This window comes from Leguminivora glycinivorella, chromosome 18 (assembly GCF_023078275.1).
Source record: "Leguminivora glycinivorella isolate SPB_JAAS2020 chromosome 18, LegGlyc_1.1, whole genome shotgun sequence".
Lineage (NCBI taxonomy): Eukaryota > Metazoa > Arthropoda > Insecta > Lepidoptera > Tortricidae > Leguminivora > Leguminivora glycinivorella.
Genome location: NC_062988.1, coordinates 4752206 through 4896384, shown reverse-complemented (window position 1 = coordinate 4896384; position 144179 = coordinate 4752206). Strand labels below are relative to the sequence as shown.

The following is a 144179-nucleotide window of genomic DNA, read 5'->3' as shown; positions in this document are numbered from 1 at the left end:
AAAACAAATAACATTAGGAATTGGTAAAGGACGCGCGTGTTCAGTAATTATCTTTGTTTTTTTAATAACTCGATAACCGTAAGAGTTAATACGCTAGTTTCTTAGAGAAATTAATTGTATTTGATCTGAAGAACCATCCCTTAAAGTTAACGGAATTCAATAAAAACAGGGTGTATATTAAACCTTAAAGCATAATGGATTTACCCAGTTTTGAAGTTAAGCGACACAAATATGGTAATTACTCGAAATCATGGACACCGTTATAAGCCCGTACAGACTGTTTTAAAGGGATTGCAACTTGTATGAGAACTGTTCGGGGAGTCCGTTTCTACACAGTAAAACAGTGACTTGAGAGAAGAGCTGTGCTAAATCTATCTCACTTGGAGAAGCGGTATACGGACTAACGGAATACGTCCCTACTGTGGATCACATACAGGCTGAAACAATGCCACATACGGAGCCTACGCTCACACGCATGACGGTATAGCTTACAGGGCTGATCCCTAAGCTACATACGAATCAATTCACGGAGCATCCCGACTCAATGGGACTCTGAACGCAGCAAGCAAACAGTGTTATACTGATACTATGCTGTACGTAGCAGTAGCAGTTGTGGGTGTATTAGTGGATTCCTTCCCACATTATTGTTTATACTCGAGAAGTAGTGTCTATGTTGCTGAAACTTAGGTAAATATTTAAGAACGTCGTGCAAATTCAGACAATAATTGTTTAAATAAATTTTTCTACTTGTCGACTGTAATCTATCAATTAGGCCACCACAGACTAAACTATAAGTGCTAACTTTTCAGTGTTGGATACTCTATGGCAGTTCCGACTCAATTATAATAAGCTCATTATAGTTGACTTTAGTTAACTGTAATAATTTCAAAAATAGAACTTCATACAATTTCTATACTAATTTGCGATACCTGGAAAATGTTCCTGCATCTGAAACACATTTTTTTTATCTGTCGCGTTATCGGCCAATCAGAGACGGTTAAGTATTACAAACAATTGGTTGCTAGGTAATTCGATGTTGATACAACGGTGAACGACGCTATTAACATTAATTTTAACTTGCATGAATGATGATATTTCCGTCCATTGATGATGAAGATGATGACTCGTAGAAAAAGTATTGTATACAATAGTGATATAATTAAGCTTTTCACTCTCGTACCGTACTATTAGACCACTCAGCAAAGCTTCGTGGCCTAAACATGGTACTCGACTGAAAAGCTTTGTATTATATCACGATTGTATAAAATACTATTATTATTCACGATGAATTGTAACTATATTTTAAACGAAACTCTATATTAAATTAAAAGGAAGCACGTATCTTGACCTCATTCAGCTAATGGCAAGCGATGATGGCGTTTACGTAATGTTTTGTCCGCTGGCATTGGCTTCCAAGGAAGTTATTATACTTATTATGCTTTGGGTAGATGAATTATTTAAGGGATTATTCGTTCGCAAATATTGTTGTAGTGTTCATGTCAATAAAAACGGCCCTAGTTGGAAAAATATTTGGCGCCCCTTTGATCTCAACAAACTAGAGATCCTGAATGAAGAAGCGTATCAGTTATGGTCTTTAGTGCCGAGAAGTAGTTATTGTGATTTTTTTACATAATAACTTCTTACCGCCCAATTTACATGAGATATACGTATTTTGTATTGTTTCAATGAAGTTTCAAGTAACATATAAACAAACATAGAAGCATTTCTTTCGCCTCTTAAATTCATCGAACGAATGAAAGCTTGCATTATTATCTATCGAGGATCAAAATTTCGTTAAAAAAAATATTACACGGTAGACAGCAAAAGGATCGCTAAGTATTTATCGCTCTTGCGTATTGGCACAGTATAGTACTATTATTGTTTAATACTCATTATCACCCATTCAGTAGTTAGAACATAGCTGTGCAAAATAGACATTAACATGGAATTGGAAAAATTCAACGGAACAACGGACGTTGAAGATTTCATCATCCAGTACAAAATTGTTTCTCAAGTAAAAAAATATAAGGAGGAACAAAATAAGTATGCAATTGCGGCATATTTAAGCGGACCAGCTTTGCAATTTTACAAAGCAAATTTCAACAACTTTGCATCCCTTGATGACATATATGACAAGCTCAAAAAGGAATTTCCATCACGCGTCAATTATGCACAGGCATTTTATTATAGAACACAAGCACCTCATGAGTCGCCGTTAGACTATTACTATGCTCTGGATGCTTTAGCCACCAAAGCGACGGGCATAAACAATGAGACATTTATAAAACACTTCCAGAGAAATACCAGTGAGAAATACAAAATGTATTTTGCGACAATACAGGCACAAACAAAAGAGGATTTGCGGAAAGCAGTTTGGCAATACGTAGACATTTTTGAAGCCGACAAATCCCCTCAGTTAAATATACCACTCACTGAAAGTGTTTCAATTTCATTGCCAACCACAATACCTGATAAGGAAACACTATGTAGCTCCTATACAATAACAGGGGCGTCAACGCCAATTGCGTCAACGTCAGCTCCATCATATCATACACCAATACCATCGCCAATTCCACCAACAACAACGTCAGCAAGCAACGCAAATGAAAGTCAGATTCCCGACCCACACATAACGCCAATGCGTGGTACCCAAACTCGTTATAATTTCAGAGACTCAACCTTACGTCAACCACAATATCGCAGCCAATACTACGGCGGCAGGGGCCGATACCAGCCACAGGGGCAATCTCCGAGAGGTGGATTCACACCGCGGCAGTCAAGAAACGAAAACCCAAACGACGACCAGCGACGTGGCAACGGAGCACCGCGCCGTTGAATGCCCTACGCTCCGACATACATACAGGCAAATCCAGACTAACTGGTTATACGTTAATATCATTTTATAGTAGGAATTATTTAGCGCTAATGGATACCGGAGCCGAGGCTTCATGCATAAGTTTATCAATAATTAATAAATTAAACTTAAAATATAATCACGAAAGTAATACGTTATTAACATTAGTAAATAACGCGCTCCTTCAACCATTAGGAACTATAAGGCTAAATATCGTTTTTGGAAGCGCAGTTTTTACATATACATTTCAGGTATTGAACTTACCACGTGACCAGTTCATTTTGGGTACTGACTTCGCAGAAGATTACAAGGCAGATATTAATTACGAAACGGGACAAGCAATATTACTAAATAAGTTTGCTTCACCACTATTACGCCGTCAAGAAATCGAAATATGGCTTTCTCAAACAAATAACGAATCGCCAACAAAGGATACTTCAGTAAACGCTGTCATCATCCAGAAATCAGGGGACATACCCATAATCAAGGATGGCGATCTTCAATTAAACCAACACAGAGAATTATTTAGTATTACGGAAGACATCAACTCCATAAAGGTAAATGAAAATTTAACACATACCCAAATCCAACAACTCAAGAGCTTGCTACACAATTATGAAGATAGATTTGCTTACTGTGCATCAAATCTAGGAGCCTACAATGGTTATTTAATCGACATTGAGACTACAGATGAAATCCCGGTCCACAGACCACCTTACAGGACTTCAGCGAAACAAAGAGAATTAATTGAAGAACAAGTGCAAGAAATGTTAAAAAATGACATTATTGAACGATCACAAAGTCCGTATTCTTCACCAGTCGTGATTGTAGAAAAATCGGATGGAAAACCACGTTTTTGCATCGATTTCAGGGCGTTAAATAAGAAAATAAAAGCCGATGCTTACCCAATACCAAAGATCGAGGAACTACTTGCATGCCTAGAAGGAGCAAGATATTTCGCAGAATTAGACCTCAATTCTGGTTATTGGCAATTAAGACTTGGAAAAGGAAAAGAAAAAACAAGTTTTATTACTCAGTCAGGGTTATATTCCTTCAAAACTCTTCCTTTCGGCCTGAAGACGTCGCAGGCGGTATTTCAGCGAGCTATGGATACAGTACTAGCAGAGCTAAAATACAAATCAGTACTGGTTTATGTAGACAACATAATAGTGTATGCAAAAACCTTCAAAGAATTCCTATTGGCCTTAGAACAAGTGCTAAGGAAGTTTCAAAAGGCAAATCTTACACTGAAGCCAACAAAATGCAAGATCGGCTATACGAAATTAACAATCCTCGGACATACTGTATCTGCACAAGGAATTGAACCGGTAGAGGAAAGGGTCAAAGCAATGCGAGAAGCAAAACCACCAAGAAACTTGAAAGAACTGAGATCGACATTGGGACTGTTTTCATACTATAGGAAATTTATATCAGGATTTGCCCAAGTGACGTTACCACTTACGGAACTAACAAAGAAAAACAAAAAGTTTGTATGGACAGCCGAGGCACAAACTGCGTTCGAAGAAATGAAGAAAAGAATATGTCAAGCTCCTATATTAAGTTATTTTTCATCAGACGACGACATAATTACCAGACTATATGTTGATGCATCAGATCAAGCATTAGGATGCTGCCTCATGCAAGGAACATCTCAACTAAGACCAGTAGCATTTGCATCAAGAAAGCTTAGTGAAGCAGAGAAACGATATGCCATTACTGAAAAAGAATGCCTCGGCTTAATATGGGCAATAACATACTTTAAACAATATTTATGGGGCTTAGAGTTTGAAGTGGTAACAGACCACAAAGCATTGGTATGGCTTCGCACCCGCAGAGACATGAATGGACGTTTAGCAAGATGGGCATTAGCTATACAACCATGGAACTTCAAAATTGTATATTGCAAGGGCAAAGATAATATTCATGCAGATTTCCTTAGTCGGAATCCACTTTATGATGACACGCAGGAAAAGCCCACAGAGCAACCAGACGGCTTGTGCCTATATAGTTTTCGAAAAAGCGACATAGAACAAAAACAACAAGAAGATATGTTTTGTAAAAATATTTTAAAGAAAATGAACGGTGAAAGACATTACAAGACCTATCATGTAAAAAATGAATTATTATGTAAGAAAACATGGGTCGACAACACTCTACGTGATGTTGTAGTACTACCTGAGAATTTATTTTCAGATTGTATGCAGGAGTTGCATGACAACGCATGGGGCGGTGCACATTTTGGCTTATTCAAAACACTGAAGAAATTCAAACTACGCTACTACATTGAAAACGCGGAGAAGAAAATAGACAACTATATTAAATCATGCATAAAATGCCAAGAGAAAAATATGAAACATACAAAAGCTCCACTCGTGAATGTGAAGGTGAATAATTTTGGCCAACAGGTGGCATTAGATATATTAGGCCCATTCTGCAAATCCAATGAAGGCCATCGTTATGTAATTGGAGCAATAGAATACCTCAGTAAATATGCAATATGCAAAGCCGTTCCTAGAGTAACAGCTGATGTTATATCCCAGTTCCTTATTGAATACATTTTCTGCAATCTAGGCGGAGTTAAATCTATTCTTACAGATCAAGGCTCGGTGTTTACATCAAAGGTAGTGCAAAGAACAGTAGAAGATTATGGTGCTAAGCTTCGCCATACGACTGCATTTAATCCAAAAGCGAATGGGTTAATTGAGAGGCTTTTTAAGACTCTGAATATATCTTTGTCAAAATATGTCCAAGACAATCAAAAGGATTGGTCAGTGTATCTGCCAAAAATCATATTTTCTTACAATGCTTCGGTACAATCATCGACAGGACTGTCACCGTATAACATAGTTTATGGCAGAGAACCATGCTTAAGCATGGATATGGAGCTCAATATTAAGGAGGGAGAAACTCCTACCTTAGAAGACAAAGCGAACCATATAAAAGACTTACAGAAGTTGGCAGCGGCAAGAATCGCTAAAGTTCAAGCGAAGCAAAAGATATACTACGATAAAAAAACTAAATTTACGCAATTTGCCCAAAATGACCTGGTTATGGTATTAAAACCTAGACGTATAACAGGACGAAGTCTTAAACTTTGTAGACTGTACAAAGGCCCTTATAGAATAATCCAAAAGCTAACTGAAGTTAACTATATCATTCAGCGTCTATCGTCAAAAGGAAAGGCTAGAAAAGAAATTGTACATATAGATAAACTTAAGAAATTCTATCCTAGGTCCATAGGTTAGGTTTAGGTTATAGGTCATTAGTAATCCATCGTAAGTTAATTTTAGTCTTTTCAACCGCATACATTGAATTAGAAATAAAAAAATAATAAGCTAAAATAATAAAGTAAAATAACAATTGACAGAAAATTTGCAATTGCATATGGTGTTGAAAAGGTTAATTTTGTACATAGTAGCCAATGCTCAGAGTGCATTTTGAATAGTGGAGTGCAGTACATGGTTTGGGAAATTTATTTATTAATTTATTATACAATTATTGATAACTGATTGCTCAAATTTATTCCATAATGTTTTCCTATAGCTACCAATAAGGTTAAGTTATATAAAAACATGTAAACTGTGGAATAAAACACACCCCAAACTGTAAATATTTAATAAATAGATATAATTGTTTAAAGTTATAGAGTAATGGGTGAATTGCAGAAAATATGTACCTTTTGGATTTAGTAACTAAACTGAGAAAAAACGAAACTGATAATTGCTGTAACGAAACTGATAACATAAGGCGTGGAACACATGGGAATAAAAATGTTGCCCGGTTCTATATAAAACAGAATTATCAATGAAACATTATAATTCTAATCAACAATATTTATTATAAATTTTTGACATACATAATCGCAGTGAAAATAGTTTCGTTACGTAACGAAAAATAACGAAACTGAGAAAGATATATGAGAAATCATAACCTCAAAAAATATTTATCGTCAAACATGTCACATATTGCTTTAAAATCTTGTAAATTTGTAGAAAACATTGTAAAAACAATCATTTATGAATAAAACTGTGTACGATAATCAAACTATTTACCTTGGAAACTCACCGTTAATCACCCTGAGATTTTATAGCAATAAACACCACGCGTCCATCCATGAGCCACTACGTTGAAAAACAAAATGGATGCCGCTGTGTTCAACAATTTGACAGTTGTTCCCTCTGTGTAATAATAATAATGAGAAGTAATTCTACTAATATTTTTAAACTAATCTTTGGGATATTCCTCCGTAACTAACCCTGAGTAACGAAAGTTCTATAAGTTGGGACAATATGTAATATTACCAAAATAATATATTATTCCTAATTTAAGTAAATATTTTCGTGCTGAACATAAAGAAGAACATGTAAAGACTGAATAATTTACAATTAAACTTTTAAGAAACTAATATGAGTCGTAACAACCTTCCTCGATAGAAGTACGGTCAACATTGGGACATGATTATACTGCTGTGAAGTTACTGCATGCATCACCGAAAAAAAAAATAAAAAAAAGAAAAGCTACAATTGTCTTAAGATTAATTTTTAAATGAATCAAAAGATTCGCTTTTATTAAATTAACGTAACTCCGGTGTGCCTTATTTCTCAAAATATATTTTTAAACCCTCCTTGTTTTCACGGGACACTAAATTAGCTAAAAGGTACACATTTTCTGCAATTCACCCTAATACGTCACAACACCCTTATAATTTCCTGACTACAAAGAACAATGTTCATACACATTTCTTTTACATGTATCAAGACAAGGCCGACTAGATGACCAGTTGATCCAGCTGTTCACGGTGTGGCGAGATGGCTGGCGGTCATATGCAACCCCCACTTCGTCGTCATCACCAACGTGCAGCGCACTGCTGCTGCAGCAATCTTCATGAGCCGTTCGGGCTCCACTTCACTTCGCAACCGGCGCGGCGGGAAGATTGGCGGCCATGAGAAGCCCCCACTTCAACGCCACCGCCAACAAGAATCGGCATCTTCAAAATTTATTATGTTTTTTTCATGTGAAATAAACGTGCCTTGTTTTTTTACTTGAAGTTAGGTGAATTTGCTAACAGCTGTCATGTCAATGTCATCTAGTCATGGCCACAGACAATTAGCTGTCAGAAAGTTCAAAATAAAAGGGTTTAGTCGATGGGCAGGGGTTAGGTTTTTGCCATTGGTTTTCCTAACCATAGTCCATATCTGACTAATTTGCGAGGACCTTGGCTATAGTCCAACTATCCAAATTATGGCGGTCTCAACCGTGGACTAGGCAACCACGCAAAGAGCGTTAGATGTTGGCTACCTTGAATGAGGCTGTCACTATTGGGTGTTAGGAGATTTTTTTTTGTGTGTAGGGGGGCCTGGCTTAGGTAGGGCCAACCGGTAGTTAGGGTAGAATAGGATAGGATAGGGTGTAGTATTGTGAACAATGGCTGCTTCTAACATAAGGGGGAGGGATATGTAAGAGGTTTCGCATTCAGAATGAAACCTTTTACAGCAGTCATGGTCGCTGACTGGCAGTCCCTGATTTAAAATTGGAACAGTATAAGAACGTCAAGGAAAACAGACACTTCAATGGGGCATTCATATAGAAGCAGCGATTGAGAGTGAAGTACTAGCTCTAAAATATAAAAAAATATTGATTCAAACGTTGTTTAAATGTTTGGATGCTCTCCACTTATAGGCCGACTCTCTTACAGTACTATCGTACAGTATGGCCACTCCCGCTCCCCGCTGAAAGTGCCGCCCACCCCCTCTCGGTTACCTCACGGTTACTGCCTGTCAAAATCGCGAAACAGTCGACCTGTCATATCTCACTCATACAAGCATGGTACGCGTTCACCTACACAAGCTTAGAATGTGTGCTAGGAACGCGCCTCTTTCATACATCTGATCGCCTGTGTCCGAGGTGTGGTATTGGCGCAACAGAGCTAGAGACTACATTTCTGCGGTGTTTCGGTGGCGTTTCTCATCGCAGATATGCCATTCGGCTACGGGGCCAATTTTTTTTCGTCAAAATGTGTCTCTTTACATACCAAACTTTAATATGAATTTCTAGTTGCAATATTATACGCTAAATTTGAAGAATGGATATCCCTTTGAAAATTATCTAATTTTAATGAGCCCCGCAGCCATTTCAACTGCAAATGTTGCCGAAGTGTTTCATATCCAATTATGTCTGCCACAGTTTCTTCTTTGATTACCAGTTTGTAGCCAAATGCACACGATAATATCTGTTTCGTAGCTACCTATCTCTATTACTCTTGTGTATTGGCGGGACAGAGTCAGACTGCATTTTTGTTGGCGTCAGTCGGCGATTGCCATTCGGCTACGCTGGCTTATGCAGTAATAGAAGTTGAGCCACCAAAGTTAGTTCAGTTTAATTAATTGCTACTTCCTGGCTGTTTGGAAGTTGACTGTTCCGAAACAGAGCCTGTACTAAGGGTTTAAGTCGCTTTAGAAATACGTTTCTTCTATTCCCGAACTGTTATTCGTCATTTACAGGGTCGTGCATAGATCTTTAAAACCCTACATAAAAGTCTATTCCCCAAAGCCAGCGTCCGCCGGCTTTCCACGCATGCGCGCAGTATCGAAAAAACTGAAAACGCATTGTTTGGCTCTAACCATATAATGGAAACGCATTGTTATAACGATACTGCGCGCGTGCGCTGAAGACTTTGGGCAGCTGAGCTGACAGTGCAAACCTTTGCGTCAAAATACAGGAAACAGTGTGAGTTTCACGAAAGCTATTCAAGAAAACTGTGAAAAACTAAGTGCATGGTCGTAGAAAAAGTATTGTATGCAACGGTGTTTAACTGACTCAAAAAATCTCGTGGTGTCTTAATAACAATTTTCGGCTTCGCCTCAAATTGATACCCACGCCACTCGTCTTTTTTGACCTCCTTCAAACGCCTGTTGCATAAAATACTATTTTAATTGCGTAATCATCAAAGAAAATTACGTTTTATAGAGAAAGTTAACAGCGCCTCCAAACAGTTACTGACTACAATTAAAAGCGATCACGACGCATAAAGAACTAGCTTTTGCCCGCGGCTTCGCTCGCGAAAGAGACAAAATGTAGCCTATGTCACTTTCCATCCCTTCGATTATCTCTACTTATTAAATCCCGTCAATTCGTCGCTCCGTTTTGCCGTGAAAGACAGACAAACAACCAGACACACACACTTTCCCATTTATAATATTAGTATGGATTACTGTCAAAGTAAGATCTGCCGTCACAGCGCCTAGATTGCCATTTCTCGACACAGGATTATAATTTTTAAACGTCAGTTTTGACAATTTGAAACATAAATACAACTTGATTTGTCAAATATTAATATTAGCGATAATATTCGTATATGTACGACCGTACATTTTTCTTGATGGTTCAGAGATACGTTTTTTCTTAGTCTTTATTTGTCTATACGGAGTTATATGACATTAGAACCAAAAATTTCCTTTTCCGTGAATGGCGTTTACGCAAATCGAGTAACGAATCATAAAATGGCAACATTCGTGGTAGGGGCTTGGGTTCATTGTGTGAGCGTTGGTAATAAACAATAGGCTAGTTGGATTTGGGTAAATTGTTTTGCAGAAATCATGAAACCCGAACCTATGTCGCGAAAAACAATCATATTTTTTGCGCTGGCAAACAAAAGTCATTTAAAAACTTGAGTCATTAATGTACCAGATGACAAAAAGAAAAAGACAAATTACTAAGTCATCCGGTGATCGAGTCCGGAGTCAAACCATTCTAGGCGTAGTTTAGAAGAACAATAAATATGATTTGTTCCCCGCTGCTTTAATAAACCTAACCAGAAAATTAAATTTTTGAAAATAAAAGCCCGACCGCGACATAGTGGACCGATTTTCATGAAACATGGCTAAGAACACTCCCGACAGACACACACACACACACACACACACACACGCACGCACGCACGCACGCACGCACGCACGCACGCACGCACGCACGCACGCACGCACGCACGCACGCACGCACGCACGCACGCACACACACACACACACACACACACTTGCAAATTTGTTAGAGCACATTTTTGGTGTAATACTCGCATGTGAGCATGAAATACATCCTGTTTTTATTGGATACGAAGCATGTGTGTTGTGCAGCACACACATGCTCCGTAACATCAGTTTAAAATCTGTATAAAATGGCGAAGACTGCTGATGTGACGACGGAAAGGTTCCAAAATTCTGAAATTTTCACATAGGAAAACTTCGGAAACTTTCCACACTTTGTGTGGACAATTGTATGGGTGGAAACTTTTCATTTCATAAATTTAAATTCCCTTTATTTTTCTTGAAAATTTCGTGAATTTTCATGAAATTTAAGATTTTTTTGGAAAGTTTCCGCAACTTGCACATTACTCTAGACCACTCATTAGCACGAAATCAAGAGCCTGAAGTTCAATCGGCCTTTAGTCAGTTAAGCGGTGGTTACTTAGTCTTAGTTTTTATAGTTAAAAAAAAAACTAAAAACATAAATACACGGCGTGCGTTCAACGCGTAGGCGGGGTGGTTACTCTTGAAAAAGATCCTCGAAAATGAATCGAAACTTGTCGAGAGTTTGCTCCCTGTTTCAAATATATCTCTTTTTGTCTCAAGCGAGTTCTATAATTAAATAAATGTTATAAAAACTTACCGTTTTACGTAGAATCACAGAGACTGCACATAATTTCAACCGGCACCGTTTAGCGGACTCGCTAGTCCAGCGGGACACTGGACAATATTGTAAGTGTGTCCACGTTAATCGAATTTTATCGATGGGCTGGCCGCGGTTTGCATAGCGGATATCGATGACGCCATTCTGTGGGGGTGGAACCATTGAGTTTTTTTACAAGTAGTCTACGGAACAAACGAATGATTTTTTTTTTACAAATAGGGAGACTAGGGAGTCTACGGATCAAACGAATAATTTTTTGAGTATTGCATGGGTCGTACAAAGCATTATATTTCGTGTCTTTAAATTATTTTTCGGCGTTTATATAAGCATCATTGATCATTTTTGTGTGGCTAATTCTGCACAATGCTGTAGATAAAGATCCTCACACACGAGCCAATTTTCAGAAAATCCGAGTATGTACGGGACAACGGAAGACTATTTCATAGATTGCTCCTTTTATGAATTACTTTCGCCCGCGGCTTCGCTCGAATTAGAAAGAGACAAAAAGTAGCCTATGTCTTCATTCCTTCAACTATCTCTACTTAAAAAATCACATCAATTCGTCGCTCCGTTTTGCCGTGAAAGACGGACAAATAGACACACACACTTTCCCATTTATAATATTAGTATGGATTATTTTATGAATCCGTAATGTGGTGGTTAAGAATGTTACCGCTCCTTTTCTTCCCGTGGGTGTCGTAGAAGTCTACTGTGGGATATGATTGCGTGATGGGCTAGCATTTTGTTGCAGTAATATCACATTTTCGTTTAAGTATTTCCAACCACTTATTTGCTAGCAGTGGCACTGGAAATTGAGCAGCTTCATGCGGTCTGTACTATTTATATATATCTATCTCTCATTGCACTCATCTTATCCATTTTCGAAGTAAAGGCTGTGTGCGTAGTCGATTGCACAAACGCTCACGAAACGCTCACGATAACATCTCTTTCGTAGCTATCTATCTCTATCGCTCCTGCGTATTGGCGCGACAGAACCAGACTACATTTCTGCGGCGTTTTGCATCGCAGAAATGCCATTCGGCTACGGTGCCAGGCCCCGTAGCCGAATGGCATTTCTCCGACGCCAAACGAAAGCGATACGCCGCTGGCTCTGTCGCGCCAATACGCAAGCGCGATAGAGATAGATATCTACTAGCGCTTCGTTTCGTGAGCGTTTCGTGAGCGATTGTGCCATTCGGCTAGCCACCCTGACCAGAAGTATATGACTATTGTCAAGAGGGCGCTGTTATTCTGATATATGCGGTGACAGTTCAGTACTGTATGAAAAAAAGTTCCATTAAAATTCCACAACATGGCGCGTAGTCAAGTGATATATTTCTGGTAAGGTTCCGTAGCCGAATGGCATTTATGCGACGCCAAACAAAACGCCGCGAAAGGTAGTCTGGCTCTGTCGCGCCAATACGCAAGAGCGATAGAGATAGATATCTACGAGCGTTTCGTTTCGTGAGCGTTTCGTGAGCGTACGTACCCAGTTTATCAAAAAAAAAACTTTCGCAGTTGGTGTGAATAAATCCGTTTTAACTAATCTATCGACAACTTTCCCCACCCTACGGCCAAAGCCACGCTAATGTCATTAAAGTAAGTCCGTCCGCTGCCCGCCAATACGTCTAATTTGTGAACGTACATCCATCCCCACGCATAAAGAAATTAATACATTAGCGAATGAATACCCTTGATTATGAGAAAAGCGTTGTGGCGAAACAACAATGGGTTATGTCGCTAATATGTAAATTTTGTTGTCCGTCTTCGTGGGAAATACAAAAAAAAATCCTTTTTTCAGCAGCACATGATTGACGCGACATCGACAGTAACATTCGTTATTTTCTGATTCTATTAATGACATAAGAACGGGTAGTCTATCTCACGGGGACATGATCTCGCGCGAATCATGTGGTAGCCCTGCTGATTGCTTATTTAGCTGCAACTTTAATCCCTGGAACACCGTTGTCAAGAATTTGCTACTGAATTAATGACCTTCAATCTGTTAATTACAGTTTAAATTGTCTGGGACAGATCTGGAACAAGGCAGTTGAGGGGTTAATGTCTAAACCTTGCAACCTACCTCCCGCGGACGCTCCGTCTGTAAAATGAGCTCCCTGCCGAGGCATTCCCAATGAACTAAGTATGGGGTTCTTTAAGAAAGGAGTGTACAATTTTCTAATGGGTCGGCAACGCGCATGTGACACCGCTTGAGTTGCAGGCGTATACGTTACGGTGACCGCTTTCCATCAGGCGGACCGTATACCTGTTTGCCACCGAGGTTCGACCTTCCATTTTTCGTTCCGATTATCATTTTCCTTATATACCTATGTTGTGTCGTGTGATCCTGTTAATTTGTTGGTAATTAGTAAAGTTTAACCATACATTTTGAATTATAACTTGTAAATTGTAACACGGAATTTAATAGCGTAAAATTATGTTTTGAAACTAATCTCCGACTTTTCGAGATCGTTGTACCCGTTCAAAACTAAATTTTCCGCCATTAGTTCTTCTTCAGGTGCCATATCCTCTTCGGATGTCGGCTGTCACAGTCCGGAACTCCTCTCTATTTGCAGTTTTTGTGCCTAGCGCGGCAGCGTCTATTCCCGTCCAGCTCTTAAGGTTATCCATCCGTGTTATTTTTCTGCACCAAAGTGCGGGACGTGGGTGACGTCATTTCCAAACTCAAATGGAATTTGGCGGGGCATGTAAGGCATGTTGCCAGGCAGAGTGATGGCAGGTGGACCAAAATGTTGACCGAATGGTGGCCGCTATCGGATGTAAGAAGCGCCTGGCATCCGTTGGCTCGTTGGGTGGACGACATTAGAAAAACTGCGGGGCACTTCTGGATGAGATTAGCCCAGGACCGGGATAAGTGGCGTACACGAAGGGAGGCCTATGCTCAGCAGTGGGCGATTAATGGCTGAAATGATGATGATGATGTTATTTTTCTATTTCCTCTGCCCCTTTTGCCTTCGATTTTTCCCTCTATTATGCCTTTAACAATTTTGTATTTGTCATGTCGCGATTAGTTAGGCATGCTGTAAAAACTGTGAAAGTTTAAACTAGCTTTATCAAACGTGAATCATTTTACCGCCTCCTTTCTTCCCGTAGATTTTGTAGAAGTCGACTGCACAATATGGGAATCGTAGCAGTGTTTTTGTCATTTGTCATGTCATTTGGCTCTTTCGTAGGTACTTGTTAAAACGTTACAGACATTGTGACAATAAAATTGATGGACAACCGTCCATCTTAGTGATAGGGGTGAGTTTACGCTCATATTGGGCTTGCAACAGAGTGGGCCGTGCCGCCTGCATGTCAAACAATTGAAGCTCACACAAGTGTTCTGAGTCGACGCTGCATAGGGTGAACGCATCGCAACGCGCGGATCCAGGGGGGGGGGTCATGGGGGGCATGACTCCCCCCTGGAGCCTGAGTTGGCCATACAAATAGACCACGTTATCCTCCCCTACCTGGGCACGAAGCTGAATCCGCGCTTGTGAACGCACGCTGGCCGGCCCTGCCGTATGCTGCGCTCCAAGCGTCCCCCAAGCATTTCTCGAACGATATTTTGACTATTATTAGTCCACGCGCTGGTGGCCTAGCGGTAAGAGCGTGCGACTTTCAATCCGGAGGTCGCGGGTTCGAACCCCGGCTCGCACCAGTGAGTTTTTCTGAACTTATGTGCGAAATGTCATTTGATATTTGCCAGTCGCTTTTTGGAGAAGGAAAACATCGCGAGGAAACCGGACTAATTCCAATAAGGCCTAGTTCAGCCATACTCAAATTGTGTTCCGCGGATCCCTAGGGCTCCGCAAAGCCTCTCTGGGGGCTCCGTGTAAACTTTGGTTACCTGACATGCAACTTCAACACTCTTCCATAAAACCAAATATTCACCAATTGATAAAAAATGTCTCATGTTATTACATTAGAATATAATTATTAGAGTTTACTATTATGATTACCTACTTATTAAAATAGAGACTGCAATAAACTATTCTTTTTGTTTATTTAATATAGGGGTTCCATCAGATATTTTGCTTTCTAAAAGGATTCCATGGGAAAATAAGTTTGAGAACCGCTGGCCTAGTTACTCTTTGGGTTGGAAGGGCAGATGGCAGTCACTTTCGTAAAACTAGTGCCTATGCCAAATCTTGGGATTAGTTGTGACAGCGGACCCCAGGCTCCCATGAGCCGCGGCAAATGCCGGGATAACGCAAGGAGGATGACGAGTCCACGAACTGTCAAATCATACGTATTGCCATGGCAAGACGCTAATTAATGTTTCGAGAAATGGACCCCTGACCTTTAAACACAACTTGCCTTGCGCGCGTCCATACATCAAGCACGACTTCAAGTGTGGACTCGCGTGCGACAAGGCAAGTTGAGCTAGGGGGACAAAAGGGGTTGCAGACTACAATTGTAAGTTGACAATGAACAGTAGGTAATCTACGTGGCATTGTTACCTACATCAGCAGCCGGCTGCAGCCGGTAATGCAATATGACGGTCGGGGCCTTAACCGTGCCTGTTTCCTACAACATTGACATTCCTGCTGCATTTACAAGTGCTTCTCAAAGTTTGGACTATAACTTTTTTTTTATAAACTGGCCAGTGATTGATCTTAGTCGCACCTGATGGAAAGTTACGACAAGGCTGAGGTTGTAGCTCACTGGTTCAGTAACAGCCTATTCACTCTTGACTTGAATTGCGAGTAACAAAGCTGTAATAGCTGCCACCAGACATTGACTTGTTCGGGAGCGTTTGCGTAACTTACTGTGTATGGCCCGAATTCCCAGTGTCCCAGAAAAATATGTATGTCTTCAAGTGAAATTTGGCAGTGTTGTAGTAAAGTTTTCTTACATACTTACTAAAAGTACCCAGGGATAGAGGAGGCGCTAACTTGAGTTTGAAGAACCCGTTTTTCGATATCTGGCTGAATATCTATATTCTAAATATACCTTTTACTAACCTAAGAATATTAAAAATATTTAGGTGTGGGTAACTAGTTTTGTAAACTGGCACATAGGTATATTATTTATCCAGATGAATATACTAAAAGCCCTTGGGGTTAGGTATTACGCTAGGGGTGTACAGATGTAGTACGAAAAGGGTTTCCTTCGGAAACGTTTGTATTTGTCATGCTAGTTCAGTCAATGTCAGTACATCTTGTATTGACACTGACTGAAATAGCATGACACGTTCGTTCGTTTCCGTAACAATTCGAAGGCAAATCTTTTCGCACTACACTACATCTGTAGATAGGGAACAATGTTAACTTTGTATTTTAGATTTATAATTTTCTTCAAGATTGGCCATATTCAAATTTGACAATATTACATGTCATCGTAGTGTGTTCCCGTGTGTGTGTGTATGTGTTCCCGTGTGGTGACGGGTTAAGAATTTCACCACCCCCTTTCTTCCCGTGGGTGTCGTAGAAGTTGACTGTGGGATATGGGTTAAATTGTGGCGTAGGCGAGAGGCTGGCAACCTGTCACTGCAATGTCACAATTTGGGTTTCTTTCAACCCCTTTTTGCCAAGAGTGGCACTGAAACTTAGTAGTTCATGTGCTCTGCCTACTCCTTTATGGGATACAGGCGTGATTATATGTATGTATGTATGTAGTTTAACAATACTACGATAACTCCTTTAAACACGTATATGATGTGCATCGAGCACAGTTTGAGCACCGCAGTTGGTTAATAAGATTAACCGCGGCCGGATATGAAGCTCCTGCACGCATGTACACATAATGTACAATCCATTTACACGGTTACTCAATCTCTACTTTATTGTAGATTACTTCAGATAGAGTCTCCATTCTGCGAATAAAAAAATCTACACGCGTGTGGTAAGGCTCGGTAGCTCAGTTGTTACTTACCAACACATACTACAATACAAGGTGTTCCAAAATTTTGGGAGATTTTTTTTCCGAAAGCAGTTTAAGTATTTTATTTTTTTAACTATGTAAATACTAGTTTTTGCCCGCGGCTTCGCTGGCGTTGAAATTCGAAAATTCCGGAATGCTCCATACAAATTTCAATCCCCCCTTTTAGGGAAATGGGGGCTACAAAGAGACAAAATGTAGCCTATGTCACTCTCCAACTCCTTCCATTCAACTATCTATACTAAAAAAATCACGTCAATTCGTCGCTCCGTTTTGCCGTGAAAGACGGACAAATAAACAGACACACACACTTTTCCATTTGGACGTATTTATGCAGAAGGGGACCAACCCACACATCTGTCAAAATTGAGTTATGTATGCAGAAGATGTTAAAAATGCATCTTACACCCCCTACACAAAGATCAAAGCCATAGAATCATTTTTACGTATAAAATCATTTCGTTAACAAAGTTACCAACCCACATTTTCACTGTTACATTATATTTAAAAAGATCCAAGCTGTTTAGTACCTTACTCAATATTCTTTGTATTTATTTCAAAAAGATCCAAAGCACATGGTTCATCTATATAATATTGTTTTATTTATTTCATAAGAGACCAAGCGGGTTGGTTCCTTTTTAAAAAATAAAATCTGCACCGTCGAAAAGATCCAAGTCGCATGGTTCCTTATTAATTTTTATTTTTTAATATTAAGTAATTAACTAAGTTCATTGGTTCTTGTTTGCATAATTAAAATTAGCTCAGTTTATGTGTTCATAAAGATCCACATTACATGGTTCTTTATTAAATGAATTATATTTTGATAGTTAAGGGAACTATGTGCCTTGAATCTTTTTTGTTTATAAACTTTGTATACTTATTATTTATCACACTCGTATAATATATATTTTTTTATTATGATTTGTTATGAATAGAGTATGAAATGATAAAAAAAACATAAGTGTCTGAACAAATCGGCGTAAAGCGTAAAGAACTGTTGCAAATATTTACAACTAGCATCACTGTGCTTCATGTCAAAAATAAATGGACGTATTTATTTGGAAGGGAACCAACCTACACAACTATAGTTTTGAGATAAAGCACTTTTTGTTCATAAGTTGTATACAAAAAATATTAACGGCTTATTTTTTAAGTTAGATTGTCAAGTGCTGCAGTATGGCATTGTTTATATTGTTTTACTTAAACAAGCCTTGTAAATGGAGTTTTAAGTATAGTTTTCTCTTAAAAAGGCAATGGTTCCTTTTAGCAAAATTGGTTAAGTGAAGGTTGGTCCCTTATTGATTTATAGGTAATCTAAAAGGGTATACAAAAATAATGCACAATAATGGCAAATTTACTTTATTCGTAAACATAAACAATCTCTAAACTTATATTATATCGCTTTCGTTAACTATTTTCTTAGAATTATTTGGAGCCGGAGTCATTATAAATTTTATAATATTAGCATGGATGTATTTGTAGGTTGTATTGTCACTCGAGTGATTGATAAAAAAAAAGCCTTTGTAGCAGAACAGCAAGGATCACACGGATCGTCATTCCTCGGCTCTTCGCTCCTTTCGTGTGTGAGCGTACTAAATTGTACTAGAGAGCAGAATCATTTCGTCACTACTTTTAAAAAATCTCGTATCTCACGCTACTCCTCAAAGTTAAAACGCAGTAAGTCTATATGCATTCCATACATACTTACTACAATTTTCTTTTCATTGACAGACGAAGATAAGTTTTTTTTAAAGTAGTGACGATTTGGGAGTAGTTCGGTCTAGTACAGTGCAGGGAATCGTATCTCTTCTAGGTACATGTACTACACAAGCCTAGTGTGAAGTGGCTACCGCTGGCGTTATGTACTGTCTAGTTGTGTCAAGAGATCCGTTACTTCGTGCCCAACTGCTTATGTCATCCTTGTAACCTTTATCCGTGCTTAAGTTGTATCTTCATACCCTACTGACATATATAACGCGAAATTGTGCATATTACATAATACATACAGATGTAGTGCGGAAAGGGTTTCCTTCGTATTTTTCCGGAAACGTTCGTATTTTGTCATGCTAGTTCAGTCAATGTCAGTACATCTTGTACTGAGACTGACTGAAATAGCATGACATGTTACTTTTGTACATTTCCGTAACAATACGAAGGTAAATCCTTTCGCACTACTTCTGTACATTCATAACATACATTTCACTATTGAATTACGGATGAGGAACGCTTGAACGATGCAGGGTAGCTAGCCAACACTCATATCAGTATCGCAGCTCGTTGGCTAGGTATTTTGAGTCTGTAGCCAAGAGAAACTTCAGAAACTTCCTGCCTCGCACAGTTACTGTGGAATAAGCTGTCACCTCCGATATTTCCGGACCTACACCATCATCAAGAAAAGAGCGTATACCCATCTTAAAGGCCGGCAATGCACCCCCAACCCTTCAGTTGTTTCGGATAGGCGGCAGTGATCGGAGCATCGGGTGACCTGTCTGCTCGTTTGCCTCCTATCGCAAAAAAATCGGGAAAGTGTGTGTTTGTCCGTCTTTCAAAGCAGAACGGAGCGACAATTGGACGTGTTTTTTAAAGAGGAATAAGTAAAGGATGAGTTGTAACTCTATACATCAGTAAATGATGGTAAATGCGAGTTATTTGTATAGGCATAGTTATAGTGACACCTAGCGACAATCACGCGTCAAATAGCTGAATTATCAGTTCCACTACTCGATACTAGGTGTCAATAGTGTCTCGTCTGCCAAAAATTTAATATTAGAACAGTTTACAACTTATATTACAAGCAGAAGGAATTGAAAATTGAATACTGATTAATACTATCGACACCGGCGCCGGCTTTTACGGATTCCATGGACGGCAATGCGTACTAACCAGTCCATTCTTGAGGAGCTACGCATAAAGCGCCGACTGTCGACAATATGCCAGGACCATACTCTTAGTTATTTCGGTCACATTTCACGTCGCCCGCCAGATAGCCTGGAGAGAATAATTATGACGGGCAAAGTTGAAGGCACGAGACCTCAGGCACCTCCCCCTACTAGATGGTGTGCTCAAATTACTGCACCCATGCGATTAAAACTGCACGAGGCCATGCGCTTGGCGAGGAATAGACGCCTATGGAGGGACCTAGTCTTCAATAGAATGACATGATGTCACGATCCTCAGCATTGAGGGAACGACTAAAGAAGAAGAAGAATATTAGCTAAAAATTGGTGAGCATTAGACTCTTCCTTCGTCACGACATCTATTGACAAGTAGCAGTACTGATAATTTACGCTAGTTGACGCGTGATTGACGCATGATTGTCGCTAATAGATGTCACTATAACTATGCCTATAGAAATAACTCGCATTTACTGATGTATGGAGTTACAACACTTACAACTCTTCCCTTGTTACTTATTCCTCTATGGTTGAAGGAATGGAGATTGACATAGGCTACTTTTTTTCTCTTTCTGGGGGTTATAATTTCCCTAAAATGAGAAGTAAAAAAAGGTTTGTATAGAGCATTCCGCAATTTTCGAATTTAACACGAGCGAAGCCGCGGGCAAAACCTAGTATATCGTATATTTCTCACTTAAAGTAAAATGTACCTATTTCAAAATGTTATGTTAATCATTTACATCCAAACCATTTTCCCAAGTGAATAAAAATCAAAAGTTTTCCTCTCGGAGAATGCCCAGCGTTAAAAATTGCGCAGAAAAATGGCTACTTTAGTCACTGTTGGTGGGGTAAGGGAAAAAGCCATATTTTATTCAAATTGACGTTATTGTAATTTATAGCGGTGGTTTCGAGACTAGTTTGCAATGATTATATATTGTGGGAAAGGTTTAAAGGTTAGCAAAAAGCTTTTATTGCCTTGTAATACTCCGGATGAAGAAAATATTTATTTTTATTTTTAAATATGATTTGACATTAAAATCTCTGAATAAAACATTGAGTGAGTCGTTACTGACTTATTTAGCTGTCGGAATCAGACTTGTAATTTAAATAATAACGGACCATTAGAGCATTTTCACATTATCCGATCCGATATCGGATGTAGGAAAGATGGCAAAGACAAAAATCGAAAATGGCGCCTTTGATGTATAGGATATCGGTCCTATATCCGATATCGGTTCTAATAATGTCAACGCGTACTTATTTAGAGCGGCTACGAGTTCGGATTTTTTTAAATGAATAAAAACCAGTAGTAGTAGTAGTTTTTTGGACCTTAGGCCGTTTTCACATTATCCGATCTAATATCGGGTGTCGGACCGACATCCTACATCCGATAAACGCTTCCGATAGTGTCGGATGTCGGTCCGATAAAACGCATTGTTCCAAATCAACGAAGTATGATTTTGTATCAAAAAATATTTTTAAAAAGTTTTATATTTAATAATTATAAGCACTATATTTCAATTACCGTAAACACTAGCGTAAATTATCAGTACTGCTACTTGTCAATAGATGTCGCGACGAAGGAAGAGCCTAATGCTCACCAATTTTTAACTAATATTACAATAGTATTAATCAGTATTCTGTTTTCAATTCCTTCTGCTTATAAGTTGTAAACTGTTCTAATATTAAATTTTTGGCAGACGAGACACTATTGACACCCAGTATCGAGTAGTGGTACTGATAATTCAGCTATATGACGCGTGATTGTCGCTAGATGTCACTATAACTATGCCTATACAAATAACTCGCATTTACCATCATTTTCTGAGTTACAACTCTCCCCTTACTTATTCCTCTGTGATCTTTACATACACAACATGATTTAGCAGACGCCACGGAAAAGGTCCATTAATCTCCGATAGTATAAATCATTACTGAGTGATTGTCATTTACGCCTCACTTGGTAAAACTGGATTGATGGGACCATTAGAAACTATACTTCAAGACCTTGTAATATATTTTTATGACGTCGGTAGCAAACAAGCTTATAGACTGCCTGGGGCCCGTTTCTCGAAAGGTACAAACCCAAACCTTGTATTACAAGTGCTCGAACTGTCAAATCGTATGGGTTGTCATGGAAACACACTTGTAATACAAGGCTTGTACCTTTCGAGAAACGGAACACGGTCGTATCTTACAAGTACACCAGAACATTTTTAAGGCTGGTTTTAATGTCACGTGGACCGACCGCGCGGAGCGATCCGCACCGGGCTGCGACGCGAAACGCCACCGAAACACCGCAGCAATGTAGTCTGGATCTGTCGCACCAATGCGCAAGAGCGATAGAGATAGATAGCTACGAAAGAGATATTATCGTGAGCGTTTGTGCACCCAGCACCCAGAGCACTAACACCTCTAACTAATGTTTAATAAATCAAGAACTCGTGGAACTAGTGCTTTTAAGTCATTTCCCACTTCCAATTTAAGCTACATTGTTTTAAAAGCTAAGTGGTGAGCTGGCTACTCAGGCAGAAAGTTGGAACATAACGCTTTTACCAAACAACGGTGCCAAAATCTTATCGGAACCTTAAGAGCGTATGATACAAAGTTTTCATAAATACATAAACTTTTGTCACTGTTGTTGGAGATGGCAAAAATATTGTTGTGTATTTTTCCTCTTACTGCTAAATATCAGGGTGGAAAAAACTGTGTTAAAGATCAACTTTTTGGCGATTGTCGTTACCTAACTGAATTTAACGTTCGCTTTTTTTGTATGGAAATTTCCATTAGGATTTTGCGTAACGTTGATGTCTGTTAAGTGTGATTGATGCAACTGCCCTTATTATGTATTAACCAATAACGAGTTAATACGGGACAGGCAAAGCCAATACAAAAATGCGTACCGTAAAAATGTATGGGTCTTTTAGGCTTAAAACTAGATGGCGCTGTTTCGCAGCCTGAAAGTGGCCATAATAATATTTTACCTAAACATTTTGGCGTGTTTTTATTTTAGAATAGAATAGAATAGAAAAAACTTTATTCAGGACGCTTAAAAGAATATAAATTACAAAAAGATGTCACAAAAATTGAAATAAAACGTCACTGAAAAGGTTTCCACTCAGCTTGGTGTCAAGGTACCTTTTGGATACTTTGACGCTGGTCTTCCGTGGCAACCCTTCCATTACATACAAACGGAACAAATATGTATAATTTACAGGATATAATAACATAAAATAATAACCATAATATAACGACAAGTTATACTGTACTAAGTAAACTAAACATTATAATGAGCCACGACACTTAATCAAGAGAAACAGGTTTTTATTTTTACTTATTACTATTATTTTATACTTTGACACAAAAACAGAGATGTTATATATAATCGGCACTTAATTTAGACACAATTTTTGAGAATTCAGAATGTGCTTTTTATACTTAATTTTAAAGGATTGAACAGACAAAGACATAGACATAGACATTTTCTAACAAATGACATATTTCTTTATTTTAAAATCATGAAAACACGTCAATACAAATTAAAAAAAAATTGTACGTGTCATCAGTGTAGTTATGATAGTGTTTAATAGATGGCGCTTAAAAATCGAAGTACGATTCTTAGTATGAATGAAGATTGTAAATCCTATATCCCACTACTGTGCTACACCCGTAGCGCAGGGGCCCGTTTCTCGAAAGGCACAAGCCTTGTTACAAGTGTGTTTCCATGACAACACATACGATTTGACAGTTCGTGCACTTGTAATACAAGGCTACCTTTGTAAGGGTACCTTTCGAGAAACGGGCCCCAGGGCATGAATACAAGTAACCTACTCGTTATCAAGTTTTGGGATTTGCCGAGGTAATTCCAGGCTATTGAAGTGAACCGGGTGAAGCGCTGGTGGCCTAGCGGTAAGAGCGTGCGACTTTGGATCCGGAGGTCGCGTCGCGGGTTCGAACCCCGGCTCGTACCAATGGGTTTTTCGGAACTTATGTGCGAAATGTCATTTGATATTTGTCAGTCGCTTTTTTAATTCGGTGAAGGAAAACATCGTGAGGAAACCGGGCTAATTCCAATAAGGCCTAGTTGAAAGGTCAGATGGCAGTCGTTTTTGTGAAACCTAGTGCCTACGCCAAATCTTGGGATTAGTTGTTAAAGCGGACCCCAGGCTCCCATGAGCCATGGCAAATGCCAAGGAGGATGATGATGAAGTGAACCGGGTAATGCTACCTAAATAATTACATTGAATCATAAGACCTCAAACTAAGTAAATCGATGAGATTATCCTCATCAAAAATCATACTAAGGGTGTCTTTCCACCAGAGACGCTAAGCTACGTTGCTAAAGATGCGTCTGATATCCAGCGATCAGCTTAGTTAACCCGTTCCTACGAGCGCTATATATGCTTTGTGGAACAATGAACATGATTGGTGGATATCAAACACATCCGCGATTATTCACATCAAAAACCAAACTAATCCTGCCGGCCTGGCCGAAATGTCAATTGCTATGGCAACAAGGAATTTTTCGTGGCGCCATCTATGTGTGGTGTAGTGTATGCGCGTTCTTAGGCGGCCGCATTTTAATGTATGGGATGGTATGATCTATATTTAATCTATGATTTAATCTATGATTAGGCTGAGTACACTGATCAACTTTCTAGTGAGACTATCATCTAAAGCTAACTCCAATCCATTCACATGTCTGTATCACTGAACAATCGGCGAGTAATATCGCAAACGAGTTTCGTTCATTCGTTCCATCCGTTCGATTCATTATCATCCACTAATGAACCGATACATTAACGAGGGAAATGGTTCCACAATGGGGATAGAAAATAATGGTAATGATGCGGATTGATGTAAAAAGTTGTATCCGTGAAAATAACGTTTCTTACTAGTAGCAAGAACGATTTAGAACGAGACAGCGGTGAGCGGCAGCCATACGTGCGAGTGGAAAGTCCCATCGCTGTGTCTCGCTCCAATGTATGGCCGCCGCTCACCGCTGTCGCGCTTAGACCAATGTCGTGGCCGGGCCGTAATACTGGACTGACAAAGCCCATACAAAAAAGCGCACCCCTGAAACGTATGGGCCTTTTAGGCTTAAAACTAGATGGCGCTGTTCGCAGCCTGAAAGTGGCCAAAATCATAATTTTCCCCAAATATTTTTGCGAGTTTTTATTTTTTATAAGAACAAATGATATATTTCTTTATTTTAAAATCATGATATCACGTCAATACACATTTTGTAAAAAAAAAAAATTGCAGGCGTCGTCAGTGTAGTTATGATAGTATTTAATAGGTGGCGCTAAAAAATCGAGGTACGATTCTTAGAATGAAGTATGTAAATCCTATATTTCATTTCTGAAAGACTAATCTTTATCATCATACCTATAAGAAAAGCGCCGGTAGCCTAGCGGTTAAAGCGTGCGACTTTCAATCCGGAGGTCGCGGGTTCAAACCTCAGCATAGTACCAAACAGATTTTCGGGACGTCTGTGCGAAATGTCATTTGCCAGTCGCTTTTCGGCGAAGAGAAATATTGTGACGATCCTAATAAGGCCTAGTTACCCTTCGGTTTGGAAGGTCGGATGGCAGTCACTTTGGTAAAACTAGTGCCTAGGCCATTTTTTTCAAAGTTGTCCACCCCACTTTTTTTGTAACATGGGTATTTTTAATTCATATTCAGAATCGCAAGTTCTTTCAACCTGATATGAGAAAAAAACGTCCCAAGACTTCCATACATTTTTCAAACCTTTCATTCCGTTACCGCCATACAAACTGTATGAAAAAATGATAACGGAATGGGGAAAAAACTTGGAACACTTTTTTTCTCCTATTAGGATTGAAAGAGCTCGCGATTCTGAGTGGAAACCACAGAAGAATTTCCAACTCCAAAAAAAATGGGGGGACAACTTTAAAAAAAAATAGCCCACCTACACCAAATCTTGGGATGCAGACCCTAGGCTCCCATGAGCCGAATCATATTCAAAACCATAGCAAAATTTGTGTGGTGTCCTCTTCGGTACGGTAGGAAATAGGCAGAGCAATGTAGCCTCAGGAACTATTGTGGGGCTAATAGTCTCGACCAGTAGCTAAATCTAGGTGGATATACCAACATACTAATAAGACCTGTCGCATATGCCTGTGCAAATGAACGGAGACAAAGGAAATGAACAAGAGGTGCAATTTGATTCCTCAGTTGTACACTTTAGGGGCTCGTACTCGTACCAATCAGTGGTGACTTTATGGACAAGGTTTAAGATTGTGTGTTGTACCTTATAACGTAAGTAGTTAAGATTTATACATGATTGACAATCTTCATACAAAGAATCGTACCTCAATTTTGTAACGCCACCTGTTAAATACTAGCATAACTACTCTGATAATGCCTACAAATGTCTTTATTACAATAAAAAAATATGTTATTTGTTCTTATAAAAAATAATAGCACGCAAAAATATTTGGGGAAATATGATTTTTACCATTTCCAGTCAGCCAATCAGCTCCATCTAGTTTTATCCCTAAAAGATCCATATATTTCAGGGATGTGACTATTTTGTCGCACTTCTCTCTATGTTTTTTTTTATGTTATTTTATTGATTGTCCCTGTGTTCACGAAAAATTTCTAGAAAATAATAGGTAACATACATTTCTTCGTTTAATCTCGTGTCGTTTATCCTCGTTGATAGATATTAAGAAGTAACCAGTGACTCATTGCAAAAAAGGGTTTTTTTTTTAAAGAAAAATGCATTTTTTTAATTTTATTTGCCAGTTTTTATATTTACTTATGTGAAAATAACTCAAAAAAAATACAAAAAAAAAATTTTTTTGCCGAAATTTGCTTGACGTCATATAACATTTTATTAATTTTATTTTGCCCTCAGAAATGCGTAGTTAAAATCTATCGGTTTCTTCATTGTTACACCGTGTATTTTATTCAAAGCTCAAAAATATAAATTTTACAGGTATAATGCTTTTTCATGGGACCTCCGATAAAGTGTTTTCATAAATATTGAACCATCAATTGAAACTGATTACATACGAATACTATTATAAATTTATGTACGAATTCAATCGCTACAATTCAGTTGTGATATTTTACATATTGTAAATTTTACTCTAAATTTTTGCAGAAATATTTGCACCTCTAAAGTAATTTTAGACTTTTGTTTTTTTTTTGTATTTGTACTTTAATATTTAGTGTAGTTCTTGGTTGTAATTCGACATTTAGAGACCTTCTACATCTCTAATTAATTGTAGTAGAGTTATACTTTAGTTAGAACTTAGAATTAGTATAGTATCAATTGTAATTTCAATTCAATTTTAAATATTTTCTTAATATGTACATGTGACGTGTAAAAGTGCCCCTGTGGCCTATTTGCTGAATAAATTATTTTGATTTTTTTTTTAGGTATTTTTATAAATTACATCCGATAAGTAGATGAAAAGTTAGACTTTCTCGTGGTATGCACGAGTTTTGCAAAACTTATTGTTAGTGTACCATCTTCACTGATTCGGGTTTCTATGTAATAATTTCAACCGGTAACTATTAACATTTATTTCACAATAGATTTCGTTTCGCGTACTTGGTGATTTGTCGTCGAGGTGCGTCAAAATGTGGTCACGGGGCCACGGAACAAGTTTTCCCATGGGACCGATATAAACGACGTGAAATAAATGCTTCCTACCTTCAGACCCATATGTCTACTTCCGGCCTTTAAGGTGAATTTTATTTATAACTAGCTTTTGCCCGTGGCTTCGCTCGCGTTAGAAAGAGACGAAAAGTAGCCTATGTCACTCTTCATTCCTTCAACTATCTCCACTTAAGAAATCACGACAATTAGTCGCTCCGTTTTGCCGTGAATGACGGACAAACAAACAGACACACACTTTACCATTTATAATATCACCTAGTATGGATTTTATTTGCAAATTTATACGTGGTTAGTCTCATGGGGAATTTTGTTTAAAAAGTATATTTATATAGTTTTGACGTTCCTACGAGAATATATGAGCATTGCCAAGAGGCCACTGTTACCTCATATTTTGGTAGCAGTTCAAGATTAAGTAGGTAGGTACTATAAAAAATATTTATCTACAAAATTTGGCTTGTGCGTTTTCACATTACCCGATCTTATATCAGACGTAAGACCGATATCCTATATACACCCTGTTTTTATTTAATTCCGTTAACTTTAAGGGAAGATTCTTTAGTTCAAATACAATCAATTTCTCTTAACTCTTACGGTTATCGAATTTAACAAAAAGCGATTTACGGTTCCTGATGATGAATCTAAATGCGTGTCGAATTTAACGGAAAACAAAAAAAAAACACTGTCGATGAAAAGCGCCATCTTCTCCTAGATCCGATATCGGATCGGATAATGTGAAAACGCTTGTTTACTAGTAGGATTTACCTACTCTCAGTGAATTTCAACATCTTAGGATTCTTTTTTAAAAAAAACGAGTGTCTTTGATGTGACGTGGATGATTACAATTTCTTTTCCGCCTACTTCATTTTATATAATTCACAGAAAGAAACCTATTAGCGCTTGATTATGATAAATTGTATTCCGTTTTTTAAGAAACAAATGTTTTGTTGTATGAGAAATAAAATAGGTACCTAAAAGAAGTATGTATGTATGTAATAAAGATCTATCTAGGTATCTAATTTTATTTAATAATCATGTCACTTTTGATGAAATTTGCAATATGAAAGTGACATTTTTCCTATTTTTAGATAAAATTATTGTTCTTTGTTATGTAATTTAGGTACCGTATAAGGCATTTAATTCAAGACTTAGGTTACGTTGCCAAAATAAAATAGTTTCGTCATGTCTAGTTTCCATTGTAAACGAAAACTATGATATATTTCATCTGCAGAAGTTAAATCATCCTCGTTGCCCGCCATTCGCTACGGCTCATTCCCGAGCCTGTGGTTCGCTTTGACAACTAGACACTAGTTTTACGAAAACGGCTGCCGTCTGACCTTCCAACTAAGAGTTACTAGGCCTTATTAAATTGGTATTAGTCCACGTTTCCTCACGATGTTTTCTTTCACCGAAAAGCGATTGGCAAATGTCAAATGGTGTGACAGGGACAGCACGATGGCGCGATGTCGCGCTGTCCCTGTCACACTCTGTTATATTATATTTATAACAGTGTGGGATTGGTGGGAGCACCATAAGTTGCGAAAAACTGATTCTTACGAGTCGGGGTTCGAACCCGCGACTGCCGGATTAAAAGTCCGGTCTTACCGCTAGGCCACCAGCGCTCTGTGTTACAAAATTCAGTGTCAAGCTAAAACGTCTTCGAACCCATCAAACTAATCCTATCTAACGTTCATAATAAAGTGTTACTGCAGCAACTCGAAGCTAAGAGTAGAATAGCCAATTAAACGACTCGTAACTGAGAATTAGTCGAGTAGCGCGGCTTTGATGGCTGTCACGAGATACTTAAACAGCGCTTATAGCAGCTAATCTTTGAGAGCTTCATGAGGAACTTAACTCTAATGAGGAATTCGATTTTAATTTCGTTCAATACTACTACTTTCAGAATCGAAAACGAGTGGGCCAGATTTAAAATTTTTGTTCTTTTTTAAAAATAACAGATTTTTCACAGACTTTCGAACGGCGGATTCGTAATGTTAAATTCAAAAATTGGTCCCCAGAACCATTAATTTTTCGTCGTAAAAGTACATTTTTGTGGCTATCTGTTTGGTGGTAGTCAATAAGAAAGTAGACTAATTTATTATTTATTTATTTATTTAATCAAAAAGTAACACAGCATTACAGTTTACACCAAGGCACTGTGAAACTACAAAATACAAAACAATACTTACAAAAAAAATAATACAAAAGACATACAAAAAATAAACAAATTAAACATTAGATTTGGGCGACGACGTAACAGCGTGGCTCCGTTGCGTCGTCTGACTCGGCGTAGGATTCGGCAGGTTGCCCCGGAACCGCCGAAATACCACACCCTTCGGCCAGAAGTCTGCGCTCGCGATGGTGTCCTGCAGCTAATGACCGAGTTTTCGTTATTGATATAGGTAGATCGTGTCAAACATCTAAGCTTTAATGGTGTCCATGCCAAGCTAAGTTTTCATCAACTTTGATACAGATCCAGTGCAATTATAATTGGAAACACCAACCTCTGTGAAATTTTGATGTTAAACCGGTGCAAACCGGTATCAAAATTGCTGTGATCTGTCGCTTTTCTTAGCTCAATATGACTCTAAATTCATATTTAAAAATGAAGTTGATGGTTAAGACTCTAAATTCGTTTACTTTTTACTTTACATACTTACCATGTGTGAACTTTAACATTACTTACCATTTTTCTGAACTTATCCATCCAGCAGTATATACAGCGTGCGTAGAATGCACAAACGCTCACGAAACGCTCACGATAATATATCTTTCACAGCTATGTATCTCTCTCGCTCCCTCCCTCCCTCAATCCATCAAACGCCTTGTTCCTAACCGAACCTAACCTATCAAATTTGGGATTATTCATTCAGTAACAAATTTTAGAGAACGGAAATTTCACTTTATTAATATAGGTAAGTATAATTATGTATTTTCTACAAATAATCTACAAGACGATTGTGAGGCCTGTTGTATTGTATGGATCTGAATGCTGGGCGACAAAGGTGGAGGATGAAAGGAGAGTGCACGTAGCGGAAATGAGAATGTTGAGATGGATGAGTATATTAGAGGAAGTTTGAAAGTTGCGCCTATAACGGAAAAGATGAGAAGTGGCAGGTTGGCGTGGTACGGCCATGTAATGAGGAGGGATGAATATCATATATTAGGCAAAAGAATGTTGGAGATGAAGGTTGATGGATGGAGAGGGAGGGGTAAATCCAAACAACGCTGGATGGATTGTGTGAAAGAGGATATGAGGAAGAAAGATGTGAATGTTGAGATGACGAAAGATAGAGGAGAATGGAAGAGGAAGACGTGTTGTACCGACCCCACATAACGTGGGATAAGGGTAGGAGGAAGAAGAAGATGTATTTTCTATTGGTCATTTATACATACGTATTTTTATATCCAGTCATTTATTTAATACCTATTGTGGTAATCGTATTATCTGAGTAATTGATGACGTACCTAGTATAAAATATGTAGACCTCGATAAATTTTACGGGAAGTTTGTAAAGATTTAACCCTTAAATGCGTGTCTTGTAGGTATATTTTCACATGATTCCATTAATTATATATTTTTAACCTAAATTTGAACGTATCATTGTCAAAGTCATGCATTTAAGGGTTAAAACTGGATCTAATAATGCTATTATAGATCTGATATATTAGTATCTAGTCACCTACACATTTTATTTACGGTAACACATAAAAGGGTTTTTAAACAGATGGAACGCCCAATTAATCAAAAAATTCAAATATAATACCGTTTTATTTACAAATAAAATGAAATAAACTGTAACACAATTCATTTACACTTTCATTGCATTTATTTACTTTTACAACAATTAATAATATAATAAAGTCTGCAGTTTCTTCTTTATCTAAGTCGTTCTAAGTAATTAACATTCTTGTTTTGAATTATACATTTATTATTTAAAGGTAATCTATTTAGAAAATATCCAGAACTAAAATATGCCCAGCCTTATTTTTAGTTTTAGATACTTTCAAATACTAAAAACAATTTACAACAGTCTATATTTAAATTGCTTACTCCCATGTTTTTCAGTTAAATTACTATTTATACTATTGCAAAAATAGTTTCAATTTAAAAGGATATATTTCATGACAAATATATTTCGTTTTGAAAGAATACATTTTAATACTGTACGTAAATGTATTAAATACATATTTTGTATGATTATAATGTTTAAAATAGAGTAGGTAAGCGTATTTTGCTTTAGGTGGTTAAAACTTCTTCAAATACAAAGTTGATATCAAGAAACCATATTGTTAGATAGGTACCTAACATTACACAACTATTTTAGAAACTTTAACCTAAATATACAATAATATCATAGTTACATGTAAATAGTGTTTAATTGTTTAAAAATACGTATTAGGTTTTCAAAATTTGTTACATGCACCATAGCCTCTTGAAACGTCGAATAGCCAGGAAAATTCATTTTATTAGACAACCTTTAGGATGCCAGCATGGTTGGCTTGAGATTTCACGAAAAATCAAAATAATTTTCATTTCATTTCATTTCATTTTCATTTTCAAGTATTTTAAAAAATTGTGCGTACCTTAAAATAAAATACTGATTCTGGATCAGCAGAATGGACCCATGTTTTTAGTTGAACTTTTATTTTAATAATTTCAAATTCAAGAACTAATAGGTAAACCAATTAGTCCTAGAAACCTCAAGCCACAAAACGCAACAGAATTACGCCTGACACTCTGGGCAAGTGTCTCTCTTCTTTCTGCTTTCCTCGTCTTCTTCGTCAACCTCGCTGAATTCCTCACTATCCCTCCCAAGCCTCAGGAACTGGTCTCTTGCCCTGCTCTTCCTCTCTTGGTACCCAGTTTCCTCAGGCTTATCACCAGACCTGCCTAGTCTCATGAACTGCGGGCTCCTTCCAAGTCTCATGAAGGTAGTTCCCCTCTTGCTTGGTTCTTCGTATTCCTCGTAAGATTTTAAGAGGGATATGATGTCGTCAGAGTTCAAGGGTTGGGATCTGCCAAGGCGTAAGAAGCTGGTGCCTCTTCGCACGGGGCGTTGGAGGAGCTCCCGGATGTCGGCTGCCGATGGCTCTGCCGGGTACGATCTGCCGAACCTGTGGAGTTAGTAAACCGCTCAATTTAGAAAGAAGCCGTGACATGCAGCGAGATTTTTATGTATTGGCTGTTATAGAAGCTAAATATGAATCTGGGTGCCTTATATGTTTTTAGTATAGCCATCAAACGTTAAAATAATTATTTAAAACTGAACGCGATTAAATATCACGGTGTATTAACAAAACGTATTCTGCAGGGCAATCATGGTCGCGCGATAAATGATAAAACATCGGGCCGTCGCTATCGCACTTACAAATAGTGTGATAGGGACGGCCTGATGTTTTATCATTTATCGCGCGACCATAATTGCCTACCTGTAGTGCCACTAGTTGTTGGACAACGTTTGTAGAATATAGTATATTTGCGAAGAAATTTGTCATTACGTTTATAAATCTATCAGACTCATATTATGAATTCTTTCTTCCAGCAAAAGCTTACTTTCTAATCTAGATTACTGTTTAATCCTAGGTATTAGAACGATGCAATATTTTTATTTCACTGATTAGGATCCGGTACGTGAGTGTTTTATCAGAAATCGAACTTCGTTATGTATATTCGAGGTAAAAATATATAACGACTAGGTATCTAAGGAAATTCATTCTGTTCTATATTTTCTTAATATATACTGACATTTACCCCCTCGTATGCGGCCTGTCAAATCATTGAAATAGTGACCTTGGCATTAGCTATTATTATTAGTAGGCATTAACTAAGTGGCCATCTACTGTCCTCGCCTGATCAGATTCCGATCTACCGCGCTCCTACGCTGCGCCTCGATGTCCTGACCGCTTGACTGGTCTGGGTCATCATCAAACACATCACCCATCTTCCTAAGTGGCCATCTACTGTCCTCACCTGATCAGACTCCAGTCTACAGCACTCCTGCGCCACGCTTCGATATCCTGCGACCTTCTTGCCGGGCTGGCGGCGGCGCCCATCACCATCAGGCACATCACCCATCATCACCTATCTTCCTAAGTAGGCATCTACTGTCCTCACCTGATCAGATTTCGGTCCACCGCGCTCCTACTATATTCTATATTCTGCAGTCTACCTTCAGTCTACCTTCTATATTCTGCAATCCCCTGGCCGGACTGGCGGTGGCGCCCACCATTAGGCCCATCACCCATCATCACCCATCTTCCTAAGTGGCCATCTCCTTTCCTCACCTGATCAGATTCCGGTCCACCGTGCTCCAACGGCTACCTTCTATATTCTGCAACCCCCTAATCGGACTGGCGGCGGCGCCCATCACCAGGAACATTGCCCGTCGTCACCTATCTCCCTATGGGGCCATCTACTGTCCTCACCTGATCAGATTTCGGTCCACCGCGCTCCTAGGTCTACCTTCTATATTCTGCAACCCCTTGGCTGGACTGGCGGTGGCGCCCATCATTAGGCCCATTACCCATCATCACCCATCTTCCTAAGTGACCATCTACTGTCCTCACCTGATCAGACTCCGGTCTACAGCGCTTCTACGCCGCTCCTCGATGTCCTGTGACCTCCTGGCTAGGCTGGCCCATCATCAAACACATCACCCATCATCACCCATCTTCCTAAGTGGCCATCTCCTGTGCTCACCTGATTAGACTCCGGTCTACAGCACTCCTGCGCCGCGCCTCGATGTCCTGCGACCTTCTCGCTGGACTGGCCGCGGCGCCCATCATCAGGCACATCACTGTCATCGCCAGTAGGTTGCGGTAGCCGGTCTTCATGGCTGTGACCTGCAACAATGTTGCTAGTTTAGATTTACTACGTAGTACGCGTGTGTTGGGATAGATGGCGTCACGAATAGGACAGATACTCAATAACTTTAAAAATATTTATCGACTGAACACGTAAGTAACCCGCTTAAAATATTTTTTAAATATGTTTGAGTCTTACGGGAGTTTTATACTCCATAAGTCGCTAACGCTCCGTGGCGAAACTGACGAATGATACGCAACTGTTTTAAGTTTGTTTTTATTTATGTCATTTTAACATGTACAATACATATACATATACACAATACATATATGTATATATTTATGTACATACAATCACGCAAAGGGGTAGACAGAGTACATAAAACTATTCAGGTTTTAGTGCCACTCTTGGCAAACAAGGGGTTGATAGAAAACGAAATTGTGATATTGCAGTGACAGGTTGCCAGCCCCTCGCCTACGTCACAATTTAACCCATATCCCACAGTCGACTTCTACGATACCCAGCACGGGAAGAAAAGGGGTGGTGAAATTTTTAACCTGTCACCACACGGGAAACATACATGTAAATACATTATATGGCCACATAAATGCTTTGGTGAAATACTGTAAACTTTTGTGTGAATTTTATTAAATAAATTAAAATATAGCTAATGCTATCACACTAATACGAATGGGCGAAAAAAAGAGTTGCGCATCGTTCGCCATGTATAGAAAAAAATCTGTCACCTAAGAAAAACAAAATGAGATAGGTATATAGATAGATAGAATACTCTTTATTGGCACACCTCAGCAAAAGATAAAGGTGGAGACAAAACAAATGATTATAAATAGAGGCAGACAACAGGCGGTCTTATCGCTAAAGAGCGATCTCTAACAGACAACCTTTGAATAATAAGTCTTAAAAATTGTATCTTGTAAAATTTTCAAACTCCAAAATATCCATGCCAATTATTTTGATTTATAATTTCCTCATAGATATTAAAGCTCAGAAACGTATTTTTGCTTTTCAATCGCTTTCCTTAACAACAGTTGTTACAACTTACAGCGATCTTTTCGGCGATTAAAGCCGCCATTTTTAACTATAATTATATAATATATCTTCAGATAATTCGCTTTTGTACAGGAAAATGGTATAAATGTTATGCCCCCTTTTGTCAAAACTGTAACGTCAGTTAGATTCATTGCGTTTGACAGTTTAATTAATAGCTTATGCATTTAAACTCAAAGAGTTAATTGTTTTAACAATACTACAATCAAGTACGAAAGATCTAAAGACGCTTATTGCAATTATAATTATACGAGTAAAAGAATCTTTTATCAATGTGAAAATTTATTGGCGTTAAATATTTTTATATAAAAAATAGATTTCTCTTCTAACTAATCCGTATTTACTTGCTTTTCATTTATTACTAAGAAATGTACTTTTTTCCCAACGATCGACCTGTAACTAATGACTTTAAATACCTATATGTACAAAACGAGAGAACTTAAAGTATTACAAGGATCTCCGAAACAGGATTTGAATTAGATCTCAAAGATTGATTTACTAAAATAGAAAGGTCATATTCTTTGCCCGACTATCTAAACTAGATCTTAACAAAATGTAAGAAGGGATGTATTGCAAATTATTAGTACGCGATATTATCCGTTTCCATCGTTTTATTTCAAAATTAGAAGCGTTTCTATGTGAACCGAGTCATATAAATAAAATTTAAACTAAAAGCATAGAACAAGCTAAACTCGTAACCGACGCATTACTGTGAAAAGAATAACCCAGTAACAAACTTTAATAAGAATTTTATATAATTGCAAATTTCCTTTACATTTAAATGAGATTTTAAAAAGATTGTAAGTAGGGTGCGCACAATCCAAACTGTTCAGCATGCATTTGCCTGTCGTAGTAATAGCTGGGAGCTAGACATGCTAAATGTATAATTACTCGAGCGTTGTTGAGACATATTGAAATTAAAGATAAGGTTTTAGGAATGCCAAAAATGTTTTATATAAAACTTCCGAAGTGTTAGCAAATTTTATAAAATTTAGGGGTTGCTGGAACTTACTAAAACGGTAAATGGTAATGGTTAATATAGACTATGGATTTAGTCAGTTTGGTCTAAGTTAACTGCTGTATCAATTCTCACATCCCCGATCCTCACATTAAAACCATCGGTCGGCATAAGAAATGCGCGTGTAAGTACTAATTAATTTTATATTTAGTACTGAATATAACATTAATAGCATTCGTTTTGACTCGAATGATACAACATGCAGTCTATTTAACCATTTGTTGAACCCACCACCAGCTAAGGGCTCAAAACAGTCGACTAAAAGCGATTAATGAAGGTTAAGAAAGACTCCATGGGGTAAAAAGAAACAGTAAGACAACATTACTTTACTTATATGAAATTTCTTAATATGTGGCGCTCAAGTAAGTACAAAAAGCCCCTCTTGGGCTTCCAAACTACAACTAACTAGTTACTTAGTTTCCTGACCCTGCAGACCACTTTTAAAAGTTTTCCGTGTTGTCTCTCTTTTTAATCAACCTTGTTTCCTTCCCCATTAGTTTACTCGGAGCCTTTGACTCTGTTTTATTTGAAAAGTAGTTTATTACTAAGTTTTAATTTTAATAAGTATTTGCAGTTATAGCATCAGAAAAATGAAAGTTGTGAAACGTGCGCCCTTTGCTCTTTAAAAATTAATCAACTAGATCATTTGTAAGCAAGTCGTTTCAGTGTTTGGCAAAAAGAAAGGGACATGTTTTCGAAGTAGAATATTTTACTTATACAGTAACCTTGTCTGTAATTTTGGTTTTAAACAATAAAATATAATATCCAATCTGGGGACCATTTCCCAAAACTGAAAGTTACAAGTTACAAGCGGAAGTCTCTTTCCAACTTGTCATATTAGACATTGATAACCAGAGGGCGGAATTGCTCATGGCAAAAATCAAACGTCAATAGGGTTGGAACGTTAAATTTTATCGACATTTTCATCTATCGATAAATTCAGTCACTTTTTACATTTTTGACTTTAACGTTGACCTTTGATTAGGTATTCGACCATTTGATTTTGACCTCTTTGATTAGATTAAAAGTAAATTGATTTGATTTGACATTTGATTACCGTTTCTGTCACTAGTCCTTTTGCAACTAATTCACGTTTGAAAAAATGGTTAGGTATTCCAAAACGAAACAGTCAACAAATGCATAAAGAAGTATCCTTATCTTACATACGATGAAAACAACTGAATAATATACTGATAATTTCAGTTTAATCGATAGTCGATAAAATTTAACGTTCCAACCCTATTGACGTTTGATTTTTGCCATGAGCAATTCCGCCCTCTGTTGATAACCACTTGTAAATTGTAACTTGTAGCTTGGAGGAATGGGTCCCAAAGGATCGATTTTTGAATTTCTAACGCACGAATTCGCCGTTCGAAAGTCTGTGGAAAACGACGTAATACTAGTTTTGAAAAAGGACGGCTAGTAATTTTAAAACTAGTGGTAATGACCACTCGTTTTCCATTCTGTTAGTAGAATTTAACCCTTTAACTCGCAGTGTCAAGTATACTTAACACGAGATTCAAAAAATTATTGCTACGTAATTTTCACTTTATTTCAGTACTTTTATGAATAAAATAATAGTGTAAACCCTAACGTATCTTCGACAAGTGAAATCATTGCCCAGGCGCATATATTTCGAAAGTTATTGTCAGGATCACGAAGTGACAGGCAATCAGCCTTGGGACACTAGAAAATTAGAAATTTCTAAAAAATATTTATAACAAAGACATTTATTTACACACCATTACAATGTGTTCTTAAGTATATTTTCTTTATGTTATTATATATTTCTAACAATATAGACGCCCAATGAACACTAGACTGAGCTACAAATATGCGTGTTAAGTATGCTTAGGGGGCGTCCATTAATCGCGTCATACTGCATAGGGGGGGGGAGGGGGTCATGAAAAAATCACCAAATATCACCATGGGGGGTGGGGGGGTTAGGAACATATCACGTGTATTTTTTTTGTTACACTAACGTAAAGAAAAAAACATATTTCTGAGCTATTTTTATATCAACTTTTACAGTCATAACTTGCGTTGTGCAGTGCAAAGAATATAATAGAATATAATTTATTCGTGATGAACACAGTCAAGATTAATTACACATTACAACACAAACAGAAAGGAATGAAGTGCCACGAAATGGCCTCATCTCAGCGTGTTGCTGGTGACTTCCAGCGCTGATCTTCCGATGAGACCATCAAGTGAGAAAAAAAGAGCTGTGTGCAGTCGGTTATTTTTAATTCTCCAAGATTTTTTTAGTTTGCCCTCATCACGTGTACACGGATAGTCGGTTATAGACGGTCAACCTAATCATTGCACTGAAAAAAGGCAACAAATTTGACAAATGTGAGCTCACCGGCCATCTGTCTTCAAAAAACGCGTGCCTTCCTAAACCTTGTCGTTGGCGGAATCATAGACGAGCCATAACACTTAAAAACCGGCCAAGTGTGAGTTGGACTCGTGTTGTAAGGGTTCCTTACATCACAAGAAGAGCTTAAGCGCCTATCAAGTTCAAAACGATTTTCTTAGAAAGTCTTTATAAAGTTCTACTTTTGTGATTTTTTCATATTTTTTAAACATACGGTTTAAAAGTTAGAGGGGGGGGACACTATTTTCCTTTAGGAGCGATTATTTCCGAAAATATTAATATTATCAAAAAACGATTTTAGTAAACCCGTATTCATTTTTAAATACCTATCCAACAATATATCACACGTTGGGGTTGGAATGAAAAAAAAATCAGTCCCCATTTTACATGTAGGGAGCACCCTAACAAAACATTTTTTTCCACTTTTTATTTTACCAATTTGTTGGCGTGATTGATAAACATATTGGTACCAAATTTCAGCTTTCTAGTGCTAACGGTCACTGAGATTACCCGCAGACGGACGGACGGACGGACAGACAGACATGGCGAAACTATAAGGGTTCCTAGTTGACTACGGAACCCTAAAAAGACGAAACAAAAATGACTGTACATGTAATATTCAAACGCACTCAACATTTTCAAAAGGCTATCTCGGGTATTTTTTTGAAAATTTTATGCTAATTAGTTTCAGAGATAAGGGAATGGTAATTTTTGCCTGTTTTCTTAAATTACTTGAAAATTATTTGACTGAAAATTATTAAAAACATATATTTTTGAAATACGTATAAGGGCTATTTTTTTCAAAGTTATCCACCCCACTGTTTTTGTAACATGGGTATTTTTTACTATTCAGAATCGCGAGGTCTTTTGATCGTGATAGGAGAAAAAAATGTCCCAAGATTTCCATATTATTTTTAGACCTTCCATTCCGTTACCGCCATACAAAATGTATGAAAAACAGGTAACGGAATAAAGAAAAACCTTGGGACACTTTTTTACTCCTATTAGGATTGAAAGAGCTTGCGATTCTGAGTGGAAAGCACATAAAAAATCCAAATAAAAAAAGTGGGGACCAATTAACGCTCTTTCATTTGATATGTAACACGCTAAAAAACTATTTCAAAAAACTTTGATTTCTTATTTTCACTTTTACCCCCCAAAAGTGGGGGTATAGTTGTTTTTTTATTTTATTTAAATTACATGCCTTTGGGTCACAAGTTTACATATGTGTGCCAAACAAGTTAATCGGTTCAGTTGTTTCGGTTCAGTGGTTTCCTTTTTGAGGTACGGAACCTTAAAAATGAGGGGTCAAAGGTTTAATTCTCATAGAAAATTTGAATTTCGCGCCGAGATTTGGTTGATTCGTGGGTTGGAAAAAAGTCTCCTTAAGTTGCCAAAAAATTACACGTCATATTGGCCAGGGGGGGGAGGGGGTCCTGAAAATATCACCAAAGATCACCATGGGGGAGGGGGGGGTCTAAAATAAGCCAAAAACGTATGACGCGATTAATGGACGCCCCCTTAGCTTTGCGAGATTCTTAGAAATGTACTTATTGGTACGCATGTTAAGTATACTTAGCATTGCGCCGCTATGAACAAAGTAGATTATTGTTAGGCTGTTAAGTAATTTTAACATTGCGAAGATAAAGTTACCATGAGTGAAGACGTATCATTATATACATTTTTTGTTTGTTTCGATATTATCTATATATTTGTAATGTGTTTTATATATTGACACTTTGCGTGGGTGTTTTTTGAATGATGCACGTGTTTTTGTCTGGTTTTTGACCTTACAGCAAAATAAAGTGGGGATTTGAAGAACTTCTGGAGTTCGAGCCTCTAGAGTAACACCCCCTAATCTGGCAGCAATAATGAAGAAGAGCATATAAATCAATGTGATATTTCAATTGCGAGATCAGAACCAAGATACCATACCATAATTATGTTCTTAAAGGACTAAATTTAGTTTAGATGATGAAGTCAAGCACCTTGTCTTCTCTTTTTCTCAGGTGAAAAAAACAACTTTAACCCTGTAATTTGAGAACTACCCCAATAAATCTCATTGCCAGTGTTTAAATGATCAACTTTTCTATCACTACGAACACTTTCTGCCGACAAAGACCAAGAACATAAACACTCAAAGCGATTTCACTAACACTCTTTTTCAATGACAGAATACGAGGCAGACATCAATGTTCCCGAAAAACAAAACAAAGAAATGAGGCTTCTAAAGTTTTTTTTGTATTTGTACGTGCTGGCGAATCTGAAATTTTCAATGTTTCACTGAATGGTTGCTGTATCGGCAACAAGCCGCTGCTACGGAAAATACCATGCCCCTAAAGAAGTTTAGATTAAATACAACTAGTAGTCATAATCAACCTTGACCTATCGTGGTTTATGGCATCAACTAATCTCAATGATTGGTATAAGCACTAACTTTTAGAAAACCAGACTAGACTTTATTGGGATTAATTCGGTTTCCTTAAAATGTTTTTTCTTCAGCGTAAAGCGACCAGCTAATATCAAATCATTGTGTCTCCGCGACTTCCAGATTCACACGTTCAGAGATTCGCACGTTCTTACCGCTAGGCTTTACCGATATTACAACTAGCAATTAAGCTGATAAAACACAGGGCTAAGCCTAACCAATTGCATTTGTCAGAAAGGCAAACGGTAGTTCCTAGACTTTCAAGAAATACACATTCAGGAAACCGGACTAATCCCAACTAGCTCTTAGTTTACCGTCTGGAGTGGAAGCACAGGCATTCGCTTTCACGAAACTAGTGTCTACGCCAAAACCTGAGATTGGTTACCAAAAACGGACTTCAGGCTTTCAAGAGCCGTGGCAAAATGCTGGAATAATGCAAAAAAGACAAGAGTTTTATGATTTATAGCTCAGTAGATACGTTGGTACATGACTTGACTCTTACTGGTGTATATCTTTTACGGCACATGTAGGTATTGCAAAGTTGGGAAAACAAACCTTTAGGGTTCAAATTGCAAATTAAGATTATGCCTCGTGTCAAACCGAGGTAAGTTGACAGCTCTTTTCATGGCACAAACTCCACAAGTGTCGTTTGCAGGACAAACTTCAATGAAATGATGACGGTTACTTAATCCTTGAACATGTGGAGCTATCAAAACCACTGCCAACTTAGCTTAGTCTGACTCTGGAAGTGAATACAAATTGTATTTCGACGTTTTAAGTTACTCCATAAATACTTTTAACATAAAAACTCATTTTTTTTTAAATTACTTATCTCTCTAATCCGTTCGCAATGTCAAGGATACTGAACATTGGTTATCAAAAGTTATTTGCTGAAAGTTGGGCAATGTCAAGTATTCTTAGCATATGTTTTCTAAAACATAACACACAAAATATTTTTTTTATTATTTTTCTGTGGTTCATATTACCCCTAAGAACTCATTTATGCGCTTGAAACCAGAAAAAAACAGAAAAATATTTTTGAGCGTTAAAGGGTATCGCTAGTAGTGGAGATATTATTGAACGAATTTCACGAAATCGAATGGCCGAGATTCAAAATTAATATCATCAAAAAGACCCCTGAGCATACAACGTGATCACATGTATTATTATTCCTGTACAGTTCCAGTATGAATTCAAATTTAAATATAGACTAATCCATTATGACTTGACGTCGGTTGTGCAATCACTAATTGTTTCCGAGTTACTTGTCAACCTCTACATGTGTTTGCTCAACCTGTGCTTACATGACACGTGTGGTTAGTTATTTGGGATATACAGGGTGCTTCCTGTTAGAGAAGCAATATTCGAATTTCAATGTGTCAATCTCATAGTATTTTAATAATTTTAGGTATTTAAATAAATGTAAAAAAAAATTGACCCTCAAATGGCTCCTTATAAGCCACTTGAGCGTAAATGAAAAAATTAAACGACCAAATAAGAATGTTAAAATATAGGTCGCCCAGCGATATATCCATTTAGTTTTGTATTCAGTTGTGTAATCGACAAGTTTAGTGTTGTTAATAACTAGGAACCCTAAATGAAAAAAATAATTTGTATTTGTTTACGTTTTTTAAGTACCTCAATACAGAGTGCAAGGCGCAATTAACTAACTAATGTTTATACAATGATTATACAGATTAATAATATTGCTCCTGGGGACCGATTTTTGAATCTCGATCGCATTTATTCGCCGTTCGAAAGTCTGTGGAAAACGACGTAATGCTACGACTTTCGAACGGCGAATTCATGCGTTCGAAATTCAAATATCGGTCCCCTGTTACAGAAAACACCCTGTATGGGTAATAAATTATAATATAATTGGAATTAACATGTTACAAAGCAAGGCAGTTATTAATTTACCTTTATGTTCACGTGTGAATGCGTAAATGGATTGTTTATTAACGGATAACATTAACAGATTGTGTACTAAACAGATTAAGTATTACGTAATGATTGAATAAAGATGTATGGATTTATGTTATAGATAATGCTGAGGTAACATACACCATGTTACACTGTCGTAGCGGCATATTGACTAAGGTCTATCCCGAGTTGCAATGTTAGCGCCATTCTGATAAACCTAATCTGATATTTTTTTACAGTGGCAGCTGCCTGCCGGCCTTACGGCTTCGTCTTGACAATATTTGAACCTTTGAGAACCCTAAATACCTGCTTCTTGAAGAACCCCATATCAAAGCGGAAGGGAAACGCCTCAGAGGTACCTAGTTCATTCCACAACTTGCACATTCTGGGCAAAATACATAAGTATAGATATCAATTTTTTTTTCATGGAGAAATTATGAATTAATTCATTGATTTATATTCGCCATGCACTTTTGCAGCTCACTGTACCTTAAATATTCATTCCTCATTCACTATTTTTTCACACAGCTATTTTTTCGAGCGTAATAGTGAAATAGCACAATTTCAACTGATAATAAAACGTTTTGTACTACGCAAGCTAATGCCAAATGCCAAGGTTGTTGCGGCAGACTTTTCGGCACCGGAGTACATTATCATACGAATACAAGTAGACATGCTATTTAGCTTTATCTACATTATAATACAAAAATATTAAGATGCATTTTAGCAGGTGCAGATTTCTTAATATATACCTATACACTATGTAACATAATTGCCGAAGATAAATCCTGCGGCTTATACATTACCTTCTATAGTACCTTTAATTTTCATGGTGTTTACTACTTTAAAAAAAAGTGGTATTCGTAACCGCTATTCGATACCGGTTATGCTCTTAAATGGATCACCAGCATTAATGTTACACCCTGTATAAGGTAGGCCGTTTGTGCATCGCACCTAAGCATACATATTATAGAGTGTAGTGACGATATTCGTACATACATACAATCACGCGTGTCTCCAGATCTGTCTAAAGTGGCCTGAAAGTATGTAGGACTGTGCGTATTGAATTCTCAAGTCCTATGTCGAATCCCAATATAGCTTACTGACATTTCAGGCACGTAACAAGTGTACGGTATGTGGGCAGTTATTTCATCTTGGCCAGATTATACGGCTGGGAACGTTTGATTAAGTACAAGTGTTTCATCTTAAATTGTTGAGTCAGACATGCCATCAATGCTTAGGATACCTATTTAAGTTTGTGATTCCGTTAGTTCAAATTTGTATTTAAATTTGCCCTATAAAAAGGTCATAGGATTTTTTTGCAACAGGAGGCAAACGAGCAGATAGGTGGCCTGATGGTAAGCGATCATTGCCTTCCATGGACACCGGGCCCCGTAGCCGAATGGCATTTCTACGATGCGAAACGAAAAGGAAACGCCGCGAAATACGCAAGACCGATAGAAATAGATATCTACGAGCGTTTCGTTTCGTGAGCGTTTGCATTCGGCTACGCACGCAGAAGACGCCGCTTGACGCCGATAGAAACAATTTGGCTCTGTCGCGCCAACACGGAAGAGATAGAGATAGAGTATTTTGTGCATTTGTCTACGTTCCCTGCCAGCGTATTATGCTTCCAATTTTATGAAAAAATTACATCTTGAAATTACGTCAAGTATACAATATACCTGGTAAAAGTTATATTTATAATAAAATACACATGTACTTACGCAGTGTAAATAAAATTCATAGCTTAAAATTAATCTTGCACCACATATAAACTTTAATTTTTTTATTTCCTTAGAAGTAAAATTTTTGAAAGTCGCTTATTAGTCTTATTACGTCAAGTATACAATATACACGTAGCTTAATGTAGAAAATTCAAGTTTTTAGCTTTTATAGACCCGGAATATTTCAATTCTACTAATGCTCATATCGAAACTTTAAGTCGGTCTGGCGGATGGTTGGGTCCATTCGATTGGTCTGGCTGCTTACAAACGGTCTAGTTACAGGTCCCTGCGTGTCATAAGGTAACGGCGGCTATCAACGCGGGTATCGAAATCGACGTCCATTACCGCCGCATTTGCAAATACGCATTTTATAGGCAAACAGACCAATTTCTTAAAAAAAGTTACTCACACAAAGGAAGCCTGTTTAGTTGACTAACGCACATATAGGCGATAGAGAGTGTGAATGAAAGAAGACGCTCGCTATTTGACAGTTTTTGCCACGGGGTCGCGAGAAGAGGTTGTGTCATACTGACGTGTGACGCTAAACCTAAGTGAACTCCAATCTCATTTAGTAGTTTACGTAATAATTATGGCAAACAGGTGAAAGTTATGCATTTTAAATTATTGTTTATAGTTTTCTACGTGACTTCTGAGTACTTTTTACGTATTGTTTAGCCTGGAAATGTGTTTAAAGTGGAAATTAAAAGACAGCGGTGAAAGGCGCCATTTCGTGAGTAGATTCTATTACTGTGGTATACCACGGTAATAGTTAAAGTAGTGATATTAGTTCTTTTTGCTTTATTTTAAGTATATGTGATCAGTTATATAATGTCTTACAGTTGTTTCAATTTTGATCTATTCACGCTATCAAAGAACTATTTACGCGGTATGAAAATTATTCAACAAAACCTTAATTTTTAGCAAAAACTTCATGACTGATTTCGTAGTTTCTATGAAAACCGTTAATTTGTCAATTTTTTTAAACATTGACATAAAGTCTGATGCTTACTTACCAGTTATGTAAACTTGGTTTTAATATAAGGTTGCAATATTTTATTTTGATTTGTAATGAAAATACATCTGTATGACTTTGTTTTTATGGGTCGGAATTAGATTTTATAATACTCCAATTTATGCCTATTACCGATGGTACGATCAGATAACCCTCGGTAATAGAATATATAAGAATCTATTACCGATCCATGCAATATTTGTTTGGGTCGGTAATGGGTTCCTATAGAAGTATCTATTACCGAGCGACATATTAGTCTTGTATCAAAATATGACATTTAGTGTACCGTAAGTACAGATTTCTTAGGTGAAACTGAGTCTTCTGTGGGTATTCATAAAGGAGGATAGTATAGGTATATGTATTTGTCATAATTTGTATATTCAACCGTCGGTATTAAGCTCCGAATTTTGAGATGGGTTTCTATTTACCGATGGCAGAAAAACACTGTCATTCATACCCTCGGTAATGAAATCTCAATTCGCGTTAATAGAACTGCAACCTGTTCATTACCACGGTAATAGAAAATTTAGGTATGTTGGCTTCAAAAATCATTTTATGACATATAATAAACTAAAATGATCCTAAAACTCTTCAAAACTCAATAAATACTCTTGCATAAAAAAAATATTTGTGGTCGTTAATGAGCTTTGATACCCTTAATTTTTTGGTATCTTTTGAAATCTGCCTTAAGTACCACGTTAATAGGCGCCATTACCTTATATCAAAATCAGGCTTGAGAAAATGAGGTAAGTTAGAGTAGTTTTTTGCCAACTTTGTCGCGTCTGGTAAAAGTTATATTTATAATAAAATACACATGTACTTACGCAGTGTAAATAAAATTCATAGCTTAAAATTAATCTTGCACCACATATAAACTTTCATTTTTTTATTTCCTTAGAAGTACAATTTTTGAAAGTCGCTTATTACGTCAAGTATACAATATACACGTAGCTTAATGTAGAAAATTCAAGTTTTTAGCTTTTATAGACCCGGAATATTTCAATTCTACTAATGCTCATATCGAAACTTTAAGTCGGTCTGGCGGATGGTTGGGTCCATCCGATTGGTCTGGCTGCTTATAAACGGTCTAGTTATAGGTCCCTGCGTATCATATATCAAAATCAGGCTTGAGAAAATGAGGTAAGTTAGAGTCGTTTTTTGCCAACTTTGTCGCGTCTGGTAAAAGTTATGGCCGGCGGAAACGGTCTGGCATTGATGAAAACCAATTTCTAATAACGTGCTCTAACACATATATAAAAATCAGCCTTTACTTGATAGCAAAAAATTGGCCGATGGGCCGAACTAGAAAATATGCACACATTAAACGCCGATGTGAACTCTACATTGTCCCAAAGTTTCATCCTTGAGAATTTGAGGAAGGTCTGGCGGGCCTGGGCTCTGGGTCTATTTATTTGATGTCTGTTGACCGATATATTTCGCTACAACGAGTCACTTTAATCAAAGTGTAGTGAAGATACCGGTCAGATATAATATGTAAACCGGTAAAGGTTTCCTTTTCACATATAAGTATTATCAAAGACATAAATATAACTCCGTATAGACAGATAAAGTCTAAGAAAAAAACGTACCTCAGTACCATAGAGAAAAAGGTACGGTGACCTAGATGGCATTATACCTTTGGGGTACGCTCAGCTAGATTGCGCTACTATTAATATTTGACATTTTAACATATTAATATGTATAATTGTATATCTCTTGCATGTTATTTATAATTGTTTAGCTCTTAGTCTTTTATTGTATACCGTGTAAGCGTTTTGATGAAACACTGTTAGCTTATATGTAAGAAATAAATAAATAAATGAAATAAATAAATATCAAGCCAATAATATGGTCCAAATTGTCAAAACTGAGGTTCAAAAGTTTTAAGCTTGTCGAAAGATGGCAGTCTATGCACTGTGATTACACATTTTACTTTGACAGTAACTCTCTATAATACTCGATCCTCTTTGGTATTATGAAAGATAACCATTTTTCATAGTTCGCCTAACGTAAGTATATCCAAACCTTTTTAAGACGATACAGGAGGGGTCAATTCTCCGTTCAAACGCTCTCGTATATTTCCTCCCTGGTTTTTGAAGATGGAGCAATGAGTTTTTCAACACAGATTATTATTATTTTTATCTGTGTCGGACCGTTTTGATTTTTTTAATATTCTTATTTGTAAAGACGCTAGAGCCCATCAAAATTTTCCAAAAACGGCCTTATGATTATGGCGCAAAAAAGGTGTGGTATTCAAAATTGGTAATAATTAGCCAAAAATGCTAAACGGTCCGACACAGATTATTTAATTGTTATTCAGATTCTCAAATTTTGTTACGATTGATTTAGTTTTGAAGGAGGGAACAGTCGAGAGCGGACCCTCGATTTTAAAGTTTTTTTGGCAATATCTATAACCGAGTTGTTCTGAATGGACAATTTTTTTTCGATGAAATCTAGTTAATAACACTAGTATATTTAGAAGAGGGCAGGGGGGGGGGGGGGGCTCCTTTCCATTTTAGCATTTTCGCTCCTGTAACGTACATTACACATTATTTATTTTTTTGGGACTGGTTGTACTTTTTAAGATAAGGCTGTACTATACGAGTACTAATATGTTTCAAAGATTTCAAGTAAAAATAGTGGACACATAAAAAAAGGTTTTTATCATTATCACCAACGCAACAAATAAGCTTGATTTATTAAATCCCAAGAATACGTGACGGTTCTTTAAACTCCTACTGAAGATATCTTTTATCCGGTACTCCTTGGTTTTCAATTTTCATTAAGCATGTATTAGAAAAAGATTTTAAAAGAAATAAGAGAATAAATGTTCTTTTGTTTGGAAATGATGCAAATGAAAGTAATGAAATTCGTGTGCGTAGCAAATTATGCAACGTTTACACTTGTGGGGAAAACTAGAATAAAACATATCATTGAATATATCAAGACAAATAAAACAATCTGTTCTGCTTATTTGTTATTACAGTAAACATATCTCACACCATATTTCATACCATATACATACTTACTACATTTAATTTTCATTGTCAGAAGAAGATATAAGTTTTTTTCAAAGTAGTGACGATATCACAATCAATGTCACAGTTTTCGTTTTCTTTCAACCCCTTATTTGCCAAGAGTGGCACTGAAGCTTTAGTACTTTAATGTGTTCTGCCTACCCCTTTATGGGATACAGGCGTGATTGTATGTATGTATGTATGTAGTGACGATATTTACATTTTTGAGCAGTTTGAAAATGGCATTTTGCGAGTGCCCACAGCGGTACAACGCTAGAACAGCTATTTGGTTTTCTTTCAAATGACCACTCCATTGTGAGTGTTTTTTGTTTTAAAATAATTGTTGTCAAATTAATTCAAAGTGGAACTCGATAATAACATTTTCTCAAAATGTAAAAAAATATATAAAAATTACGTGCCAGCGACAGAACTTTGGGACCGACTAGGTACTTATTTATTTAAGCGAGAGGAAATCGGTTTATCGATGTAACGCCGTCTATCTGAGAATAGGATCAACCTGTTACTAGGGTTACATCGGCACAATACTGACTTGCAATGAAACAAAGGGCCGGATACGATGGAACCCGACTTGGCGTCAATATCTAAACTAGTATTATTAGAAAAGCTATTCTTAGTTATAAATGGATACTTAAATTCTTCATTCATATTTTCTGCGTCGCATAGTAAATTAGCTACATCGAGGTAAATGTAACTTAAATTGGATTTTAACAAAAACAAAAGGTATACAATGTATAGCAGTCGTAGAGTAGTCGTAGAGTAGTCGTAGAGTAGTCGTAGAGTAGTCGTAGAGTAGTCGTAGAGTAGTCGTAGAGTAGTCGTAGAGTAGTCGTTAGTGCACTAGTGCGTAAAGTGGTTCATTTCTTGTGGAAAGTGAAGACAGAGTCTTTTTTTATACCACGTCGGTGGCAAACAGGTATACGGCCCGCCTGATGGAAAGCTGTCACCGTAATCTATGGTCGCCTGCAACTCAAGGAGTGTCACATGCGCGCTCTTAAACCGCACGGTGTGCGACCATTTAGGTTGCAAGGTGTGTGGATGAGCGCCCTGTCGATGGCGAACGGTGCGATGATGAAAAGTGGCCGTTGGCATCATGTCAAACAGTTCTTCAGAACACAACCTATTGTACAGGCGATGGAGCTCGCCGATTCAATAATACTTAGTCACTCTTGATTTAAAGAGCCGCCGAGGTCGTATTTTTCAGGGAATACCGATGGTGGGAGCGTGTTCTATTACTTTGCAATACATGTCCATAAGATGACGAGTTATTGATGACAATCATCGCCATTCTGTCACGCACGTTGCCAATCGCTGACAAACGTTGAGTTAAACAAAACACCATGAAAATAGAACCAACACCCAGCTGCAAACTGAACTAGATAATTTTGACATTTAGGAAATCCTCGTCCGAAATTCGCTCCATTTGTTAGTCAGTTTTGTGGCAGAACAACAAATCCTTTAATTTGTGTCGTGTCTCAATAGATATTGGGTCTAATTTTGGAGCAACATTTTCATTGTTTGGCCATTCTGAATTTGCTGGATTCAAATCGTTTGTTGCGCTTTAGAAACTCGGTTTAAGACACCGCAAAATGACGAAACATTCTGTTTCCTCAATTATGTTTGAAATAATTGGGGGGACATTAATAAATAATGTGCAAGAAAATAATAAAGTGTATAAAAAAGTAATAATAATCTAATGATATAATCTAACCTACCTATATCCTAAAAATAAAATTAGAAAGTGTTGTGTCGTAACTATGCAAATAAATCTCACCTCATAATGCGTGAAATGAAAAGCGTGACAATTTTATCTTGACGTAAATATTTTCATTTATTTAACATAAACTATCATATTTTGTAACAAAAATAAAGTTTCAACGTCTCACGTTGACTGTTTTACGATAACGGACTTGCAATTTCTATTTGTACGTATTTTTTTTATCGGTACCTACTTATTTTCCGATTGTAAATCCATAATAATATTATAAATGGGAAAGTGTGTGTCTGTTTGTTTGTCCGTCTTTCACGGCAAAACGGACCGACAAATTGACGTGATTTTTTAATTGGGATAGGTGAAGGGATGGAGAGTGACATAGGCAACTTTTTGCCTCTTTCTAACGCGAGCGAAGCCGCTTACCTATAAGTATAAATAAATAAAAGACTGGTAGTCTACCTCACGTGTGACATACATAATATAATACGATAAACGAGTGTGTAGCTTCTGCGCAAAGATTAATCTTTGTTTAAGTCTACAATATTGTTAAGACTGTAGGTACGGTGAGCCACAATAGACGTCAGAGCTTTGTAAAGCGGAGACACTGTCGCGATGTCGCCGGGTATACACATTAACTATCTATTCTAATCTAATGTAATATTTTTAATTGATGACTTGGCAGAAAAGTAAATTTATTAAGTTAATTTAACGACCGGTCTGGCATAGTCGGTAGTGACCTTGCATGCTACGCCGCGCCACTGTCCTGGGTTCGAATCCCGGTAAGGGCTTTTATTTGTGTGATGAACACAGTTATTTGCTCCTGAGTCATGGATGATTTCTATGTAAGTATGTAAATATGTATTTATCTAATACAAGTATGTATATCGTTGCCTAGCATCCATAGTACAAGTTTTGCTTAGTTTGGGGCTAGGTTGATCTGTGTAAGTTGTCCCCCGATATTTATTTATTGTATTTATTAAGTTTTTACTTAATTAGAGTTCACGTAAAAGTTTATATATCTTCGATATATCTATCAATTGTAAGCATATTCTAATTAAAGGTAACGAAGCTAAGTTTCGATCTTCTTAACCTTGGTTTGTGTTTAGAAAAATTGGCTTAAGGCACTGGTCCCACCGCGAGCTAGTAAGTTATGATCTATCGGCTATAAATAATTTTTAAGAAAAAAAAACCGCCGCCTACGGGGTTCTGGTGAAAGCTACTTGCGAATGTTGGATTATGTAGAAATATGTAGGTATTTTTTTAAACTGCTTTTAATGCTTTAATTATTTGATGGCAACAAAAATCAATATACAGTATACCGTTAAGGTTTGAGGAGTTTCCTCTATTCCTCATGAATCCGATGATAAGAAATTGAAGCTTGACAAAATTTGACTTGAAAAGTCAATATGCTTAACAAATATAACTAAATAAATGTTACTATTCTGAACTTAAATGCATGCTGTTCTTATAAAAATACCAAAGTCACTATAAGTGTGCCGTTCAGATTTGAGGAGTTCGGTTCTGACCATCATCTGCAGTTCAACTGCACCAAATGTCACTATTCTGGACGTAAGTGCATGCTGTTCTTATAAAAATACCAAAGTCACTATAAGCGTGCCGTTCAGAGTTGAGGAGTTCCGTTCTGACCATCATCAGGAGTTCCACTGCACCAAATGTCACTGTTCTGGACGTATGTGCATGCTGTTCTTATAAAAATACCAAAGTCACTATATGCGTGCCGTTCAGATTTGAGGAGTTCCAATCTGACCATCATCAGCAGTTCCATTGCACCAAATGTCACTATTCCATTCAATCAAAAAAAAGTTCAAAATCGGTCCAGTAACGACGGAGATATCGAGGAACAAACATTTAAAAAAAAATACAGACGAATAGAGAACCACCTTCTTTTGAGAGATTTGAGGCGGCGGTTAAAAAGAACAAAAGATAATCACTCCCATGTAAAAAAGAGACGGCGATGTTTATAGTTACTCGCCCAGCGGTGAGCTATCAAAATCGTCGTGTCTCTATTTGCATGGGAGTGCTTATCTTTTGTTCGTTTTTATAGCCGATAGCTCATAGCATACTAGCTCGCGGTGGGACCAGTGCCTATTTGCCTAATTATACTTATTGAGGTTGGAAATTCGTATGCAAATAATATAAAAGTGCGAAGTCTTAGGCAAAAACGAATATTGTATCAATTTACGTACGTTCGATAAGAAAACAAGGTCCATTGTAGTTTGTAGATAGGTATACTTACTCGTATGTTTAGTTTGAGATATTCAAATGTTTTTTTTTCTAGGGATGCAAATATCTACATACTTAAACAGATAAAGTTAGATCTCGAAACAAAAACCTTGGATTTTGTATACAAAGAAAATTCCATTTTCTGATTTTTCTGCCCTTCGGCAGAAAAGCGTCAAATTTCAGACCAGTTAGGCTCCGTCGAACAGAAAAATAGTATACCTACACCACAGTATAATAAAGAGTACTATCGTACAGAATGGCCACTCCCGCTCTCCCCGCTGAAAGCGCTGCCCACCCCCTCTCGGTTACCGCACAGTTACCGCCTGTCAAAAACGCGAACAGTCGACCTGTCATATTTCACTTATACAAGCATAGTACGCGTTCACCTACACGAGCTTAGACTGTGTGCTAGGAACGCGCCTCTTTCATATATTTGATCGCCACTTTCCGAGGTGTGCCCTACACACACATACATCTTGTCCAATAAATAAGAAAACCTATGATCGCATGTTGGTTGACCTTAGCTTCACCTCGGAGCTCGGCTGATATCTGTTCTGACATTTGTTCCTTACTGGTCTGGGTTTGTATCGTATTCTACTATTTATCTCTATCTCTCTTCCGTAGGTATTGGCGCGACAGAGCCAGACTGAGTTTCGATCGGCGTAACGATTGTCATTTCGACTATACCCTATTCGTTTAACAAAGTTAACAGGAGAAAACAAAAACTGCACATTATTGGCCAGAGAAAAGGGCATCGTAGGCGCACATTATGGGTTTACATGGCGGTCCAATTTCAGTCAACATCTGTCTCTCGTACGGTGCGGACGCGTTAGATCAGTGCTCTTCTTTGTTTTGTTTTTACTGGCTCGTTTATTGGACTGATTCCATTCATCGACAGCAGAATGATTAGTAATAAATTTAGAAAATTATAATTGTGATGATACAGATAATTATTAAATATTTTTACAATGAAATGATTATTATTTATGTGACATTTTCACACTTCAATTAACTACTTTCGAAGTAGGTTATTCTTATTACATTAAATGAATAATAATGTATAAGTAATTGTACTTTATAGTGAAACATTACAACAAAAATCTAAAGGAATAAAATTAAGACATATATTCCAACCGACGGCATGTAAGCCGAGCTCGCCTCTGAGGTGCAGTTGTTTACGCTCATCGACTGTTTTTTGTCCTTTTCAATTGCATACAAAAGTGTAACAGAGACGGCGCTCTATTAACTTTGTTAAATGAATAGGGAAGATTGTGCTTTTGACTACAGGCTCACGATTTTTATATCTGTTTCGTAGCCATTATCTATCTCTATCGCTCTTGCGACAGTACGCAAGAAGCTGCGTCAATATGCTCTTGCGTCAAGCGACAGGGCCAGACTGCATTTCTGTCGGCGTCTGGTGTCGACGATTGCCGTTCTGCTACGCCGGCAGGCCTTGGGATCAAATATGTAATAATTCATGAACAACTTAGTGTAGCCCCATGACGCATTTTACCTACAACTTATAAGTTGGAAGACAGCCAAATTATTAACATGTTACTGTTATGTTTTATGACGTAAAATGAGCTAGATTTTCATTTTATGACTTATGTTAGGGTAATAAAATTGAATAAAACTAGCTCATGTATTATTTATAAAATTATATGAATCACTTTCCAATTTTATGTTAAGTTAAAGATAAACAACAAAACTATAAAAAATGTTGCCTCAATAGTATCACTTTATACAATCGTAATATAATAGATAGCTTTTTAGTGGAGTAGGTATCATGTTTAGGCCACGAAACTTGTTAAGATTTAGACTCTTTTTCTGAAGAGAGATTTCTAATCCTTTTTCTAAACCTACTGTACCCGAAAGAAAGACAGTCTTCGATTGACTCGTACCTACTAGCCTAAATTAGGTATTTACGTACTATATGTGCTGAGGATAGACTAAAGCTAGAACATACTACGCGGACGTCCGCGTAGTATGTTCCTAGCTTAAAGTTTCATCCAGATAAATTGCTTTCCTATTAAAAAAAAAAAAACATTGTTGAACGTTAATATTTATCAAACAATGTTAAGCTTTCAACTTACATCAACTTCACTTTTTCTTCTTTCGTCATATGTATGTACAGTCACCGGCATAAAATATGTGATGCGTTCTATACCTTGTCACATTAACGTTTTGTTTGAAACGTCATAAGAAATTATCAAACGATTAAAAGCGACAAGGTACAAAAATCATCACTTATCTATGCCGATGACTGTACCGTGTGGATAAAAAAAATACTTCGGAACTGTATCTTTGATTAATACGTTTTATTTAACAAAGTACACTCAAGACAAGTTATCACCCGCAAAAAAATATAAGTAAAAATATCGTCAGTCATCTATAAATGTTTCGTTTAATCATTTTGAACACTGCTTATAAATGTCCTTAGTCTAATTCCAATTCTTCAAAAAAAACTTCTTATACCGAATAACTTAAGGTTCAGTCTCAAATTCAGTAAAGTATAACATACCTTGTTCTGACAGAACCGTCGTTTATTTAAGATCTTGGGGCCAGATTAAAATCTCACTCGATGTACATTTTCTGGATTATAGAGGGCACAAAAGCAGGCATTTGTCAGCCTTTGGCTTCAAACAAATTTGCGTAGCGGTAATCTTTGGCATACATGCTTTCATTTGGGATTAAAAACGCTTTGATCTGTCAATCTTGGAGTTCTAAATATTTTCGCTTGAGTTTCTATTAAGGAAAGTAATTTGTTGACATTTATATCATTTTAGAAGGCAGCTAGGCTTTTTATTTTACCAATTTATTTTTATAATAAGTAACTAGTAAGGTGCAGCGGGGCAAATCTCGACTGGGGGCAAATGTAACTGGTCCATTTTTTCCATGTTTTACAATGTTTGTATTATTAAATAGATTGTCCACCGGTTATATATGATAGGCGTGTTCAGTGGATACATGTAGAACTCAACATCATAGTGTAATAATAATGGAAAAAATGGATCAGTTGCAATTGCTCCCCAGTCGAGATTTGCCCCGCTGTACCTTATACTGATTAATTTACTTTTGGTTATTTTATTTTTCCGGTGTAAGAACGAAAACCTGTATCGGTAAAAATATAAAAATTAGAGAAACTAGTCAGTAAATTACTTTTTCCCTCACTAGCTCGGAAACACGTGTTTTGTCCTTTAATACCAGCGGGTAAAAACGGGTTACCCTCATCTGGCAGAATAATTTTAGTCCGAAACACACTTCGCATAACATGTTTCGCAGAAACACTTTCGGTCAAATGGTAATTTTGCAAAAAACTTAGTTGGCATTATTACTACCACGCATAAGATACATTTGGCAGAATATTGTTCTACAGAACATTACTTTGGTCGACTTTGGTTTAGCATAATTGTATGTACCTACCATAATAATCTTATAGCATAATATTAAATTAGCAGAATTATTACTCGATATCAGAAAAGAAAAACTGCCCCAGAGTCACCGTTAGGTACGACGACGAGCGAAGCGAGGAGGAGTGTTAGGTATCTTGCATCCCCAACAGTCAACACATCCAACTCGCTATCAAATAGCAAATTACAACTTTATGCCGCCTAAATATTATGCACAAATATTATCTGCAAATGTATTGTTCGACTAGAAGACTATTATGCTCATCAACATTATGACAACAGACGATTCGGTATTACAAAAATCTGCGAAATGATTTGTGCCAAAGCATATTCTGCGTAAGGTGTTTCTGCCAAACTTGACTTCTGCTAAGAATATTATACGAATCAAATATATGCGTAAAAAGTTTCTGCCAGATAATAGTGAACCGGTAAAAACGCATTTACCCACTAGTGGATAAAGTAATTTGACCTTGAATAGTGGCAAATTTCCTGTTTTAAAATTGATAAAAGTGGGTTAATCTAGTGATGAAGATGTTTTACCACCTGTGGAACTACTGGAAGCAGTGATAAACGCGTTTTTTGCGTTGTACTTTCCTCGCTATAGTGAGGGGAAAAGTTTTGTGTTACACACGAGTGCAAATATATTTTACTTCTCGTGTGTTGAAATACAACTTTGCACTCTTGTATAACAAATAACTGTTAATATACTGGCGCCTACTGAACTAGATTTTTAGAACGTGGGTTTGAAAACAGGAAATAAAAGCTAAACTATATTGAATAACACAGGCTATAGGTATATTCATTCCATGCCTTTGAGCAGCAAGCAAACAGGAATATACATGTAAATATTTTAAATAGTAGTACAAAACAAATATCAATATTGTACCTACTAAAAAGGACATCAATTTAGTAAAAACAGTCCTATATTAATAAATGTCTAGTTGTCTACAAAATTAATAAAGGTATTATTTAATTTTTCTAACTACCTACCTATTTGTCTTATATCTGAATATGGTAATAGTTTAACGTTTCAGTAACATAAAAGCTTTCTTTTTAAAATGTCTTGTAGAAAATAAAGGTTGCATGTTGGTAAACCCTTGTAAAATGTAAACAAGAAACTAGGAAACAAATAATCTCATCATTTACCCTGCACCTTTGGTTGGCCCTCTAAAAGATTTAGTTAAATATTTATGAGAGAATGTTAAAAATGGGGTCTACTATATTTATTTATTTATTTAAACTTTATTGCACAAAATATACAAAAATGTACAAATGGCGGACTTAATGCCAAAAGGCATTCTCTACCAGTCAACCATAGGGCCAAACAGAGATTCAATACAAATGGTGCAGAGAAAACAAAAAGGTGATTTACTAAGAAGAAAAGCAAACTATATAATATACATAAATACAGCATATACTACACATACTTTTACATAAATAGATATTTATAATAAATATTTTAATATTACATATAATACATACAATGAAATACATATAATATTGATGGATATTATCACAGAATATATAATAGTACAAGTACAGAAGGCTCACTCCTTTGAAGTTCACATTTCGTAAAAAGTCATAATTTTTCGTTGGTAAACTTCAGGAGATAAGGGGGTGTATATTTGTATTTTACATTTTCCTTCATAATTCTTTTTGTTTTCCACTACAAAAAATATAAAAGTAGTTTTGATATGTACAAATTTGACCCTTTCTAGTATACCCCTTGACTAAGTAACTTGACATTTACAGTTTGCCTCTTTACATTATGCCGTTTTTCTATAATTAATATTTATATATTTTTAAAAATAATAGTTTCAGCTTGTAGAGTTTAAAATGTTCATAACTGTAAACGCCATTCTAAATTCTTACCTACATTAACAAACGGACCGCACGCGTGCGCGTACGACATTGAATTCGCGCGAAGGTCGTCGCCACTGAATGGGCCGCGAACTCGCGGCCGCCGGCATGTACTTGTAGCGCGGTGAAAGGATCGCGGAGTGAGCCGCCCCTGATATTATTCGAATTCCTACTATACACATACTCTTACTATACTGCCTAGAAACAAACTCCCACCCCGAACTTTCTGTTTTCTTTTGTCGTTATGCCTAAATAAGGTAAGGTACAGCAGGGCAAATCCCGACTGGGGGATTTGACTGCCACCGTTTCGAAAATTGGTGAAAAATAATGTTTAGCGGCTCGCTACTTGGTCGCCCATGTGCATTTCCATAGTGATACCAGTGCAATAAACAATAAACTACCCGACAAAAAAACGTTTTGTGTTATAATTTAGTTTCGTTTAATGAGAGTCATTATTTGTGTTACACACCGTGTTTCACTTAACACTGAAAACCTGAAAACCGTTTGTTCAGAATCGAGAGTAGAATCGATTGAGCTGTACCTTGATGGGGGTAATATTTTTATTTAAATTAGTATTATTAGTTATTTTTTATGTGCCTATTCTATTGTGTTCGTAATACAACATTGTGTATATCGCATTGCTAGAGGTCGTTTACCTTTTTCAGTATTTAGGGGTATTAATACTGGCTGGTTACTTGGACGATTTTTTTTCCGCTACGATTTTGACGTTGTTTGTCAGTTTAATCTTAATGTTTATCATAAGTCATAACAAATTGATCTCGTACCTAATGACAACCTTGTCATTTTGACTATTGGGTTTAAATTTGCTTACTGCGATTACCTGTCCAATTTGAAGTTTACTGTGACAAAGCTTTAAAGTATTTACAGTGACATCTTAGCTGTCTATTGGTAAACCTTATGTCGTTGCAGTAACGTACACAAATAAATAGTTTTATGGTTTATGATGGTAGTTAGCAATTAATTTATTGGGTGTAGAGCTAAAAGTCAAGTAGAGCTGTACAGAAAATTAAAAATTCAATATAAAAAAAGTATTCATCAGATTAAAAGATGAATACTCCAGATGAGTTTAAAAAAATAAAAATCAGTTCGGGTGTCTAAGGTTTTAAGTGATACCGGAAACACGTTGTAGAATACAGATAAAGATAAATATAAAGATTTCAATACCTCCGTTTTAATACCTCGAGGAGTGGAAAATTTTTATTGCCCCGGCCACACCTTTATTTACAATATTTCCGGCTAATTCAAAATAGCTAATTCAAAAATAAGTTGACTCCATATGAATCCACTTAACACGCGTGCCATATAATTATAACCAGTGGAGACTAATTAATAATGCAAACATTGTAAAACATGGAAAAATGTGGATCAGTTGCATTTGTCCCCCAGTCGGAATTGGCCCGCTGTACCTTAATTCTACTTCACTGTAAGTGACAACTTCATCAAATTTTTTATTTTATTTATGAAGCAAATATAAGTGTCAATTTATTTGTAGATTAGCATACTTTTAATGCTAAGCTAAGTTGGTAATAATTTTTACAATCTCCGTAATGTCAGTCAACGTCATAATTTCATCGAATTTTGATGTTTGATGTTTGCACTGGTGACGCTGTCGAAATTGGTATAAACTTAATTTGATGTAGGTAAGTAATTACCTACTCTAAAATATCACAATGATAAAGGATCTAACGGCCTTTGATTAGTCTAAAGTTAATTGACTTCAATATGTTATTCATACGATATTATACATTAACCGTGTAAATTGTAATGTGTTTATTGTACTAAATACACCCACATATTAATAACTTATGTCATTATTAGGATTCTGTTACATAAATAGGAATTGTTTCATTGTCGTTCCAAAATGTAAAATAATTAATTGTCGATTAATGTCCTTACTCGTGGCCAAAGAGGATTAGAGAGTTACCTACTGTCAAAGTAAAATGTGTAATCACGGTGCATAGACTGCCATCTCTCGACACAAGCTTAGAACTTTTGAACCTCAGTTTTGACAATTTGGCCCATATTCTTAGCTTGATATGAATTAAAATGTCAAATATTAATATTAGCGCCATCTAGCCGAGCGTTCCCCAAAGGTGTAACGCCATCTAGGCCACCGTACCTTTTTTGCTCGTAGCATAGACGGATAAAGTCTAAGAAAAAAAACGTACCTCAGTACCATACAGAAAAAGGTACGGTGGCCTAGATGGCATTACACCTTTGGGGCCACGATTGAAAATGTAACCGTGACTAAATTTCTAGGTCTAACTATTGATAGTCAGTTAACATGGAAAAATCACATAGATGAATTATGTAAGTACATGAGCAAATCTGCTTACGCTCTTTACAGACTGTCTAAAGTAACCAGTCGTGATACAGTCGTAATGGCATATCATGGCCTTGTAGCATCAAAAATTAGATATGGCATTATTTTTTGGGGTAACTCTGTAGATCGAGAGGCCGCTTTTGTGGCCGAAAAGAGATGTATAAGAGCTATCTGTGGGGTTAATTTTAGAGTGAGTTGTTATCCACTTTTCAAATCATTAAGACTTCTAACACTACCTTCATTATACATACTTGAAGTGGCTCTCTTTGTAAAAAGAAATCCTGATTTGTTTATTTATGTAACACAGAAACGTAGGCTACCTATACGTCCTCAATATGAGGGTCAGTTGTATGTTCCACTCATGAAAACAGCATTAATGCGAAATAGCTTCTTTGGAATGGCACCCAGGATATTCAATAAAATACCGTTTGAAATAAGAAACCTTCAATTTCATCAATTTAAAAAGCAATTGGTTGCATATTTAATTGAAAAACGTTTTTACTCCATTAAAGAGTTCTTAGATGCCGCCTAATTGTAAATAATATGAATATGAACTAATTATAAATGTATTTTTTTTTATGAAACCTGAATTAAAATTAATAATTATGATATTTAAAGAATAATTTTTATATAAGCAAGTGACTTGATTTTATGACATGCATGCATTAATATTTCTATGTCGTATGTGGCAGGATGTGCTGATCAAAAAATGTATTACCAACCTACAATGTACCACATCCTAAGAAATAAAATATTTGATTGATTGATTGATTGATTGGGGTACGCTCAGCTAGATGTCGCTAATATTAATATTTGGTATTTTAACACATATCAGGCTAACAATATGGATCAATCAACAACACATCAAACTTATAACACCCCGTCGTTTTTGCGTAGGGGGGTAGGGGGTTAAAAAACTAAGAATAAGATGAGATTATTGCTAACGCTTAATGACCTTCTCATGTATAATCGGGCCTTCGTATTTGAAATGGATTTTTTCTACTCGTCGACTGTAATCTGTCAATTAGGACACCACAGACTAAACTATAAGTGCTAACTTTTCAGTGTTGGATACTCTATGGCAGTTCCGACTCAACTATAATAATAATATATGTAATCTCATTATAGTTGACTTTAAGTTAACTGTAATAATTTCAAAAATAGAACATCATACAATTTCTATACTAATTTGCGATAAGGTAAATTTTTCTGCATCTAAAATACATTTTTTTTTATTTGTCGCGTTATCGGCCAATCAGAGACGGTTGTTACAAAAAATTGGTTGCTAGGTAATTCGATGTTGATACAACGGTGAAAAACGCTATTAACATTAATTTAAACTTGCATGAATGATGATATTTACGTCCATTGATGATGAAGATGATGACTCGTAGAAAAAGTATTGTATTTATTTATTATTTATTTATTTAAACTTTATTGCACAACTAAAGAAACATGTACAAATGGCGGACTTAATGCCAAAAGGCATTCTCTACCAATCAACCATTGGGTTAAACAGAGACATATATGTTGGCGCAGGAGAAATAATAGCTAACAGAGACAAATATAATCGTGACATCAAACATAAATTTACTAAACTCAGGTTGATACAATAGTGATATAATTATGCTTTTTACTCTCGTACCGTACTATTAGGCCACTCAGCAAAGCCTTATGGCCTAAACATGGTACTCGACTGAAAAGCTTTGTATTATATCGCGATTGTATAAAATACTAATTTATTTTTGGCGGTAATACTTTAGTTCAGCAGTAAAGTAATATACTAGATTGGCTTCAGAATGAAGCTGCGAAAATGTAATGGTTGTAATCCTAACATTTACAGTAAAACTGACATAAAACACTTCTTTTTACGGGTCATTCGTTTTTAAGGTTCCGTGTGTCCATCGGCTACCAGGGACCATATATTGTAGCGTTAAGGTTCTGTTAGTTTCTGGCATCGTCAAAAGTTTACAGGGTAATAAATGTAGTTCGTACAGCATAGTAGCCTAGTTGGTGATCACGTGAAACAGGCCGCGTATACAACATGACAATCGTGTACAGTGTACACTCCGTCACGACAGTCACGGACTTTAAATTGTTGATCTACTTTATACTGGACATGTCTTAGCTTAACTATGCTTAACTATGAAAGTCCAATACAAAATGAGCTAAAAGTGGATCAACAATTTAACTCCGTGACCGTACATCAAACTTCGAACCAGTTTATACCGACCACAGCTCGATTCTTCATATACATACATATCATGCCTGTATCCCATAAAGGGGTAGGCAGAGCACATGAAACTAGTAAAGCTTCAGTGCCACTCTTGGCAAGTAAGGGGTTGAAACTGTGACATTGCAGTGACAGGTTGCCAGTCTCTCGCATACGCCACAATTTAACCCATATCCCACAGTCGCCTTCTACGACACCCACGGGAAGAAAGGGGGTGGTGAAATTCTTAACCCGTCACCACACAGGCGGATTCTTCATATTATGTAATTAAAATAAAATTAAACTCAATTTTAAAGCAAATTCAATTTTGTTCCTCACTTTGCATCCTGTTAATCGATTTTAACTAACAGTGTTGTAGGTGAAATTGAGTTTATTACGCTACTGTTCGGAATTTCGTTACTAAGGTTCCGTAGTTTTCCGTATTTTTCTCAAAAACTACTGAACCTATCAAGTTTAAAACAATTTTCCTAGAAAGTATTTATAAAGTTCTACTTTTGTGATTTTTTTCATATTTTTTAAACATATGGTTCAAAAGTTAGAGGGGGGGGACGCCCTTTTTTTTCCTTTAGGAGCGATTATTTCCGAGAATATTAATATTATCAAAAATCGATCTTAGTAAACCCTTGTTCATTTTTTAATACCTATCCAACAATATATCACACGTTGGGGTTGGAATGAAAAAAAATATCAGCCCCCACTTTACATGTAGGGGGGGTACCCTAATAAAACGTTTTTTTCCATTTTTTATTTTTGCACTTTGTTGGCGTGATTAATATACATATTGGTACCAAATTTCAGCTTTCTAGTGCTAACGGTTACTGAGATTATCCGCGGACGGACGGACGGACGGACGGACAGACAGACATGGCGAAACTATAAGGGTTCCTAGTTGACTACGGAACTCTAAAAACACTAATATCGAAATTAGATGTTACCTTTGACTTTTCTTAAAATACAAGAAATATTTAAATTTTAAAGTAATTAAAACAAAAGTTATTACCTAAAAAACAGTTTTGGCCCTAAAATTGTTCAACTTTGATGCATATCATACCTCTAGAAACAATGAGGTGTGAAGGAAATATATATGAGATACTATTTTGTCTAAAGACGATGCTGTTAATATGACAGCCTTTAGAAACCATCATAATATCAATGGATTAAAATCGAAGGTCATGTTCTATCATCACGTGATCACATGATCACATCACGTAATTGTCAGCCGAGGCGGAACCTTTATATGCCATTATCTGAACCTTTCTTACTGACTTGACAAAGTGTAGGTATACACTTTGTTTTTCTGTTCAACCATGTTCAAGCCAGGAAGCGTTAACTACTCTTAGCGACTCGCGACGTTGCGTATAGCGTTAAAATTTAGCAACGTTCAATAACCTAACCATAAAATTTTGAAAATACCCCGGCATAGTGGACCGAATTTCATAAAACATGGCTAAGAACACTCCCGAAATTCAGCTTTCAAACAAAAAAAAAACCGGCCAAGTGCGAGTCGGACTCGCCCACCGAGGGTTCCGTACAAACTTTCTTTCTAACTACCTAGTAAAAATAATCTCATATTTTCATATAACTCTAATGACTTGACTAGAAGACAAAAGTATAGGCACTAATGAGTAGTATTATGTATAGCGCCATCTCCCGGTCAATTTGCTAACTAATTTGCGCGCCCTGGTTTTTCAGGGATAATTATTTATAATGTTAACCGATTTAAACAGTTTTTACTTTATTGGACAGAAGATGGTTTACGTAACATCTCGTATTAATTTGAAGTACGATATACATCCGCAAGGGTGGGCAAATTGAAAGTAAAAATCTGAAAAGTTTTTTGTGAATTAAAAAAAAAGTATTCAAAATACAAACACGATTATATTTTTCCTGTAATATTTAGCATAAAAACAATGTTTATTAAAATTTTCATAATTTTTCGTTGGTAAACTTCGGAGATAAGGGGGGGGGGGGGAACGGTATTTTTTTTTACATTTTCCTTCGAAATTCTTTTTTTTTCCACAACAAAAAAATTATAAAAAATAGCTTATTTACGTTCAATTTGAGCTCTTTCCAACGATACCCCACTTGACCTAGTAACTTGAAATTTACAGTTTGCCCCCCTTTCATTCTACAATTAAAATTAATATATTTAAAAAAATTATACTTTCTATTTGTAGAGGTTTACAATGTTCACAACTATTCCAAATTTCAAGTTGATAGCATTAGTAGTTCTCGAGATATTTAGGAATGTGACAGACGGACAGACAGACGGACAGAGTCGCACCATAAGGGTTCCTGTTGTACCTTTTTGGTACGGAACCCTAAAAACACAAACAGACAGACACGACAAACTTATGACACACCGTCGTTTCTGCGTCGGAGGTTAATATGTAATGTCATATTTCACTCATTCAAGCATAGTACGCGTTCACCTACATGAGCTTAGAATGTGTGCTAGGAACGCGCCTCTCAAATACACCCTGTTTTTATTGAATTCCGTTTACTTTAAGGGAAGATTCTTTAGATCAAATACTATTAATTTCTCTATGAAACTACCGTCTTAACTCTTACGGTTATCGAGTTATGATGTTCACAAAGACAGAATAGAAAGACTGCAAAAACTATTTATAAAAGCTCTTGACTTTAAGACGCTCCTGCACCGATTTAAATTTCCTATATAAAATTTTAAATAATTTAGTAGATGCCCCGGAACTTCTTGAAAATATAGATTTACGCGTACCCCGCAAAACTGAACGTAGTTGCCGTCCCAAAATGTTATTTAGTATAAAAAGCAGTAGAACTAAACATGCGCAGCACTCATACATTAAACGCACATGTAGGTTGTATAATGGAAAGTGTCAAAATGTAGATATATTTAGCAATTCATTAAGAGGGGGTAGAGCAGGGAGAATTTTCAGAATCTGTCAAATTACCCCATTACACACACAAACACCCTTCACTCACACTACCTCAATTTACTGTGAAAGGTCAGTGACCCTTAATTTTTTTCAAGAGTGTTATTTTGAGTTTGTAGTCAACTACTTACCTCCTTTGAGAAATTAAACTGTAAAAAAGGTAGCATACAAGAAGACAGAGAAAAAATTCGCATCATCTAGCTTTCCTTCTCTGTTCATGTCTCATGTGACTTAAATTTACCTAAATATGTAGATAACGTTCCTTACTCAGTTGATTGTTTATCTAGGTATTTTTATATTAAAGGAAAAAATGGAAAAAAAATTTACGCTTCCGGCTTTTGTTGTTTATCTAGGTGTATTTCAAATTACTTTGCACTTCATTTTGCGTTACTTTTCTATACTTACTTAGATTAAAAATCGTCAGCCTGCCTATCCCCGCAAACATTATTCAAAGTCGTATGTGAAGGCCGATACCTCCAGGCAGACAATTATGGTCGCGTGATAAATGATAAAACATTCAGCTCTATCGCACTATTTGTAAGTGCAATAGGGACGGTCCGATGTTTTATCATTTATCGCGCGACTATGATTGCCCTGCAGGTCTTCAGAGGCCTGTGCTGTGCATTACGTATATGCGGGTTGTATTAAAGACTATCAGATATTTTCTTTATTCTTTTTGGTCGTTAGGTTTTTTTTTTAGTTTCTTTTAAATGGCTAAATACCTAGATGTTATGTCATAAACATCTGTGACGTGACTGAAAATTAAAAAACATCGCTCAGAGATAAGGTTCAAATTAGCATGGCAAAAAATACAACAGTGCAGTCAAAATACGAAAAAGCAAATGTCAATGTCAATATCACTGCCGTATTGCAGGCAATAAGGGCTGTTTTCTCAAATATGAACAAATCTCAAAAGCAGGACTTTATAAAGACTTTCTAGGAAAATTATTTTTAACTTGATAGGTAGACCAATTTATAAAAGTTGAACGAAAAAAATTTCTGAACTAAGTTTGTAACTATATATGAAAAGCATTTTTATCTTAGATTGCATATTTTAGTATCGTAACGATTTTTCTTTCAAATAAAAAAAGAATTATTAGAATAGATTCACGGTGTCTACCGTAAACTGGGGTTACATTGACCAATTTGGGAATTTAAACTTCTCTAGCTTCTACATGTAATGGGTAGCTACTAGCTATAGCTAGATTCTACATTTAATGGGTATTTTTATCCATTAAATGTAAAGAAAGAAAAAAAATGGGGCCATCAACTTTTTTAGTCTTTTCCTGCTAAAAATCTAGAAAAGTAACAAAATAATGTACGCAGAAAAAAAACTAAGAGATCAAACTTAAACTGACATTGGGGTTACTTTGATACCCTATGTTTTTTTAAAATGGTAATCGAATGTAACCCCTTGCAAAAGTATTTTATCTCAAGAAAAAATAAAAAAACGGTTCGCACAGTCAAATATTAGAACTCTTTAACGCTATTTTGGGGTTACTTTGATCAAAAATAAAAATTACCTACCATCTTCGAAAAACCAACTTTATTTGTAATTGTTTCAATATTTATCACACGAAGAGATCAAATTATCTGCCTCAACTCAACAAGTACCGTGACATAATCAGACAATAATCAACTATGTGTCATTATGGTCAATGTTACCCCATGCAAGTGATCAAAGGCACCCCACAGAGTAAATCATTAGTAATAAATGCCTAGTTTGACTTTATGATACAAAACTCAATACTTACAATCAAATGGTAGGTATAGCTAAGCAGAAACACATTTCTGGCAAGCTATTTAATATTCACTGTGAACCTTTTACTTGAATACCACTACGTTAGTTTAGAAGTTATTTAAACATGAAAAATAGCAACAAACTATGCTTATATTTTAACACGTTATCCGCACTGCCCACGACCATACTTACTTGTTCACTGCGTCAGAGCACCATTTATAAAGGTTGGTTTAAGGTTATCATATGTGTAGATTTCGATAAATTTATTTTATTAATACATAACCGTATACTCACCGAAAGGGTCAACCCTAGCACTTTTCCCTATTCACCCCAACGTAAGGGTGAGCGAAAATTACTAAATAAAACGACATATTTTCAAAGACAAACCGAAGTTCACACCGCTGGAAGATTTTTTGTGTAAAAAATTAGCATGGAACATATAAAAAAAGTGCTATCGACGTTCAAAAGTCGGTTTTGGTCCTATTCAGCACAAATTACGGTAGTTCATACCCGTTCCGACCCCATGTACCCAAAATCTTTAGAAAACGATGTACTAAGTAGCCCAAATTGCAGCGCCGTCTCTAGATGAATTGGGTTACTAATTTATGCAAACTACTTAAGTCGCAATAGATGTCATTTCATTTAGTATTTTAGAGGTAACTAGTAAAGATAATTTAGTTTTACAATTGTGCGAAAAAAGATTCTAATTTGGCCAGATTTTTTAACCGACTTCCAAAATTCAAAAGGTTATAAATGTATAGTTTTTTTTAATATCACTTCTGGTCCAATTTCAAACCCCACAAATATTAACGGCAAACTGATAATGACATTAAGTTTTTTTGAAATAAATTTGTGACATATGTGGGTAGTTTAGTAATTATAGGCGCCGACTGATTGTGGGTAGGTTTATATTTTCGCTCTCTGCTAATAAATCTTGTATGGAACGGACGTGTTTTCTTTGGTGCCTCTTCATCAGCGCTGATCTTCGGCTGGGAGCATACCTTACAAAATTAAATGCCAAAAAAAAGTTTATCAGTAAAAATTACTTATTTGAAAATAAAGTCATAACCGTTTTCATGCTTATACATTGAAATAGATATCACGCACGAAAGTAAGAACGACAAGGCCCCCTGGTGGCTGAGCCGGGAATCGAACCCGCCATGTCTCTCGCTATACCGTAATCCTCTAAGTGCCACTTGCACCAACGAAGATGGAGGATTAACCTGAGGGTTAACCCACTATTTTACATGGAATTTGACAGTTGACAGCCCACTAACCCTGAGTTAAGTGGTTGGTGCAAATGGATCTTATAAGATTCATATACGAGGTGGTCAAAATGTGCCTATCAGAGATAATATACACTAGAGAAATTTCGTTGGGTACCACACGGCGGGCGGGTGGCCTAGTGGTAATGACGTTAGCTGCGTAAGCTGAAGACCCGGGTTCGATTCCCGGCTCGGCCATCAGTAGGCCTTGTCGTTTTTTCTTTCGTGTATGATATCTATTTCAATTTATGTATGTATGTATGTGAACACTTTATTGTACATAAGACAAGTTAGGACATATAAATACAATATAGTTATGGTGTACAATGGCGAACTTATCCCTATAAGGTGTCTCTTTCAACCTTTGAGCGAATTGAGAATTTATTATTTATATAAACTTGAAAAAGAACAAATCAAAAATTATTCAATAAAATAATTTTATTTCTTCCATAGTTGTATAGTTTCATACTTATGATTTTTATTTTAAAGTAATCCATTTATATTATAGCAATCATGGGTGAAACGTGGAGGTTGACAGAAGTGTAATTAACATTTATAAATGTTGATTTCTTGTATCTAGTCTAACTAAGCAATACATTGACTTATAAATTGCATCCATATACAGAGAGGTCATTCATAAAAACATCACTTTAGGTAAGTTATATATCTTTTATACAATTTGACAACCATTGACCACACATCCCAATTCACCCCTCTTCCGACCCTAATCACCCCCTTCGTACACCTATTCACCCCCTTTGCGACCCGATTTCCCCCATTCCTGATCCTATTCACCCCTCAGGCCGCGGATATTTATCCATCAAATTGAAATTGAAATTGAAATCGTCTGTCAATGAAAAGAAAATTGTAGTAAGTATGTATGGAACATAAACTTTAGAAGTGTAGGTATACACTACATTCAAAAGGATAACGAACAAATTCTGAGCAAAATTTTACACAAAAATAAAGTTAAAATGAGTAAATAATACAATAAATTTAAATGCCAACTTTGACAGACATTTTATGCCCCTAACTAAATATATTATTTTCCCTGGAACTACGGAACCCTACACTGACCGTGACCCGACGCGCTCTTGGCCGGTTTTTCTTCTCAATGAAATGCAGAGATAATAAAAAATTACACCTCCCAATTTATAATAAATTTTTTTTTTTGCAAAAAATTCATTTTTGGCACAAGCTTTACCTTAGCCGACTGTACCTTTCTTTCAACAATCATCTTTTGCTCTCCGAGATGTTTCTAAAAACCCCTTACTCAATGGGGATACGACGTTTCATAACAGAGTTCCTCTGACCACCTTTCTGCTCCATCATCAGATCACCTCCATGATACCATAATATTGCATTGTCACGTGATTTACATATGTGTGCAAAATTTCAGCTCAATCGGAAACCGGAAAGTGGGTCAAATTTAGCTTCTACGTTTTGACCCAAACTAACAAGGCAAGTTGAATAAAAGCTTGTAAAAAGGCTTCTGATATCAGATTTGTAATCATTGAGTAAGTATTACTTCGTATAGAGGAGCTATAGCAAACAACGAACGTGTCACAGCCTGTAAGCTGAAGGCGGGGCGAGGGGGCGGGGTGTGAACCAATGGCCTGCTTCCGTAACGTCGCAAGCGCTACGATTTTACTCGGCGCTTACGACCTTTCGGTCGCAATGATGAGCCCTGCATAGAGTGCATAGATTAGAAGTCGTAGTATAGAAGTGACATGGGTTTACATGGGCATTTTTTTTATTTATGACTCTCAATTAGCGTGAGTTGTTAACAAAAAACATAAATCGCTGTTAGTTTTGTAACGACAATCAAGCTTGAAATCTGTATTTAAAACGAAACTTTTTTCACGTTCTGAATTTAGATTATAGCTTAGTATAATTTACATAATTAAAACAAAAACGATGTTTTTATTGAAATTTCATGCTTAATAATTATCGTTGCAAAACTGACAGCGATTTAACTTTTTTTTAACAACTCTGTGAGTCCCAATTTTTTTAAATGCCCACATATAAAGCTGCATACGGACTGAGCGTACATGTGTACACGTAGCCGCAACTGGATATTAGTTATTTATGTGACATTTGCATGATGGTAGGCATTAAAACATGAGTGTTGTTTTTGTTGTGTTAATAAGATAACATGAGTGTTAAAACGCCTAATTATGTATAGTCGCATATATAACTTTATCTACATCCATGTATGTATGGGCGCGGGTTTATCGTCCCATAGAAAATTTGAATTTCGCGCGTTTTTATACTCTCATAATTTGCTTGACCGTCTACCTACCCAAATTCATTCAGATAGGTTAGGTACTGCACTTACATTTACATACTCACATGAAATTCGACACGCGTATTGAGAATCTGTTATAGACCGACATGTCGGAAAACTGTGCAATTCTGACAATAATAATTAAATAACCTTTTTTGCGTCGATAAATATATATAATTTAATGTATGATAGGAAACTTGAACTAACTTGCGATATTGTCACGTCTGCTTTTGTTGTATTTTTTGCTCTTTGGTTTCAACGAAACATGGCCGCCGCAACATGGCGCTTCGGCATGAGTTTATATTGATACATTTTTTAAAAAGTAAGCGTGTTTAAACAAAATTGCAGTAAACCTACGTATGAAAAGTCACTCCTTGGCTTTTGTTAGATTTTCCTGAGCAGTTTGTACAGTACCTAACTACACATGACGGCATTATTTAGATGATTAATGATTTCTAGCCCGTAAGATATATATTTGCTTTAACAATGGATAGATATTTATGCGAGTGAGAGTGTAATTTAGATTTTTATAAGGAAACAAATATTTTTAAGCGACCCGATCAGATATTTATACGAATAAGGACCCTCCCACATCTACCGTCTCGCGATCGTAGCGTCGGGCCAACTGTATGGCTAAGCCGCGCCGACGCGACGCGGCGTCTTTTTCCATACAGTTGGCCCGACGCTACGCTCGCGAGACGCTAGAAAGAGAGACTATGTTTTTGCCGGTCACGAAGCATCACAATTTTTTGCCGGGAATATGTCGTCATATACTTATGGCCTCTATAGAGAATCGGATATATTGTCACGGCCGTTCATAGTCATATACGTATGCTGGTGACTGTTCCATGAACATCTGGTCTAGTTGAATGGAGAAGTGCCATTCAAGACGAGCGTTACTTTCTAAACAACGATGAACTTACGGTTACTTACGTGTTCGTGGTATGCACAGGGTAATCTTTAATGAAATTAAAACATTTTTTTATATAAAAATTTGAACCAGAAGCACACCATACGGAATATTGTATTTAATAAATAGGTACTTATATACCCGCCCGCATTTCCCTTTCTTCTATTCTAAGTAAGAATCGATTAATAAGTATCTAAATATGTAAAAATAAATTAAATTATAATTGTTTACATACAACCTGGTTGACAGAATTTGACGTAGGTGCTGTCATATATATTTTTAAAATGACGTACTGTTAATACCAGCGTAATGAAAATTTATTCCAATGAGTAAAAGAAAACATGAAACTCTTTTCAATTTAACCGAACTAGAATGAAATCATTTATACTCATTCGGTTGTGTTCGTTATTTTCTTTAATAATGTGATATATTTTTATTTATTTTTGATGCACAAGCCATGCACCTTTACACTTTAAATGAGATTGGATCTCCACCTGACATTATCGACTTACCCTATTTATTTTGAGCACAGTTTTACACTGGTATGGTTTTTCGTGTACGTACACGATTTTCTGTCAAAATATTTGTCAAATTTAATTGTCAACGCGGAGCGACCGGCGACACGTCTGCCTCCGATGAGCCGCTCACGGCATCTAATCGAAAGGAGAATTCTGACAGCAATGGCGAATGTATGGAAATTTTACGATAGTTTAAATTTAAGGTAAAATTTCTTTGTTGCCTTTGAGAGGAAAAATATAAAAAACCTCAAAACTTGTAGTCCATTTATCTGGCTTTCAGAATCACATAATGTTATAACTAGAGTATTGAATTTTTTTAACAAAGTTTACTAAACGGCGACATACGTTTTTCTCATTTTAGGTCAACTTTGTGTGGGTTTAGTTATTACACCGTTAATAATTAGAGATTGTGAATAGTCAAAAGTTGTAGACACACTCTTTAAGATAATAACTACATTTATTTTATTTCATTTAATTTAGAAATGTGAGCAGCATTTGTTAAACGCCGAATGCACTTTTCGAGGATTTCGTACGACCCCCTCTTAAGAATGTTTAAGAAATTAGTTTATTCTTCATTAAAATAAAAATATGTTAAATAGGTAATTTAATAGCTTGAAATTGTTATTAAGATGTTTAAAAAACTATTTTTTTTCTCTCTCTCTTCTTCTTGTATAACTGCACATGCATGTTATTTTTGTAGTAATTAGTCTATTTGTTAATATTTTGCTTACATACAGGAAACTATAGGTCTATTACTGAAAAATTGTTATCCTATATTCATATTTATTCATAAGACTGTTTGTTTCTAAATAAATTAAAAAAAAAAATTAAAAAAATAAAATTAATTACTGAACACGTGTGTGGCAGCCTTTACCAATTCCTAATGTTATTTGTTTTGACATGTGCCGTCAATGACTTGACACTAACTTGAATGTTATTCTTAAGGGTCTCTCACACTAATAAATTCATTTATTATTATGTATGAAAGCGATATAATTTTTTTTTTGCGAATTTAACAAAGTGATATACAGGGTGGTTCCTGATAATGAACCTAGCTACGTGTCGAATTTACAAAAACAACACGGTGTATTTGATCGCCAGCGTCCGAGGTGTGATGTAGGTGTAGAAAAGTGTTCTTTAATACCCTATTCTTCTTTAATTTAAATTACAAACGACTGTCTTTGTTCAGTCAATATCCAATCAATTTTAAATTAACCACAATGAAATTTATTTCTTCAGCTATAACATTCATAGCACCTACATAATTGCAACCGGAATTGTACAATACATTTTTTCTCGTTTTCTCTTTGTATTTTCTTATTTATTTTCAGAATTATTGTTTCCTTACTTTTAATTCGAAATGTACTACAATGGTTATTTGTATTACAAGGGGGAAAAATTGTTGTTTAACCCCTGGAACGCCTCGTTCCAGATCTGTCACAGACAATTAAAAGGGATTGATTTTTGAGTCTCACGCTTTCGAATTCAGAAAATTGTCACTGAAAATAATAAGCAAGTCACTGTTTTCAACCGGTATTTTAGTGACAAAATCCCGTATGCGAGATTCAAAAATCGCCCCTCTGTGTACTTAATCATCCTCCTTGCGTTATCCCGGCATTTGCCACGGCTCATGGGAGCCTGGGATCCGCTTTGACAACTAATCCCAAGATTTGGCGTAGGCACTAGTTTTATGAAAGCGACTGCCATCTGACCTTCCAACCCGAAGGGTAACTAGACCTTATTGGAATTAGTCCGGTTTCCTCACGATGTTTTCCTTCACCGAAAAGCGACTGGCAAATATCAAATCGTCGGTGAGATTGCCAATTCCGCTATGTGCACTTTAGCTACTTTTCAGGAGAGACAAAAAATCGATTTACTAGAGAATTAGGTACAAATATCATTTCAATTTATATCCAAAATATGTCAAAAATAGCAAGAAATATGTTGTGTGAAAAAAAAATGGGAAATAATATGATAAGTCACAAATTAAGATATACTCGTTTTTCTTAATTTTGTGCACATATGGGTATTGGTTTTGAGCTTACTAAATACATATGTGTAAGTCATGCACATAGGAATCATAAATACTGTTCATTTGAGGTTTATCAGAGTAAGTTATGTGCGTTTAGGGTAATAAAAACAAAACAACATGATCACTTGTATCAGAAATAAATGATATTATCCAAAGGAAAATGTCAGTATCTGACAAAACTAAAGACCTTCCTTGTCAATTACTAGTAATATATATTTACGTACATACATTCATACAATCACGCCTGTATCCCATAAAGGGGTAGGCAGAGCACATGAACTACTAAAGTTTCAGTGCCACTTTTGACAAAAAGGGGTTGAAAGAAAACGAAATATACATTTATAATAAAAAAAGAACTTAAAACTCGTTCTGACTAAATTCAACGTAAGTAATTATAACGACAACCTATGCGATAGCTACATACTTTGCCACATAGCTGACAAGGGAAGCTTGCAACCAATTGAGACGGTTTGCTACGGTACCTTGTTTCCCTATTGTCTGCAAGTGCCGCAAACCAGGTCCATGGACGAACTTGCGACCATCTTCGATGCACTTACGCCACTCCCTCCGTTTCTTAGCAAGCCTCTCCTAGTTTCGGTAGTCGATCTAAAAGGCAGCCATGTCCTATCAGCTGCAAAAGTGCATGGCGAATTTATCAATGAATTCATTCCTAACTTCTCCATGCACTTTTGCAGCTGATAGGTACTATTGGAGCAGTCTTTGAAGCGAAGCAATGACCTCTCAACATCTTTCTTGGCATTCGCTACTGTGCCCAGAAGAACACGGCGTGGTAAACGAGAGGGTTCCATCCTGTGCATATACCCCATCAACGAAGTCGCCTCTGTTTGAGAAGCATGGTCAGACTGGGTAGCGATTTCTAGAACTCTCTGGTTTGACGACCTGTGATGATATGCCCAACATCTTACACAGGCATCGCTTATAGAAGGAGATGCCACGGCGTTTGACTTTGGCATACGTCTCGGATTCGTACAAGAGTATGGTCTATACACAAGCCTGAAAGACTAACACCTTGGTCTTAGTAGTCAGGAGTCTGTTATGCCATACTCGAGCACTAAGCTTCCCAAAAGTGGTAGCTGCCTTGCCGATGTAAATGTCAACCTCTGCCTAGAGCGAAAGATGGTCGGTTATTGTCGTAAAGTGGTCTCCAACAGCGTGCCATCGAGTGGAATTTCTGCCTTGGAGATTGGACCCATCATTAGCTGAAGCTCACAGAGGTAGCAACAAAGGCTGCGTCATCGGCATAAAGTATTGGCATAAAGGCTGCCAATTAAAAGTTCCTCGCGTTTCTTCTGTGATTTGAGGAGTGATGTGTACAACTTTGAACTTTCTATAGATTCTTGTATGCAGATGAATACCAAAGCAGCAAAGACACACACGTTACACGGTAGGAGCCAAAACGCAGTCCTGTCGCACACCTCGGCAGACACACCACCAGGGACTGAGGAATGAAGGAAATCGCTGTGATTCCCCGCACCTGTGCTACCCTCTTGGAAACTGGCCGTTGGAGGTTGAGGAGTTTACCACATATTTCAGCTTAGACCTTACTCGCGCCTAACGGGGATTCCATCCCGGGCTTGAGTTAGTAGTTTTCCTTCTCGAAGAGAAGAGGCTCATCTCCCCTTTAGCTATTAGCTGCTTCGTTTGTGAACTTAGTTGCCTTTTACAACACCCTCGTTCTTCTACCAGGGTTGGTGCTACTCTTACGACGGATATACTACACAGTAGATGCTACCTAACTACACCAATAAACAATTACTTTTAAAATAGTGTTAAAGAGCAATTCTCGTTAACTTTGTACATTTGGATCACGTCTCCAATTTTGATAAAGATTGGTAGGCTGGTAGAGTCCATGATGCTGAGCAATATCTACTAGGTTTCCCAAAATGTCCTATATAGTTTGTATGAACCTTCCTTTTTTGTTACCAAATTTCTATACATTTTCGGTAACAAAAAAGGAAAGTTTCATACAATCAACCTAGGACATTTTGGGTAACCTAGTGGATCTTGCTCAGCATCATGGACTCTATCAGCCTACCAATTTTTATCCAAATCGGAGACGTGATCTTAATGTACAAACTTAACGGGAATAGCTGTAAAATAAGTCAGATACGAAGTTATCATAATTTATCAGTATCAAGAACGTTAGAATGAAGTATAATTGCTACCCTCTTACTGTGTTAGAAAATGTTTTGCGATAAATGTGAAAAACCTGCCGAATAATCGACGACAAAAAGGTACTTCACAATATTAAACATAATAAGTATAACAGCTTTACGGTTAAAATATTTAGCTTTGAAAAAATAAATTGAAAAATAAAGATATATGACCGAAACACATAAGCACACTAAGCAACAATCCATACTAAATCCACACATGTGCAGTAGTAATTATTAATTTCGTTTATTTTACTTGGTTACCAAAACCTATATGTGCTTGGAAGTACATGTGTATTTATTTTTGGGGCTAAAATCACAAATGTGTTTAGTTAAAACATGATCCAAGTAGAATTTGCGTATGCTGGTTTTTGCATTAGACGTGGAATACAATTTTAAAGGCAAATCTGCAAAAAACGAAAAATCGAAAAAATCATAGAACTTAATTTAGATAGAAGAAACAAATTTATATATTTGTATAGGGGCCGAGCGTGTCAAATTTTGTACTGATGTTGATTCTTGCCTGTAATTTTAAATATGTCTCAGGCTCTTGATTGTTCATAATTTTTGTGTTGTTGCAATTGAATATCACGTAACGAGGCATTTTTTATGTTTTGGTTGACTTCAACTTACAAAAATTGACGCCCGAAAGCTGCAAGCTGCGATCAAAGACGGACAACTCAGTGGATTTCACTGAGTTCATTTGACACGCTAAGTAGATACGTTTGCTTGATCTATGGTATATATGACATCTGTGGAAAAAATGCACATAACGGAATTGGCAATCTCAACGACGAAATGACATTTCGCACATAAGTGAAAAACTCATTGGTACGAGCCGGGGTTCGAACCCGCGACCTCCAGAACGAAAGACGTACGCACTTACCACTAGGCTACCAGCGCTTCCCTCTGTGTACTTAATAAAAAATGATAATAAGGTTATTAATTCAGTAGCAAATTTTTGACATCGGCATTCCAGGGATTAACTGCCCAAGCTAAAATATTGAATAATATTGATACCCGAGTACGCGAAATATTCCATTATGGAATCACGAGCGTATCAAGAGGAACATAAAACGTGATCGTGTGCGATTCAAGAGTTTTAAGGTACGAAGATTGTCAAATTTTGCCACCGGGTGAAACACAATTCTTTTCACCACACGAGGAAAATAAAACAAACAGGTATCGAGACAAACCTTATTGGTTTAACGATACTATGTAAATTAATTAGAGATTTATGTTTGTAATTACCTAAAATAAATAAATAAATAAAATAAAACTAAGTATAAAACATCAAACTACATCAAATTACTACTAGATTTGCCCGCGGCTTCGATCGCGTTAAATTCGAAAACTGCGGAACTCTCCCATACAAACTTCCACCCCCCCCCCATTTTAGGGAAGTGGGGGGTTAGAAAAAACAAAAATTAGTCTATGTCCCTCTCCATCCCTTCAACTATCTCCACTTCAAAAATCACGTCAATTCGTCGCTCCGTTTTGCCTTGAAAGACGGACAAACAAACAGACACACACACTTTCCCATTCATAACATTAGTATGGATTACAGTTAAAAATCACCATTTTCAAGGTCACTTCTACTAGCCAGCTTACATCGAGAACCGTCATTATATTCGTACACCAATAAAAACGGTATAAATGTAAAGTATCTTATACAAAATATCGTAAAAAATATTGTTTCTACGATCCCTTGTCATTTCCCTGCGATTGCAAAGCCAAATTCAATTTGATATGACAGGATACAGATTCAAAATTTCATGAAATGGGAGACCTTTTTACGTATATTGGTTACTATTTGTCTGTCAGATAAGATATATTTTAGTTGACAGTTAAAATCCTCAGATAATATGTCTATTGCCGTCATAAAAAAGAACCGGAAAAACTTATGTTTTCTAGGTAGGTAGTATGCATCATTTTTTTTTAAATAACTCGATAACAGTAAGAGTTAAAACACTAGTTTCTTAGAGATATGTATTGTATAATTCACCTAAAGAACCTTCCCTTAAAGTTAACGTAAATCAATAAAAACAGGTCGTATTTATAAACACTAGCTTTAGCCCGCGGCTTCGTTCGCGTTAGAAAGAGACAAAAAGTAGCCTATGTATGTCACTTTCCATCCCTTCAACTATCTCCATTTAAAAAATCACGTCAATTCGTCGCTCCGTTTTGCCGTGAAGGACGGACAAACAAACAGACACACTTTCCCATTTATAATATTACTAGCTTTTTCCCGCGGCTTCGCTCACGTTAGAAAGAGACAAAAAGTAGCCCATGTCACTCTCCATCCCTTCAACTATCTCCACTTAAAAAATCACGTCAATTCGTCGCTCCGTTTAGCCGTGAAAGACGGACAAACAAACATACACATACACTTTCCCATTTATAATATTAGTGTGGATATATAGTATAGTATACCTCTAGTATGGATTTAAGGCTTTTATGTTTTCCATGTGGTGACGGGTTATAGTTATTTGTTTTACAAGGGGGCAAAGGAGTTGTTTAACCGCACGTGCCAATATTGATACCCGAGCAAGCGAAAGATTCCAATATTGAACCGCGAGCGTAGCGTCCCCGCTTTCCACCAGGCGAGGCGGACCGTATGCTTGTTTCATGTTTGCCACCGACCACCATTTCTGCTATAAATAGTATAAATTAACTCTTAACTACTTCCGCACGGTCGCTCATAAATACGTTTGTGAATACAATACTCAATAGGTCAAATACCTATTTTTATGTCCTTATTATGAATAATATATGTTAAAAGTTATAATGAGTTAAGGAAAGTTGTACCAGTATGTTATAAAAGTTAACATATTAAACGGATCATACTAAATATAGCTTATTGATACACATCAAACGTATTAGTAAGGATAGGGAAAAAGTTAATCTTGTAAAACCTCCATTCGTGTATCAAAAGCCAAGCTTTCAAATTTGCCCACACATTACTTCCCGAAAAGTTTTTATGAATGGGGAATTGGAACATAGGTAAATATTCATGTAAATCTGCTGAGCTGGGGGCCGATTTTTGAGTCTCACGGCGTTCGAATTCAGAAAATTGTCACTGAAAATAATAGGCAATTCACCGTTTTCAACCGGTATTTTAGTGACAGTGAGACTCAAAAATCGGCCCCCTGGCACTATATAAAACAACATTAGTGGATTATGATTACTAATATTAGAAATTCGGTTCGGTCTTTGAATTTGTTGCGTAGGGTGGCTAATTTAAATCGGTCAGTATGGGAAAGTCTGAAACTATAAGACATACGAAGGTCTGTTCCTAGGAACCATGTCACCGATTTTAATAAAAAGAAAAACTGCATTCATGCATTTGAAAAAAAAACCTGTTGAATACTGTAAAGGTGTTCACTTCGAACATCTACTAAAATAAATTAAATTATGTGGAAACAATGCATTCTAGTCATTTTAATCATCATGTTTCATAGAGACATTTACAGCTAAGACCTACACAATCGATATTTGAATAGATTTTTTTTTTTTTTTTTCAAAACAACCGGGTTCGATTCCCCAGCTGGGTACAGTTTTTTTCTCAAATGTATCAATGCAGTTTTTCTTTTTATTAAAATCGATGACATGGTTCCTAAGAACAGATCTTCGTATGTCTTATATTTTTATATAGACTTTCCCAAACTGACCGATTTGAATGAGCCACCCTGTATATATACACCCTGTTTTTATTGATTTCTGTTAACTTTAAGGGAAGATTTTTTAGTTCAAATACAATCAATTTTTCTAAGAAACTAGCCTCTTAACTCTTCCGGATTAAAAAAATAATTTAATTACTGAACACGTGTGGCATCCCTTACTACTTCCTAATGTTATTTTTTTGACATGTGCCGTCAAACAATTTGACAATGACTTTAATTTTATGATTAAGGTCCTCTCACACTAATTAATCCATTTATTATGAATGGAAAAAAAAAAAATTTTTTCGAATTTAACAAAAAGCGATATACAGGGTGGTTCCTGAAGATGAACCTAACTACGTGTCGAATTTAACGGAAAACAAAAAAAACACAGTGTATATGAAATATTGTGGTATTTTTACTTCAAGACCTTGTGGGTCATGAAAAATGGGAAACATTGTGTAGTCATTTTGTGAGTGCAAATAGAATTTTAGTGTACACAATCTGCTCAAAAATGTGTAAGGTACAGCGGGGACAAATCTCGACTGGAGGGGCAAATGTAACTGGTCCGTTTTTTCCACGTTAATATTTGCATTATTAAATAGAGTGTCCACCGGTTGCATATGGTAGGCGTGTTCAGTGGATACATGTAGAACTCAACATCATAGTGTAATAATGGAAAAAATGGATCACATTTGCCCCCCAGTCGAGGTTTGCCCCGCTGTACCTTATATATAAGTTCTTTTTGTATCGCAAAATATTATAGTGAATGCATAATAATATAAATATAATACCTACTTAATATTTAAATGTTTCTCATGAAGTACTCTGATTTCAGTCGCAATTTTGATATTTTACTTTATACTTACGGCTCAGCCACGACATTGGTCTAAGCGCGACAGCGGTGAGCGGCGGCCATACATTGGAGCGAGACACAGCGATTGGACTTTTCATTCGCACGTATGGCTGCCGCTCACCGCTGTCGCGCTTAGACCAATGTCGTGGCTGGGCCGTTAGATTCGTAGAAAATACAAATAACTCGATAAAAATATGATAGGATTTCTTATAATCACTAAACATAATTATTATATTAGTTCTACTAACTTAATTAAATTAATTTCGTAGGACAAAGTTTTGGTATTAAACAACCTCGAAAAATTCTTACTAAAGTTTCACCGCGATCGCTTTTTACGTTAGGTATTGTCGACTTTATTCAACAAGAGATAAGATGCAAAAATCTACATTGTTCTAGTATTACGATACAAAGTATAAGAATTAAGAAATAATTGTTATGGGCTTAATTTCAATTAACTTTTGGGGACGTTTACTTATTCATTGTGTTTTAGTGTTAACTTCCATGCCACAGACAAACACATACACAGACAGACAGACAGACAGACAGACAGACACGTCAAACTTATAACACCCCGTCGTTTTTGCATCGAAGGTTAAAAAAAATATTCAATAAAAAAAAAATGCTGTAAGAGCGTGCGACTTTCGATCCGGAGGTCGCGTGTTCGAACCCCGGCTCGTACCAATTACTTTTTCGGAACTTGTGTGCGTAATGTCATTTGGTATTTGCCAGTCGCTTATCGGTGAAGGAAAACATCGTGTCGTGAGGCAGCCGGGCTAATCAGTAATCACAATAAGGCCTAGTTACCCTCCGGTTTGGAAGACCAGAGGGCAGTCGCTTTTGTAAAACTAGTGCCTACGCCAAATCTTGGGATTAGGCCAATTCCGCCAAACTGCAGAACAGTTTGTTGGTAGGAATAGGCTCCCATTCGTTATATTACTATTGTTGTTGCACGATAATATCATTGTTTCCAACGTAAGTACCTACCTATCACCAAGGATTATTTATATATGATTTACATGACTAAGACCCACTTGCACCAACCATTTAACTCAGGGTTAGTGGGCTGTCAACTGTCAAATTCCATATAAAATGGATAACCCTTGGGTTAACCCTCCATTTTCGTTGGTGCAAGTGGCCCTAAGAATCGTACCTCGATTTTTTAGCGCCACCTATTAAATACTATCATAACTACTCTGATGCTGCCTACAATTTTTTTTTTCAAAATGTGTATTGACGTGAAATAAAATAAATAAATATGTCATATGTCTGACTTGGGTGAGAGAGATGTTCTCACGTTATTATATCGCGACTTAGCAATTAAGGGGTTGAAAGAAAACAAAATTGTGATATTGCTGATTTCACATCGCCCACATCACAATTTAACCCATCCCATATCAGGCTACTTGACCCTTTTTAGGGTTCCGTAGTCAACTAGGAACCCTTATAGTTTCGCCATGTCTGTCTGTCCGTCCGTCCGTCCGTCCGTCCGTCCGTCCGTCCGTCCGTCCGTCCGTCCGTCCGTCCGTCCGTCCGTCCGTCCGTCCGCGGATAATCTCAGTAACCGTAAGCACTAGAAAGCTGAAATTTGGTACCAATATGTATATCAATCACGCCAACAAAGTGCAAAAAAAAAATGGAAAAAAATGTTTTATTAGGGTACCCCCCCTACATGTAAAGTGGGGGCTGATTTTTTTTTCATTCCAACCGCAACGTGTGATATATTGTTGGATAGGTATTTAAAAATGAATAAGGGTTTACTAAGATCGTTTTTTGATAATATTAATGTTTTCGGAAATAATCGCTCCTAAAGGAAAAATAAGTGCGTCCCCCCCCTCTAACTTTTGAACCATATGTTTAAAAAATATGAAAAAAATCACAAAAGTAGAACTTTATAAAGACTTTCTAGGAAAATTGTTTTGAACTTGATAGGTTCAGTAGTTTTTGAGAAAAATACGGAAAACTACGGAACCCTACACTGAGCGTGGCCCGACACGCTCTTGGCCGGTTTTTAAAGTCTGTCTTATATGATTGAGTACTGTCCAATTAACCGAAATAAAATATTACCATATTTTACTATGACTTAAAAACAGAAAAAAAAATTTTTAAATTATAGGTACTTTTACGTAATCAGGCAAAAACAACACAGTCATGTTAATCTATAGATTATCTGTGCATCAGACCCTTTAGCACAACTTGCCCTGTCACGCGCGAGTCCATACTTGAAGTCGCGCTTGATGGACTCGCGCGCGACAAGGCAAGTTGTGCTAAAGGAGCAGGTCATTTTATTCGAAAACAACATTTTCTGACTTTTGTGTATGAGGCATAAAGTTCATTATGTCAGTGATTGTTTTGAGATGAAGTAATTTCGAATTCGATGACGTCACTACATCGCTGACAGCGTTTACGGTGGCCAAAATAAAATAAAAAATACACACATGCTTACTTCATCAAAAATACGTAGTCATCATACACTTTTAATGCCCAAAATCTATAAATATTACAGAAGACAATCATTTATTGTGCCAAATTCGATACGAGTCTAGTAGCCTATTGACCTACTAGGCACTGAATACGTAATAAAAACAGTGTCTATAAATACAACATATTTTGTTTACATTCAAAACATCTTGTTAATAACTTTAATAAGAAATGGACTGTGATGTTTTTTCCTCTCTTGTTTATATTTTTAATTGGATGCGACGTTTTTTCCTGAACTAGTTGTGTAAATTTGTTATTGTCACGTTTTACGCTTTAAATATACATTACTTTATTATTTGATTTTATTTAATAAGTCACATGTTGTACTCGTTGAAAATATTTAATACCCTATAAAACTAATTCTTACATTTGACTGTGGGCGGGGTTGTCAATCTGTATCACAAGTGCCCAAGGGTAAGTGAGTTTTCAAATTATCAGATCCCATATCGGATGTCGGAAGGACTTCAAAGGCAAAAATCAAAGATGGTGGCTTAATCTATGGGATATCGGTCCTACATCCGATATCGGGCGGAATATCATATCACGCCTAAGTCCTTTGTAACATTGGTACGTAGTTACGCAGCTGTAACATTCTAAGAAAACAAAGAATCCTACATTTATTTGTTTGTTCTCTTTATGTTTTGAAATTTCCAGCACAAAGGAATAATTTACCATCGCCATTTTTGAAACAAACGTTTTTAATCAAGTTTTTAAGCACAATTACTAACTGTAATCCATTTGTCACGGTGTCTGTTACTGTTATTTTGGCAATATTAATAACTTGGAAGTGTATTGTAATATTTTTATGCGCATTTTTTATTTTATTTTTGAGGGTAGAACTGATAATAAACATTCCGCCGATTCCGCGAGCAGTTTTGTATAAAACTCTGTTGAATAATTAAATTATTACAAATACAAGTTCATAAAATAATCCATTAAAACGATCAAAATAACCTGGATTTTAATCCGATCATAAAGTGAAAATGAATTTAAAATTCATATATCTACGCTGAAATCAGGAAGGTTAGGGTAAACTCGCCTCATTCGGTGACACGCCTAATTCGGTGATACATGCTTTGAAGCACTATTCCGAAAGACGATTTTTGGTTGTTTCACCGAATTAGGTGTGTCTGTCACCGAATGGGGCGAGTTCACCCTATGATGAGCAGTTCCCGTCAACTTTGTACATAGCCACGTCAGCAAATTTTAATTGATCCTATTTTGTTACCAACATTTAGTAATATAAGTCGACTTTCGTAAGTTATATACAGGATAATTGTTATACTTAATTAAGAAAATAAATATAGATACTAGAGAACCTTAATGACGAAATAAAACTTAATAAAATCTCAATTCATCAACTAAATCTTGGTAACAAAATAGGAATTAATAAAAACAAATTTAACTTTTTCCTTAATTTTTGTACAAACTTTTCGAGAACTGCTGTGATACGTCTGGATATGTTTTAGTCGTTCATTTTCATCATTCCTCCTTGCGTTATCCCGGCATTTGCCAAAGCTCATGGAAGCCTGGGATCCGCTGTGACAACTAATCCCAAGAATTGGCGTGGGAACTAGTTTTTACTAAAGCGACAGTCATCTGACCTTCCAACCCAAAAGGCCTTATTGGAATTAGTCCGGTTTCCTCACGATGTTTTCCTTCACCGAAAAGCGACTGTCAAATATAAGATGACATTTCGCACATAAGTTCCGAAAAACTCATCGAGCCGGGGTTCGAACCCGCGACCTCCGGATTGAAGTGCTTTTTTTAGTCGTATTAGTCGCTTTTTTTATGTTTTAGTCATTATTTGCGATATAATTCGTTTACGTAGATTACCCCCAAAGTTATGGTAATCGAAAATCAATAACTAATCCAAATATGGTTTTCTAAATTTATTCTACAATGAAAACTGTAAATACTTGTTAGACGAGCTCGCAGAAAAGGTCCAATGTGACTGTAATTATTTTGACTAAGAATAAATATTAGGACAATTTAAAAACATACAGCCCTCTCAGTATAGGTATTTATTTATACTTAAATTCATTTTCAAAGAAACTTCATTTCTCAAAAATATCAGGAACTTTGTATTTTTCATTTTAATTTAAGACAGCTTTGTCTTTCTAAGGCCGGATACAACTCCTCCGAACAATAGAACCTCCATTGGGCAACGGAAGTTTGAAATGATATTTTTATACGACATTTCGTTGCGAAAGAGTTATTTTCAAGGCAATGTCTAAAGAAAGGTTTGTGGTTTTAGCAGTGATGATATTTAAAAATTATGTTTGTTAATACAAGGGTGCAAAGTTGTATTTTACGCCGAGTGTGGAATTGAAAAACGAGCAAATGAAAGGATTCTATAGTTGAAAATAGAATCCTGAATTTGGCGAGTTTTTCAACACACGAAAAATAAAATACATTTGCACCCGTTTGAACACAAAACTTTTCTCCTCACTATAGCGAGGAAAGTACAACGCAAAAAACGCGTTTATCACTGCTTCCATTAGTTCCACAGGTGGTAAAACATCTTCATCACTAGATTCACCCACTTTTATCAATTTTAAAGCAGAAAATTTGTCTATATTCAAGGTCAAATTACTTTATCCACTAGTGGATAAAATGCGTTTTTACCCGCTGGTATTAAAAGACAAAACATGGTGTTTCCGAGCTAGTGAGGGGAAAATAACTATTTTACTTGAATCTATAATAATGTCATTTAGCGTAATTCATATCTAGTTAAAATGTTAAATGTGTGAACTTACTTAACTAGTAATACATATTAACTATATGTGTAAACTTAAGGGCATTTTCAAAAAAATATTTGGGAACCAAAATTAGTGAAAGTTGTTAACAAAAATGAACTCGATGTCAGTTTTGTGACGACAATTAAGCAAGAAATTTCAATGAAAATATTTCTTTTGTGTGAATTACATAAACTATAAGCAATAATTTACATTTATAACATAAAAATAGTTGGATTTTAGACAAATTTTATTCTTAATTGTCATCGCAAAACGGACATCGAGTTAATTTTTGTTAACAACTGTCACTAATTTTGGGTTGCAATTTCTGAAAATGCCCTTAATAACTAACTCGTAAGTAACTACATGATAACTACTATCGAGATGTCAATCCATTAGTTCCGTGGTCACTGTACCTAACGATAATAATTTTAATGAAAGGGGAGGGCTCTTGTAATAATTAAATATTCGAAAAATCATGTTTACGAAAAAATAAAAATATTCTACAATAAGTAATGTTAATATCGGGAGGAAAAAGGTTTCACGCGGGTTCTCCATTCATTTTTAAAAAACGTCCCTATCTAAACAATTTATGGTACAAAACCGCTTTCCAAGTTTACTTCGACATATTTCTAATAGGCAGGGCATGTTGCCAGGCAGTGAGGGCAGGTGGATCAAAATGTTGACCAAAAGGTGGCCGCTATCGGATGTAAGAAGCCCCTAGAATCCATTGGCTCATTGGGTAGACGACATTCGAAAATCTGCGGGGCTTTTTTGGATGAGATTAGCCCAGGACCGGGATAAGTGGCGTACACGAAGGGAGGCCTATACTCTGCAACGGGCGATTAATGGCTGAAATGATGATGATGATGATGATGATTTATAATAGAATAAGGTTTGGTTTGGTGCAAGTGTAACGCCTGTAGATAATAATGTTAAGTAGGTAAGTCTAATATTTACTTACACACCTTATAATAAAGGTAAAGACAGGCAGTCGAATCAAGATATTAATTAAATAATTAGGTTCGCTGTTTCTTGTGACTTCTCGTATTTATTAAGGTTAATCAATTAATTGGCGAGTCAATTGATTGCATTACTTTTTAACCCCCGACGCAAAAACGAAGGGGTGTTATAAGTTTGACGTGTCTGTCTGTCTGTCTGTCTATTTGTCTGACTGTCTGTGTATGTGTCTGTCTGTGGCATCGTAGCTCCCGAACGGATGAACCGATTTTGATTTAGTTTTTTTGTCTGAAAGCTGAGTTAGTCAGGAGTGTTCTTAGCCATGTTTCATGAAAATCGGTCCACTATGTCGCGGTCGGGGGTTTTTTCAAAATTGTAATTTTGTGGTTAGGCTATAACATTTTTATTAATTAGGTACAGTCGACTACAGAGAGATGTAATAAGGTGAAAAAGTGGATAGATCTCTTTGTAGTCGACTGTACAGTGTACACTAAGAATCTACCAGCATGGTATGGACACGTATGTAATGCGAAATGATGAAAGTGACAAATGACTGTGGAAGAAAGTAACGGGAGAGGAAAACCAAGGAAAAGGCTAATAAAGATAAAGAAAAAGAAAGCAAATGATGAGATGGGTGATAGGAATGATGGAAGAATGATGATGAATGATGAATGGATGTATGGAAGATGAAGATATGCTGCTCCGACTCCAAGTGACTGGGATTAGGGCAAGCGAATGATGATACAATAAAAATCAAAAATCTCTTCCATGTTCAAGAGTAATGATAAAAACCGGCCAAGAGCGTGTCGGGCCACGCTCAGTGTAGGGTTCCGTAGTTTTCCGTATTTTTCTCAAAAACTACTGAACCTATCAAGTTCAAAACAATTTTCCTAGAAAGTCTTTATAAAGTTCTACTTTTGTGATTTTTTTCATATTTTTTGAACATATGGTTCAAAAGTTAGAGGGGGGACGCACTTTTTTTTTCCTTTAGGAGCGATTATTTCCGAAAATATTAATATTATCAAAAAACGATCTTAGTAAACCCTTATTCATTTTTAAATACCTATCCAACAATATATCACAAGTTGGGGTTCGAATGAAAAAAAAAATCAGCCCCCATTTTACATGTATGGGGGGTACCCTAATAAAACATTTTTTCCCATTTTTTATTTTTGTACTTTGTGGGCGTGATTGATATACATATTGGTACCAAATTTCAGCTTTCTAGTGCTAACGGTTACTGAGATTATCCGCGGACGGACAGACAGACATGGCGAAACTATAAGGGTTCCTAGTTGACTACGGAACCCTAAAACGGTTAAAGAAGAATTAGATTCTCTAGAATGTAAATTCAGGAGATACTAATGATATGTACTTCAATAAGTGGCAGTGCAAACCGCCGTTAGCAGGTGCTACTACCTACTTTATTACGAAATTATAAATGCTTACTTCAATCTCTTTTCATTTAGTTTAGTGTAGTTTTATTTTTTATTTATTGTAGAAGCAGTTTAATTGTAAATTATTTAAGTTTTGTATTTATTCCAGGCATGTTGTTTTACAAGCAAAAAGACGGCATATTATGCTAATATGTATTTCATTTAAATGATTCGTGGAAAGATGTTATATTTGTATTTAAATTTCACTTTTTAAATATTAATTTACTGTGCTCCTGAGCTGTGTGTTTTTAAATGCAAATCAAGAATGAACAGGCATCTTCTGGGCGAGCTCACTCCATCGTAGGCCACGTCTTTGCCTTTGGCTAGTCTGTGGCCAAGAGTAAGCCCATTTATAATAATAATAATAAACCTAGCCTAAGAGTTCAAATGAATAAAGAGAATAATAAAAGTACTATTAAGAACAAGAAGCATTTGCTAGATGCTTAGTAAATAGTAAAGTACCTATTCACTTGTGTTTTTAGATTTCTAGATATTCGCTTATGAGAACTGAAATAAATGGCGACCGGTCTGGCCTAGTCGGTGGTGCCCATTCTGGTGGCATTTACTTGTGTGATGGATACACAGATACCAATATGTACTTATATCGTCGCCTATCACCCAGTACAAGCTTTGCTGGGTTTGGGGCTCGGTTAATCTGTATAAATGCGTTTTCACATTTTCCGATCAGGGTGGCTAGCCGAATGGCACAATCGCTCACGAAACGCTCACGAAACGAAGCGCTAGTAGATATCTATCTCTATCGCGCTTGCGTATTGGCGCGACAGAGCCAGCGGCGTATCGCTTTCGTTTGGCGTCGGAGAAATGCCATTCGGCTACGGGGCCAGATATCGGATGCAGGACCGATATCCCGTACATTGAAGCCGCCATCTTTGATTTTTTCCTTTGAAATGATAATTTAAAAACGTAATAAGGTGTCCCCCAATTAGTAATGTAGAAATTGCAGAACATTCCCAAAAAGCGGAAACATTCTTGAGAATGTTCCCAGAACATTCCTGCAACATGCAATTTATTGTTTAAACGAGAGAATATACTTGAAATAAAGTTTAAATGGGCACACTATAAAACTATATGTTATTATACACATAATATTGTCTATTAAAGTTACCTATTTTGGTGATAAGTGGATAAGTTACCAATAAGTTGCTTAAATTCTCACTATACTTCAGGGATCTTATACTTCAATTCTTCGCCTTTGTGACAGGCCCCACTCTGTATATACGAAAAAAAAACAAACAAAATAAAAACAAAAAGATCGCTGTCAGGATTCCACGAAGCCAGCGCACTACCACGGGACTACGTCTTGACTTGCTGATTTTGACGAAATTATGGTCTAAACTACGAAGTTACTAAGTATTCTGATAAATTCTCGTTCTCGAAAACATTCTCAGAAGTCACCGAAAATTCTCATGAGGAATGTTCTGAAACTTTGGATTCTCATCCGTGCATTGCTACCCCCAACATTTTGTTTATTATATTTGATTATATCGAGGAAAAAACTACAATAGACTCCAGTGTCCAAGGCTGGAATCGAATGAGAACTCTTGTCGATTGGATCACTGCTGTTGTATTAATTTGTTCAAGATTTTGACTTAATATTTTTTATAGGATAGGAGGCAAACGAGCAGACAAGTCGCCTGATGATAAGCGATCACTGATTATACAAGGAAAATATTATTTCTTTATTTAATACTGGCTAGCAGGTTGTAGCATTCATTTTCTTTACCTTCTTCAATACGCAGATCAAATAAATAATGTAATTTTATCAATGTAGGCTTAAATAACATTTTCAAGTTTTCCTAGTGAACAATGACTGTAATTATTTGTTTAACCGCACGTGCCAATATTGATACCCGAGCAAGCGATAGATTCCAATATTGAAACGCGAGCGTAGCGAGTGGTTCAAAAAGTGGATCTTGAGAGGTGCGAGGGTTTCAACTTTCAAGGCACGAAGGTTAAACAAACTGCCACCGAGTGAAACACAAAATTTTCATCACCACACCAACACGGACAAAATATTGACTGTAAAATATCAAATTAAATCAAATCCATCAATTTATTCAATTATTTATGATTCAAAATCATCATTTATAGGTAAATTCTACCAGCCAGCTTAAGACATCAAATTAAAATATTTATGAAATTACTTTGCACTCTTGTGAATAAAATGCAATTTTGTTATCTGTTTTCGAATAGCAAAGTAAGCCGTTCCCAGTTGGTGTGATGAAAATTAATTTAATGTAATCACTGGATAATGTAAGAATTGAGTTTACTTTAGTTATTACGCTATGTTTTAACTATGATATAGTATAACAAACTAATTTTATTTAGTGTTGTGCAAGTTGCGGAAACTTCACAAAAAAATCTTAAATTTCTTGAAAAATTTACGAAACTTTCACTAAAAATAATTTAAATTTATGAAATGGAAAGTTTCCATCCATACAATTGTCTATACAAAGTATGGAAAGTTTCCGAAGTTTTCCTATGTGAATATTTCAGAATTTTGGAAACTTTCCGTCGGCACATCAATAATTTTATCAGTAATATAGTAATTAATTCCTTTGAACTTGTACACTCCTTTTTGCTGTGCACTTATACTTAACACAGCAAGGGGGAGTGTACAAGTTTCTAATGGGGTGGCAACGCGCATGTGACACTCTTTGAGTTGCAGGCGTCCATAGGTTACGGTGACCGCTTTCCATCAGGCGGACCGTATGCTTGTTTGCCACTAACGTAGTATAAAAATAAAAATGTAAATAATATATGTGTAATGAGTCGCCATACGACAATAGTACATTACGATACAAGTGGGTAAAAAGGGAAACTCGTGCCGATTTAAAACACTGCCTTCGGTCGTATTTTAATTTATCGCCACTCGTTACGAATTTCCTTTTCGCACGTGTATCATACGACATTTTTCAGTACAGGTGGCCCTCCGAAGTTTCGTCCTGACATATAATGAACCACTTCTCGCACTAGTGCGTAAAAAAAACACCATCTGTACTGAAAATAAAATAAAGTCACGGATTCTATGATTAATTTCTTCGGCATTGCCCTAACGGTAATACCGAAATGTATTATTAAAATTAGAGCAAATTGAAAGTAACTATGGAAACCATTAAAAAACTTCGCAGAACAACATTTAACATACAACTTTCACTCCTTCCGACTTTTCAACTTAGTTCCCGACGAGTTTGCTTCGTGTTAAAATTACGACTTATATTTTTACATATTATATTATGTTATTTTTAAGTAAACTAGCTTTTGCCGCGGCTTCGCTCGCGTTAGAAAGAGACAAAAAGTAGCCTATGTCACTTTCGATCCCTTCAACTACCTCCACTCAAAAATCACGTCAATCCGTCGCTCCGTTTTGCCGTGAAAGACAGACAAACAAACTGACACATACACTTTCCCATTTATAATATTAATATGGATTAGTATGGATAATTGTAATATACGAAAATAGTGTTACACCTACATTTAACTTTACATGTTTTTAAAAATGTACGATTACCTACATTAACTTTTCTAATCGAAACAAATAATTAAAAATTATCATCTTACTCTGAACTCCTTTCTCCTTTCCACTTAAAAATAAAAAAAAAAACAACATACCCAAATACACGAACGAACTAAGTTTTCACCCGGTCGCGTGGCGTAGCGCGTCTACGCGGTATCGACGGCTCTACGGATTTGGCGCCCGTAGCCGCTCCGCGTAGCATTTTATGCGTGCCCACTACTTCTATACGCTACGCCAAAACGACTTATGTCACTTCACTTTCAATGGCGCTTACGTCTTTCTATAAAATACACCAGTTTAAGTACAAAAAGACGTATGTGCAGTAGACATTAAAGTAATCGACGCCATTTTGGAAGTGTAGTCATACCTGTGATGACGTCACTTGGCTTGATACCAAGAGTCCGGAGATGGTGGGGTGGTGTACAGTTGCGTACATTAATCTTAGTGGTCGGTTATTAGAAAATTAATTGGTTTAAAATATAGAGGTTTTGAGTGGTTTAAAGATGGTCATTTCATGGTGTTGATTTAGTGCGTGACGCTGATATCGCTACGTTTACTTCTTAGTAAACACTTAGCTACTTCCCCTCCTAGTTCAGGCAAATGTAAATCCTCAATAATCTTAAGTATTTTTTGGATATGATGTAAATATGCAATAAGGTACAGCGGGGCAAATATCGACTGCGGGACAATAGGCTATGTGTCCCTTTTTTAAAGTGTGTCTTATATTATTAATTACTGTCCAATTAACCGAAAAAAAATCACTATATTTCATTATGACTTATAAACGGCAAAAAATATTTTTAAAGAATACTTTTACGTAATCAGGCAAAAACAACATCAACCATGTCATCTATAGATATTTTATGACGTCACTACACGGCCGACAGCATTTTCGGTGGCCAAAAAAAAAACTCACATTTTTTAATTAAAAATACGTAGTCATCGTACACATTTAAAACCCAAAATAATTAAATATTGGTTTCTTATGTCAAATATTACAGAAGACAATCATTTATTGTGCCAAATTAGATATGAGACTAGCCTATAAATGTAACTAATCCATTTTTTCCATTATTACACTACTAGCTTTTACCCGCGGCTTCACCCGCGTAATAAAAGTATTCTTATTGAAACGTTTACAAAAAATAAGATTTTCATTTGGATCCGTAGGTTTCTTTGTAGGTACAGATGTCCGCGATTATTTCGATTAAGGTAAAGCGGGGCAATTCTCGACTGGAGGGCCATTGTAACTGATCTATTTGCTGTACGGTCCGGTTTTGGCTGACTGTACCTTACACATATTACTATTGCTTTGAAATAAATTCTTGCAATGATTGTAGAATTGTTACAAAGCGACCACACTGTGGTCACCACAGCGTAGGTAGTAGGTACGAATATGTATGTATTTTACCTATTTAAATATTTATACTGGGGAAACTTCATACAACCCACATAGCCAGTATCTCGACGCTATGGTCGGTAGGGTAGAAAGTACTTCCTTGCATTATCGCTTACAATTTTTTCCATTTTGCTTATACTTATTGCAAAATTATAAAAGGCAAGCAAACAACGATCTTCTTACAGCACATTGAATGTAATAGTTATTACGGATGCAGGATACTCGCCGATGCCTACTTACTAATACCTTCCCACTGAGCCACCTGCATTTTATCCCCGTCCCCGTCCCCTATTTCTATCCCTATCCCTATCCCTAACCCTATCCCGTTCCGTCCCTGTCCCTGTCCCTGTCCCTGTCCCTGTCCCTGTCCCTGTCCCTGTCCCTGTCCCTGTCCCTGTCCCTGTCCCTGTCCCTGTCCCTGTCCCTGTCCCTTTCGTGTCCCTGTCCCTGTCCCTGTCCCTGTCCCTGTCCCTGTCCCTGTCCCTGTCCCTGTCCCTGTCCCTGTCCCTGTCCCTGTCCCTGTCCCTGTCCCTGTCCCTGTCCCTGTCCCTGTCCCTGTCCCTGTCCCTGTCCCTGTCCCTGTCCCTGTCCCTGTCCCCCTGTCCCTGTCCCTGTCCCTGTCCCTGTCCCTGTCCCTGTCCCTGTCCCTGTCCCTGTCCCTGTCCCTGTCCCTGTCCCTGTCCCTGTCCCTGTCCCTGTCCCTGTCCCTGTCCCTGTCCCTGTCCCTGTCCCTGTCCCTGTCCCTGTCCCTGTCCCTGTCCCTGTCCCTGTCCCTGTCCCTGTCCCTGTCCCTGTCCCTGTCCCTGTCCCTGTCCCTGTCCCTGTCCCTGTCCCTGTCCCTGTCCCTGTCCCTGTCCCTGTCCCTGTCCCTGTCCCTGTCCCTGTCCCTGTCCCTGTCCCTGTCCCTGTCCCTGTCCCTGTCCCTGTCCCTGTCCCTGTCCCTGTCCCTGTCCCTGTCCCTGTCCCCCTGTCCCTGTCCCTGTCCCTGTCCCTGTCCCTGTCCCTGTCCCTGTCCCTGTCCCTGTCCCTGTCCCTGTCCCTGTCCCTGTCCCTGTCCCTGTCCCTGTCCCTGTCCCTGTCCCTGTCCCTGTCCCTGTCCCTGTCCCTGTCCCTGTCCCTGTCCCTGTCCCTGTCCCTGTCCCTGTCCCTGTCCCTGTCCCTGTCCCTGTCCCTGTCCCTGTCCCTGTCCCTGTCCCTGTCCCTGTCCCTGTCCCTGTCCCTGTCCCTGTCTCTATCCCTATCCCTATCCCTATCCCTAACCCTATCCCGTTCCTGTCCCTGTCCTTGCCCCTGTCAAATTATCATGCTAGGAGGTGAACTATAAAAAATCCTTTCTTAGTGCTCCTCTAAGGAACTTCCGTGTTAATTTGAAATCTCTTGAACCAGAAGTAAAGATAAAAACTAAAGCTATACTTATGGCTATTTTGGATATTTTAACCTCATTGCACAACAACAGGGGAGAATATTTCTTTTCCACCTCATTAAATTTTAAAATCGTTGTATTTATCGTGATCAGCGACCCGATAAACCATAAAAACGATACCCATATTGTGCTTTTGACTTTACCCCTTTGCACCCCTTTAGGGGTCAAATTTCTTTAGAAATCCTCCTGTGAAGTTTCGAATAAAATAGTCAAACTAATCTTGTTTCCCCATACAAACTTTGAACCCCCATTTCACCCTTTTAAGAGGAGAATTTTGAAAAATCCTTTCTTAGTGCTCCTCTACGCCATATAAGGAACCTTTGTGCCAAATTTGAAATCTCTAGGACCAACAGTTTCGGCTGTGTGTTGATATGTCAATCAGTCAGTCAATATCTTCTTTTATATATTTAAACCCCATTGCACCACAACAGGGGAGAAGGTATTTCACTTCCGCCTCGTTAGATTTTAAAAACGTTGTGTTTATCGTGATCAGCGACCCGATAAACCATAAAAACGATACCCATATTGATTTTTTGACTTTATCACCCCCTTTTCACCCTTTTAGGGGTTAAATTTTCAAAAAACCTGAAACACGTAGTCAGCCATATGTCTTAAGGAATCTTCCTGTGAAGTTTCGAATAAAATAGTCAAACTAATCTTGTTTCCCCATACAAACTTTGAACCCCCATTTGACCCCCTTAGGAAGTGAATTTTGGAAAATTCTTTCTTAGTGCTCCTCTACACTATATAAGGAACCTACTTGACAAATTTGACGTCTCTAGGACCAGCGGTTTCGGCTGTGCGTTGATATGTCGGTCAGTCAGTCAATATCCTCTTTTATATATTTTTTTGGTATTTAAACCCCATTGCACCACTACAGGGGAGAAGGTATTTCACTTCCGCCTCGTTAGATTTTAAAAACGTTGTATTTATCGTGATCAGCGACCCGATAAACCATAAAAACGATACCCATATTGATTTTTTGACTTTATCACCCCCTTTTCACCCTTTTAGGGGTTAAATTTTCAAAAAACCTGAAACACGTATTCAGTCATATGTCTTAAGGAATCTTCCTGTGAAGTTTCGAATAAATTAGTCAAACTAATCTTGTTTCCCCATACAAACTTTGAACCCCCATTTGACCCCCTTAGGAGGTGAATTTTGGAAAATCCTTTCTTAGTGCTCCTCTACACTATATAGGGAACCTACGTGCTAAATTTGAAATCTCTAGGACCAGCGGTTTCGGCTGTGCGTTGATATGTCAGTCAGTCAGTCAGTCAGTCAGTCAGCTTCTTCTTTTATATATTTAGATAGATGATGTTGAGTTCTACATGTATCCACTGAACACGCCTACCATATATCACCGGTTGTCACCATTTAATAATGCAAACATTGTAAAAAATGAAAAAAAAATGGACCAGTTACATTTGCCACCCAGTCGAGATTTGCTCCGCTGTACCTTACTTGTTTTTAATAAATTATGTTTATGTTTTTTTTATATTTACTTCTATTTTTAACCCCCGACGCAAAAACGACGGTCTGTCTGTCTGTCTGTCTGTCTGTGTGTGTGTCTGTCTGTGGCATCGTAGCTCCCGAACGGATGAAACAATTTCGATGTAGTTTTTTTTGTTTGAAAGCTGAGTTAGTCGGGAGTGTTCTTAGACATGTTTCATGAAAATCGGTCCACTATGACGCGTTCGCGGGTTTTTTCAAAATTTTAATTTTGTGGTTAGGTTAGTTATAAGTATTTACTTTACATTATACAATTTCAGCTAAGCAAGCTTTACTTACTCGTAGTTTCTTCATTTATGTCGTTTCCAAGAAAAAAGTTCTACTTTCTCACTTGCTTTAAGGACGCTTTGACAGGTTATTCGTATAAATAAATAAATAAATAATAAATATTATAGGACATTCTTACACAGATTGACTGAGCCCCACGGTAAGCTCAAGAAGGCTTGTGTTGTGGGTACTCAGACAACGATATATATAATATACAAATACTTATATACATAGAAAACATCCATGACTCAGGAACAAATATCTGTGCTCGTCACACAAATAAATGCCCTTACCGGGATTCGAACCCGGGACCGCGGCGTAGCAGGCAGGGTCACTACCGACTGCGCCAGACCGGTCGTATTCGTATAAAGATACGAAGCCAATATCAGCCTTATAGTAAGTAGAAAAGTTAGACCTTTTACTGAATTTCCACATATTATTTATAATGTGTGGCACTGAAACTCTAGTAGTTTTTTTTTTAATTATAAACTGGCCAGTTCATGTGCTCTGCCTACCCCTTCATGGGATACAGGCGTGATTGTATGTATGTATGTGTATAGACGACTAGCCATGGCTGAGGAAGACCAAAGATGAGATGGGGGACAACCTCGATGAATTTTGCAGTGACTAGCGGTGGCTGAAGAAATTGAAGGCATTTGCCCAGCAGTGTGACAAAATAGGCTGGCGTTTTCAAATTAAATCCCGAATATAGAATTTTTTTTTTTTTAATACTACGTCGGTGGCAAACAAGCATACGGCCCGCCTGATGTAAAGCGGTCACCGTAACCTATGGACGCCTGCAACTCAAACAGTGTCACATGCGCGTTGCCACCCCATTAGAAACTTATACATTCCCTTTTGCTGTGTTAAGTACACAGCAAAAAGGAGTGTACAAGTTCTAAGGAGGGTTCGGGTTGCCGACGACTCAAAGGACAATAGACGAAACAAGTTAGTTCCGTAAGTCCTCCCGTCATCAGCACACCGCACCCTCGTTGAGCTCTGGCAGCCTTACTCACCGGCAGGAACACAACACTATGAGTAGGGTCTAGTGCTATTTGGCTGCGGTCTTCTGTAAGGCGGAGGTACTACCCCAGTTGGGCTCTGCTCTAGATTCGAGCGAGACGATATCCGCTGTGCTGTGCCCTACCACACAAAGCGGAATATCATTCGCTATGCCCTACCTCCTACTCTAATTCTTCTATTTCACCAAATCTGGACGTGTTTGGGCTCATTCTTCTCAGAATCATGAGCTGATTCGATCCATCCCGACGATAAAAAAATGTGTCCCAAATTTGCCATAAAATATTCTAGTTTCCGATACGTCACGCTCATAGTAAGTTCATACTAAAATCGTGACGTAAAAAAAAAAAATTAGGACACATTTTTTTATCGTCGGGATCGAATCAGCTGATTCTGAGAAGAATGAGCCAAACGCGTCCAGATCTGGTGAAATTCGATATTCGGGATTTAATTTGGAAAACGCCCGGCTACGTAAAAAAATAGACAAATATTATACATATTACGAAAGTTAGCAATATTTCATTTGTCTGTCTGTCTGTCTGTGTGTCTAGTCTGTGTGTGTGTCGTGGCATCGTAGCTCCCGAACGGATGACCGATTTAGATTTAGTTTTTTTTTGTTTGAAAGCTGAGTCAGTCGGGAGTGTTCTTAGCCATGTTTCATGAAAATCGGTCCACTATGTCGCGGTCAGGGGTTTTTCAAAATTTTAATTTTGTAATTAGGTTATGCTGTGTTAAATACACAGCAAAAAGGAGTGTACAAGTTCCAAGGAGGGTTCGGGTTGCCGACGACTCAAAGGACAATATATGTGATTACTATGCTATAGTTATAAAGAAATTCCTGGTTTAACATCACGAATGTGATTTCCGTTTCATAGTATTATGATGTAATGAATAATAACATTGATTAATTATTTCTATGATCCTTGGCAATCCAATTCAGAAACTAATAACATTGGGCTTACACATGTTAATCAATCAATTCAAAATGAATAAACAGGGAGTCGATTCTAATTTTACATTCTGTTATAGTTTTGAGCTGGTTTTGATACGTCACTAGAAGTATTCTATTCTAGGGACTTAGGGGATTTAGAACTTATTATATTGTAGTAGTAGTAGTAGTAGGGGAAGGTTGTGATCATTGGACAGGTGCTGCTTTGATTGGACCACTTAAATATTTCAAAATCGAATCATGCTAGACGGAATCCAACAACAAACTAGTTTTATTTTTCAACATAAAATCTATAAATTATAGAGCAGCGAAGTTACGTGGTCCAATGATCGCAATCTTCCCCTAGTAAAACACTTTATTGAACCAGAAAATAATACAATACACAATAAGCTTATACTCGTAGATAAAAAATATATCATATCTTATACTTTTAAACGAGCAATTCTTGTATATTTATTTATTTATTTATATATACCGACGATCTCGGAAACCGCTCTAACGATTTCGCCGAAATTTATTATGTGGGGGTTTTCGGGGGTGAAAAATCGATCAAGCGTAGTCTTAAATCCCGGAAAACGCGAATTTTCGAGTTTTCATGAGTTTTTCTTTCGCGGTAGTAAACGTAAAATATGGTCGTTAATTTCGCCGCGCGCGCATCGATTCCGTTTAGCTCAGTCGTACGAGGTCGGTCTAATGTACGCAGATAGATCGTAGGTGTCAGGGTTTCGAATCCCGGCCAGAAATTAAATTTTTGTTTTTTGTCTTTTTTTTTTGTTTTTGTATTTATAAGAGTTTTTTTTTATCTAAAGACGTGATATATTAAAATAGAACCGAGCGAAGCTCGGTCGCCCAGATATTTTACATATAAAACACCACCCAAGGCTGCTCGTTTTCGCTGGCTCGGTCATGTGGAGAGGACGGGAGAGGATCGAGTGGTCAAAAGAGCTCACTTAGTGGTGATCTACTGAGAAACGGCCGGCCGGAAGGCCCGGCTAGGTGACGTATCGGAATGGCATTTCTGCGACGCGAATCATGATATTAGTTCCGTATACAGAGTGGGGCCTGTAATAAAGGCGAAGAATTGAACTGTAGGCTATTCTCCTTATACTGATCAACATTTGTTCAGTGACTTTTAAAAATTATGAAGTCTTTAAATTTTTAATTTTTCATACAAAATAAATATTAGCTTCAATGTACGCCATTATTATTGTCATTGACGTTGTCTGTCACACTTTAGACTTAACAGAATTCGCAATACATTACCTCTTAGAAAAAACTTTCAAGGGTGATAAAAGTCAAAATACAAGTTATTGTTAAAAGTCGCCGAACATGTTGATCAGTATAAGGAGAATAGCCTAGAGTTCAATTATTCGCCTTTGTTACAGGCCCCACTCTGTATTATGTCGTTGTCTTAGTACCCAGCCTTCTTAAGCTTACTCGTACCGTGGGACTCAGTCAATCTGTGTTTCGTAGTAATGTCTACCGTAGAACAAATCAGGCAGGCAAGTATGGTCGCGCGATAAATGATAAAACATCTGGCCGTCCCTATCCCACTTACAAATCGTGCGATAGGGACGGCCAGATGTTTTATCATTTATAGCGCGGCCATGTTTGCCTGCCAGAAATATTAATCCATACATATTTATCCATTTGCTATGTAAATAAAACTAATGGAACCTTGTAAGAGACAAGGAAGTTCAGTTTGATGGTAACTTAATATTTTCCGGTAAGTTTGTTCCGTAACGAACGGAAAGATCGCCTGATGGTAAGCGATCACTGCCGCCCACGGACATCCAAAACACCAGAAGGGTTGGTACTATCTTTTCTTGAAGATTCAGTATTGAAGGTCGTATCGGTGTTATTTTTTAACCGCCGCCTCAAATCTCTCAAAAGAAGGTGGTTCTCTATTCGTCTGTTTTTTTTTATGTTTGTTCCTCGATATCTCCGTCGTTTCTGGACCGTTTTTAATTTTTTGTTTTTTATTGAATGTATACGCATACAGATTGGTCCCATTTTTCTCAGAACCCAGTTCTGATGTTGGGATCCTGGAGAAATCGAGGGAACTCCTCGAATCTGAAAGGCATACATATGGCATATTTTTGTGTTTTTAAAGGAACAGCATGCATTTACGTACGGAACAGTGACATTTGGTGCAGTGGAACTGCTGATGATGGTCAGAACGGAACTCCTCAAATCTGAACAGCACGCTTATAGTGACTTTGGTATTTTTATAAGAACAGCATGCACTTACTTTATTTTATTTTATTTTACTTTATTAGGTACACCAAACAGATTTCGTACAAAATCTTGATAACAATTAAAACTTATACTAAGTGGCTTAAAACTAGCACGAGATCCAAAACAAGTGTACTCAGCATGTTTTACAATTCAGCGGAAACAATACATATTTTAGCACTATCTAGTAAGTAAAACTACAATAGCAAACATCAGAGAACTATTAGGTAACAATTTAGCTAATACCAAATAAGGGAGTAATTAACTTAAGCTAAGGGTATACGCATTTAAACTATACGAGTGAGACAAACTTAAACATATTTAAACGGTAGAAGGAAAATTTAGCAGTCAGTGACAGAAGAAGATGAAGATGAGCATGAGGAGCATGAGGAGGAGGTGAAGAGGACGCCAGCCAAGCGCCTCTTAAATCTAGCAATGTTGGGGTCAAAAATGTCAAAATGAATATGATTAGAAGCTAACTCGTTATATTGGCGGCACATTCTAGTAATGGTATTATAGAAAGAAGTATTGTTTTTATATACTCTAAGAGCGAAAAGTTTAGTGTTGCGACCTCTAAATCTAGGTGTATTGAAAGTAATGGATGATAATAGTGGTGCAGAGTCAATTCTAGAGTGAACTATTTTGTGTAAATTTAAGAAGTCGCACATCTTACGACGTGCTTCAAGAGTAGAGATATTAAACTTGATTAGTCGACTGGTATACGATCTGTATGTACGTCCCAACTTGAATCTAAACGCAAGAACCTTCAAAAACAGCCTCTGCACCGCCTCTATGGCATTGATGTGTACAGAGTAATGTGGGGTCCATATAGAGGAACCATACTCCAAAACGCTCCTCACCAAACTAAAGAACAATAAAATTAGACTATACGGGTTCCTAAAGCCCTTTGTCGTTCTAAAGATAAAACCTAGCAGTTGCCTGCCCCTACTCACTATATATTCATAGTGTGGTCTAAAACTAAGTTGTTCATCGAAAAGTATACCAAGATCCTTTACGACTGTCTTTCGGTTAAGACTCTGACCGGTTAGTTTATAGTCATAGTTAAGTTTAAATTTCTTGTTAGAAAATGTTATAACATGGCATTTATCAACGTTTAAGTTCATATTATTACGAGAACACCAGTCAGATACTTGATTAAGATCTTTTTGTAAGAGTAAGCAGTCACTCAAGTCATTAATAGATTTAAAAATTTTAAGATCATCTGCATACAGTAAGGAGGGACATGTTAAACTATCAGCGAGATCGTTTATAAATAGAACAAACAACAGTGGGCCCAGGTGAGACCCTTGTGGGACACCCGAAGTTACAGGAAGCTCAGGGGATGAGAACCCGTTGATGGTGACAAGCTGACTTCTGTTTAGGAGGTAAGATTCGACCCAGCGAAGGAGACTACCATGAATACCATAATATGCCTCTATTTTGTAGCAAAGAATTCGGTGATCTACCTTTACATCCAGAACAGTGACATTTGGTGCAGTGGAACTGCTGATGATGGTCAGAACGGAACTCCTCAAATCTGAACGGCACGCTTATAGTGACTTTGGTATTTTTATAAGAACAGCATGCACTTACGTCCAGAATAGTGACATTTGGGCAGTGGAACTGCAGATGATGGTGAGAACCGAACTCTTCAAATCTGAACGGCACACTTATAGTGACTTTGGTATTTTTATAAGAACAGCATGCATTTAAGTTCAGAACAATAACATTTATTTACTTATATTTGTTAAGCAAATTGACTTTTCAAGTCAAATTTTGTCAAGCTTCGATTTCTTATAATCGGATTCATGAGAAATTGAGGAAACTCCTCAAACCTTAACGGTATACGTATATTGATTTTTGTTGCCATCAAATAATTAAAGCATTAAAAGCAGTTTAAAAAAATACCTACACATTTCTACATAATCCAACATTCGCAAGTAGCTTTCACCAGAACCCCAAAGGCGGCGGTTTTTTTTTCTTAAAAATTATACAAGAAAAAAATGCATTTCATACTTTGACGGGTATCTGGACACACGTCAATTGGTTGTGTGTGACTTTTTTATCTTATTCTTCGAACGTCCTTATTTCTTATTTTCTTGAAGCCTAAAAATATAAAGAAAATGCCAATGCAGTTAAACACCCTGTATAAACTTAACACTTTTGCAGCTGCCTGTACATGTTTATGTCCACAATAATAAATTCATATTGCCATAAGTTGCTGAGCGCATCGCTTAGAATAAATAATTGTCATGTTCTGTGAAAGAGTCGTGGGCGAGTTCATTTCATTCTTCAATTTTCTTGGATAGTGGCCAACTTGTCCGTAGTAAAGACAGGGTCAAAGATCAAAGAGATCTCTAAAAATCAAGATAGGTAAGTAAACTGAATGTTTCTTTTCAGTACAGATGGTGTTTTTTTTACGCACTAGTGCGAGAAGTGGTTCATTATATGACAGGTCGGAACTTCGGATGGCCATCTGTACTGAAAAACGTCGTACGATACACGTGTGAAAAGGAAATTCGTAACTCGTGTCGATTTAAAACACTCCCTTCGGTCGTGTTTTAATTTATCGCCACTCGTTTCGAACTTCCTTTTTTTCGCACTTGTATCGTAATGTACTATTTTGTTTAGGTTTTAATTACTAATATAAATTTTGTTCTCATTACATAAATTCCACGACCGTCTGAAGACGTACCTAGTAACTTAACTAGTCGTGCCTACAATGGGCATTTTCAGAATTTGGGACCCCCAATTAGCGTAAATTGTTAACAAAAATTAACTCGCTGTCAGTTTTGTGACGACAATCAAGCATAAAATCTGTCTAAAAATTACTTTTTCCCCATTCTAAATGTAGATTATTGCTTAAAGTTTATGTAATTAACACAAAAACAATATTTTTATAGAAATTTCATGCATAATTATCGTCACAAAACTGACAGTGAGTTAATTTTTGTTAACAACTTACGCTAGCTGATTGGGGGCCCCAAATTCTGAAAGAGCCTCAATAAGTAAATAAATACATATCGGGAGACACCTTGTACAAATTAACCTCACAATGTCATGGATATCATGGTGCGAAAAAGTATTTTCTTTGACATGATTTTATTTCCTTAGCGACCACGATAGCCACACGGTGCTCGTGAGCTTTGCGAGAGATTTTAACGACGCATTTCTGAGGCCAAAAGAAATATTATTTTTAAAATACAGCTGATGAAGAAATTTTGCCAAAAATATTTTTTGGCATTTTATTTACTACTCCTGGCTGCATGCGTTGCCATCTCCTCAACTGGGTACACACGTGTGCTCGTGAGTCATCTGCTGGGCTGCGATGTTTGCCAACCACACACATGCATTTCTGGTGGGAGCTGAGGCCACCACGCTCTGAAGAAATATCCGCGACATTTTTCAATGAAATAGCCCTAAGGTCGGCTGGTGTCCCTTCGGATGCCACCAGCACTTAACTGATTTCCTGATGGCCTGACTTTAGTACCGTGGGAACGGGGGCGGTGTTTGGTATGGGACGCTACGTGTGTCCTTCGCTGCCTCCCACATCGCCCGCACCTCGCACGCGGCCGGAGCAGCGGCTCAGTCGCAAGCGGGCTTGAAACGCCTAAAATATCTTCCCATTGGCCCGAGCTACATATTTGTCCCATTCGCGGTAGAGACGGCGGGGAGCTGGGGAACAGACGCGAAGGGCTTTGTACGCGAATTGGGTCGCCGACTCAGGCAAAAAGGAGAAAGTCCCCGCTCCGAGTCGTTCCTGGTGCAAAAGCTGTCCATTGTAATTCAACGCGGAAATGCTGCGAGCGTCATGGGCACTTTTGCACCGGGAACGACAGGGAATAGTTTATTTCACAGATGTCATATATACCATAGATCAAGCAAACGTATCTACTCAGCGTGTCAAATGAACTCAGTGAAATCCACTGAGTTGTCCGTCTTTACTCGCAGCTTGACGCTTTCGGGCGTCAATTTTTGTAAGTTGAAGTCAACCAAAACATAAAAAATGCCTCGTTACATGATATTTAATTGCAACAACATAAAACTTATCAACACTCAAGGGCCTGAGACATATTTAAAATCACAGGCAAGTAACAACTTCAGTACAAAATCTGACACGCTCGGCCGCCATACAAATAAATGAACTCGTTTCTTCTATCTAAATCTAATTCTGTGGTTTATTTGGATAGTTTTAAGTTTTTATTGTTATTAGTGTTTAGTTATTAGCTATTGTAATTTTCTAACATTTACTCATAAATATATATTTTAATAAATGACAGATTACAATAAAAATATTTTTAAATTACTCATGGTAAGCTCGAAATTAATTAGTGAAAAAAAATCCACCCCTATTAACTTATTCTTTGACAAAATTTCCGTAAAGTAACTTGATATTGGTCTTCCATTCAAGAGCCTCTGATTCATCCCTATTTCTAGTAAACATCGTAGATTTTCTTCAATATTAATACTTAGTACCTACATCTCATACATAACTCCTACTTAAAGCTGTTATAGCCATATTTTGGAAAACTGCACTCTTCTTGCGTCAATTCCCCCTGGGGCCCATTTCTCAAAACTGAATGTTACAAGTCACAAGCGGAAGTTTGTTCCAACTTGTCATATTATTGACAACCACTTGTAAATTGTAACTTGTAGCTTCGAGAAATGGGCCCCAGCCCCGTAGCACAACTTGCCTTGTTGCGCGCGAGTCAATACTTAAGTTTTTAAAATTAAATGGCCGCAGTCCATTAGTGGGACTATTTTGCAAGTTTCAAGGTGATATAAGCTAATTGTTATTGATTTTGGTACGGTAAGTACGACAGTGTACGGTAGACGCACTTGTAAATTGATAGCTAGATTTTACAAGGGCACGTGGACTATCGGCCGTTAACGACAAAAAGTGGCTAAATGCTTTTCGAGATTAATTCTTCATCAGCTTCTCACTATAGCATTAGTTTACTGCATAATAAGCTTTAATAAATAAATCCGTTTATTGGAGACAACATATGGTCCAAACAGTACAATTAAAATAAATAAATCACAGTTCAAAAAAATACATAATTTAACAGCAGTTTCAAATATTAAAATTATATTTGCGACAATACTGACATTTTTTCTGTTTAATGAACATAATATGCTATAGCATTTTAAAAAGATAAAATCATAAGACACAGATTAAATTAGAATTAAATATATTACTATTAAGTCCTAGGCTACTTAAAAATTCAAATAAATATAATTATAATTCAAGATATAAAAATGTCAGAAATGTCAGCAATAAATAAAATCTAAATTAAAATTATAATTATAAATTACATTTGATTTAAATTACAAAATGAAACCGAAATTAAATTAATATACATTTCTACCCCTATTTTACATTTCTACTTAGATGTAAAGACAAGCAATTATTTATGTAAGGGCAATCAAACCTGTTGGATATCATGCTCAGGATGGTGTATATACACTATATTACACTTTAAACAACATTAATGAGCAAAAGAAGGAGAAATTATTCACGACACGATACCGCTAAGATGGCGTTCGAACCGGAAGTCCCGAGTCCATACTTGAAGTCGCGCTTGATGTATGGGCTCTACTATGGGCTAACATGGCAAGTTGTGCTAAAGTGTCAGGTCTATTTTGGTTCGGCTTGATTGTGCCGTTCCACAGGGAAAGGTATCTCATCGAGGTCAGCATTAACGCAATTATTACTTTTAGAACAATAATAATATAATTTATAATATGAATTATATAAGAATTATATCATACCTAATCATTCCACGCGAGAGGAAAATTGACAGTTAGGAACCGGAAAAAGATATCAAATATACCTACTGTTTATTCGACTTGCCAAAATCGTTTCCTGTTGATTTTTCGTTGATGTGGACTAAATCGCAAGTTCTCGAATAAGTGCAATCACCTGTCAAAATGAGGGCCTAGTGCGCGTCGCCTCCATGAGGAGCTGCGATGCGCCTCAATAGCCGCCTTTACACAGTCGCTCTATCGCGCGTTCCCAGAGCGTACAGGATAGTGCGCGGTTAAGATACTTTCACGGTAAGTTGTGAACATATTCTATAATTGTGTTGGTGCTAGAATGTGCGGGAAGATATTTAAGTAATTAAATGTCGATTTCGTTCATTGTTACTGTGATAAACAAGCGTGTCATTTATTAGGATTGAAAACCGTCTTAAGTCTAAAACTCGACACGGCTGGCATTTATTGGGACTGTTTCGTTATTTTCCAAGTCCCAATGTTTGTCGAGCCGTTTTTTAGGATATCACGATTAAAGTAGCCAAAACGAATCGTTTACAGTTTCATATTATCAGCATATTTTTCTGTAAGTCACATTAACTTTACTGAAAAAAAACAAATTACATGCACATAGACAGTTTTTTGTATATCTTTTACGGTTTTATTGATATGTTTTCTCGTTAAATGTAGTGAAATCTGTATAATTTCTTTGGGTAGTGCTTGACATGTCATTTTTCACAAAACTTTGAGTATATTTTCAGAAATGCCGCCTGATAAAGGTCAGTGGAAGAGATATTCTCAAGAAGACTTAGAAAAGGCCATAGAAGATGTGTTAAGGGGTTCGTCCATCGCCTCGGCAGCAAAGAAATTTGGTATCCCTCGAGCAACCTTGTCCAATAAAGTTAACGGGAAAACGGCACGTAATTGCCGCATGGGCCCAAAAAATTTAAACGACGAAGAAGTGGAGCCGGCAAAGTATTGCAGAACCTGTGGAATAAAATTTTTATTTTGGGGGAATCCCTATTTTAGTTCATTACATAATTTATTTTGCTCAAAATGCGGAGCCGACTTATTCTATTTTATTACATAAATGTAACACATAAAAAGTAAATGTTATCAACAGAATACGTTTTTTTTATTAAATTATTTAATTTTGTAGTAAATTTTAACCCAAAACACTTGTTTTTTACTGTTTTTCCTGAATCATACTTAGATGTCATCTATTAGGACTGCCAGCAAAAGCACCTGTCAGTTATTCGGACAAGCGTATTGACTTACGTTTTATTTAATTTTGAGATTTTTTTATATTATCACTGTATGAATTAATTGCATTTAACAAAGTTAAAGGTCACATCTCCCAAAAAAGATGGATATGTTTTGTATAGATGCCATAGATGGGTAAATTATCGTAATATCACGAAACACATAAATATTTTCCCTTAACCTGTCGAGCAGTGGTACATCCACCTTATTTGTGCAAAATGTTTCGTTAGTGTTTTAGATATTAATATTTTTGTTATTGTAATATTAATTAAAGACAACTAAGTGAATAATTGAACGACAAAGAACCGTTTAATGACGAACTCGAGACCAATCTTTGCAATTTTTTTCTATCGAGCCGATTTCATTAAATCGTGTATCGAGTACGGCTATATGTTCGTTGAAATATAATGAATAATAATATATCGTCACTACTTTTAAAAAAACTTGTATCTTCGTCTGTCAATGAAAAGAAAATTGTAGTAAGTATGTATGGAATGCATATAGACTTACTGCGTTTTAACTTTGAGGAGCAGCGTGAGATACGAGATTTTTTAAAAGTAGTGACGATATAATTTACTTGCCTTACTAAAACTAATAGTTTGTCTTAAAAAACTGCGCAGGTAACATCAATTTTGCGCAATTGGGTGTTGTCAGCCCCATAGCCTGTGCGCGCAATCGCGCGCGATTTCATGTTGTTAGTTTTTAGGGTTCACGTTCTTTCCCGCGTGATTGCGCGTCGAAGTTTTTGACAACGGAAAGAGCGTGCATGTAAAGGCTAATCGTACGCGATAGACCGCGTTATTATTGTTTATTGTTATTAATAGTATCGATTTATAAAGAGCAAGTAATTCAACCACTAATTTATTAGTCCATGAGCGCATGTCCGCCATCTTGCGTGCGCGAATGAACGTACGTGTAAAGACACCTCAACCAGTTGTTGTTTTTTAGGGTTCCGTAGTCAACTAGGAACCCTTATAGTTTCGCCATGTCTGTCTGTCCGTCCGTCCGTCCGTCCGCGGATAATCTCAGTAACCGTAAGCACTAGAAAGCTGAAATTTGGTACCAATATGTACCTATATCAATCACGCCAACAAAGTGCAAAAATAAAAAATGGAAAAAAATGTTTTATTAGGGTACCCCCCCCTACATGTAAAGGGGGGGCTGATATTTTTTTTCATTCCAACCCCAACGTGTGATATATTGTTGGATAGGTATTAAAAAATTAATAAGGGTTTACTAAGATCGTTTTTTGATAATATTAATATTTTCGGAAATAATCGCTCCTAAAGGAAAAAAAAGTGCGTCCCCCCCCTCTAACTTTTGAACCATATGTTTAAAAAATATGAAAAAAATCACAAAAGTAGAACTTTATAAAGACTTTCTAGGAAAATTATTTTGAACTTGATAGGTTCTGTAGTTTTTGAGAAAAATACGGAAAACTGCGGAACCCTACACTAAGCGTGGCCCGACACGCTCTTGGCCGGTTTTTTTAAATAAATAACCTGTCAAAATTAGACATTTGAAATCATAGGTGACAAGAGTGACGACCAACCAAACTATTATAAAGCAGTATTATAGTAATAAAACAAAGTTGATTTTTCAGACATTCTTTTCAGGGTTCTGTACCAAAAAGGTACAAAAGGAAACCTTATGGCGCCTCTCTGTCCGTCTGTCTGTCTGTCTGCCACATTTCTAAATATCTCGAGAACTACTTATGTACAATGTGTACATTTTTATCCTCTACAAACTGAAAGTATCATTCAAAAAAATATTAATATCAATTATAGAAAATGGCCAAAATGAATGGGGGGCAAACTGTACATGTCGAGTTACTAGGTCAAGTGGGGTATCGTTAGAAAGATCTCAAATTATATATATATATATATATATTTTTTTTTTGTTGCGAAAAAAAAAGATTTAGGTATGCAGGAAATTGTCTGTCTCGCACTTGGCCGCTTTTTCACTTAAATACATGTTTATACAGTGGATCGAATTAAGTGACAAGCCTTGACAACTCGACAAAATCAACATAAATATTGTGATATGATAATATTTACTGTTGATTTTAAAACAATGCTACTTTGACAGTTAATGTGAGTCGAATAAGACCGCTGATTATTTAATAGATACGACAGATAAATAAATGATTATTGACACATTTGACATTTATATTATGGTTGCCATTATTATTCTTTAAAGTTCAGGCCCCGTAGCCGAATGGCATTTCTACGACGCGAAACGAAAACGAAACGCCGAGAAGGGTAGTCTGGTCCTGTCGCGCCAATATGCAAGAGCGATAGAGATAGATATCTACGAGCGTTTCGTGAGCGTTTGTACATTCGGCTACGCACGCAGGTGCCGTAGCCGAATGGCATTTCTACCACGCGAAACGAAAACGAAACGCCGCGAAAGGTAGTCTGGCTCTGTCGCGCCAATACGCACGAGCGATAGAGTCTGGCTAATGAAAGTTGAACCCAGTATTTTTTTAAAACAGTAACTCTGGATGTCATATCATCGATTGTCATCTGTCAGTGTGACTGTCACTTTTGCGTATTTCGGTAAAAGTTAACAGCGAAATCTATAAATAATAGTGAATAACACCATAAAAATTAGTAAAGTAAGTGTTGTAAATAAATTAGAAATAATAAAAAAAACGTGGTATCAATGTGTTGCCAGCTTAAATTTTTTTGAAATTGCCACGTTTTTTCGGGATCAACTTTCATTAGCCAGACTCTAGAGATAAATATCTACGAGCGTTTCGTTTCGTGAGCGTTTGTGCCATTCGGCTACACACCCTGTTACAGCTTTCGTGATCAATTTCTGGTTTAATTTTCGTCGTCTGGTTTAAGTCGTTTAGAGTATTTTATGCAACTGGTGGTTAAAAGAGGTCAAAAAGGCGAGTGGTGTGGGTAATAATTTAAGGCAAAGCCGAAAATTGTTAATAAAAAACGCCGGAGTATTTTTCGACTCGGTTAAACACTGCTGCATACAATACTTTTTCTACGACCATGCACTTAGTTTTTAATAGTTTTCTAGAATAACTTTCGTGAAACTGAAGCTTCCAATGCCACTTCCAACTTCCATAGAAAGATGCTTATTCAATAAACAATAATGACAGCGTTAAACGTTTAACGCAGTGTTGCCAACTCGAATTTCGAAATAATGCTAGACTTTGTAATACCTATGCCAAAAATATGCCAATTTTTGAAGTGAAACTCTTGAACTTGTTGATGGATGAGTTTATGTTTGTTCTTTCAATATTACGAAGTCACACTTCTTCCACGAGGAGGGACTTCACGCACTATTTTTTATTTCCTGGGTTTTGACGCAAAGCCCCCCCCCCTCTTTTCCACTCAACCCTGTCGCTTACATTTTCCCAAGCACCCCACCACCCATAGCTCTGACAATGGAAGTGTGTCTGCTTACCGTTCTTTAATCAATCTATCCATATTTGCTGTTTGTAAAGTCTAGACTAATCAATTTACTAATAGTATATATACGAGTGGTGGGAAGAATGTGGGGGGGTGATAATTGAAATATAGCAGTATACTTACTTACTAACTTATAAAGTTGCGAAGCTAAAATTAAGTTAAGTGAAAAAAAAACTTGATTATTAAGTACTAATTGACATTTTATCCAGAATAAGACATCGAAACCACAGACCTGCTGATGCTGGAGCATTTGGCCATGGCAAAACTCGAGTTTTTAATAATTGGTATTTTTAATGATAACAAAATACACAAATGAAAATTATATAAAAATGCTATTTTAAAACTTTTTTTAACTGAAACTCAATTCCATACATAAACTTGGATAAAATAGGTACCCATGGGTATAATTATAATTCAATTAAAGAATTAGTAATTTAGATACGGCCTTATAAAAAATTAAAGGCGATAAAAATTTAATTTAATCTAATTATTTCTTCAGTTAAGAGGCGCTGATTCAATTATACCTACCTATCATATTTAGGACGGAAGCTAGAATGTTTAAGGGATGATATCCGGAATAAAAATATAATTATGTATGTCTTCCCCATCAAGGATCAATGGTGTTCCGGACCTTTGGGAGACGTGCGCGGGGCCGAAGCCAACGCGTAGAGGTCCTTTTGACACTTTAAAGAAGTGTAAGACTCCGAGCGGATGTTGCCCTTGCCCGTATCATGGGACACACGCAGAAGCAACACCCGCCAGGGTGTAAGGACTATTTGAGAGTTAATGGAATCTAAAATGAACTGGGCTATTGGATGAAAGTGATGGACTAAATACAAGGCTATGGGATAAAAAACCGGACACCTGTCTAGTAAAACGGTATGCAAATCATTAATAATAATTATGTTCTTCCATAAAAATTTAACTAAATCGGTTCTGCGGTTTATGTGTGCAGAGGTAACACACAGAGACCGACGCATTTCCGCATTTACATGAACATCCATATTTCCTTACTAATATTATAAATGGGAAAGTGTGTGTGTCTGTTTGTTTGTCCGTCCTTCACGGCAAAACGGAGCTACACATGTCGTGATTTTTTAAGTGGAGATAGTTGAAGGGATAGAGAGTGACATAGGCTACTTTTTGTCTCTTTCTAACGCGAGCGAAGCCCCGGGCAAAAGCTAGTATGTAATACATCACAAAAGTGAAGTTATTTCAAGGAACCCAGATCTTGATTATTAAGAAGGTGAAGTTATTTTTATTCCGTATATCATTTAGTAGGAGGTAGGGCATAGCGAATGATATTCCGCTTTGTGTGGTAGGGCACAGCACAGCGGATATCATCTCGCTCGAATCTAGAGCAGAGCCCAACTGGGGAAGTACCTCCGCCTTACAGAAGACCGCAGCCAAATAGCACTAGACCCTACTCATAGTGTTGTGTTCCTGCCGGTGAGTAAGGCTGCCAGAGCTCAACGAGGGTACGGTGTGCTGATGACGGGAGGACTTATGGAACTAACTTGTTCCGTTTATTGTCCTTTGAGTTGTCGGCAACCCGAACCCTCCTTGGAACTTGTACACTCTTTTTGCTGTGTACTTAACACAGCAAAAAAAGTGTACAATTTCTAATGGGGTGGCAACGCGCATGTGACACTGTTTGAGTTGCAGGCGTCCATAGGTTACGGTAACCGCTTTACATCAGGCGGACCGTATACTTGTTTGCCACCGACGTAGTATTAAAAATAATAATAATAATTATTTTCATAAACAAATTTCATGAATCAATTAATTTTTTTTTTTGATTATCTACTACACATTTCCTGTATTTGATGGTAATGCTAAAAAGAATAATCCTGTACTTTCATGGCCATCATTTATGAACAACCGATATATAACATTAAGACCTAAATTTGCTACTATAAAGTACTATTCCAAGCTACATCTATCTGTTATTTTTATGGATTTCATCAACCACTGTTATAAATCTAGTGGTTTTACGTAAAAACTTGGGCAAGCGAAAAAGACTAGGAAAAATTATTTCCGTTTGCGTAATATTCTTCTGCTGATATGACTAAGATACTCCATGACACTCTTTCTTTTACATAGTCGTACCTAGCCGCTAGCACCCGCTAGCTTAATAAAGCGATAGGTATTTAATTAGAATTACAAACCCTCGATTTTGTCACTCGAAAATCTATGGAAAACGGTGAAATGCTATTTTAGAAATATGATCGATAAAATTTAAAAATATAATTGTTTTTATACAAATTTTAAATTTGATTAGCAGATTTTTAATGAGACGTTACAAATGTTGAGATAACGCTAGGAGGATGATGATTAGCAGAATTTCAATATTTACCAGTAAGTAAGATTTCACATTGTCCTCTATCCGATATCGGATGTCGGACCGATATTCTATAAGGCGCCATCTTTGACATTTCCTTTAGACGTCTTTCCTACATTCGTTATCGATCCGATAATGTCAAAACGCTCTTATGAAAATCATAAAATTCATAAAGCAAAAAATGCAAAAATAAAATTTGTTCTACATAGGTAGTCGATTATGTTAACTCTCTAGTGTTAGTACTTGTAACAAATCCCAGTCTCAAATTACAGCTAAGGAAAACCTCAAAGTAGAAAATGTGTTATTTTTCTTAGTTGTCGCATGTGATGCCCTAAAGATAAAAATAATGTCGCGCAAATCTCCAGATTTAGGTGACGAATTGTGCCTTATCTTAAGAATGCTTTATACTTACATGTGTGGTGTGTTTTTAGGGTTCCGTAGTCAACTAGGAACCCTTATAGTTTCGCCATGTCTGTCTGTCCGTCCGTCCGTCCGTCCGCGGATAATCTCAGTAACCGTTAGCACTAGAAAGCTGAAATTTGGTACCAATATGTATATCAATTACGTTAACAAAGTGCAAAAATAAAAAATGAAAAAAAAAAATGTTTTATTAGGGTACCCCCCCCTACATGTAAAGTGGGGGCTGATATTTTTTTTCATTCCAACCCCTACATGTGATATATTGTTGGATAGGTATTTAAAAATGAATAAGGATTTACTAAGATCGTTTATTGATAATATTAATATTTTCGGAAATAATCGCTCCTAAAGGAAAAAAGTGTGTCCCGGCCCTCTAACTTTTGAACCCTACACTGAGCGTGGCCCGACACGCTCTTGGCCGGTTTTTTATTAGTACGTAGAGCGAACTGTGAAATTTCATGGACAGATTATAGCAGAACAGCATAGATAATAGATAGGATAGATAGCAATTTGTTTGTAATAATTATTCGTATACATATTGTATTGGGGACATATTGGGGACACCCCGTTTTCACATTATCCGATCCGATATCGGATGTCGGACCGACATACTACATCCGATAAACGCTTCCGATAGTGTCGGATGTCGGTCCGATAAAACGCATTGTTCCAAATCAATGAAGTATGATTTTGTATCAAAAAATATTTAAAAAATGTTTTATATTTAATAATTATAAGCACTATATCCTAAATATTATATTGTAAAATTAAAATAACGAGCATAAAAAATACTCAGAGTGTCAGGCAAAACAAATAATTTTACATTCAACTATATCTACTAAAAGATGAAAAAACTAGTATCCGCAATTCGGACCGATGCATTACAACCTTCTTTTTCCATGGAAATTGACAACTATTTTGAATTTCGATCATTAGCAGCTGTTTAATAGACGCCATTTTTGTCACGCACACTACTACAAACGTATACATACATTATATAAGCACACAAACAAATATTATCGGCCGACAACTATTTACTGGCGGGGGGTCCGGCATGCCAAAAAATGTCGGAAGCGTCCTGCCGATATCGGCAGTTCGATGGTGCCTCGGACAAAAACTGTTGTAGAAAAGTGCCATCGGCATTAAATCCGCAATTGTAGCGTTTTATATCGTTTTTTAGTAATAGTGATCTATTAAATACATAAATGAAGACCTGGAAGCGCATAAATCTTACATTTTACATCCTTCCTACATCCGATATGGGATCGGATAATGTGAAAACGGCCTATAGAGAAATACATGGTGTCCTGCCGTTTCGCCAAAAAACGTTTCGTCAAATTTCATTTCCCAATAATCATATCGCAATTGTTTCATTTCCCAAAGTATTGTTTGGCAAAGGTATGTATCGCAAAGAATTTGTTTGGTCAAATTATCATTTGGCACAATTTTACTTAGTCAAATTTTATTTAGACAAAACTTTATTTCGCAAACGTTTTTAATGGCAAAACTTATATCCCAAAAACATGTTTGGTCAAAATTTCACATCGCAAATTTCGAAAATATTTAGGCATTTGCATTTTTTATTTCTACGGGATTAATTTAATTTACCGAAGATTTTGCCAAATTTAACTTAAAATTGTCAAATGATAATTTCAGTTTTATTCCCAAGGCTTCAGTTGGACAAGAAAAGTTTGCTCAGCTTTATTTTTGTCAAATTAATTACTGGACAAAACTATTTTGTCAACTATTTTTTTGTCAAAAAATGTTTCTACAAATTACACCATGCAAAACCACGTTTGTCAATAAATATTACAAGGCATAATTGTAATGTAATAATTGTATTAGTATTGTAACAGAAAACTCGTGTGTGACAGGGTCAGTTTAGGTTCGACGACGAGCGAAGCGAGGAGGAGCGTGTTAGGTTGACAGTGAGCAAACCAGAAATGGCTTTTTAAAGTAATTAAAAATTAATAGAACATAATGGTCTTGAAAACATAAGGTTTCTTTTTAATAAAATGTATCCGGACATGTAAGTAAAAATATCATCCTTGACATTTGCAGCAGGAGGAAAAAAAGTACGACATACACAATTACACATTATTTCACACAAATCTTAGATACAAAGTATAAAATCAACAAACAAATTTCTAGTGCGCCATTTAATTACAATATATTGGGAAATGGAAATTTTGCCTAACAATACCACTGACTAAATAATATTTGGTAAAATGAAATTTGACCAAGTAAATGTTTTGGGAAACAAATACTTGCCAAAAAAAGTTTTGCTAAATGTCAATTTGCGATAAGTTGTTTTGCCAAACGTTTATTTGGGAAATGATAATTTGGGAATAATAGTTTGGGATGTGAAACTTTGGGAAACGTTTTTTGGCGAAACGTCAGTAAACCGAAATACATACTTATATACATAGACGACATCCATGACTCAGGAACAAATATCTGTGTTCATCACACAAATAAATGCCCTTACCGGGATTCGAACCCAGGACCGCGGCTCAGCAGGCAGGGTCACTACCGACTGAGCCAGACCGGTCGCCGGTGTATTGTAGTTAATTACTACGAATTATTTATTATTGACGTGTAAATTGGTTTATAAAGAAATTACTATGATTATGATTATGCTATTAGTGCTAAAATACATACTTACGCGATATTATGATCAATCACTAATTTAGTCCTTCCTCTGCCTGAAACACAGGAACTATCCTAGCTCAGGCATTTGTATAAAACATCTCTTATATGTATAACAATTCTTAGCCTTTAAGAACAATCACTGTACAATTATGTTTTTATTAATAAATTATTTGTATTTATTTATTTTTATTTATGAGCTTTTAGAAGTGATTGTCAACGAGCGCTTAACGCGAGAGAGAGAACGCATGGATGCATTATTCATTTTAATTATAAGTTACATATACTAATTGCATTTCTTCATACTACCGTTAAGAGATTCGCCCGTATCAGATTTACACACTGTATATTCATCTCCTAAATTATTGTAGACTCCCTGTTTTTGCTTCCCGTTTAGTGGGTCATAGCTACTAGGTTCTAGTAGTGCTACCTATATCTGTGAAACTAAACTAATCATCAAAACGCATTACTATTCTGACCAAGTCTGTGCATGCTTCACAATACTATTCAGTGGGCAGTCGCGTCATTTCTCAGGCTCAGCCACACAACACAATACGAAAATGACCACAATAAGGATGTCAGTAGATCTGACAGCGCCTTTATTTGTATACGTAATACGGGAAGATATATTTATGTAGGTTGGTAGTTGTTGTGATGTAATAAAGAAAGGAATCGTTACGTCGTGTTTTGTAACTAACATTTTTACACCACTAATACACACGAAACTAATAGTTTTGTGAGGCGTTCCTCCGTCAGGTTTAAAATAATAGGTAAGGTAATTATAGGTATTCCAAAAGTCGTCTAGTTACGAAAGTCGCATATAAATCACCATTACTTCCATCATATGAAGATTGTTTGAATTATCCGAGCATTTCTGTCATTTGGAATTACTCTAATGCACCTTAGTTACAATATTAATTGCCTGGTTAATTATATGCCCAATATTAATGCTGATATACTTAGGTCCACATAATATTCACAAAATCCTATATAACATCAGGGAGTCTGGGGAAATGATGATCAATTTCTGCTGGATTAAGGCCCATGCTGGCTTTGATGGAAATGAGAGGGCAGATCTCGCGGCCAAGCATGCGGCCACATTGCACAAACAACCGGATTATGACTATTTTCCCCTATCCTATCACAAAATTCATATAAAATCCAACTCGTATGCCTCCCATAATAAAACATATGTAGACAGTGCCACGGGAAAACATGTTAAACAATGGCTACCCACCCTAGATGACATTAAACTTCTCCGTAAACATACAACCATAAGCTTTCAACTAACGCAAATACTAACAGGCCACGGCTACAATAAAACCTATCTTAAACGATTCTGCTTAACTGATAATGATGCTTGTCCATGTGACAACGCTACAAACCAAACTATCGACCACCTGATTAAATACTGTCCCAGATACACGTATGCCAGATGCGTCCACGAGACTATCTGTGGAAAATATCAAAATATTCAACCCTACAATATAAAACAGTTAACCGACAAAGAAGAAACACTAGCCTCATTTATTAGTTACACCAAATATATAATAGATACCCTAAAAACCTTTAACAAAACATAACCAAATCCCTTATTACCTACCTGACCTGACCACCATCAGATCTAACCTATATAAAGCACCACTACAAAACACAATAAAACCAGCCGTTACAATGAAAGAGCAACCGGCCGCCCGTATCTCTAGCGAGGACCGATTGACTCTCAACAATGACTAAAATAGAAAAAAAAAAAAAAAAAAAAAAACACTCACAGTGTCACTACGTTTGTTCAATTCTGACTTCACCGGTTTTTTACACACACAAATCACTGGATTCCATACATTAGATAGTTTGAAGCCATCCTCACGATTGAAATTTTTATATATGTGAATCTCAATGGCTTCTCTTACCATTCTCGGTATGTAGTGGCGTTCCGTCGAAATTACCTTAGGACTATGCATCATTGGTATACTTAGGTCCTATAATTTGTTCGTATAGAATTTACACACTGTATACATAGATTACAAATCTTCCGGCGCCAGCTAGCTAGGAGAAGACTCAACAAGACCTTTTAATAACATAGTGTTCCGTTTCGCAATATAACTAACAATAATAATTTATAAAGCTTAAGTGAGAACAAGACGTAGGTCTACTTTACGCATAAGCATATAATAGTTATTTGCAGGCCTCGGATTATTTTTCGCATGGTAAGATGAAAGAAAACTATGGAGTCGATATTAAAACTAAACTTTAATTCATATTCATACTCATACTCACTAAATTTCTTAGTCCCGTAATACTTTTGTCCCTTGTGCAGGTTGACAGATCGAAAATGTTAATCGAAAATTAATCTTACTGAATGTAATTAAAATTATTTATGTGGTGTGATTTGGGAAGCGTTTTGCTTGGTAAAGGGTTACATTTACCCTGTAACTATATCAAATTAGTTACTATTTTGTTTGGTTCAGACTACTTTGTTGCGGTAAACGTAATGCTAAGTACTAGCTGATTTATCAAAAATCATTTGCATGTCAATGTCATGTCAATCATTCACGACGCGATGTGTCACTTAATTATTTATTGCAATCGGTGCGTGCAATAATTACGTAAACAATTATGTCTGATCCGCAAGTTTCTGCAATTTTATACTGGATAAATCTAAAATACGATCATGAGAAATGTGTTACTAGTACTTAGTAAAGCATATTAACCTATAGGTACAAGTCATCCTCCTTGCGTTATCCCGGCATTTTCCACAGCTCATGGGAGCCTGGGGTCCGTTTTGACAACGAATCCCAAGATTTGGCGTAGACACTAGTTTTTACGAAAGCGACTGCCATCTGACCTTCCAACCCGAAGGGTAAACTAGACCTTTGGAATTAGTCCGGTTTCCTCACGATGTTTTCCTTCACCGAAAAGCAACTGGCAAATATCAAATGACATTTCGCACATAAATTCCGAAAAATGCATTGGTGCGAGCCGGGGTTCGAACCCGCGACCTCCGGAAAAAAGTTGCACGTACTTACCGCTAGGCTACCAGCGCTTGTTGTTGTTGTTGTTGTTGTTGTTGTTGTGCAACCTATAGGTACAAGTAGTTGAACGAAGCGACAGCGTAGGTCTACAGTTTAACTCAGTTATTTAGGCAAGAAGTCATTAATGAAATAAAAAACCTAATATAGGAATATCCATAATGATCGTCAGTATATTATCTGTCTGTCCGACCTAACGTCAATACGGGTAGGTAAGTGTGTCATAAGGAGAAGTGTGTCCGGCCCGGTCTTCAAATTTGATCTTTTCATTAATTATCATAGATGCTTTTGCGAGCTCATATTTTTGCTACTTATCTTATCTTATCTTAAATCTGCGGAGGCCCTTACGGATACACTTCGACCCATCGGGATTATTCGGGATCTTTTGTGCACATCGAGTTCTTTTGCTACCTGCTACTCATGATTAGTGGTAAACGTATGAACTCTTTTTCCGCTAACCCTAAGTCCGTTTTCACTTATCCGACCTGATATCGGATGTCGGAAGGATTTCAAAGGTTAAAAATTAAAGATGGCGGCTTGAATGTATGGGATATCGGTCCTAAATCCGATATCGGATCGGATTATGTGAAAACGCATTAAGGGTAAAACATGAAAGAAAGTGAATACCTACAAAGCTACAATGAAACATAATTAATCCTTACAAAGTACTAAACAGAATTATTCCCCTTTATAAAATGAAAACGTGCCTCGTGTTATATATTCAAGCTACAAAAAAGTTTTAAAATCCTTGAAGTGAACAATGTCATACAATTTGAAATGTTTTCTTTATTATTCGATTTCTGGCTTCCTGGCTCCGTAGCCGAATGGCATTTTGCGACGCGAAACGCCACTGAAACGCCACAGAAATGTAGTCTGGCTCTGTCGCGCTAATACGCAGGAGCGATAGATCGATCGTGAGCATTTCGTGAGCATTTGTGCATTCGGCGACGCACACTGGAGTAGGTAAGTACTTACTGTGGCTCTAGTGAAAAAGGGTGTAACTCAAATTGACTCGGTGAAAAGGGCACAAGTCAGAGATGGGACTTGTGCCCTTTTTCACCGAGTTAATTTGAGTTATACCCTTTTTCACTAGACTCACAGTTATAACAACGTGCTTTAGTAAAAAATATTTATATATAATAAGTACACGGGACTTTTGTTTCTCAATAAAAGATTCTTGATATTGTTTGTTATGATTGAATAACTTTTTATACACCGTGGGCCTGAATAACCCGAAATATTTTAACAGTGTATTCCTGACCACATTTAGAGACTATAATTGACACATAAACTTTTCTGGATAACGCCTAGTTTCAGAGTTATTGCCAATTGAAAAAAAATATCTTATTGTCAGTACAAAATGTTGATGATGCCATTATGGAGAATAGTCAATATCGTCTGATAAATGCCACAAAATGAGAAGTAAAACCTTCCAAAAACTAGGTTTTTAGAGAAAAAAAATGTGAAAATACATTCAAAAATAAAAATAAAATACAAATTTGTTTTTGTCCAGAAATCATATAATATTGTTTGTTTTTGTTAGTTAGTTTGTGTAGTTAAAATCTTTCGAGTTATTCAGGCCAACGGTGTATAATTAAGCCCAAAAAGAAACTTAAGCCCTATTTACATTATTTAGATACACTCCTTTTCTATAAGTACCTAAGTATGTACTTACCTAATTACTCCTAGGTCGCTGACGGTGAGGATATTGCATATTTCTATTCATTAAAATGTTATGTAGGTACTAGGTACCTAATATTGTTTGAAAGTGGTGTGCCTACGCGTTATCTTAGTTCCCTTAGAGAAATGTGAATAATAAAGACAATTTAAATTCTGCCTTTCCTCTAAATTGAAGTAGTGTGGTAGGGGGAGTCTGTGATCCGCGTAATTAAGGGCGTTCTCTGCGCCAATGGCCTTCGATTTGTATGCATTGATATGTCTTTCCCATCACGGAACAATGGTGTTCCGGACCTTTGGGAGGCGTGCGCGGGGCCGAAGCCAACGCGTAGAGGCCCTTTTGACACTTTAATGAAATGTAAGGGGTACACCGAGCGGATGCTGCCCTTGCCCGTATCATGGGACACACGCAGAGGCAGCACCCGCCAGGGTGTAAGGACTATTTGAGAGTTAATGGAATCTAAAATGAACTGGGCTATTTTGATGAAAGTGATGGACTAAATACTGGGCTATGGATAAAAAACCGGACGCCTGCCTAATAAAATGGTATCCAATTTTATTTCCGGCAGACGGTGACTCGTCCCCACAAGATGGGCCCCCACAAAAAGCGACATTCAAGATGGCTCAAGGGCAACACCGGTGTGGGAACTCAAGGGTGTTGAGAGGTGTACACCGCTTTCTGCCCAGTGGCTGTCAAGCCACTGTACCAACTCGCGTCTTATGCAAATTTTCACTTCCACCCCTGGAGCATATAGCCCTAACGACTCCACTCTGGACGGCCAGCCAAGGCAAGCCAGAGGTAGAGAGTACTGTCCCACCCACCCGCCTTACGGGTAACAGAACTCCCCAGGAGCACTCGGGTACGTGGGGTCGCTGTTCCCCAACAGCTCGCCACAAGCTGCCCTGCGTTGACTGATTGCACTGGTTAAACCAATGGGCGATGGGGTCGTCACATCCCTACGCCACATTGATATTATTATTATTGTATTATAGTTTCTAAATTCTATCATATTAACGGCATCGGCTTTAGACATAATAGTATCTCATAATTACTTCACAGCTCATTGTTTCTGTGATATATAGTTAATACAAAACTAACCACTAACAGTTGAATTTGAATTTGGAGGACACGTAACATGTCAACAGATCCAGTCATATCCTATGCTACAATCTACATTAGGTATGTATGCACGTAGGTTGTTTACATCTTACGCCGCCTCCCAAGAAGCATAGTATACTAAAGCTACTTATTGATAAATGTATCTATGTTTTTTAAACTAACACTGAAATGATCTAAATGAGAGTATCTAATAGGAACTTTTTCACTCTGTTTTTAAAGACTATCATCAAAGTTTAACAATTTGAAGGTCAAAACTGGTTTTTTAGTCATAACTTTTGTTTGAATTAGTTTACAATTAAAAGCTCTCTCTTGATTTTTTAGAAAAGTAAAAGGTCAATCCAAACATGTCGATTTCATGTATGTAACACTTTATTAAATCAAATTTCGATAAGTGTTTTTTTAGACTATGTTTAAAAAATTTAAAAAAAAAAGTATATATTTTTTTTAATATGGCTCTTACCACGCCCTTACGAATAGAGATAAAATGGATGGATGTTGGTCTTATAATTCTAACTGTAGTGCAAATTTAGAAGTTTTTACTCAAAACTTGTCAAAAATCGATGAAAACCGTGTGGAGCCCCATAAAAAAGTACCAAAATCAAATTATTTACTTTATCAGCAATCCCATATCATATCACCGGACGATGTCGACCTGACTAGACCCTTTTTAAAGTCTGTCTTATATTATTAAGTACTGTCCAATTCCCAAAATAAAATATTACCATATTTTATTATGACCTAAAAACTGACTAGACCCATATTAAATATTTTATTATGACCTAAAAACAGCAGAAATATTTTTATAGTATACGTTTACGTAATCAGGCGAAAACAACACAGTCATATTGATCTATAGATTATCTGTGCATCAGGTCATTCTACTCGAAAACAACATTTTCTGACTTTTGAGTATGAGGCATAAAGTTCATTAGGTATGTCAGTGATTGTTTTGACATGAAGTAAATTCGAATTCGATCACGTCACTATATCACTGACATCGTTCTGGGTGACCAAAATAAAAATAAAATACAAATATTTTTAATCGAAAATACGTAGTCATCATACACTAGTAATACCCAAAATCTATAAATATTGGTTTTATTTAAGTATGTCAAATAAGTACTACAGAAGACAATCATTTATTATGCCAAATTCTATATGAGTCTAGTACCTAGCCTATTAATTAGGGCCCATTTAGACGGTACGAGAACTCATATACGAGTTTTATTACATTGCGGTATTTGATGGGTGTGCAAAATTGTATGTAACCTCATCAGCCCGCAAAGTAATTAAAATCGCATGCGAGTTCGCACGCCGTCTAAATCAGGCTTTAATCTTTGTCATCTGTCTTTGTTTATATACGTCTCTGGTTCTCTGTCAGATTAGCAATAATAGAACTGTCTGAAACGACGCAATCTTGCCACCTGTCGGCTATATCCCCGTATTTGAACTGAATTAATCTTGCCTAATTTCTCTAGGGTTACATCCGAAGCAAAACGTTACAGAGAACGTATTTAAATATATAATTTTATTTATAAGTTTAGATTTTAGTTTTAGTTTGTAGTTTTATATAAGGACCTATTTTATTGTTTTTAGTATTATGTACTTACTGTTTAAATACATAATACAATACATATTTAGTTTTCGAAAAATAAATATATTATATAAATAAATATACACTATCCTGCATACCTGGTAAGACTGGTCTGTCGATTGAAGCAACTCTTATGTCTTACCTGCAGGGTTAGCACATGATTGCCGCGAGAGTAGGTCGTCGCAAAATAGACTACCCGTCCTTATGTTAGACGAAGACGTGTCATCTATCTCGCGGTGACATACTCTCGCGGCAATCATGTGCTAGGCCTACTGACCTGTTGTGTCTGAAATAAAGTAATTTTATTTATTAATATCTGGACGAACGAGCTTCGCTCGGTTCTATTTTATTATAATTATCACGTCTTTAGATAAAAAACTCTTATAAATACCAAAAAAAAATATTTCTGGCCGGGATTCGAAACCCTGACACCCGCGATGTGCCTGCGAACATTAGACCGACCTTGTACGACTGAGCTACGCTCAGCCGATGCGCGGTCGGCGAAATTAACGACCATATTTTGCGTTTACTAACGCGAAAGAAAAACTCATGAAAATTCGAAAATTCTCGTTTTCCGGGATCACAGGCTAAGCTAGATCGATTTTTCACCCCCAAAAACCCCCACATAACAAATTTCAGCGAAATCATTAGAGCGATTTCTGAGATCGTCGGTATACATATATAAATAAATACATATATACAAGAATTTTAGAATAGAATAGAATAGAATAATTTATTTACCAAGAAAAGGAATAGCTACAATTTTATCATTTACTGTGACTTCCACACTAGGCAAAGCCTGTATCGCGGAAGTCCGGTTACTTAAGATAGTTTAACAAAAATGATTCGGCTATTGACATACATTAAAAAAGGAAAATCAAAAATGAAATGCTAAATGTAACAAAAATCTAACAATTTGGGACTATACAATTTTATAAAAGCTAATTAACCCTTAAAGCTTTCCTGTCACTTTTTTAGTACAGTCACTTAATGTGACCTAGAGTTTAAACACTAAGGGCTAGCTAGAAAAGGCTATACATTCATGAAAGTGGAAGAAAAACACTACGTCTTTGAGCTTATAGCATGACTAGGCAACATTCGGTTTATGCGCAAGCGACAGTTGAAATTTCGAATTTTCGGAATATGCGGCGAAGTGCATTTGTGACGTCATAAAATATAAACTAATTCATCCAGGTATACTGTTTCTGTTGATTTTGTTACTAGACGAGTTAAACTTTAGTTTCGTGTATAAAGTTGATGCAACAATTTATTTTTTCATATTCAGAAATTGTGAAATATTTCGTGTCACAATTTTGTGACATTGCCGATATTACTGGTAACCAAGTAACCATCTAGCATGTCCTAAAAAACGGACAGTGCCGACTTATGGGCAATCAAAATAGTGACAGAAAACGGACATTGCCATAAATGGGTTAAATAAGTTTTTTATTAAATTCTTAATTGTTTTTATAATTACTGGGCCTAAATACAAACTATGCTTTAATACTAAATTTACATAACGTGGGTTTTCATTAGGAAATGCAAAATCCGCCTTTAATTAGCAGTATAAACAATTTTCACTCATGAAACCTCTTCAAGCTGATGAAAAAGATATTATGATCCTTTAGGTCTTTAAAATGCTGGATGACTCACCACAAAATTCAGAACAGACTTAAAAAAGTAAAGTTTCTCATGTGTAGAGACAAAGGAAATCATTCATATTCTGGCAAAACTTTCCATACCTAATGTCAAACACCAAGGACCAAGAGTCTGCAGTCATGGAGTATGTTATGGAGATACGCAATAAAATTATATATCAGCTTCTATTTCTGGCTAAGGATAATCAATATGATCCCACTATGTTGCCAGATGCCAATATGATCAAGAAATATGTAATTTTTAATGTGAAAGTTAACTTTTCCTGTGCTTAGAATTCAGTCGTCAATCTAATAAAGAAACAAGAAAGTCAAGACTGTGAGACCACAATGAATGGTTTGAATATTTACGTATTTAGTCTTAATACTTAAAATAATTGTAATTTATAACTAGCCGTAGCTTTGAAACTTACAGATTTATTAAATATTTTTGAATGTGGGTAGTTTTACACGTTACAATTGGGACAGACGTGAAAACATAATTTCTTGTTCAGACAGATGTTGTACAGAGTTCGAAACGAGATTATTTTTAATTCCGTATACCTACCGATATACATAATATGTCTTAAATGTGAATTACTATGTTACTATCGGCATAACAGCGTAAAAATAATTATGTTTTAGTTAACATTTTCATAAAAGGTGGCATTTTGAATCACCAAATAAAAAACGTGTATTTCAGGAAGGGAAGGTATGTATTGACTACCTACCTTACTTTTTCAATAGTTATAATATTGAAACTCATTTGTAAAGTAAACTAAACGAGAAGGATTATGCTCTGGTCCGTAGAAATTATAAATTAGATAAGAACATTGGGGTTTAGGCTAAGGCATGAATATGTTTTGATTGTATACCATAATAACATTTATATACTTAATAGTTTTTTGGATTGTCATGTGTCTTTTTTAATCTTCTGATGATTGTTTAAGTCTTTTTAATTATTTAGTAGTGTGTTATTTTAATAATTTAAGGTTTTTTCACTTTATAATACGTAATATTAATTTTGGTTCTTGGACACCTTATGACGGCGTTGTCCGTTTTTTAGGACTACCTTTGGAGCCATCACTCAGTGAGATTCCTGGCAATGTCCGTTTTAACGGACGTCCTGAAAATCCTACTTTCAAAATACTTTCATTTATATTTTCTGAAAAATGGTTCGTTTTGACCCATAACTATACCTAAAAACATGCAAAGAGATACATGGTTACATTACTTCATGTCTTGCCGTGTTAAGGGTTAATACATATTTTGTACGATTTTTAGACTTTAGGCTACAATCTCTAAGCATGCAGTAAAGTGTAATGTGCAGTGTATAAGTGTGAGTGTAAAAAAAAAAACAGAAACAGAAGGATAATAAGTAATAGGTAATCCATTTTAAGACCTCTTCAGCCTGATCCTCCGGGTTTTAGCCGTAGTAATCTTGTGGAGTTTTATGTCATATATTTTTAATATATTATTATAAACATGAGCTTAAAACTTTTACAGAAGGGATGGGAACTTTAAATACTCGTTTCTTTAGCAAGTCAGGGTAGGATGAGTGTTGTAATACCTACATTTTGGTGCATACAAATGGAAGCACGGAACAAAAATAAATTGCTCGTTTAAATGTATATTAAGATATCTAAGTACTTATTGTTTATGTATAGAGTACGATTTTTTGTATAAACTACTTATTGTGTATTGATTTTATATTTACTCCTAAGAAATCAGTAAATAAAATGTGTTGTCGAAATGTATTGAACCGACAACCAGCAAAGTTTTGATCATCAAGCAAGAGATAACGCTCAAATAACAAAGACTGGGAAAACAACAGATTTTTTTTTATATGTGCCCTTTTTCCTCGCCTGTCCACACTCTACAGTGGCTACAGATTATTGCACCGTACTGCACGCGAACTTAGTTCGATACGATAGTCTGTTACGACAATTACCACGGCATAGACAAGCGTCATCATTGTTTGACATTTGACATTTGTATTTTCAATTTTGCTTTTCATCGTACGCTAAGCGTACAATATTGTGAATATCGTTGATATTATAAATTGAATACACTTCTTAACAATGGTAAGTAGTTTTTAATCGTTCATTAAGTTTAAATGCTGTGTAAGTTTTGAAAATCCGGTAATCTACAAATTTAAAACTTGCTTTGTCACCGGAACAGTTATCAATGTAAAACTCGATTAGTGGACGATTTTCACTTTGTATACTCAGTCATTTTATTAAATTAATACTAAAATCAATAAAAACAGGCAATCTTACAGTCTGAAAGTTATTTTCTACGTAAAACTTTGTAAATTCAACATTAACCTCAAAAAGTTTTCTTGTTAATTTCCTTTAAATCATTCAGGTAAACAACCATGTACTGACAACTGATTCTTTCTAAAGTGATTCTCTTCTATATCTAACCTTTCTAAGTACAACATACTACAGTAAACAAGAATTACAATTTTTTTTTTAATATTTTTTTAGTTCAGAAACCAGTATGACAGTGATGTCACAGTGTGGAGCCCCCAGGGCCGCCTCCACCAAGTGGAGTACGCCATGGAAGCCGTCAAGCTCGGCTCGGCTACCGTGGGACTGAAGAACAAGGAGTTTGCGGTGCTCATAGCTTTAAAACGGGCCGTCAGTGAGTTATCGGCATATCAGAAGAAGGTTATTCCTATTGATGAGCATATTGGTATTTCTATCTCGGGATTGACTGCTGATGCTAGGATGTTGAGGTAAGAATTATTAGGTCTTACTAATTTGCCATTAAATAATTTGTTTTCATTGAGTTGGCTACTTACTACTACTAAGACGACCAGTCTGGCCTAGCGCATAGTGATCCTGCCTGCTACGCCGCAGTCCCGGGTTTGAATCTCGGTAAGGGCATTTATTTGTGTGATGAGCACAGATATTTGTTCCTAAGTCATGGATGTTTTCCATGTCTGAGTACCTGCAACACAACTACAAGCCTTCTTGTGCTTCCCGTGGGACTCGGTCAATCTGTGTAAGAATGTCCTATAATATTTATTTATTTACTGCAACTTTTATATTATTTTATCCTGGAAGGACATGTCCTTAAATGTCCTTGCCATACCATTTGTCATTTTACCATTGTATAAATGTAGAACACATCAAGGTAAAGTCTCCATGGAGATTATTGTGTTCCTTTATTCAAAGTTCTCTAGCCTAACCACAGGCTAAGGGCTAAATTTAGCCCTTGGGCCACGGTTTGGAGACCCCTGGTTTAGAGCTTTGTACCCAATCAAAAGTCAATATCTGCCATTTAATCTACACATGGAACTTTTATCATTAATTATAGTTTACCAAAGACATATATGTAACTCCGTATCTTAGACGGATAAAATCTAAGAAAGATAATGAGGTATGTTTTCTTCAAAGCCATAGAGAAAAAGGTACGATGAACTAGATGGGTTACATGTTTGGGGAACGCTCGGCTAGATGGCAGTGATATTAATATTTGACATTTTAAGACCCCTTACTCCTTAGAGCGCTCATCAATTTCACGAAACGGCCATCGATAGATGGCGTTGGCGCTCGGTACGCGAGCACCGGCAACTCAACGCGCGTTTCAACGCAGACACGAATAATCTTGATAGTTTTGAATTAAATTGCTAATAACATAATTTTCAATTTTATATGGGGACTCTTTATTTAATTTCATATTCATGGTATGGTAGTAGTAAATAAGGTATATGAATGTAGTAAAAGTATAGTATTAGTCTACATGTACATATATAAATTCAGTTTTCCTAATTGATTGATTCAACAACCAACACCGCTGAGCCGAAACTACGAAAGCTAGAAAGTCGAAATTTGTATAGATTTCATTAACAAAATTTCGAAGAGATAAGAATCGATTATGAAAATTTACACCCCTAGTAGAGGGAAAAAGGGGGTGAAAGTTTGTAGCGGGATCAATTTGTTTTTTTTTTTATTAGGAAAATTTTAGTTAGGAACTTGAAATTAGAGAATAGTTTAATAGTGATTTCTGTTTTTTAGGGTTCCGTAGTCAACTAGGAACTCTTATAGATTCGCCATGTCTGTCTGTCCATCCGTCCGTCCGTCCGTCGTCCGTCCGTCCGTCCGTCCGCGGATAATCTCAGTAACCGTAAGCACTAGAAAGCTGAAATTTAGTAACAATATGTATATCAATCACGTCAACAAAGTGCAAAAATGAAAAATGGAAAAAAAAAATATTAGTGTAAAGTGGGGGCTGATTTTTTTTTTCATTCCAACCCCAACGTGTGATATATTTTTGGATAGGTATTTAAAAATGAATAAGGGTTTACTAAGATCGTTTTTTGATAATATTAATAATTTCGGAAATTATCACAGTTATAGTGACTTTCATATTTTTATAAGAACAGCATGCACTTACGTCCAGAACAGTGACATTTGGTGCATTGGAACTGCTCATGATGTGTCACTTTTTAACTTTGTAACCGTTTAAGGTTCTCAATTCGTCTGTATGTTTATTTATTTTTTTAATTTTTTTATGTTTGTTCCTCGATATCTCCGTTGTTACTGGACCGATTAAAAAAAAATTATTGAATGTATATAAATACAGATTGGTCCCATTTTTCTCAGAACCCAGTTCTGATGATGGGATCCTGGAGTAATCGATGGAACTCCTCGAATCTGAAAGGCATACGTATGGTGATTTTTGTGTTTTTAAAAGAACAGCATGCATTTAGGTACGGAACAGTGACATTTGGTGCAGTGGAACTGCTGATGATGGCCAGAACGGAACTTCTCAAATCTGAACGGCACGCTTATAGTGACTTTGGTATTTTTATAAGAACAGCATGCACTTTCGTCCAGAACAGTGACATTTGGTGCAGTGGAACTGCTGATGATGGTCAGATCAGAACCGATCTTCTCAAATCTGAACGGAACACTTATAGTGACTTTGGTATTGTTATAAGAGCCCAAACATGATGGGGTTATGATGAGGAGAATAGCAGTTCTGTTGACCACCTCCTGACTCCATCATGAGAACTTGGACCTCGTCTAGTTCGATGGTGCTCGTCAGCCCAAACATGATGGGATTATGATGAGGAGAATAGCAGTTCTGTTGGCCACCTCCTGACTCCATCATGAGACCCTGGACCTCATCTAGTTCGATAGTGCTCGTCAGCCCAAATCTAATGAGCCCAAACATGATGGGGTTATGATGAGGAGAATAGCAGTTCTGTTGACCACCTCCTGACTCCATCATGAGACCTTGGACCTCATCTAGTTCGATGGTGCTCGTCAGCCCAAATCTAATGAGCCCGAACATGATGGGGTTATGATGAGGAGAATAGCAGTTCTGTTGGCCACCTCCTGACCCCGTCATAAGACCTTGGACCTCATCTAGTTCGGTGGTGCTCGTCAGCCCAAATCTAATGAGCCCAAACATGATGGGGTTATGATGAGGAGAATAGAAGTTCTGTTGACCACCTCCTGACTCCATCATGAGACCCTGGACCTCATCTAGTTCGATGGTGCTCGTCAGCCCAAATCTAATGAGCCCAAACATGATGGGGTTATGATGAGGAGAATAGCAGTTCTGTTGACCACCTCCTGACTCCATCATGAGACCTTGGACCTCATCTAGTTCGATGGTGCTCGTCAGCCCAAATCTAATGAGCCCGAACATGATGGGATTATGATGAGGAGAATAGCAGTTCTGTTGGCCACCTCCTGACCCCGTCATGAGACCTTGGACCTCATCTAGTTCGATGGTGCTCGTCAGCCCAAATCTAATGAGCCCAAACATGATGGGGTTATGATGAGGAGAATAGCAGTTCTGTTGACCACCTCCTGACTCCATCATGAGACCTTGGACCTCATCTAGATCGATGGTGCTCATCAGCCCAAATCTAATGAGCCCAAACATGGTGGAGTTATGATAAGTAGAATAGCAGTTCTGTTGAACATCTCCTGCCTGACTCCATCATCATGAGAACCAGAACCTCATCCTGGTCCCAAAATATAATAATAATTCAAACTCTCAACAAACTTCACGTATAACTTAAAATCCAAAATCATATGAAAAGCATGTCGAATGCTAAAATTGCATAAGGTGTAAAAAGGATCAAGATTTGTTTAGTCGCAGTTTACGGCACTTCTCGGAACTATCGAGCTGCTTACGAAAGCTAGGTGCGCCGGACGATCAAACGCAGGTCCGTTGTCTTCGAGCGCTCGGCGCAGACTGAGCGGGCTCGCGTTAGCACAGTGTCTTTTATTCGAAATTTAGGTGTTTTAAAAACATATCTATCGACAGAAAGGTATGTCTTATATGTATGATTTTTTTCTTATAGGTCAATAAGAAGTTCTAGTTTAGGATAATATTATTTAAGAGTTACAAAAATGCAGGAATCGCAGGAAAAATACATAATGTAAACCTCTTTTTATCGAAAAAATGGGGAGGATACGGAAGGTTATTTATCCACCATTTCAAGTAAATCTTAAAATGTCAATGTATTAGCTAACTCGTACAGGATATAACAAATAGGATTGTGATCATTTATTACCCCAGATAACATTTTTAACAGCACAATCACGATTCTAAACGAGCTATCCCACTATGAAAATTGAAAACGTCTTCCGAAAAAACTGATTTTTCGGAAGTATAAAAAGACATATTTTAAAGTAGTACCAATTGACTTTCTAGCTTAAGATATGTACTTTTAGGAACATTATCATTTTTTTAATAATCATTGATAGTTTCTTTATAGTTTTGAATGAAAAAGGTTCTATTTTGCAAAAAACGCTCGTCTTTAGGAATAAGGCCTCTTAACACATATCAAGGTAACAATATGGGCTAAATTGTCAAAATTGAGGTTCAAAAGTTTTAAGCCTGTGTCGAGAGATGGCAGTCTATTCACTGCGATTACACATTTTACTTTGACAGTAATACTTGATCCTCTTTGTAGGTTACTAATACTGTACCATTTAATTGTCCGTCATTTTATCATTGTAAGATGTCTGTGATAAATAATGTCATTATTTTATTTCTTATTCCAGCCGTTTCATGCGTACAGAGTGCCTAAACCACCGCTACTCCCATGACTCTCCGATGCCTGTGGGCCGCCTCATTGCCATGGTCGGCAACAAGATGCAGATTTGCACCAGCGGTACGATAAGCGACCACTCGGTGTTGGCCTTCTGGTGGCTGGTTATGATGTAAGTATAAAATTCAGTACTTATATTTCGAAGGATAGCATTTTTATACCACAATAGTGCCTAAATAAATAACAATAATAAAAGTTAGGCTGCTTTTTGCATATACAACGTGTTTCCGGTATCACTCAAAACCTCAGACACCCCAACTGATTTTTATTTTTTTAAACTCATCTAGAGTATTCATCTTTTAATCTGATCGTTACTTTATTTTAAATTGAATTTTTAATTTTCTGTACAGCTCTACTAGACTTTTAGCTCTACACTCAATAAAATAATTGCTAACTACCATCATAAACCATAAGACTATTTATTTGTGTACGTTACTGCAACAACATAAGGTTTACCAATAGACAGCTAAGATGTCACTGTAAAACACTTTAAAGCTTTATCACAGTAAACTTCAAATTGGACAGGTAATCGCAGTAAGCAAATTTAAACCCAATATTCAAAATGACAAGGTTGTAATTAGGTACGAGTTCAATTTGTTATGACTTATGATAAACATTAAGATTAAACTAACAAACAACGTCAAACTAGTAGCGGAAAAAATAATCGTCCAAGTAACCAGCCAGTATTAATACCCCTAAATACTGAAAAAGGTAAACAACCTCTAGCAATGCGATATATACACAATGTTGTATTACGAGTTTGTACTCGTAATACAACAAGAATCAACAAGAATTCTATTGTTAGAATGGGCACGTAATGGGCCGTTAAATAACTAATAATACTAATTTAAATAAAAATATTACCCCCATCAAGATATAGCTCAATCGATTCTACTCTCGATTCTGAAAAAACTGTTTTCAGGTTTTTAGTGTTAAGTGAAACACGGTGTAGATAGACCCTTTTTGGGTGAAGGCCTCCTCTATCGACTTTCACATGTCACTCTTCTTTTTTATATCTGGCAATTTGGATCCAATTTGCCTAGCATTAATATTGTATTACTCCTTTCAGGACCAAGGCCCTCACATCTTCCAGACCTGTCCGTCCGCTCTATACTTTGATTGTCGCGCCATGGCCATCGGTGCTCGCTCGCAGTCTGCCAGGACTTACCTTGAGAAGCATCTCAACACCTTCCAGGTAACTTCATCATTGTGATGACCTTTAAGGCTGCTTTCAAAAAAAACGTCAAAAGAATGTAAAATTGATAGTTTTAGTCGGTGAAATACTACACTTTCCGTTATCCAATAGATTTATTTAATTCAAGTTCCAGTTAGAGCATCTTATTATCTTGATTTTTATAAGACTGGATTTTTGAAAACTAACTCACTAAATTAATTATGAATTTTTCTCTAATGCACGTTTAGAAAAACGCACGTATAGAGCTGAATCAGTCGATCTTATTTGTAAAATTTGGACAATTTTGAATATTAAAACGGGTAAATTTATAATTCGTATATCCTGTACCACAATCATTTCAGACTAGATTTTTATTTTAAGTTTTTGAAAAGAGTAAACTAGCCTAAGGCGAATTCAATTTTTTTCAGAAATTACCTAAAATTAAGTGACAATTTCTTTGAAAATCTACATCACATCAAAGTAAGTTTTGTACTAAATTAATCTGCAATGTTTACTTAAATTGCTGTTATGCCTTAGTGATTATAAATTGCTATTATTGATTTTTGCCAATTTTTTGAAAACGAGCCTTCACCGGTACAATTATTACCACTTTTGGACATTTTCTCATATTTTGTTAGACCAAGTAGAAAAAGTCCTATAATGTGATATATATTTATAAACTACTCGCAAAGCCCTTTAATTTGATACCACACATGGTATGATCGAGCGCTCGGTTGCGATTTCACTATTTTTAACACGAAAGCCCTCTTAACACGTTCGACACCAAGATCCCTTGCCTAGTGGGCACTTGTGAATTTCACTCAGATGCCAGAAAACCCGCCCAGCGGGTTCTCGTCATGCTTATTGTCTGGTAGTGAATGTGTTAACTGTCCACCATTTTTGTCTTGCAGAAACTTTTTTCACATTTATTTGATTTGTATTATAGTTTTTGGCAGAAGTCACGTTTGGCAAAAACACCTTACGCGGAATATGCTTTGGCATAAATCATTTCACAGATTTTTATAATACTGAATGGTATATTGGCATAATGTTAATGAGCATAATAGTCTTCTACCTTCTAGTCGAATAGTATTATCACAGATAATATTTGTGCATAATATTTAGGTGGCATAGTTGTCCTTCTCCTTTCAATTTGGTTTTTGATAGCAAGTCCGACATATATTAGGGATGCAAGATACCTAAAACTCCTCCTCGCTTTGCTCGTCGTCGTACCTAACGACTCTGGGACAGTATTTCCTTTTTGATAGCGTGTCATAATCTTCCCCCCAGGTTCCTATGAGCTGTGGCAAACGCCGGAATAACGCAAGGAGGATGATGCTGACATAGTGTGTAGTGCAGTGGACATAGTTGGACTATCCTCAAATTACACCAGCTTTTTATTTGTATTGATAACTTGTAATATTATCTGTTTCAGGACTGTGATCTCCATGAATTGGTTGCTCATGGCTTGAGGGCTCTGAGAGACACACTGCCCAATGAAGTTGATCTTAATACTAAGGTACCTAAATAGATTATATTTTTTTGCAAACATTTCATTTTGGTTGACACAAGCTTTTATCGCCGACTACCTTTCTTTCAACAGTCATCTACTGCTCTCCGAGATGTTTCTAAAAACCCCTTACTCGATGGGGTATGACGTTTCATTACAGATTTCCTATAACCACCTTTCTGCTCCATCATCAGATCAACTCCATGATACCATAATTAACATTGCATTGTCACGTGATTTTACATATGCGTGCAAAATTTCAGCTCAATCAGAAACCGGGAAGTGGGTCAAATTTAGCTTCTACGTTTTGACGCACATACTAACAATAACAAGGCGAGTTGAATAAAACCTTGTAAAAATTAGATTTTAAACAAATAATTTTTTATCATGTTATTATTTGTCCAGGCAGGCAAGTATAGTCTCGCGATAAATGATAAAATATCAGGCCGTCCCCATCACACTAATTTGTAAGTGCGATGGGACGGCCTGCTGTTTTATCATTTATCGCGCGACCATGCTTGTCTGCCTGGTAAGAGTGGTACCTACGGTTGATTCAGGGTTTGTAGTTTAGAGTTTGTATGAACTACAATTTGGTGACATAATGTCCAGATGAAAGGAATTTCTAATACTCCCTCTATTAGAAAATTATTTTCTTTGTAGTATTACTTGTATTCCCATGGTGTATTGCTTGGTTGGTTACATTTGCTGATTGTGGGCAGTTTTTGTTGAGCTTACCGCGGGCCTCAGTCAATCTGATGTAAGAATGTCCTATAATATTTATTTATTTATTTTGCTTTTCTGTATAAGATAGTAGGTTGTAATGTTTATTTTATTGATGCAATAGGCGAGACGACTAAAAAAAACTAATTAGTCCGTCAGTTAGATTATCAAAGAATTTTAGACACGTGTTTTTCTCGTAAACGAAAAATGACGGTACAGTGCGTTGAAGTTTCGCCTGACGTCACGCCTGGGTGCAATTTTTACTTAGAAGTGACGTCACCAGCCCCCACTCCGGAACTTTGATGCTCTATATCTTTGTATTTGTTCATTAATGGTCTGGCGCAGTCGGTAGTGACCCTGCCTGCTGCGCCGCGGTCCCGGGTTCGAATCCCGGTAAGGGCATTTATTTGTGTGATGAGCACAGATATTTGTTCCTGAGTCATGGATGTTTTCTATGTATATAAGTATTTATATATTATATATATCGTTTTCTGAGTACCCACAACACAAGCCTTCTTGAGCTTACCGTGGGTCTCAGTCAATCTGTGTAAGAATGTCTTATAATATTTATTTATTTATTAATTAGAAAAAGCGAAAATTTGTGTTCAGTATTTTTGGACGATCTAACTGACGGACTAAACAGAATGCCATTTTTTTATGTAGTCGTCATCCCTATTAATTAACCCAACTCTTCCAATTTTCAGAACGTCTCCATCGCCATAGTCGGCCCCAAGACTCCGCTCCGCATCAGCGACGAGGCCGAACTGACGCAGTTCCTGGCGCTTGTGGAAGGCGAGGAGCGGCGTGGCGGCGGCGCCAGTGCCAGTGCCACGGGAGACGCCGCACCCCCTCCGGAGGGGGAGGGGGACGACAGGGACAGGGAGCCGCAGGCCGCGGTAAGTGCAAGCGAGATAGATAGATTTACAGCTGGGAGCAGAACTGACACAGGCGACACAGATCTAAACTCGAATGAAGCTGCGCGGGATTTGGAGTAATGCGAGGAGGGGAAGGGGGATGAGCGAGACAGGGAGCTGCGGGTCGTGGTGAGTGAAAGAGATAGATATCGCTACTGTCAGCTGTGTAGTAGTAGAGCGTGCAGTTAGAAGTAGGAGATAGCATCAGCGACGAGGCCGAACTGACGCAGTTCCTGGCGCTTGTGGAAGGCGAGGAGCGGCGTGGTGGCGGCGCCAGTGCCACGGGAGACGCCGCACCCCCTCCGGAGGGGGAGGGGGACGACAGGGACAGGGAGCCGCAGGTCGCGGTGAGTGAGAGAGAGATAGTTAGGTGACACAGGCGACACAGATCTAAACTCGAATGAAGTTGCGCGGGATTTGGAGTAATGCGACAGGGAGCCGCAGGTCGCGGTGAGTGAGAGAGAGACAGTTAGCTTTAGCAAGGCAGGACAGAACTGACACAGGCGACACGGATTTAAATTCAAATGGAGCTGCGCGGAGAAGTAGGAGGAGGGAAAGGGAACGAGACGGATAGAGGCTGCAGGTCGCTGTAAGTGAGAGAGATAGATAAAGCGACTTTGTAGTAGTGGAGCGCGCATTCAAAACTAGTTGGAAATAGCATCATCGAAACTGACGCAGTTCCTAGCACTTGTAGAAGGCGAGGAGCGTCGTGGCTCGTGGCGGCGGCGCTAGTGCTACGGATGACGCCGCACCCCCTCCGGAGGGGGAGGGGGACGACAGAACAGGGAGCCGCAGGTCGCGGTGAGTGAGAGAGAGACACATAGCATTGAATAAGTCCCTAGTAGAGGACGACATACAAAACAAGTGTAGCTTGCTAGCTTCACGTCAGTGAGGCAGAAAGGCCGGTTGCTCACTCTTGTAGATAGCAACTTTCCAGATAGCCGCAGATCGAGATGAGACATCGAGAAAAGTATATGTCTATATCAGCAGGGCATTTAATAAGACCCCGTCTCCCTGGGAAAGTCAGCTTTACCCGAGAGAAGTATAGTGTGTTCTCAGCGGTATAACCTTAACTACTCGAGTGATTTGGATTTTCATAAATTGTGCTCTAAATTGCTTCGACATAAAATTAATCAAACATTTCAATACTCGGCTATTTAGCCACAGATACTGCAAGCGATTCGGAGGTGTGTAAGCTCGTAGCTTTAGCTACTGGAAGTATGTGAGTAGTTAAAACGCCCAATTTTAGCGTAGGTACCCTTCCACAGTTTAAAATGAAATTACAAGTCTTCAACAATAGTATATTATATAACGGTAACGTTATGAAGGCTATAAAAGTTGAGTACCGCGGTTAGGCCACGAAGGCTTGCCGAGTGGCCTAAGTAAGGTACGAGACTTTTATAGCCTTCATAATGTTACGATTGTATACTATACTTTTTCTACGACAGCCACATAAATACCTATTCAAGAATAATAAAATGGGTTAGTTACTTACTTCATATAATGAATGGGAATATTTGTGTGGATCGTCGTAGCATTGAGTATTCTGTCCACAAAATGTTGATGGTGAGATATTGTTGCACAATTCTTCAAAATATGCCAATAATGCGATTTCAGAGAAAGTTGAAACATTTTTTTGCAATTTCCATGTCATAAAACAATCATAACATTTTTGCTACGCTGTATCCGACTTTTCATGTAACAAATTGTCAGTCACTTTGAGCGCCATAGCCTTTATTTCTTGGGGAGTATATTGTTCACCAGAATCACTCATAATTACTTAAGTTTTTGCACAACGTCGACTTAAAATAAAGTATAAAACACTAAAATAGTTCAAATAATTTTTTAAAAAGTTTACAAATGCGGGAACCAATAATGCACAGCCAGAGAATGCTCAACCCAAGAATTTACGACCCAGGAATTGGCGTCCATGATGTACGAGAGTTCTTGGGCCGTGAATTGATGGGTTGGGCATTCTCGGGCTGTACACGTTTGGTCCGGGCGATAATTCGAAGCCACTTTTTTTACAGGGCGGCAGTATTATACGACCCCGTAATTCGCGTCCAAAAAAGTGGACGCCGATTTTGGGCTGTACATTTCTGGGTCGTACATTAACCGACCTCTTCATGCCATAGACAAGAGAAATAGAAAATAAGCCGGTTTTCAATTACGAAAAATGTGGTTGCGTTCAAGAATATTTAAATGTCAAATGTAAAATTATTTTTCTCAAACATGCAATGAAATATTGTCTTTACGTTCCTTAAAATGGGCTGGGAAGTATCGCTTTTTGGGCGCAACAACTCGAAAGGACTGTAAAGGGATTTCATATTATTTTTTAGGCCTAGGCCTGCAAAGTAACTTTTTTTTATAAAATATTGTCCTTTAGACCATTTTTTTTTATTTCATTGTATGTTTGAGAAAAGCACTATACATGCCTCGGCGTGAAAACGGATTCCCGGCCTCGTATCCCTATCCGTATATATCCACTTGGCCGGAAATCCTCATTTTCCCGACCTCTGATGTAATGTACTATGATAAACTTATGATTTTTACCTTTGTTTTGCAATATCTAATATGTAAAACGCATTTCAGTTTATTTTTTCATCTTGATTTAAATTATGAACCTAAATATTATATTATTTATTAAGAGTTATTTATTATTGCAAATGAAAACATACCTGATAAATGGAAGTTGTACTTTTAAAAATAAACTTACAGAACTCCTATATTCATATGAATACTGCTCAGCAGTTATCATATGAACCTATAGACAGACTTTTCTATCGTTACTCAAATGAACTTAATTTGGATACCGCTGACAATAATCTAATTGACAGATTTAAGTGCTGGAGTAGAAAAAATATTTATAACATACATTGCACATCCCCAGGTGGCGATGGACACAGAATAAGCGGCAGCGAGCGCCTACGGCCGGTTGTTGACCCGGCGGACGCGGGGACCAAGTCCTTCAGCCGCGCCCCCCGCGCCCCGGTACCCGCCGTGGCCTTCCTCCCCCCCGCGAGCTGGATACAGAAAGGCCTGCCGTGGCCAGTGCTCGAGGTTGCTTGTTGACAAACACTTTTAAACTATTATTAACAGTTCAATTCAATCAAACCCTATCAAAATATCAACGGTAACTTTTTACAAGTCAAAAGTCTTCATAGACATTGGAAGAATCCGCCTTGCTGATTAATGAGGAGTAAAAAGCCATGATGGAATTTTTGACATTTGGAGTGAGTGAGGCGATTACTACAATAAAATGTTTAATTTAATTAACACATTCGCAACCGAGAACCCGCGTGGTACGCACTTATGAGCTTTGCTCGGATACCGGAGAACCCGCTAGGCGTGTTTTCGCCATACTAGTGGACGGTTATAGGTAACGACCGATTTCTGACTATTTTTTGTCTGATAGTGAATGTGTTACTTAAAATAAACTAGGAGACAAATATTTTTTTTTATACTAGCCTTTACCCGCGGCTTCACTCGCGTTAGAAAGAAACAAAAAGTAGCCTATGTCACTCCATCCCTTCAACTATCTCCACTTTAAAAAGTCACGTTGATTCGTCGTTCCTTTTAGCCATGAAAGACGGACAAACAGACGCACACTTTCCCATTTATAATACTAGCTTTTGACCGCGGCTTCGCTCGCGTTAGAAAGAGACAAAAAGTGGCCTATGTCACTCTCCATCCCTTCAACTATCTCCGCTTGAAAAATCACGTCGATTCGTCGCTCCGTTTTGCCGTGAAAGACGGACAAACAGAAACACACACTTTCCCATTTATAATATTAGTATGGATTGGCCGTATGGTCTAGTGGTAATGGCGTTAGCCGCGTAAGATGAAGATCCAGATTTGATTCTCAGCTCGGCTACCAGTACGCCTGCCACTCAAAGATTTATTCAACTTTATGTCTTCGAAATAAGGGTAGAAAAGTAGAAAAAATCTTCTACACTGCCATAGATAGAGGCACCCAAAGGATTTTTACAATTCTGGATGTCCAAATAAGATTTTAGTAGCAGCCAGCTGTAGAAAAAACCTGTTTTAGAATATAAAATACTACAAAATTGTAATATCTAAAATTGGAATGTTTTCAAAATACTTGAATTATCAATATCATCAGTCACTTGATATCTTGAGCACTGGCCAAGGCACAACGAAAATAAAAAGCGATTTTTGCATTTTTATTAAGTATCTATGTTTATTTCTGTGTAAAATAAAGCGCATATCTATATAATTTACCGTATTTTCATTATATTCTCACTTAAAAAACATTGTGTGCAAAAAATCTGCTTACTACTCATCTGACGAATAAAGTTAACTGTGTTTACTACAGGCTCCGTGGCCGAATGGCATTTCTACGACGCGAAACAAACGAAACGCCGCGAAAGGTAGTCTGCGTGGCCAGCCGAATGGCACAATCGCTCACGAAACGAAGCGCTAGTAGATATCTATCTCTATCGCGCTTGCGTATTGGCGCGACAGAGCCAGCGGCGTATCGCTTTCGTTTGGCGTCGGAGAAATGCCATTCGGCTACGGGGTCTGACTCTGTCGCGCCAATACGCAAGAGAGATAGATATATCTACGAGCGTTTCGTTTCTGAGCGTTTGTGCCATTCGGCTATGGGGCCTGTTATACTAATATTTGTTACACTACGTCGACAGCCGAACCACTGCCGCAGAAAAGACATGTTACCCTCAGCAAAGAGGATCGAGTATTATAGAGAATTACTGTCAAAGTAAAATGTGTAATCACAGTGCATAGACTGCCATCCCTCGACACAGGCTTAAAACTTTTGAACCTCCGTTTTCACATTTTGGCCCATATTCTTAGCTTGATATGTGTTATAAAAAACAAGTTCAAAAACTAAAACCCGACTACTATAAAATGTGCTCTAAAAAGTATGAAACAAGATAAAATTAGTTTATGAAATTATCATGCATGATATTCACAGATGTGTATTCTTTTCAATACGTTAATTCAATGTTATAATAAGTTTGTAAATTTTATATATACTTGCAGAGATTCCGAAGATACCCGTGGTTGTATGCCACAATTATAAAGGTAAGTACATAAGTGGCATACGACCACGGTTATCTTCGGAATCTCTGCAAGTATATATAAAATTTAAGGCTTCGCCCGACACTTTAAGTTTGAGGGCGCCTTCGGCGCCCGGCTTGGGAGCGAGTGCGTCGAACTTCGCCCGACACTTGTAAGTTAGAGGGCGCCGAAGGCGCCCGGCTTAGGACGCGTGCGTCGGGCTTCGCCCGACACTAAGTTAGAGGGCGCCGAAGGCGCCCGGCTTAGGACGCGTGCGTCGGGCTTCGCCCGACACTAAGTTAGAGGGCGCCGAAGACGCGTGCGTCGGGCTTCGCCCGACACTAAGTTAGAGGGCGCCGAAGGCGCCCGGCTTAGGACGCGTGCGTCGGGCTTCGCCCGACACTTTAAGTTAGAGGGCGCCGAAGGCGCCCGGCTTAGGACCGCGTGCGTCGGCTGACTGTGTAAGGACTCTTTAAGTAGATTTAGGACCGCGTCTACGTACGTACACCCTCATAAAGCATACCGTATACTGAAAGAGACAGGTATAGCTGGCACGATGACGTAACATACCATTCGTCTAGGGTTTCCTGCAATCTATGATACACGTCAGAATGTCAAAACATACATACATACATACACACATACATAAAAAAATATACATACATACATACATACCCACATACATACCGGTCAAAATCATAACCCTCCTTTTGCGTTGCCGTAGTCGGGTAAAAATGTCAACTATTAATATTAGCGCCATCTAGCCGAGCGTACCCCAAAGGTGTATCGCCATCTAGCTCATCGTACCTTTTTTCTGTATGGTTTTGAGGTACGTTTTTTCTTAGACTTTATCGGTCTATACGGAGTTACATAAGTCTTTGATTCTCAGTGACAGTAAATCCTGACCAGGGGGTTACCATGACGTACTAAACACGTTTAGTTTAGGTTGAGAGAAAGGGACACAGCTATAGCAGTTACATAGCTCCGTCCCTCTCTCTCAACCTAAACTGAACGGCTTTAGCACGTCATGGTAACCCCCCTGAAGTATAATGACTACGCGCCATGTTGCGGAATTTCATTAGAACTGTATTGTATTGTATTGTAGAACGGGCGATTTTCCGCAACTCGACGTCTAGCGCCTATTTTGCGTGATAGGAGGGAGGGGTTGGCTAGTCCTGCCATCCCAACTCCTCGAGAAATCCTACCAGACCCTTGATGTTGAGTAGGACCTCGGGGAGGTCTCTCGGAGATCCGAGATATTTTGCCCTGTATGGAGCCACCCCGCTGCACTCCAGTACCACGTGAGCAGCTGTTTCCTCTGTCTCCAATGTCTCCATGCACC

At 37.1% G+C, this 144179-nt stretch overlaps 2 protein-coding genes across 3 annotated transcripts; one reads left to right on the top strand and one right to left on the bottom strand.

Moving 5' to 3' along the window:
• Positions 1 to 32534: 32534 nt before the first annotated feature.
• On the bottom strand, positions 32535 to 92842 carry LOC125235904 (FMRFamide-related peptides-like). Of its 2 annotated transcripts, none has more exons than XM_048142535.1 (3): positions 92774 to 92842; positions 34671 to 34813; positions 32535 to 33085 (listed from the first exon to the last, which is right to left on the bottom strand). In XM_048142535.1, the coding sequence occupies exons 2-3, from the start codon at positions 34802 to 34804 to the stop codon at positions 32695 to 32697; spliced, it is 525 nt and encodes a 174-aa protein (XP_047998492.1). In that variant the 5' UTR covers positions 34805 to 34813; positions 92774 to 92842; the 3' UTR covers positions 32535 to 32694. The 2 variants fall into 2 exon arrangements, with proteins under 2 accessions (XP_047998492.1, XP_047998494.1); XM_048142537.1 differs by having other exon boundaries at positions 32535 to 33076.
• A 35519-nt stretch (positions 92843 to 128361) lies between these two features.
• LOC125236007 (proteasome subunit alpha type-1-like) lies at positions 128362 to 141397 on the top strand. Its single transcript, XM_048142689.1, is given in 8 exon segments — positions 128362 to 128479; positions 128885 to 129135; positions 133433 to 133533; positions 133536 to 133591; positions 134549 to 134674; positions 136089 to 136172; positions 137588 to 137779; positions 140688 to 141397. Coding segments are annotated over 8 exon segments (834 nt in total). The 5' UTR covers positions 128362 to 128476; the 3' UTR covers positions 140709 to 141397.
• The last annotated feature ends 2782 nt before the right edge of the window (positions 141398 to 144179 follow it).

Excerpts from the sequence above, each read along its gene's own strand:
- LOC125235904 (XM_048142535.1), bottom strand. The coding sequence starts at position 34,804 with ATGAAGACCGGCTACCGCAACCTACTGGCGATGACAGTGATGTGCCTG. Across the intron at positions 33,086-34,670 it reads GTAGACCGGAGTCTAATCAG|GTTCGGCAGATCGTACCCGG; the intron begins GTGAGCACAGGA and ends CTAACTCCACAG.